A 110,800-nucleotide genomic window follows, 5' to 3' on the forward strand; every position below is an offset into this window, starting at 1 on the left:
GACACACACCTAAAACATACTATAAAAACATATGCATAGACCTACACCCCTACATATACATTACAATAAAATATTACATACTGTCCATCTTGAATATGTAACGGAAGAAGGAAGCCTAAGAGTTCACAAGGTTAATGCTGTATGGAATGAAACTATGGTTGAATCTGGATGTTCTGCTATGGATACCACGACGCCTCCTCCCAGAAGGTAACAAGGAAAACAGGTCGTGAAGAGGATGAGTAGTATCCGAGTTAATCTTATGGACCCTGTTCAAACAACACTTCTGTGCTATGTACTGGTTGGGAGGGAGGGAACAGCCGATGATCTTTTCAGCCATCTTCACCACTCTCTGCACCGCCTTCCTGTCTGAAGCAATGATGCTTCCAAACCAGACTGTGATGCTGTATGACAGGATGCTCTCGATCGCCCCCCTGTAGAAAGTGGTCAGAACAGGGGAAGGAAGATGAGCTTTTCTCATGCAACACAGAAAGTGCAGGCGCTGCTGTGCCCGCTTCACCAGTTTCGCACTGTTGAGTGACCAAGCCAGCCTACTTGTTAGCTGCACACCCAGGAATTTGATCCTGGTAACCATCTCCACAGGTGAATCATTAATGCACAGAGAAGTGTGGCTGTGCCTGCCTTTTCTGAAATGGACAATCATCTCTTTGGTTTTTCTGGTATTTAGAACTAGGCTGTTTTCCTTACACCAGTTCACCAACCCCTCAACCTCCTTGCAGTAAGCTTCCACATTGTCATCATGAATAAGGCCCACTACTGTTGTATCATCTGTGAACTATTAACAATGAAGTGTTAGTACTATTTTATAATGCCTTGGTAAGACTGCATCCAATTTTGGTTACCACAATATAAAAAAGATGTTGTCTAGATGTCCAGAAAGAGTGCAGAGAAGAGCAACAAAGATGATTATGCGACTGGAGGCTAAAACATACAAAGAATGGTTGCAGGAATTGGGAGTGTCTTCTTGAATGAAAAGAAGGACTAGGAGTGACATGATAGCATTGTTTCAATATCCAAAAGGGAGAAGAAGCAATGGATGGAAACTAATCAAGGAGAGAATCAACCTAAAACTAAGGAGGAATTTCCTCACAATGAAAGCAATTGATCAGTGGAACAACTTGCCTCCAGAGGCTGTGGGTACTCAAACACTGGAGACTGGACAACCATTTGTCTGAAATTGTACAGAGTTTTCTGCTTGAGCAGGAGGGTTGGACTAGAAGACCTCTAGGGTCCCTTCCAACTCTGTTATTTGGTTATTCTAATCACCTTTTGCAACCTTCTGACAAGCAAAGTCAATGGGGAAGCAGATTCACTAAACAACCATGTTACTAATTTAGCAAGTGCAATGTCACTTATCATCCGTGGCAAGAAAGGTCATAACGTGGGGTAAAATTCACTTAACAACTGTCTTGCTTAGCAACAGAAATTTTGGACTCAGTTGTGGTCGTAAGTCGAGGACTACCTGTATTGCACTCTGTTCAGCACCAGGTAATTGATAGCAGCTGCTAATTTCTTAAAATGCTACTGACGTAACATTATGTGTCATTCTGGGGAATGATTGGTCTCAGCTGACTTTGCCTAATGCTGACTGAAACTCAAAATTATGTGCCTTAATGGCATTCAGAATGTCCAAGTTTATCATACACTGATTTGCTGGAGAAGTTGCATCTAAATCAGGGGTATCAAAATGCCGGTCTGCAGACTGGATGCATCACGCCAGAACCGCGCCCACCCCATTGCCGGCAATGGAAAAAAAAGATGTGATACCTCACGACACGTCACGTGATGTTTCAAGTTTGACACCCCTGATCTACATATACCTTACTATAATATTGCATCATGACCCTAATGCATTGGTTAGCAATGGCTTGAAACAGATGTTACCTGTAGTAAAACAGGTGTAGTAAAGCAGTTCTTATATGCTGTCTACATTTCCTGGAGAGCAGGCAACTGAAACACATTCAGTCAATGTCCAGGTTTGTCAATAATCGTGTAACAAGTATGTTAGCCGCAATTTCTTAGCTTTGATCCTGAAATTTGTAACTGTCAGAACCAGCAACTAAATGAAAACATCACTTGCTATATCTCTCACTCTTTTAGCCGGGAGAGTGTTTTTATAGCATTGACCACATTTATCTTCAAAATGAAAGTTTGTGGCAACCCATTTAAACTCTCACTTTGAGGGAAAAAGCTCCTGAGAGTCAGCAATTTAGGGTCTGAAGCCCATTCCCTTGTCACTACAGGACCTTGTTGATTCTGAACATCAGATTAAATTCACAGTGTACTTCTGCAAAGTATTTGTAAAAACTAACCAGTGCCGTTGCTGAAAGCATGTGCCTATAAGTGTAGACATTGAAATCAGTGGAAAAACTTAATCATGACCAAATTCATGAAATTCAGTTTTTCCAATCTGTGGAATAATAGATATTAAAGGTTGTTGTTAGAACTTCATTTGTTTCATGAGACTGTCAGGGTAGGAATGAAGAAAATATAAAATATGCAACCAAAACCAACAAAAACAAATAGGCCTCCTTCTATACACAATGTTTAGAGCTCTTTTGACAAGATAAACCAGGGGTAGGCAACCTTGGCTCTTTTATGACTTATGGACTTCAACTCCCAGAATTCCTGAGCCAGCATGGCTAAAGCTTGGAAACCTCTCCCTTTTCCCTCAGCACGGCTGGCTCAGGAATTCTGGGAGTTGAAGTCCACAAGTCATAAAAGAGCCAAGGTTGCCTACCCCTGGGATAGACCATGCCTTTAGCAATGTTTTCGTAGGCACTGGACCCATCTTTAAAATACTGGATTTTTTCCCTTTGCTAGTTCTGTTGCATTACATGTTTTGGTCACCAAGGGATTTTGTGTGGTGTTTCTCCCTATTCTTCTTATTGTGAAGAATGGAGGTATCTTTTTGCCTATCGCTATGCCAATTTGCGCACTCCACTTCTGGATTCTGCAAGCACTGAAAGTACACTCAGCTTGCATTGTGAGATACATAAACCATGAAAACTGTAATAAAATCCTAAACTGGTAATTGCACAGCTAAAAACAAAAAACAAGAAAAGCCCCAAAAGGTCCTTTCCCAAGCCCAGCCCTATTTGTGTGTGATGGGTCATGTCCTCTTTGTGTCTGCAGCCCTCTAAAATATTAAATATGGCTGTTGGCCACCAAAAAGGTTAGTTTCATTTGGCTTAATGCAATCATCTAGGGTTTTCATGCCAAGTACAGATGACCTGTGATCACAACTGAGGCCAGGATTTCCATTGTTAAGCAAGGTGATTAATTAATTGAGTTAAACCAATTTTTACAACCTTTCTTTGCCCATGTTTCTTAAGCGAATCACAGCAATTGTTAAGTGAACCATGTGGTCATTAAGCAAAACTGGCTTCCCCCATCAAATTTGCTTGCTAGAAGCTGGCTGGGAAGGTTGCAAATGGTGATTATGTGATCCTGGGATGCTGCAACCATCGTAACTATTTGCTGGTTGTCAAGTGCCTGACTTTTGATCACATAATTGTAGGGATGCTAGGAAGATTGTAAGAATGAGGAACAGCTGTAAGCCACTTTATTCAGTGCCATTGCAACTTTGATTGGTCACTAAACGGATGGTTGTAAGTTGAGGACTACCTGTAATAGCTGGGTTGTCGAAATAAGTGCTAGGCTAAGGCAAATTAAACACACACCCCCAGAGTGTTTGCATTTTAAATTTTTATTTTTCCCTCTGGTGTGGCTGTTATTTTACTGTTTTATAGTCTCATCAATTTATGACTTTAATCCATTTTAATTTCTTTAACGGATATTTATTGAGTAATGTTGAATAAATAAATTGAACTACCCAACCCCATTTTAGCCTAGTCTCTATATAAACACAAAAGAGGAACTGAATAGAAGAGACAGAATTATGCTATTTTCCACTGCTTTAACTCATGTACTGTAAATATACAATTGGATCCCTTTCCTGAATGATAAGCATAATATAATCCAGAAGTTACAATTCTTTCAATATTTGAAGGATCAAGGAAGGGTTTATCGTATACTGAAATGCCATGTCAGTGAAAGAAATAATTAATAGAAATAAGACAACTTGAATTGTATCAGAAACAGAAAAGCTTTAGCTGTAATAGAAGACAGCTCTTTTGAGATACAGTATTATTTTATGAGCTGCAGAACTGAAAATTAGACTGAGGCTGCATAATTAAGAGCACAATCTATTCTTTCCCGCTGAGCATACCAGGGACCCCAAAACTGTAAATCTCATTGTCCACCTGCAAAAAGGGACGTTCTCAGGTGAAGAAACAATATGAGATCTCTTTCTTCCTGTAGGATACTCTGAGTCAAAAGCCAGACTGTTCACTCCGCATAGAGTAGTGTGTCAACTCCTCCAAAATTCACATGCTTCTTTCTTTAAAGCAGTGTGGTGGCCTAGTGGTGAAGATGCTCGCCTCCCACCCGGAAGGTAGAAAGTTCATTCCTAGGTAGCGACAGGTGTTTCTCTCTCAGGGCACAAAGAAAAAATATCTAGTGTGAAATTCTTTTAGACTTCAGGAAGGGCATCCAGCCAGCAACCTCTAAGCTCCATCCAGTCACCCCAACTCTACCTCGAATGGGGACTAAGATAAAGGTAAAGGTTCCCCCGCACATGCGTGCTAGTCATTTCCAACTCTAGGGGCCGGTGCTCATCTCCGTTTCAAAGCTGAAGAGTCAGCGCTTGTCTGAGGACGTCTCCGTGGTCATGTGGCCGGCATGACTAGACGCCAAAGGCGCACAGAACACTGTTACCTTCCCACCATAGTGGTCCCTATTTTTCTACTTGCATTTTTACGGGCTTTCGAACTGCTAGGTTGGCAGAAGCTGGGACGAATAACAGGCGCTCACTCTGTTACGCAGCACTCGGGATTCGACCCGCCAAACTGCCGACCTTCTGATCGACAAGCTCAGTGTCCTAACCCATTGAGACTACAGAGTCATAAAAAGAGGATTTTCTTTACTTTCTCTCCCAAGTTCCTTTCCTGCCAACAAGAACTAAGCAAACTTTGGGATCTGACAGCTCTTCTGAAAAGGGGGAGAGTGATAAAAACCTGTTGCAGCCTCAAAACGCACCTTCTGCTCCTCAGGTATGAAAGAGTGGCTCTTATATAGCAAGAAAAACCCGTAATATTTTTTTCCTGCTTCTCTGCACCACACAAAAGTACTTGTATCGTTACACAAATAACTACAAACTCCGTTTTTAAAGAAGAAATTGAACTTTGATCGCGTGAAATCATATTGTCCACTCATTTTTTTCCATTGATAAAGCAAGCTTTTTCCCTCCCATGACTGAAAAGCTGAGGAAGGTGAAACAAGAGTTACTTTTAACGCCAGAAGTTCAGCGTGATGAAGGTAGACATTTTGTCTTCAGTGCATAAAGTGGCGGAATGTGTGGAAGATTTAGATGAAAAAGTGGATGATTTGACCCAAAAGAATGCAATATTAGAAGTAAAAGTACGGGAGAATGAAAATTTAAGAGACAAAATGGAAAGGGAGTTAAGCCTTGCTCAATATTACCAGATGCAGTTTGCTGTTAGAATCAGAGGTTTAAAAGAGAATATTAAGGAAGATTTAAAGCAGCTGGTTTCTGAGGCTCTCGAAGTGGTATTGAACCAGCCAGCATCTGAAATAAGAGCAGCTATGGATAAAGTGTTCCGTGTGAATTCATGGATTGCCAGACAGAGAAAGTTGCCTAGAGATGTGGTGGTTTACTTTGCAAAAAGAGAAATTAGAGATGAAGTTATACAAGCTGCCTATGATGCTAAAGTTGTGATTGCTGATCAAGAAGTCTTGGTTTTAAAAGAAATCCCTCCAAAGATTTTAAGGAGAAGGAAGGACTTTACATTTCTTGTGCAAGAGCTCAAGCAACGAGATATAAGGTTCAGATGGGAGATTCCAGACGGGCTGATGGTGATGCATGAAGGTAAAAGGTATCGGCTGATTACTGTGAAGCAAGCGCGTGATTTCTACAATAATGTTTTAAAAGCAACCCCATTAACACTTCTGGAAGCTGCAAAGGGATCTGGAGAAGGAGAACATCAAGAGGATGAAACAGAGGATAATGGTGCTGGAGGAGATCAAGCTATAACTTCTTTGGATGATCCTAGAGAGCAAAGAGTAACGCGTGCTGCTTTAAAACGAGCAAAGAAAATAAAAGAACAAGACCAGCAAAAGTCTTCAGAATCTTCACAACGTACTCATAGCCAAGCAGTGGGAGGAGCACGGCCTAAAGAAGATAGTCCTATCAAAGCTGTGCTCCAAGAGCTTTGGGAGGATATGCATGGCAACTAAATTCTTAACTTGGAACGTTAATGGACTAAATTCACCACAAAAGAGGAAGAAAGTTTTTCAATATTTAAAACAATTTAAGATAGATGTTATATGTTTGCAAGAAACGCATATTAGAGTTTTGGATCAAAAGTATTTATCGAACTCGAGGTTGGGTACGCAATTTGTTGCTTCTGCAGAGAACAAGAAAAATGGAGTGGTTGTTTATGTTAAAAGTGCCTTAACAGCAGGCTTAATTGAAGCAGACAAGCATGGAAGATATGTTATGATTGAGCTGCTGTTAGAAGGTAAAAAGACGCTTTTAGTTGGGATTATATGCACCTAATCAACAACAAGCTGACTTTTTTAGTTTACTTCACACAAAGCTTACCTAGTTGGATTATAAATCTTTTATTTTTATGGGGGACTGGAATGGTGTTTTGGATGCACAGTTGGATAAGGCTGGAGTTTTCAAGCGCATTCCAAGTCATGCTAGATTGCCTAAATCTTTTTTTGAAATGAAGGATGACCTGGAATTGCGAGATATTTGGCGTGAGAGACATTTGCAGGAGAAGGATTATACTTTTTATTCTGATAGACACCAATCTTTTTCGAGGATTGATTTTATCTTGCTGACTAATGATTTTTTTTGAGGACCAAAAAGGTGAAGATTTGTGCAAGAACTATCTCTGATCACAGTCCAGTTTGGTTAGAGATTGATAAGGAGATAAGAGACAGGCGCTCGTGGCGCGTAAATGAGAACTTGTTTAGAAATCAGAGAAATGTGGAAGAATGCAAACAGCGGATGAAGGATTTTTTTGAGATTAACATGAATAAGGGTACCTCTATGGATATGGTTTGGGATGCTAGCAAGGCCTATATGAGAGGGGTGTTGATATATATGAATAATAAACATAGACGTGCAGTGGAAACTAGAAGGAAAGAACTGGAGAATGAAATAAAGGAAAAAGAAAAGGCTTTGATTTTGAACTCAGAGGATGTGAAGACCAAGGAGGCTATTAGACTGTTAAGAGGACAATTTGATAAATTAATGGCTGATCAAGTGGCGACCAATCTGCGGTTTGCTAGGCATAATACTTTTTGCAACGCTAATAAACCAGGCAGATGGTTAGCTTATAGATTGAGGAAAAAACAAAGGGCTTCTAATATAGATAAGATTGAGTATAAAGGAAGGGTTGTGTTTCAACAGAATCTTATTAAGGATGCTTTTGTGGATTTCTATTCGAAATTATATGCTAAAGAGGAAATTAATGAAAAAGATATTGATATATATTTGGAGAATGCTAGCATCCCGGTTCTTACGCAATTACAAAAAGAGGGGATTAATCAACTGATTACAGAAGAAGAAATTTTCACAGCAATTAAGGAATTGAAGGTGGATAAAGCACCAGGTATGGATGGCTTGACTGCGGCCTATTACAAAAATTTACAATTAGAGATGATAAAACCGTTAAAGGAACTGTTCCAGACAATCCAGAGGGGGGAAAAGGTGCCACCGTCTTGGAGAACAGCTTTTATTTCTCTGATTCCGAAGGAAGACCAAGATGCTACTCAAGTTAAAAACTATAGACCGATATCGCTTTTAAATACAGATTACAAGATATTTGCTAAGGTTTTGGCTAATAGACTGATGAGGGTTCTGCAACAGGTGATTCATGGGGATCAAACGGGGTTTATTAGTGGTAGGCAAATGAAAAATAATGTGAGGCATATAGTTGATGTGTTAGAGTTTTTGGAAAGGAACAACCAGATCGCTGCGGTGCTAATTTTTTTAGATGCTGAAAAAGCTTTTGATCAATTGAATTGGAAATTTTTGTTGAAAGTTTTAGACAAAATGGATTTTGGGGAAATTTTTTTACAACCGATTAGGGCATTATATCAAAAACAAACTGCCCGAATTATAGTTAATAATAGCTTGACGGAAGCATGTAATATTGAGAAGGGCACAAGGCAAGGGTGTCCGTTATCACCCTTGTTATTTGTGTTAACATTAGAGATATTATTGGTTAAAATTCGGAATTCGGAAAAAATTAAGGGGATACAAATTGGAGATCAGGACTACAGATTGAGAGCATTCGCAGACGATCTGGTTGTTACAGTGACCCAGCCAGAGAACTCTGTTGTGGACCTGATGGAGATAATAACACAATATGGGAAGGTTTCTGGATTTAAAGTTAATACACAGAAAACCAAAATTTTGGCCAGAAATATGACAGTTTCGCAAAAGGCTCTCTTAGAAGGATTAACTGGATTTGAGATTGTTAAAAGGGTTAAATATTTGGGGGTGATTTTGTCGCCCTCTAATACAAAGCTATATAAAAATAATTATGAAAAACTATGGGGGAAAATTCAAAAAGAATTGGAGAGTTGGGAAAAATTGCAATTGTCTTTGTTGGGACGGATTGCAGCAGTAAAAATGAATGTCCTGCCTAAATTTTTATTTTTATTTCAAATGATACCGATTCTTAAGAAAGATTCTAATTTAGAGGAATGGCAGCGAGGTATCAATAAATTTGTATGGGCAGGGAAAAAGCCACGAGTTAAACTTAAGATTATGCAGGATACTCGTGAGAGAGGTGGCCTTAAATTGCCTAATTTTAAATTATATTATGAAGCTGCTGCATTAGTAGGAATAAGTGATTGGATTAATTTGACGCAAGGGAGGTTATTAAATCTTGAGGGCCATGATTTGTTGTTTGGCTGGCATGCATATTTGTTGTATGATAAGAAGGTAGACAACGTGTTTAGGGTGCATATTTTAAGACAGGCATTGCTGAGAGTTTGGAAGAAGTATAGACATAAGTTAAGTTGCAAGATACCATTGTGGGCAATTCCAAAACACGCAATAGAAAATATACATGCTGGCTTCAAACATGATGTGACTACGTACAAGGAGATCCTCAGCTTGGAAAGAAATGTTTGGTGTTTGAAATCATATAGCCTCTTGCGAGAAGAGAAGGTTGTTCAAAATTGGTTTCAATATATTCAGTTACGGGCCAGGTGGAAAGAAGACCAGAAAAATGGATTTACAATGACTGATGAAAATTTGATAAAGCAAATCAGAAATCAGGGACCAGCACATATCAAACGGATATATCTTGCATTGATAGAGATTGACTCAGAAACAGAGCTTGTTAAGGATTGTATGATAAAATGGGCCCAAAACATCCAGGAAGTTATCACAATGGATACGTGGGGAAAGATTTGGGTGAGGAACGTAAAATTTACTCAAGCTCAAAATCTAAGAGAGAACTTTTACAAAATGTTTTATAGATGGCATTTAGATCCTAAAAAGCTTGCAAGTATGTATCCAAATTATCAGCCTAAATGTTGGAGGTGCGGTGATGAAGATGCAACATATTTTCACATATGGTGGACATGTAAGAAGGTTAAGGCTTTTTGGATAAAAGTTTGGTGGAATATGCAGAAGATTTTTAAACAGAGGATAAAGTTTTGTCCGCAACTTTTTTTGTTGGGAATAATTGCAGACGCTACAGTTGTGGACACCAAGTTGATGTTGAACTTAATTACGGCAGCAAGACTTTTGATAGGCCAATATTGGAAGAAAGAGGAACTGCCGACCATAGAAGAGTGGACTTTAAAGGTTTCCGACCTGGCAGAGATGGCGAAGATTTCGGCCTATTTGAAAGATCATTCGCAAGAACGCTATATTATGGAATGGAGAAAATGGATTGAGTTTATCCAGAACAAGTATAGGGTTAAGAAGTTTTATGTAGCATTTGAATAAGTCTTCTTTCGTTTTTTTTTCTTCTTTTTTTATTTTAGTTTCTTTTTATACATATTCAATATTACTAAGGCTTGTTTTATCCTATATAAGCTAGAGAGTGATGGATTTTAGAGTTTACAGTTGTTAGTATATGATTGTTTATGATTGCTTTTTATATATATACCTTGTATTTAGCTCTGGGAAGTTGGGGGGGGAGGGGGGGAGGGGGGGAGGTAGGGGGGGAGGAGGGAGGGGGAAGGGGGGATTTTTAAAGGAAAATTGTATCTTAAAACTTTTCAATAAAAAAAAAGAGTTACTTTTAACGGCAAACAAAGCTATAAGAAAAAAAAAGAAGACGAAAGAAAAGAAAACAACCACCTAGTTTTGCAGTTCAGCCATACCACAAATGAACCAAAGATAATCTCTATAGTCTTCTAAGGAATGTTGACACTGTGTGAACAGAGGTCTGGAGTTGCAGGACCTCATGCGGAAATACTTTTTTCTTGTTTTCAGGAACTTTTTTTTCTTGTTTTCAGGAACTTTTTTTTCTTGTTTTCAGGAACTTATAGGCAACTAATCCAATTGATTGTCTGTTCTTTTGTACTAATGAATGGCTGCTGGGAAAAGAGTGAATTTGATGGTTGCTGAAAATAAGAAACTGCACATCTAAAAATAATCAGTCGGATGCCTTTTGACATCTGACGGTGCTTTATTCTTCTTTAAAATCAGAACAAATTATATCCTGAATACAGACAGCACAACCAAGTTTGGGGGAAGGCTATTAGGGATTAATGGCTCCCCCCCCCCCAGCTTTAAATACATACATCCACCACTTATTTTCTGAATTCTCAACAAATTTCCTTTTGGGCATTGTCGGGATTTCAAGTGACTATAATATTGCATAGAGAACTCACAGAGGGCATCTCATTAGATGTTTGATTCCATTGTTTGGGGATTTATCATGGGATTTGTGGAAGTCACCTTGTGGCGAGATGGATGGCAAACAAATTTAAAAAGTAAATATAAATAAATAAACTGTAATACAGGTAGCCCTCGACTTATGACCACAGTCGAGCCCAAAATGCCTGTTGCTAAGTGAGACAGTTGTTAAATGAGTTTTGCCCCATTCCACGACGTTTCTTGCCACAGTTAAGTGAATCTCTGCAGTTGTCAAGTTAGTAACAGGGTTAAATGAATCTGGCTTCCCCATTGACTGCTTGTCAGAAGGTTGCAAAAGAGAATCACATGACCCCAGGACAGTGCAACCTTCACAGATACGTGCTTGTTGCCAAGCCTCTGAATGTTTATTTTATTTTTTTATTTTTATTTTTATTCCATTTATATCCCGCCCTTCTCCGAAGACTCAGGGCGGCTTACAAGCTTAGCAGTAGCCTTCATTTTATGTATATGACTGCTTATTAGGGCTTTCATACACCCCCCAAGTGGCATTATTACAAAGTCAGCTTAATCGCCCCCAACAATCTGGGTCCTCATTTTACCTACCTCAGAAGGATGGAAGGCTGAGTCAACCTTGAGCCTGGTGGGATGCGAACCTGCACTAATTGCAGGCAGCTGGTGTTACTTAAGGAGGCATTAGCCCACTGCTCCACCAAGGCTTATGTTGATCATCTTCATTCCGGGGTGCTTCTTCCATGTTCCTTTTCAAACTTATATATGAGCTCAGTAAGAGAGAAACAGCTCTAAATGGTGTAACGCCATCTCTTGCAATCTAACTCATTTAGGTGAAGATCACATAGTTGAAGGGTCATATGAGAGCAGAAGCAACAGATACTGAAACCCAGACAAGGAGAGTGATAAATATTTGTGAAAGTTATTCAGGCCATTCTCAGTACACTATATATGGGAGGAAGGCCACGTTTTTTCCCCTCAGGATTTAAGTACCCTTATCTACACCTTTATAGCCTTGAGTTGAAACAGGTGACCTGTCAGGCTTATCTCTGGTTTTAAATCAGAAACATCAGCATTCTGCAGAAGGTGGCTGCCCACATTATTTTAAAAATTCCATATTGAGGCTTTCCTTGTCACTCCGTTTTCTATAGTGATTTGAACTCAAACACTTTAGGAAAGGATCACAGAATGCAGTAGTCATATGATGAACAGACAGGTCATTCACATATGTCACCCATGTAACAAATTTACACAGGAAGTGTGCACAGATGTTTTGCAAGCTGCCCCAAAACATGAGCAGCACCAAAATGCTTATTTTATTTTATTTATTTTACTTTTCATACTTCTTAACCGCCCATCTCCCTCAGAGAGTAGCTCTGGGAGGTGTACAATTTAATCAGTAAAATTAGGCATTAAAACAGAATAATTTAAGATTAAGATTATTTTTTAAAAAAAAAATATAAACCAACACTGTAAAATTTAACTCCTCAGTATGGTCTTATGTAAATAAAAAGGACAAAGGTGAAGTAGACTGCATGATTTCCAATGTTTTAATCAGGTTTATTTTGCCTGTGTTGCTGTGTGTTGCTGTAGCACTTTTTTATTATTCCCATTTATATCCCGCCCTTCTCCGAAGACTTACAATTTAAAGCACAAATCAATGTGCTTAGCAATAGCCTTCATTCTATGTATATAGTTCATTCTATGTATATGCCTGCTTATTATTATGTATATGCCCCCCCAAGTGGCATTATTACAAAGTCAGCTTATTGCCCCCAACAATCTGGGTCCTCATTTTACCTACCTCGGAAGGATGGAAGGCTGGTGGGACTCGAACCTGCACTAATTGCAAGCAGCTGGTGTTACTTAAGGAGGCATTAGCCCACTGCTCCACCAAGGCTTTTCTAACACCCATGGATTTTGGGTTGGGTTAAAAGGTGTTCCTCATCCATAAACCAAAGCATCTTTTTTTAGTTACAGCAAAAATCTTTCCCAGATGAAAAGTGTCCTGAGATTTCACCTATGTTGCTCAACACATCCTTCTACAGGAAATGTCTCCTTATTCTTCAGAGCATTTTATCTGAGGAATAAGAGATCAGCAATACCCCACTCATCTACATAACTTTGGACCTACCCTGATCTTCATCACCATTCTAAAACTATCGAAAATACGTTTTCTTTGAGCAACTTGAAAATGTATGCTGGTGAATGTGGAAAGGACAAATCTCCCTGTGTTTACCTGAATCACTCTTCCAAAACACCTGCTCTACATTAGAAGAGTCCCATTAATGATTTTGTGCCATTATAATTGATGAAGCCAAGCCCCCTCCCACTAATATGTTTGTTTCCTGTTATTCATCATTTATACACAATATGTCTTTGTTTTTTCTTCCCCTGCACAAGGTAGTAGCTATGAGAGCTGGTAATAATCCAACAGTTATTTAATTCTCTTTTGATGTTTTTAAAGAAATCAGACTTGTTCTTGCACTAATGGTTGCTTCTTAATATTAAGGATGCTTATTTGTGACTATTATTTCTCTATGATCATTATGATAAAAGCTTAATATAGCATCCGGCCCTCTCAATTCCTGGCAAATAGATGGGGAAGAAATGGAGGTAGTGACAGATTTTGTTTTCCTGGGCTCCAAGATCACTGCAGACGGGGACTGCAGCCAAGAAATTAAGACGCTTGCTCCTGAGGAGGAAAGCCATGGCAAATCTAGACAGCAAATTAAAAGCAGAGACATCACCCTGCCAACAAAAGTGCGTATAGTCAAGGCTATGGTCTTCCCAGTTGCAATGTATGGCTGTGAAAGTTGGACCATAAGAAAGGCTGAGCGCCAAGGAATTGAGGCCTTTGAACTATGGTGCTGGAGAAGACTCCTGAGAGTCCCTTGGACTGGAAGGCGATCAAATCGGTCAGTCCATGAGGAGATCAACCCTGACTGCTCTTTAGAAGGCCAGATCATGAAGCTGAAACTCAAATACTTTGGCCACCTAATGAGAAGGAAGGACTCACTGAAGAAGAGCCTAATTTTGGGAAAGATTGAGGGCAATAGAAGAAGGGGACGACAGAGAATGAGGTGGCTGGATGGAGTCACTGAAGCAGTAGGTATGAGCTTAAATGGACTCCAGAAGATGGTAAGAGGACAGGAAGGCCTGGAGGAACGTTGTCCATGGGGTCACGATGGGTTGGACACAACTTCGCAGCTAACAACAACAACAAGAGTTATACATTTAGTCTACATAGCAGGCTTTGGTTATGAGGACAAAGTAGTTCAAAAAGTCACTTTACACATAAACTCTTCAAAACATCCAGGCTATTCCTTGTGACATTTTTACTGAGCATGCAAATGTTATCAAGAAAGCCTTGCATATTGTGTCAGCATGTTACTCTTAGGAGCTAAGCAAGTTACCGGTTTTTCAGGCTGTTTGTTCCTGTCAGGATAGGTTCTGGCTGTCACATCCGCAGACAAATTGGTTAAAATGGCAAGCTGAATAAATCATCTCCCTCTCTCTCTCACACACACACACAGACCTGCTTTCCCTGTGTGTGTTTGTATTTGGGCGCTTCCAGTCAATGAGGACTCCTAACAACTATCTGGATTAGTCCCTGCAGATTTCTTGGCAAGATTTCTAAATTCTTGTTGAACTCTTGATTTCTTGCTATTGCATTTTTCGTTGGGTGAAAGAGGCTGATTGGCCCACAGTCAACCAGCTGGCTTTGTGTCTAGGGCAGGACTAGAACCCATGTTATTCTGGTGTGCAAATTGGTGCCTTTAACCACTACAATAAACCGGCTCTATATCTCTATACTAGCTCCATACTAATTGATTTTTTCCTAATCAGATACTTATTTTCTTATGATAAGACAGGATCAGACTAACAAAAATTCTATCTTGATTTAAGAATGTCCAATCAGAGCAAACTGTGAAATCATTTCCATTTATTTTTGGAATGGTTAAGCCACTGATATGGTGGCCAGAAAATAATTTTGTACTGTTAAAAGATCTGGTTTGGGAGGCTGCAGCACTAAAAGGTCCAATCAAATACACGCCTATGAAAAAATAAGAGAGCTGCAGCCTGGAATCACCAGCTCTGTAGCTATTTGTTCAGTACATGCACAGAAAAGAGCAAGTTTTAATCAATTTTTAATCTGGAATCTGCTTTTCTTTAGCTACTATGCTTTATCTCCCACAGAAATTCAGGAATTTCAAATAACTGCATGGGAGAAATTGTGACAGGTATAACTCTGCATGGCTAATTTTACAACCCAACTTCAAGAGGTCAAAGAGGTATTTGAGAATTGCTTGCTCTTTCTCTCTCTAAAATAAAAACTGCTAGTGTGACAGTCCTGACTCATCTGCTTTAGGTAGGAGCCCAAACCACTAATTAAGGAATAATTATCCAGTCTGAACTTTCTGCCCTTCGAAATTCCAAGGACATTAAGTGTTAAGTTTATATGATCTGGCTTTAGTTTATTCCCCAAACCGTCAAGGAACAAAGAATTTCAAGATATACACAGCATCAAAGGACAATTACATTACATTAAAAGCTACCTCCAAAAAATAGGCAATGGACTGGGGGCACTTTGCAATGTCTGATTGGTTAACACAGCAGTCAGGATCAACTGCAGGAATGCCAAGTACAGAAATGGCACCTTTGGGAGAAGTGGGTGTGCCAGTTCTAAAAAATCCCATACAAAGTGACACCGATCCCCAGATTAGTTTCTGCATGACTGGGGAAAAACTATCACATCCAGGAGAGGGGAAAGTGCCGATTGAAGAGAATATTTGCAGCTAAAGGTTGAACTGCCGGGTCCTTGGCGCTCTCCAAGCTTGGTAGTTTTCTTGCAGATGTTTCATTACCCAACTATATAATATCATCAGTGCTAAGAGAAAGTGCATTCTGAGTTCGACTAGGGTGTCAAAAACACCTCTTATTTTTGAAGATGTAATCAGATTTATCAGCACTTCTGCAAATATCCAAGGTGATGCTGAACTAAAAAAGAGGGTCCTGTAGAAATAATGGATGGTAGCAAAAATTTTGCTGTTGCTTCCTAATTGTATATACAGATACAGGTAGAGTCTTCAGTTACTGGTTGCCTTGTTCAAAATGACAGTTCAAACTTACGATGGTGCTGAAACAGTAGATTTACAATCTGTTCTCCAAGTTATGGCGGTTGCAATATTCCATAGTCACATGACTGCCACCTGCAACCTTCACAGCTGGCTTCCAACTGGCAAAGCCAATGGAGAAATCAGCAGGAAGTCACAAGTTGTGGTCACGCTGTGTGTTACAGACATCGCATTTAACAATTGCAAATGATTCAATGAACAACTGCAGCAAAATGTATGTCATAGGTTGGGCATGGCCGTGTGATATTCCACTGGACTGTAATGCTTAACAATGGAGCTGCCAATCCTAATTGGGGTTGCTCCTCTAATAAATTAATAAAAACTAGAATATCCTATCTCTGAGTGGCTGCTTCTATAGATTTGAAAATTATGTGCAAGAGGACATTTTTAGCCTCTTTTAAATTCAGAGCCTGAAAAGAAAATTGAATTAATCCTTAATCTGGCTGGATTTCAGAGCTGAATGGCCATAACACGTTTAGTAGTTTGAGGAATCTTAGATATTTCATTCTAAACACCTAAGTCATCGTAAACCGCTAAATGGGATTTAAATTAAGATTCTGAAAGTGCATTGAGTAAATTCCAGGGAGCAATCGTGGAGACAGAGTTCTGATCTTTTTGCCTTAGATGGATTTGAACCATTTTTTTTGTAAATGCTATTAGCCATGTATCAACTGCTTCCTTATGTCTTTAAAGTCACGAAAAAGAAGACTTTTATTGCCTAGATTTTTACTGAATTTATTTCATTTGTCTCTGGACCTGGACAACTATGTTACACTGTGCTCCTCTTTAAAGGAAGATTGCCTGAAAAGGGCAAATTATGTCTGTGTAATAAACATAAAGTAATATGCAAGAGTATTCATGGACAATCCTGTTCAATGCACTGAAGTTGTCAATGTGAGCTGAGATTCTAAGTTTTAATAAAGGAAAAAATAAAGGTTTCTCCTGTCCAGTTGTGTCCAGCTCCAGGGGTGTGTGCTCATTTCTGTTTCTTGGCCTAGAAAGTCAGTGTTGTCCGAAGACATTTCCATGGTCATTTGGCCGCATGGCTATACCCCTTCCCACCAAAGTGATAGCTGGCTGATCTACTAGCATCTTCATGCTTTCCAACTGCTAGATAGGCAGGAGCTGGAGAAGGAACAGGAGCTCACCCTCTTGCGCAGCTCTTGAGTCTTGAACCCCGGCTGCCAGCTTTCCAGCTGACAAGCTTAACATCTTTAACCGCTGAGCTTGTCGGCTGGAAATGCAAGCCACTACTAGCATTGTGCTAATAGTCTGAGCTGTTTTGCTGAGCTTTGGTGTGTGTGTGTCTCTGTGTGTACACTGTGTGTTGGGGGGAGCGTGGCGTTAAATCACAGGTTTGTTAAATTGCGAAGTCTAAACATTAGACATTTTGTCCTTCTTGCTATTCCTGATTTACAATGATCCAATGATAAGTTTCGAAGGGGGCTCTTATGTTCCAAACTTGAGAACAAAAGCACTGTTTATGTTCCCTGTTGGGCATATCCCTGGGAAAAAGTCCTTAAGAAAGAGATCATAATGAAGCAAAAGGATTCTCCTTCTCTTTCTTCCCCTTGCTTTTTTCCAATAAGCATGTTAAGCAAAGCCTTTTTTTGACTACATCATTCCTCTTAGGATTTCTGTCATGGGAAACCCTACAAGAAAAGCTGGCTTAAACATAAAAAGTAATAGTAAATCTAAAATATTATTCCATAATATATTGAGGGAGCAGATATATGAAATTGCTGCAGTCTGGAAAATACAGAAAACACACTGAAAAGTTTGTTTTCTTAATCTGTAATTATTTAGGGATAATAAATCTAAGAACACTAAAGACTATGATTAAATAATAGATTTTGAATTACAAGAGTACTTCAAAACAGTATGTATTTAGAATCCTGATTAATTTTACAAAATAAGAAACAAAATGGCATGATTTTTAAGAATTTGTGCCTTTCATCAATTATAATTAAGCAAAATTATACTGAATAGTTGCATCACTGTTTAAAACCTGGTTCAGCATATTTGTATTATTATGCCAAGACAGTAAATAGCAAACCGTAACCAAGCAAGTGATTAATATTTAATGTCTTTTAAAATGTACATGCAGAGTTTAGTTTAAACAATGAAGAAATTAAAGCTCACAAATTATATGAAAAATGGAAAAAAAATCTTTCTTTACATTGTCATTTTGAATAAGAAGTCTCAGGACATATTTTATATTGTTGATCTGGCCAGATCTATTGTTCTTATCCAACTGGGTGGAGAATAGTATATGTGGGCAGATACTAAACTGAATAAACAAAACTTGGAAATAAAATGCATATTTCTTCTACTATTTTACTGAATGTAATAGTTACACCCCATCTGCCTTCCAGTCATACTGCATTCACATTTGACATGGGAGGGATTTGCTTTAATGACCAGACCTGTAGTTAAGTAACACTTCATATACCAACAGGTATGTTTCAGGTATTAGTTCCATATTAGCAAGTATTGGTAACTTTAGATTTCCATGAGACGTAATGACACATTTGTCAGTTAGATTATGATGTCAATAATCTAAAGAAACAAAAATCATTAATACATTTAAAATTCACGACTAACAAAAACAAAGTTAAATGCCATTTAAATGACATTACAGCTCCATAGCATATACTCAAAAAAATAGTTCTCTTTAATTTTTCCTTCATAAAATTAGCTCTTGTGCCTATGTACAAGTGAATTTAGCTATAAGCCAGTCAGATTTGCAGAAATTCCAAATCCTGGTTTATCTTACTTCTCCCTTAAATGTTGGCAAAGTTGAACTTTTCCAAGAATAAAGTCAGAACCAAAAATGGCATTTTCACAGTTTTACATTGCAAGCTTCAACCTTCAGGACTGCAGGCTGTCAGCCATAATAGAGCGATGGCTCATCATCACTTATATCCGAATCACCTTCGTCCATTTCACCTTCGATGACCGATTTTTTCCCTTTGCAGCATGACACAATTAATCCAATCAAAAAAACCTGTGAATTTACATCAACACACTGTGTTACTGGAGGTCAGATGAAGGATGCAACAGATTTTATGTGAGGCAATATTATTGCCACGATGCACATGTTGTAGGTATAGTTATCCTAGAACATTAGATTGTATTCATAATCATCTTTCAATAAGATTACTTACTCCAATAAAAGCCCAATTGCCAAAGTAATATACAGCATTGAAGAACCAAAATTTGTGTAGAAACAGATATGTCCGAGTAACTGTGCACTGATCTGGAGAGGGATAAAAGAAAGCAGCAGCTAAGAATTGCTCTTAAATGTTAGGAAATGAATTTTAAAAGGTCATGATTCTTCCAAGTATACATGGATTCTCTTTACAACTGAAATTACTGCATAAATGTGTGTGTGTGTGTATGTGTGCATACATATACATACATACACAAGTTATATATATATATATATATATATATATATATATATATATATATATATATATATATATATATATATATATATATATATATATATAGGGACGCGGTGGCTCAGTGGGTTAGGACGCTGAGCTTGTCGATCAGAAGGTCAGCAGTTTAGCGGGTCAAATCCCGAGTGCCGCATAACAGAGTGAGCGCCTGTTTCTCGTCCCAGCTTCTGCCAACCTAGCAGTTCAAAAGCACGTAAAAATGCAAGTAGAAAAATAGGGACTGCTACGGTGGGAAGGTAACAGCGTTCTGTGCGCCTTTGGCGTCTAGTCATGCCCACGGAGATGTCCTCTGACAAGCGCCTTTGGTGTCTAGTCATGCCCACGGAGATGTCCTCGGACAAGCGCCTTTGGCGTCTAGTCATGCCCACGGAGATGTCCTCGGACAAGCGCTGGCTCTTCGGCTTTGAAACAGAGATGAGCACTGGCCCCTAGAGTCGGAAACGACTAGCATGCATGTGCGGGGGAACCTTTACCTATATATATATATATATATATATATATATATATATTTGTTGTTGTTAGTTGCGAAGTCGTGTCCGACCCATCGCGACCCTATGGACAATGTTCCTCCAGGCCTTCCTGTCCTCTACCATCTTCTGGAGTCCATCTAAGCTCACGCCTACTGCTTCAGTCACTCCATCCAACCACCTCATTCTCTGTCGTCCCCTTCTTCTATTGCCCTCAATCTTTCCCAGCATTAGGCTCTTCTCCAGGGAGTCCTTCCTTCTCATTAGGTGGCCAAAGTATTTGAGTTTTAGCTTCAGGATCTGGCCTTCTAAAGATATACATATATATATATATATATATATATATATATATATATATATATATATATATATATATATATATATATATATATATATATGTGGATCCTTGGTTTTTCAGGTTTTTCCCCGCGTAGAACTAAAGGTGTAGGCGCAACGTTTCGACGACACCTTTAGTTCTATGCGGGGAAAAACCCGAAAAACCAAGGATCCACATACAGGCACCCACGAAAACCTCAGAAAACATATATATATATATATATATATATATATATATATATATATATGTGTGTGTGTGTGTGTGTGTGTGTGTGTGTGTGTGTGTGTGTATGTGTATATGTATGTATGTATGTATGTATGTATGTATGTGTATACACACACACACACTTACCAAATATCTTTCATTTTTCAATCTAAACGGATGAAAAAGGATTCATAAACACAATTTGTCAGTTTCAGGAATCAAATTTACTATTCAGTCTCTGAAATCTAATAAGGCACCTGGAGATTATTTTTTTTTACTGCCTGATCTTTTCAAGACTGGTTGATTGGTGGGTTCTATTATTAGCAGAGCTGTTGTCCCATATAAATTGCATCCCAGTCAGATGAGAAGTCGCCATTATAACCCTCATGTATATAAAGAGGGAGGCACGGGTGGCCCCAAAATTATAGACTGAGAAGCCTTACTAAAATTCGGTCTAAAATGTATACAAAACATCCTCTGAGTAAAGTAGAAGACAGAGAAATAGGAAAAAAAAACTTTTTAGTGGAGGAGCAAGCTGGATTCAGACTAGAGCACATCACAATATTATTTGACACCACCTCATAACAAAACAACTAACTAATGGCAAAAAAAAACATTTAACATCATTATAGATATCAGTGTGGCTTTTGATTCTATAAACAAAAATATTCTGGGGAAGAAACTGCCTAACTTAAATATGGGAACCCAGACTCTTTACTCAAACACCCATTTGAAAGCCTGCATGGGTGTAAATGGTCCTCTAAGAATACACTTACCCATAATAGTGTCAGCCAGGGACTGTATTTTAGCCTGAATGTTTTTTAACATCTATGTCCATAATATTCCAGGATTCTGTATGCTTCGCACACTCTCATATGCCAAAGATCCACGACAAATTAATTAATACAGTTTTATATCCTGACGATTTGGCACTTTCAATAGGGTTAATTAGTATGCCACTACTTCGCAAGACAGTTTGTCAAAATCTACATTAAACTTTTTTTTTTAAAAAAAATAGCATGTCTTGAAATTTTACATCTGGAATCTGTATATGCTAAATAAGCCTACACTTTATTCTCAGAAGAATGGGTATGGAAGTGCATGTTAAGGGGGGGGGATGGACATTGTTGGCAAACTGCAGTAAGGCCGAGCCACATTCTACAAGCAAGGCCTTGTTCTTCTGCCATTTCATTTAGGAGGAGAGTATCAGCAGAATCAACTTACTTCACTGACCCTACTTTCTTAGTCCTCCAGAAGAATTTAGAACGTAGTTTATAGATGCTAAGTCAGAAATAAGTACACAAATATACATTTGTTCTCAAACACACAGATCTACAGTCCAAGTTTAATAGTTAAGATTGCAATTTTATAATTTAAATATCAGAACTTACTTATACATGGCATGACTGCTCTTTTCCAATATTGGAACTTGTCAAAACCACAGAGCCAGATCTTTTCTGTGACGTTCAAACCCTCTACCGGGAACTGAACTTACAGACTACTGAACTTTAAATTACCATATGCAGTGCATTAGCTTTGGGAGCTATCCAGGCTCTGGTGCTCAGCAGTGTGGCAGGAAGGGATATGCAGAATCTATCAGAATGGCACATATATGAGAGAACACCTATCTGACCTTGACGAATATAAATCACCGGGACCCGACAGATTACATCCCAGAGTTCTGAAGGAGCTGGCAGATGTAATCTCAGAACCTCTGCACCATATCTTTCAAAACTCCTGGAGCACCGGGGAAGTACCTGAGGATTGGAAAAGGGCTGGTGTGGTTCCCGTCTTCAAAGAAAGAAAGGGTGGGGGGAAACAGACCCAGGAAACTACAGACCAATTAGTCTAACACCAATACCTGGGAAGATCTTGGAAAAGATAATCAAAAAACAGATCTGTGAACAACTAGAAGCAAAAAAAGTTATAACCAGTAGCTAGCACGGGTTTGTCAAAAACAGATCATGTCAAACCAATCTTATTTCATTCTTTGATAAAGTGACTAAATTAGTAGACCAGTGAAACGCCTTGGACATAGTATACTTAAGACTTTAGTAAGGCATTTGACAAAGTAGACCACAACCTGCTGCTTGGTAAGCTAGAAAAAAAGATGGGATAGACAACAACACCATCAAGGTGGATCTGTAGCTGGCTGACAAACTGTACTCAGCGAGTAGTCCTCAATGGCACTACATCCACATGGAGAGAGGTAAGCAGTGGGATACCACAAGGCTCCGTCTTAGCCCCAGTACTCTTCAATATCTTCATTAATGACTTAGATGAGGGAACAGAAGGGGAACTCATCAAATCTGCAGATGACACTAAACTGGCAGGAATAGCCAACACCCCAGAAGTCAAGCTCAGGATCCAAAAAGATCCTGATGAACTTGAACAATGGGCCCTATCCAACAAAATGAGTTTTAATGTGCAGAAAAGCAAAGTTTTACATTTAGGCAGGAAAAAAAATCAAAGGTACAAGTACAGATTGGATGAGACCTGGCTCAAAAACAGTAACTGTGAGAGAGATCTTGGAACCCTAGTGGGCGATCACTTGACTATGAGCCAGCAGTGTGCAGCAGCCGCCAATAATGCTAATACAATCCTGGGTTGTATAAACAGAAGCATAGAATCAAGATCACATGAAGTATTAGGACCGCTTTATAAAACCCTAGTAAGACCACACCTGGAATACTGCAACCAATTTTGGTCCATATACTACAAAAAAGATGTTGAGACCTTGGAAAAAGTTCAGAGAATTAATTTTAAGTTTTTTCTTTAATTTTAATTCCATTTATATCCCGCCCTTCTCCGAAGACTCAGGGCGGCTTACAAGCTTAGCAGTAGCCTTCATTCTATGTATATGCCTGCTTATTAGGGCTTTCACACACACACCCCAAGCGGCATTATTACAAAGTCAGCTTAATTGCCCCCAACAATCTGGGTCCTCATTTTACCTACCTCGGAAGGATGGAAGGCTGAGTCAACCTTGAGCCTGGTGGGATGCAAACCTGCACTAATTGCAGGCAGCTGGTGTTACTTAAGGAGGCATTAGCCCACTGCTCCACCAAGGCAACTAAAATGATCCAAGGCCTGGAGATTAAAACATATGAAGAACGGCTGCAAGACTTGGGTTTGGCTACTCTAAAGAAAAGAACAAACGGGTGACATGATAGCAGTATTCCAGTATTTAAGGGGCTGCCACAAAGAAGAGGGAGGGGTCAAACTATTCTCCAAAGCACCAGAGGGCAGGACAAGAAACAATGGTTGGAAACTGACTAAAGAGAAAGCAACCTGGAATTAAGGAGAAACTTTCTGACAGTGGAATAGCTTGCCTCCAGAAATCGTGGCTGCTCCATCACTGGATACTTTTAAGAAGAGGCTAGACAGTCACTTGTATGAAATGGTATAGGTTCTCCTGCTTGGGGGGGGGGGCTGGACTAGAAGACCACCAAGGTCCCTTCCAGTTCTAGTCTATTCTATATACAGTTCAAATTCCCTTAAGATCTCAGGTAAATACAGATGTTGCAATATATTATGCCCCTGCATTTAGGTTTTTACATGATTTCCACCACCACTGGAGTATGGGGTTGGGGTTTGGGTTTGGCAGAGGATTTGAACCAGACAAAAAAGATGTGGTTACATACATCTGACGAATCGCAATATAGGACCAAACTGCCTCCTGGTGTCTATATAAATAATACCACAATAGCATGGTCTAGAAATTAACTGCTGGCCTAGAAACCAGGAGACTGTAAAGCTCTAATCCCATCTTAGGCATGAAAAACTGACTGGGTGGCTTTGGGCCAGTCCTCAAGCTATGACCATTTGTTCAGTGGCCGTTCAAAGGTATGCAGATGCTAAATAGGACACCCATTCCCAAAGTTACAGTCCTTGCAGCACTCCTGTGCTCACGTGATTAAAACCTGGACGCTTGGCAGCTCACCCACACTTACCAGAGGGCTTTTCAACCCCCCCCACACACACACACTCACCTCCTTTCCATCCCTGCTGTTTTGGTCCCTGCACTCCATTGCCCCTTTGCCAGCTGTGGGGTGCCAGTGAGCCCCTGAGCTGCCCGTGGCAAGCAGCCCAGAGCTGTGTGATTCTGGGGCTACTTGCTGCCTCCCAAGGGAGGAAACAGTTGCTAAAAGGGAAGAAATGGGGGGGAGGTAGATGATTGGGAGGGGTTGAAGGGGCGGCAGTCCTCTACCGTGGAAGAATTGAGGCTAGGAAGGACTGGGAATGGCTTGTAACTGGGTGGGTCCTCGTCTAATGACCGGTGAAATTCAGCAATAGGGAGTGTCGCTAAGCAATGCAGTCCTGTGACATCAAGCTTTACAGGTAGTCCCCAGCTTACAACCAATTGCTTTAGCATCCATTTGAAGTTACAACAGACCTCCCCAGACTTACTTACAACCCGGTTTTGAAGTTCTGAGGGCTGCCCCTGCTGATCGCATTTTGGGTGCTTGGCAGTTGGCCCACGTTTACGACCAATTGTGAGGTATGAGACTGCACTTTTGGCGGAAGGGCCAAAACTGACACTTACTTCCACTTTCCATTGGCTAAAATGGGACCGTTTACTGACCACAGCATTCTGTGCTGTTCACTTAACATCTGCCACAAAAAAGGTTGCAGAAACCAGGTGCAGTCACATGGTGACCCGCTTAACAACTGTCGTGCCTCATGATCATATTTTGGACTCAATTATCTTCATACGTCAAAGACTAGCTGTACAACCACGCTGCAACAGCAATGGAAATCCTGGTCCCAATCGCCACTGTGACTTGAGGACTGCCTGTATGCTGTATTGAAAGTGAGAATTTCTACCCCTCCGAGATGGGAAAGATGGAAATTATCTAAACTTTGTTCACAGAGATCTAACAGAATCCGACATTCGCATTTTCCTCTCTGAAAGCTTGAGGGAAGATGGACTGGATATACAACATTTTGATCAGACTCAAAACTTGTTTAATGACTACTTCAAGCCCCAAGGAAAAACAGAATACTGATTTTCTCTCTTATTCAACATATCATCTAAAATCACTCACTTGCTTTCACTTCCGTAAGCCAGCCCTGATCTCCAGAATTAGCACTAGATTCAGCCACCTGAATCATCTACCATCTAGTTTCATAAAATCACAGAGTTGGAACGTATCTTAAGAGATCAACTAGTCTGATTTTGTCAACAATCTTTTCATATTATACCTTAATGCTATCTTCGCTGAATTAATTTCCACTCAAAACAAATGAGCCGCTACAGCCTCGGCTTTTTCCACAGCATCTTGCTGGTCAGTCCAGGTGCAGCCAGTCCTCATTTAGCAACTGCCTTGTTTAGCGAGTGTTTGCAGTTACGACAGCAATGAAAAAATAAAGTTACAACCCATCCTCACAGTAACAAACTTCACAGGTCTATACAGGTAGGACTCAACTTACAGCCACAACCGGGACCAGAATTAAGTAAATCCAACTTCCCCCATTCCCTTTGCTTATCCAGAAGCTGGCTGGGAAGGTTGTAAATGGCAGTCACATGACCACAGGAAATGGCAAATCTTGGTAAATACATGCTAGTTGTCAAGTGCCTCAGTTTTGATTATGTGATCATGGGGATGCTGTGATTGTTATAAATGCAAGAACCAGTTGTAGGTCACTTTTTCCAGTGCTGTTGTAACTTCAAATGGTCACTAAATGGTCACAACCACTAAAGAATGGTTGTAAGATGATAACTACTGTAAAGCCAAGGAAAGCTGAATTATAAGCACAGAGTTAATTTAGCGGTTGAGTTGCTGGTTACAGCTATGGTCACTAAATGAGGATTATTTTATTCTGTACCCTTGTGTTTCAAGCAAATCCTATCTGACTTTTTAATGCTCTAAAATACATCCTCTATCTGGGAAAAGGAACAAAGCAAGTCAAGAGCAAGTTGCTTTGAGATGATTGATGTTGTTGTGAGTGCACACAACAAAACCAAGAAAGCACAGCCTTTCTGAACCTTCAGTATGGTCTGTTAAATGAGAGCCATAACCCAGAAATCCAAATGAAAGAGAATGACTGGACTAAGATCACCAACAGAGTTTTGTCACTTGGGAAATGGAATGTACATTCTCTATGATTTCTATGGACTACACAGAAATTTTTAATTACATTTTCAAGCACCATTCAGGAAAGAAAAAATAAACTACTTTAAAAAACCCAATAGAAGACAAAAGAGAAACTTCCTTTAATTTAGCCTGTGTTCTGTACCAGCCTACTACCGGCCCTGCAGATAAGGCAGGGACAACCCCTTTACAAGAAGGCAAGAGGCTGGAACTAAGCCTGCCAAATTTATGGACACAAAAGCAAACAGAGCAAAACAAGACACGAACCATGAAACAGGAGCTATTCAAACGGTTGCCTTCAGCAAACCAGCCCTCCCACACATTCCCCTTTTATACAGCTCAGGGCGTGGCTTCTCTCTGCCTCCTTCCGAGGTGCCCCATTGCCTTCCTCTGTTTACTCCTGCTTGACTGCCTCCTGCGTCGGGCGTCCTTGAACAGGGCCAGCTGTGGGTCATCTTCATCCACGCTGTCAGGCTCACACAGCTGGGTCTGCGTAGTAACCAGATGGGAGGGGCCTGGCTGAGGGCTCTGCGGAGCCTCATCAGCAAGCTCTCCAACACCCTCAGCAAGCTCTCCAACACCCCCTCCTCCTCCTCTGAATCGTCCGACCCAACTGCCGAACCCACAGGCTGACCCTGAATCACAACAGCCTGTGATCATTCCCTCTTGTGCATCTTGTGGCAATTCACAGAATCAAAGAAGGCAAGAGTGGGAAGTTCCTCTAGGGGGTCGTCAAGTCCAACACATGGTGCAAGAATCTCCACCTTGGCATCTCCACCAGATGGTTTTCAAATTCTGCTTAAACACTTCCAGCGAAGGACAGACCACCACTCCTAAAGCAGTTTGTTCCTTTGTTGAACAGTTACTTTAAGAACATTTCCTGATTTTCAACAATATCTGCTGCCTTGTAATTTAAAGCCATTGTTTCTTACCCTGACTTCTGCAACAACTCTGAACACTTCTGCACACGACAGCACTTCAGATATTTGAAGACAAGCTATTATGTGTCCCCACAGGCTAAACATAGTCAACAACACTTCACAAATGTTTACTCTCAGGTCCTTAATCTTTGCTGCTCTCTTCTGGACCCATTCTTCTATAGTTTGATAACTGCTTCTCTCCAGCCTGTTTTACTTTTTTCTGTCTGTCTTGACAGACCTTGAAAGCCAGCTCCATAGAACAAACATCTACACTGTCCACTCCCACGACCAAGTACCTTGCAAATTAAGTAAGTTGCTGACAACATTAAACACTACATGTTTCAGAAAGAAATCTGTCATAGTACAATACCACTTCAGGTTTTTTTCTTTTCCTACCAATTAGCCAAGAAGAAATTCAGCTTGATTATCTTTCACCTTTACTAAAACAATGAAGAGCCAAAAGAGGAGCCAGAAACTGTTGCCATGGGAATGTAGCGCACCCACACTACTGATGCAATGGGAGAGCATCCTGTAAAGCTTGACAAAAATAATCTAAGGTCTTCTGTTCCTTATTCATACCAAGATAGGTGTATTTTAAAGGAACATTTAGCTTTAACACCTGCTACAGATAATATACAACACAGACAGGGCAAAAAAGTATTAAAAGATTCTATGACAGATTTCTCAAGAGAGTATCTCAAATGAGTATGTAAAGTGCAGATGTTTTTTCCAGAGAAGATGGATTTAGGGAAAGCAAAAGCCTATCCTGAATTTGAGTAGCCAACTCAGCAAGATCCAGAGAAAAAGCTGGGGAGCCATCAACCAAGGTTTGTCTAAAAATAACCTCAATGAATCTAAAGTTAAAGAGGCTAATTATTTATGTGCTATTTTCTTTTAAATCACGGGATAAAATTACAAAGAATCACAAATGAATGCTGTTAAGTACCTTATTTTTGGAAACATTTTTTAAAATCAAACACTTTTCAGTACTAAAGGTGCCATACCAAACATCTTTCAAGAATCATTTGTGAAAAAGGTTGAAAATGGCTATTTCTGTGGTAAGTTCAAAATTATTGTTATAAATGTGCAAATAATGCCACTTTCTAATTTTAGAAAATAACTGTATAAAGTGACAACTAAGGATAGTCTTATACTAATATTTAAATATGGCCTTATACATCTGAATAAAGTTATTACAGAATTGATAAATTTTATTTTTGAATTTGTTCCTTACTATTTTTTATAATAGAGTTCCCCTGTGTTTATTTTATTGATTTAAAAACTTCCACACTCTTGAGGCCCCTGACATTTTCATTATAATATATACCCACAACCTTGAGATTCCTTTTCTTGTCAATCCTTGATAATTGTAATATTTGTTTTGAATATGGATGCATTTTTTTTAATCCCATTTATATCCCGCCCTTCTCCGAAGACTCAGGGCGGCTTACAATCTAAAGCACAATGTGCTTAGCAGTAGCCTTCATTCTATGTATATGCCTGCTTATTAGGGCTTTCGGCCCCCTCCAAGCGGCACTTTTACAAAGTCAGCTTATTGCCCCCAACAATCTGGGTCCTCATTTTACCTACCTCGGAAGGATGGAAGGCTGAGTCAACCTTGAGCCTGGTGGGACTCGAACCTGCACTAATTGCAGGCAGCTGGTGTTACTTAAGGAGGCATTAGCCCACTGCTCCACCAAGGCTCTTTACTATCTTTACTACTCTTTACTATCACATTTACCATGTCTTTTTTATCTGAACTGACCCCCTCCCCTTTTCTATTTATTAACAATTCCTCTGGAGGAAAGACCCAGACTAACTTCTGAAGATAAATGTAGCCCTGAGAACTAGAGGTTTGTTTTACAACTTGCTAACTTTTCAGTTTAAAACCATTTTATTTTTTACAGATTATTTTAAACTTATTATCACAATAAAAAGAGTATTTTGCAAGAGTATACATGGTGCAAGACAGGGAATTAATTTTAAAAATAAGAAAGTGAGGTCACTTCATGATGGACCTTCAAAATAAAGCATTTTTCTCCTACATAATGAATTACATCGTTTTAATTACCACAAGAAACGGTGATGACTCACAACCGAAGTTTCTTTAGAGAAACATTATACAAGTAAATGATGGATAAATGAAGAGGAGCTGTAATCACTGAACAGCACCTGCACGTATTGGTAGCATAATGCTCTAAAATAACATTTGCTGAAGAATAGAGAAGATAGTTATTTCTGCAAGCATCAAGTTAAGCACTGTGGGAAACAGGATCCTGGGATAGATATGCTTAAATCTAATTCAGCCAGGTTACTCTTCTATTCAAGGCAATATTTTTAGAAATGTAGTTGCCATAACAACCTCTTTTTTTATATTACGAATGAAACCGGGATTCATGTGCAATCCCATCAGCAATGCTCTTATTTCTAATACTCTTCTGTCAGTATAATCTCATAATCAATATATACTGGTATATAAACCATAAGGCCTGGAAGTAGGATGTAAATTAGAAAGTAAATTGGACTGCTAAAATGTACTGCACTATAGAACAATGAACATATTTAAGAGAACATTCTCGCTGAACAAGGAGTTACAGCCACAACAATTTATTGCAAATGAATTAGTGTGTCAGTTTCTTTATTAAAGAGTCCTTCCTCTCAGCACTTTTTTTCTTCTCAAAAGCTGGTGGGGAAAGTAATAAATTATCTAGTTAGTGGCCAAATGCTCATCTTTACTCCAAAATACAAGTTAGTCTAGTCATCAACACATTAAAAGGTAAAGGTTCCCCCGCACATGCGTGCTAGTCCTTTCCAACTCTAGGGGCCGGTGCTCATCTCCGTTTCAAAGCCGAAGAGCCAGTGTTTGTCCGAGGACGTCTCCATGGTCATGTGGCCGGCATGACTAGACGCCAAAGGTGCACGGAACGCTGTTACCTTCCCACCGTAGTGGTCCCCATTTTTCTACTTGCATTTTTTACGTGCTTTCGAACTGCTAGGTTGGCAGAGGCTGGGACGAGTAACAGGCGCTCACTCTGTTATGCGGCACTCGGGATTCGACCCGCCAATCTGCCGATCTTCTGATCGACAAGCTCAGCGTCCTAACCCACTGAGCCACCGCGTCCCTTACACATCAACACATTACTTTGAAGTAATTCTACTGAACGAAAATAAGCATCCTTAAGACTACAGTCACAGTTTTTATAAGAAAGGCAAAATAATAATAATAATACTGACACATTTTTCCCAACAGTCTTCTGGAAATTATACACAAGGAATTAGCAGCCATTCTCTGCAGAAACAAACAAGCAAACAAACATACACCACTAGAGAGGAAGTAGTAAATACTTTCTCATTCACTCATGATCTTCCTTTAAATAGACTACCTCCCTAATGAATGAAGTGGAGAGTACTCAAGCATCTGGACTACTTGAGAGGAAGATAATATGAAAACAGCTGTTTGTGAAGGAACATCCTTCTGAATGTTAAGCTTGTTTAAAAACTGCCCAAGAGCGGGAGGGGGGGAACAAACCTGTCATTGCAAAATGGGCAACAGAAATATAGAAACAATCTTAAAAGTATATTCTTTTGAAAATAACAGCAAAATCTATACAGAAGGGGAATTTTGTTTATTTAGAAATGGCTACTTTCTTAGAGAAGCCATGATGTCCAAGCATCAACAAGTTTCTAATTTGATATATTTGATATGCAACATTTAAGGGAATTTGATGACTCAGGGCCAAAGGCCTTCATATGACATCAGAACAGACTGTGGAAATAAAAAGACAATTCACCAACAGATTTGACAATATTTTTATTCCTTAGAAATTCATGAGATAGGAGGTGGCATATCGTCAGGATTGCAACCATAGTTGGGGATTAAGAATCAAATTAATGTCAGCTTCAAGGCAAGTTCTGATAGTGACTGGTGAGCAGCTTTAGTGTCTTCCATGAAAAAATCAATACATTCAAATAGACTTAATTACCAATTCAAGTATCTTTCACTATATATTAGAACAGGGTATGGAGTTATCTCACCTTCAGGTGCATCTGCATCACAGTCTTTGGATATGTATGTTGTTTCATTGTTCAAATGTCCTTCAAATGTCTTATTATTCTGCACAAAGAAGACATTAATTGAGGGTTATTTCACAGATACTAATGCCATTGACACATCATGTATTTTATTTGGTGCAACAAGCATCATGAGTCTTTTCTCTTTAAAAACAGATACAGGTAGTCCTCAACTTACAACAGTTCCTTAGTGATCATTTAAAGTTACAACAGCACTGAAAACAGTGACTTATGACCATTTTCCACACTTACCACCATTGCAACATCGCCATGATCAAAATTCAGATGTTTGGCAACTGGTTCATATTTATGATGGTTGCAGTGCCCAGGGGTCATGTGATCAGCTTCTGCAACCTTCTGACAAGCAAAGTCAATGGGGAAACCAGATTCACTTAACAACCGTGTTACTAACTTACCAACTGTAGTGATTCCCTTAACAACTGTGGCAAGAAAAGTTGTAAAATGGGGCAAATGTTTCACTTAGCAACAAAAATTTTGGGCTCAATTGTGATGACCGGGTCATCAAGGAATGATTGAAAATGCTTAAGGAAAAAAAGTCTACTTTGAATAATATGATATACAGTAAGTAACAGATTTACAAGCTTTGTAGTACTGTGGTCCTCGGAAAATATAAAAGTATACAATAAATTTGTGTGACACTCTCCTTCAAGAATAAAAGTAAAGAATTCATTAAGGCCAGGCCTGGGTAAAAAATAAATGTATAACTTATACACTGTAGGAAGAAGTACAAGTCCTTTATGAAACCTGTTTGGAACACATTAAAACATACATGCAATTGGACCCTGGGACCACTGAAATAAAATTGTTTTGGAGCCCTTCCTGTACACCAAGAGAATGGGAATATCTATGGGGCAACTACGATCCAAAAGGAAGGGCCACTACCACGTAGGCCTATCCCCTAGGCCTAGTCCAACCCCTCCTGATTTCCTAGGGGTGTGTGTGTGTGTGTGTGTGTGTGTGTGTAATATGGACCAAACCCACCCTCAGTGTTAGGAAAAAATTTAGGCACTATTAAGATATTGAAGGATGGAACTGGAAAAAACAATGAAAAGGAAAAAGAAAATAATTATATTTTGTCCTTCATATTATGACATTACCATTATAATGCTTAAGGTATTACACAACTGAACACTAGATTTATTACCTGAACCTATGTTCAATATAACACAAAAACTGCTTATTTCAAAATGCATGATGGCTGACTGTGAAGTTCCAAAATCTTACCGTAGTTAGATACTTTTGACTCCCATACATAACATATTGAGGGGCTAAACTGTAGATCATATAGCTGGTGTGAAGAACAATCAACAGAAGTATCATACAAAGAAAGAGAAGGGCTTGAGGTCGTGTCCTCCCCCGTCTGATCTTGTACAGCTAAAATTTAAAAAATATGTTCTTATATCAACACACTATGACATTAAAATAAGAAGTCTCTCAAAATATAATTTAAATAGGCTATCTAACCTTTCATTTGCAATTTCTGCTCCAAATTTTGAAGAATTACAGGAGTTTACAATTCCATACAAACAAAATATCACTGGTGAATGGATGCTTTAACTTCAGGGGTCTCCAAATGTGGTAAAATTGGCTGGGGAATTCTGGGAGTTGAAGTCCACAAGTCTTAAAGTTGCCAAGTCTGGAGACCCCTGCCATTAACTTATCTAAATATGCAATCATGTTAAAATATATCAATCTATAGAAAACTGGGTTATGCCAAGCCAAATTATGAGCACATCTACCCTGGTGTTATCTATTCTTATTCTTTCCCACACAGCACATTATCCCATGTACTTAACAGCAAAGGACCAAACAAGGACAGGAAACAGAAGTAGCAAAGAAAGAGAAAAGAAGGGAGAGAACTACAGCAAAGCATGAATGAAATATCTGGCACGTGGCTTGGGATCTTATGCTTGGGTGATGTGGGCTCCACTGGGGGATTAAACTAAATGCTACTGATCCTTTCTGTGGAGCTTATAGTTTGAAAGGCACTTAAAATCATTTAGTCTTTTCTTCTGTTTTTTTAATCTTTGTAAGCCGCTCAGAGTCACTTGTTGAGATAGGTGGCTTTATAATTCACATAAATAAATGGAGAACAGTCCAATTTCTGCAAAATGCTGTTGCTGCAGCATTCAGTGTTTGAGAAAATCAGCCCACCCGATAGTTTTACTTATAATCAAATCCAATTTTCCACAACATGAATTTCTTGTTCCTGATTTTATTTTTAGAGCAGAGGTCTTTAACCTTTTTATGCCATGGACCCCTTTGAGAATGGATCCTTTCCTAGAAAAAATGTACGTAAATGCACAAATAAAATACCTAGATTGCATTACAAAGAAAGCAAAATGTATTTGTGCTCAAATACAGTTATCATTTATTAAAACATGTGTAATATAGTAATACAGGTAGTCCTTGACTTACAACCATTCATTTAGTGATCATTCAAAGTTACAACACTGAAAACAGGGATTTCTGATCCCTTTTCACACTTACGACCGTTGCAGCATCCCCATGATCACGTGATTAAAAGTTGGGTGTTTGGCAACTGGCTCATATTTATGACGGTTGCAGTCTCCTGGGGGGGGTGTCATGTGATCAGCTTTTGTAACCTTCTGACAAGCAAAGTCAATGGGGAAGCCAGATTCACTTAACAACCGTGTGACTAGCTTCACAACTGCAGAGATTCACTTAATAACTATGGAAAGAAGGGTCATAAAATGGAGTAAAACTCACTTAACAACTGTCTTATTTGGCAACAGAAGTTTTGTGCTCAGTTGTGATCATACATTGAGGATTACCTGTTTATGTGAAAATACATTTATAATTTTCCCCATCCAAATTCATGGATTCCCTGAAATCTATACATAGACCCCTGTCCCCCATGGACTACAGATTAAGAATTGACTAAAGAAAAAAAATGATGTGCTATCTCATCTATGTTTTAGCCTTTCAAATATTTGAAAACAAAACTGATGACAATGGTTACCAGTTTTGGTCAGGGACAGAGAAAACTGCTTAGAGAGGGCTATAAAGTATTATGAAGTGGTATATAAGTCAGTGCTATTGCTATGGCTAAGAATTGTTTCTTTTAAAGAAAATGAGCATCTAAACATTCCATTTCTAGCAAGCGTCCATTTTCAAAGCAGCCCTGCTTAAGTAAAAAATGTATATTTTTTACTTCCATCCTTCCGAGGTAGGTAAAATGAGGACCTAGATTGTTGGGGGCAATAAGCTTACTTTGTAATAATGCCGCTTGTGGGGGGGGGGAAAGCCCTAATAAGCAGGCATATACATAGAATGAAGGCTACTGCTAAGCTTGTAAGCCGCCCTGAGTCTTCGGAGAAGGGTGGGATATAAATGGAATTAAAAATAAAATAAAATAAAAGTTAAGATGCCCTGTACACAATGCTTTAAAACTGAATCCACACTAATATCATATTATGAAATACTGTATGCTAAAACACTTTTTAAAATACTACTACCACTAATACCTGTTTTAAAATTAAGCATTTAAATATAACAAAATTGCTACCTAGTTCTTGTGGACAAATGCCAAGGCATTAAGTTTCAGAATAATTCCTGCACATGTTGTCTGGATGTGAAGCGAAATGATTTACTTGAGTTAATAGAAAACCCGACAAAACAGGTATTTGGTTTTAATACCTTTTCTGCATGTTTTCTAATATACATTTGCAATGTTTTATTTATTTGTCTAACATGCTAAATTATTTGAAAAGTGCATGAGATACAATAAAGTTTACCCTTATCCAGAAGAACCATATACCCATGCTGCGAATTCCAGCCATTGAAGTAAATATGAAGTACATGATGATGGTAGTAATAAGAATATAGTCTAGGGGAAACACCTAGAATATAAATGCAGTATATTTATACATCAGGAAAATTTATCACATTTCAATTATGAAACATTGAGGAAAACCCAAGCAATAAAATTTAAAAAAGTTACTAAATCCAATATATTCAACAAAGATAAGACAATGACAGAAAGTAGTATTTAATCCAAATTTTGATATTATCATCAAAATAATTAATAGACTTAAACGGGTTCTTAAACAGTCAGAATTTACGTGTCCTCTCAAAAGCTCTTTTGCCCTCAATACTCATTTAATTTATGGAACGTGGGATAGCAATAATAGGACCCCTAGTGAATGGTGTGGGATCAAGAGATTCCCTGCACCAAAACATGGATAAATAGCAACCTAATTTCAGGTCACAAATAGATTTAAAACAATTTGCATGCTAAAAAAGAAAACCCATAGCGGCAGGATACAATCCAGCTAGAACAATTTAGTTTATTGTATATAATTTATGATATTCTCAATCAATAATAATTTGAGTAGTTTTCAAAAGATAACTGTTAGTTTTCCTTTTCTATCAGTCATTGTACATACTAGATATAAATACTATTTCATGTCTATTATATTATTATCATCATCATTATTAACTCATTATTTAATATTGAACTTATTTATTTTTAAAACTTTTATTTTATTAGCATTAAAGTCCTTAACATTCCGTAGAAGCGCATTAGGAATTTTCCTGTACTGAGCTTTTACTTACTATCTGTAGAACAGGCAATAGCATATTCAGTGGGTTGGTCAAATTAGTTCCCAGGATTATAAATCCAGAACCTATACCAGTAGAATGAAGTGCTTTATCCAAACTGTAAGAATTTAAGACATATATTGTTATTGCTTGACTTTTTAAAAAAAAAAACTGCATTTAAGTACATTTTCTGTATAGAGTACTTAAAAACAAAGATACAAACTGACATCAACGTTTTAGAAATTATCTTATAACATTTGATAGTGACTATGATTAAGAATGTAGCATTTTTTATTTTAAATTATGCACAGATGAGGATTGACACTTTTATATATCTTCTAATCAACTTGTATATTCAGAAAACGTACCATTTTATTATAGAAAGTTCAGGAGATCCATGAAGTAGACGCTAATCTGATAATCATCACTCATGTTTCCATTAATATGAACTGTTGTATTGTTAAAGTTCTCCAAGCTTGGTTTTGGGATTGCTAATATTTCATTACCCCACTAGGAAATACCATTGTAATGTACAGGAGTTTTGGAAAAGGGCAGATTCCCTGCCAACCAAAACCCTCTTTCCAAAAATTTTTAGATTTTTAACTTTTTGGGCTATTAATTGTTATTTAATTTTATTTTAACTCTATTTTAACTTAACTTATATTGTTTTTTAACTTTGCCCTATAAACCGCCCTGAGTCCTTCGGGAATAGGGCGGTATATAAAACCAATTAAATAAATAAATAAAACTTCTGAATTGATGACATTACTAAGGGTAATGAAACGTCACACTATACTACACATATTTGCTATAATGGCAATAAAATGAATTCCGTTAGTGCAGAATTTTATGAAAACCTTTTGCAAACCCAGAAATATATCTAGATTTTTTAATTTTTTAATTCTATGTATTATATGCCTTTTTTAAATAACCACTTTTCTACTTGGGAAATATTATGCATTACAATTCACACTCCTCCACTAACATCCTATATATTTTTGCACATTATGTTGCAGACATCTGTTTTTTAAAATCCTTGTATTTATACATGTTCACAGTGCCAACAACTCAGGAATAGTCCTCTAAAAACACTAGAGATGAGAGAGACATATACAGACTTTGTTTGTTTCTTTGTTTTAGGTTGCTTGAGTTTCATCCCACCCTTTCATTTTAATATATATGGAACAGGGATGCAAAAACTTTTTATAAGTATGCCTTCAAGTCAATCTTGACTCCTGACAACTGTCTGTAGAAGTCCAGGCAGTTTTCCTGGAAAGATTATTTTTCCCTTGCCTTCTCCCTAGGGGTAAGAGTGAGTGACTGGCCCAGCTCATTTTGTACCTAAATGGCTCTTATGCAAAACATAGAGATTTGAAAATGCAATGTTCCAGAGAATTCCATAGTATACCAACCTCTCTCTAGTCCATTCATAATCTCTTCTAGGCTGTAGCTTTTCAGGGCTGTTCAGCTACATCCAGAATAAATCTTGTAAATTTTAAGTAGTTTGAAGTTTCGCTAAAGGAAGCAAGTCTACCTGGGGGATGGGTCACCCAGAGTACTTCAAGCCATTTATGGTCTGCAGGATTTAGTTTTAGAAACTGGCAAAACATTACTAAAATAGAATAGTCCAGAATGAGAATGTTTCATTCCTATGATTTAAATAGGAGCTACAACAAATATTCCTTCAACAAATGTTGACAACAAACAAACAAATGAAGAAATAATGGTGATTATATTATCTCTATCAAGTCCCGTGTTTACGCCATACAGTGTTTATTGTAAAAGCAACAAGATAATTGTAAATATTAGTTCACAGACCGATAAGGACGATTTCTAAATAGCTACCTGAATATTTCTCCATTATCTGTGAAATCTACTTCCCCAGCAGTTCATCAGAAAGCCATTAAAAAGAAACTAAGAAATTTATTGGCAGATAAATTGGTTCTAAATTGAAAATAGCTACTTGCTGAGATTTCTGTATCCATATCCCTTTCATCTCACGAAATCTTGTTAAAGCAGTGTGAGAGAATCTTATTTGGAAGAAATACTTTCAGTCCGAAGCAAAAAAGAAAACAACCTTGCACCAAGAACATTAAGCTTTTTCTTTGCGTGTTTAGTTGAATGTATAAGGATTTGAGAATATATTGAAATATGCTATGCACACTGGTCATCCACTTTACTTTCTGTAATATTCACATGCTCAGATAGAAAGGTCTGAAAAACTGTTTGCTTAAAGGTGAATAGAACAGCCTTGCAATCAATTCTTCTTTTATTATGCAAACAAGCTGATTTTACATTCAAATAAACATCCAAAGGTATTTTCAGTCTTCTGTTCTAAACAAGAAAACATGGACCATGTTCTGTTCACTTTCAAGCTCACAGGTTTCTGGTGAATAGCCGTAAAGACATTCATATCAAGTATTGGCCTGAGTCTGCCTGAATGATTTTCAGCAGATACATTTTAAAATGCGAAGCGCATGTTATATACTTACTTCGACAGGAAGAGAGAAATAGTGAACAGCAGGGCCACAAGTATAAAAAATATTCCCCATACAATCTAAAACACAAGTAAGTTTGAAAAATAGTTTAGCACATTCTCAACAATGCACAGTTTGTTCTGCTATTATTTAATAAGATAAATATAGGAAATTTGATAGAGGGGCATTTTCTCTCATAATTAAAAATGCAGCAGCTACAGTATTTCCAAAGCCTCTGCTAATAACATCAGAAACTACTCTGAAATCTGCAACGCATATTTGCTCATGTAAATCAAAACAAGAAAACCAGAAATATTATCTTTATAGAGATCTAAGATTACAGCTGGAAAGCAAGTTATATATACCGTATGTTAACCTGAATTCCTCAATTCATTTCCCAAAAAAGAATTTTGTCCAGATGTAGGACAAATTAAATTGTTCAGCTGATCATTTACGGAAAGATCTGCTAAAATGACAATGTACGTTTAAATCTTTCTAAAAAGTAGAGAAAACAATTAAAGCACATGTTTATGTATTTTTATTGATTCGCTAGCATGTGTAAACCATCTAGACCACGAAGACTTAGACAACAGATAAAGCACATAAATACATGTTCATATGAGGTGCCACTTCCACCAATGAGAAAAATTATTTTAGAGATAATTTCTGCCTAGCAAACTTTCATTTTTTTTAAAAAAAAGTAAGTCTTCTTTAAATAATGAAAGCAGTAAAACCAGAACTCAGTGCAATGCTGAAGTCTTAATGTATCTGTATATTCTGCAAGAGAGAATTATCTAAATTTAAATTATTTGGAATAGTGTATTATTCTGTAATATGATCCTACTTGTGTTTTAATATTTTTGATTTAAGATTCGATGTTATGATTCTCATTGTTCACAACAATATAAAGCCTATTTAAATACTGTACTTTGTTTACATTATAGCTGCTGCAACTATAAGATTACTGCTCGTTACCTACTGGTACATGACTACGCCATTATTTACAAATACTTGATTCAACATCTTGACTCTGATCTTTATACTAAATAAATGTAAGAGGCCTTAACAAGTGCAGAGTGCTCAGCAAGTTTCCACAAGTCTTTGGGAAGATGTACATTTGATCTGTGCATTGCAAAGCAATCTTCCTAAGCTACATTTAACTTTCACTACAAAGAAATCATATCTTTATATCGTTCACTACAAACCAATTATTTTTATGACAAAACAAGACTTTTTTTGGTGGAAATTTAGTCCCAATATGAGAGTTGAACTTTGCTATCAAACATGCCTATTACAAAGTAATGGTGTATTTTCAGCATCATTTGGGTGCAATTCTTTTTATGGAAAAGTGAAATCCCTAGTGTCTTAGCTTTTTGTTTCTACATTCTGTTGGTATCTTTCCTTTTTCCACATTCATACCCTGATGGTTTTCTAACACTAAATTGAATTTGTTGCTTATTCGTTCATCCTGCAAATCTGTTCACACATTTCTTCTCTTGTCTACCCATTTTATGCTGATCCATTATTTGTCCAATTGTAACAGTAACTTAAACCATAAATCTCTCTCCAATTTCAAAGTTAGTCTGTGCGCTTGCTAAATAGAATCTGACCCCATGGCACTACTATATAACTGTATGAGACTCTACTCCCAGCATATTTAATGGGAGCCATAGTTCCAAGTAAATCAACAAACAAGAGAAGAATCAATCTGATGCATGCTCTCATTTAATACACTGTGTTAGAATTCCCCCATTCTCCACATCTCGATTTTAGCTACAGTTCTGAATCATGATATATTTTAACAATAAAGACATGGAACTATAGCAAAAGGTTACCTATCTATATTGTATGTGTACTGATCGGTGTGTGTGTGTGTGTGTGTGTGTGTGTGTGTTGCAATTTTGCAAATTTTACACAGTTGACCAAATTTGCGTTAGCAGAGGCTATCTCTAGATCCGTCTTCTAAAGTATTGTATCAGGGGCTATGCACAGCATCTCAATGAATGATTGCTTGAAGCAATAAGGCTCCCGCCCTGCTTCTAAGCAGCAATTCAGAGGCAGAGCATTCCAGCCTGGCAAGCCCATAGATGCCCAGCCAGCATCCAATCTCTTTTACAGTTGTTTATGTAAACATTTATGTTTACAGAACTGGCAGTGTTCACATTTATGAAACAAGATAGCTGAGATTAAACCTAAGGGACTGTACTCCCCAGCAGCATTTTCAAACCATTATTACTTTCTTAGCATAGCCATTTATTTTTCCACTCTATTTTTTTTAAACAAATTGATTAATTTTATGCAGTGGAAAAAGATACTGCTTGCTGACACATCACACTCAAAGTATGTTTGGGTATGAGGTCTAAGCAATAGAGTTTTATTTAAAAAAAACAACAACTCAAAAACAATCGTCTCATGTTGTGGAGTCAGTAAAGACATTCTGATCTTCTTAGTGGAGTCTGTCTCTAATAATATGAGCATTTTATGAGATATTGGTAAGATGAGAGTCTTCCTATAATACAAAATGAGGGTATTTACTTTCAGGGGCCTCATGACACCACAGAACTTTGTCCAGCAGCTTTTCTCAATGTATTCCAGACGCCGTCCTCTTTTGCGAAGGGTTCTTAGTTTGTCTTCAAATTGTTGCAGCATTTGCCTGTCTCGAATTGGTAAAGGCCGGCCATCTCTGCACTAGTAAGGAGAATTGTAAGAAAAAGTGCATCATTTGTATATTAGTATTAGTATTACAATCTTTTTGTTTAATCCCAATTATTACTTGTGGAAAATGAGTTCTAATTTCATTTCATTTTTTAAAAATCTTTTTAAAAACTAAGAAATCATTTCTAAAGGGATTGGCTTTCCAATTCAACAGTACTTATAAATGAAACATTACACCAAAATCTGAGAATTTCATTTCTTTTAATACTAACTTCATTTAAACAAACAAAAACTCATGGAATGAATAGAATATAAATTAATAATACAAAGAACTATATATATATTAGAGCAATAACTTTTAGCTACTAAAATGTGAATGAATGCAAATGAAATTCTGCATTAATACATATTGTATTTTGAAATAATGAGATAAAATCTTATTTTAACATACATTGCATTTTTCAGGTGTCCAAATTCCGAACTAATAAGGAGTGAAAGTTAGTGGTTTTAGAAAAAGTGCAGAACTAAAGTCCAAAAAGTAATTTTTAAAACAGCACCAAACCTTTGATTTAATTCTTTGAATATTTTGCTCAACATCTTCAATATCTTCAGTGTTCTCCAAGCGTTCATAACTAGCATTTCTTGTACCTTTTATGAGATTTAGAGGCAAAGCAGACATCCCATAAGCCTAGAGAAAAATGAAACAGAGCATTAACTGAACCAACATTTCTAAGTGATTGTCTTCATTAGTGCAAAATCAGTATTTTAATTCTAGCATCAAAATGTTCAGTCATATTCTTTTATGACAATTTTACCAAATATTCACAAAACGTAGACAGTTTCTGAACCAATCTCTCCTTACCAGAAAGAAGAGTAAAATACAGGACACAGAATTCACCCAAAATACTGGCAAAAAATTGGAGATAGATAGATGGATGGATGGATAGATAGATAGATAGATAGATAGATAGATAGATAGATAGATAGATAGATAGATAGATAGACAGACAGATAGACAGATAGATGCCACATGTGGAATACTGCATCCAGAAGGACTGGGGTGATGTGATAGCAGTGTCCCAGTATTTCAGAGGTTGCCACAAAAAAGAGCTATTCTCCAAAGCACCTGAAGGCAGGACAAGAAACAATGGATAGAAACTAATCAAAGAGAGAAGCAACCTAGAACTAAGGAGAAATTTCCACACAGTTAGAACAATTAAGCAGTGGAACAATTTGCCTGCAGACGTTGTGAATGATCCAACACTGGAAGTTTTTAAGAGATTGGACAACCATTTGTCTGGAATGGTATAGGGTTTCCTGCCTGAGCAGAGGATTGGACTAGAACACGGGTCAGCAACCCGCAGCTCTTTCAGCCGTCTACTGCGGCTCCCAGTCCTCTGCCATGTGCAGTCCAAAAAAAAAAGAGGGACTAAAAAAGTTCAATCAATCAATTCAAACTTCTCATGGAGAAAAAAACTTGAAAAGCTTGAATTGATTGAAGTTTTTTGGTTTGTGGTCAGCCCACAAGCTTTCTCTTACCAGTTTTGCTGGATGAGGAAAGACGCAATCCCGCTTCCCGATCTGTACCCTCCCTAATACCCATTGGGCACCACTCTGTCCGTTAGAAGGAAAGAAGCCAAAAGCCACCCCTTTCACGTTCCTCCTTCCAAGCAGGGAACCTTTTGGGGGAGGAAAGGGTGAAGCAAACACACCCCTCCCCCAACCATTCCTTGCAGAAGAAACTAAGACTGATCAGCCGCATTTATTAGGAAGCTGCTCCTCTATTCTGGAGAGCCAGCAGGGCCCCTGCTTCGCTTTTCCTACATCAGCAGGGCTGGCACTCCCTTAGCCTGGAAAAAGAAGCGTAAAAAACTCAAAAAGATGGTTCTTGCTAGCGGCAGGGAGCTGTGAAGGTTGGTGACTCGGGAGAAATGGCCGGGGGGAAGGTGGTGTCGGAAGAAAGGGATAAAAGGAAAGCTTTTATCTCACTCTCTCATTCACTCACACGTTCCTCGCAAAAGCTTCTCTTGCTCTCATTTTCTCACATTTTGCTCTAAAAAGCCTCTCACACTCTCACTCACACTTTCCTTGAAAACGCTTCTCTCTCACTCTCATTCACTCACCAACTCGAAAGGCCAGCTGCGGCGCATCCATTGACTTCCATGGGGACGCTTGGCAATAAAAGGGCCGATTAAAATCGCTTCTGCTAGTGCTGCTACTGCTAACTTTTTCACTTGCTGCTTGATGATTCTCCTCCTCCACCCCCAGCAGTGGCATCCGGGGATTCTCCGGTTCCAAGCAGCAAGTGAAAAAATTAGCAGTAGCAGCACTAGCGGGAGCAGTTTTAATCAGCCTTCATTGCCAAGCGTCCCCATGGAAGTCAATGGAGGCCCCGCGGCTGGCCTTTCAAGTTGGTGAGTGAATGAGAGCGAGAGAGAAGCATTTTCAAGCAAAGTGTGAGTGAATGAGTGTGTGAAAGAGGCTTTTTAGAGCAAAATGTGAGTGAATGAGAGAACGGGAGAGAAGCTTTTGCAAACAAAACGTGAGTAAATGAGAGCAAGAGAGAAGCTTTTCCAAGCAAAGACGAGTGAATGAAAGCGGAGGGGGCAGGGCAGCTGCATGTCTCGCCTTACACTCCACTCTTCTGTCAAGCCTCTTGTTTTGTGCATGCGCACCCATTTTTTGTGGCTCCATTTTTCCTTTTGTGAGGGAACTGGTTCCGAGTGGCTCTTTCACTGTTTCAGGTTGCCGACCCCTGGACTAGAAGACCTCCCAAGGTCCTTTCCAACTCTGTTATTCTATTCTATTCTAATTCTATTCTATTCTATTCAAACCTAAGAAGAAGAGAGAAAAGTTTTATTGGTCCACAATGAGACAGTTATTTGGAATTTCTATGCACTGATTAAGATTGCATGCTTGTTTTTTTAAAGACTGTTGAAGGAAGGAATACAGCAACAAAGTTCCTATAAACACAGGAGAACACAATCGTAACTAATCTATAACTAAGATTCAAGGAATAAAAGTAAAAAAATATAATACTAGATTTTTATTGCACGTTACCAAATCTGGAAAAAAGTAATAAAAGTTAAAAAAAATAAACCCAGGAGCTTCATCTTTATTGATTATATGTCATCCAATCATCTTCGATTCCTAACAATCACATGTATCGTTTTTCTCCAAGATGAACCATCTCTAACCTCTTTCAGGTCTCCCAACGGTGCACTCATCACCACTACAATTGAGTCCGTTCATTTTGCTGCTGGTTGTCTTCTTTTTCTCTTTCCTTCCGTCTTTTCCAACATTCGAGACTTCTCCAGACAGCTGGGTCTTTACATACTGTGCCAGATTATTTGAGCCTAGTCATTTATGCCTTGAATAAAAATTCTGGATTTAATGATCCCTTGCACTGTTTTCTTGACTGTCCATGGTATTCTCAGAAGTCTTCTCTAACACCAAAGTTCAAAAGCATCACTACCTCTTCCTATCTTGCTTCTTTAAAGCCCGAACTTTTGCTTCCATAGAGTGTCACAGGGAATATCATGGCTTGCACATTTCTCACTTTTGTAGGTACAGGTACATCAGGGCTGAGTAGCTTTTCAAAGGTCTTCATGCATGCTCTACCGAGTAATGTCACTGACTTGTGCTTAGATTGTAAGCCGCCCTGAGTCTTCGGAGAAGGGAGGGATATAAATGGGATTAAAAAAAAATGTCATCAGTCCATCAAAAGGAAAAATATTTTAACCTATCAAAAGCAGCACTGTGGGAGACAGAGTAGGAATGCAGGCCAAAAATAGGCAAGGAATTGGTAAGAGAACACCTATCCACTTTGGGCAAGTTCAGTTCTCTGGGACCAGATGGTTTACATTCCAGGGTACTGAAGAAGCTGGCAGATATGCTGTCGGAACCACTGAATGAAATCTTTCAGAGCTCTTGGAGCACGGACGAACTGACATGGTTCCAATCTTCAAAAAAGAAAAAAAAAAAGGAAAAAAAGCGAATCGAGGAAACCAGAGACAAATCAGCTTGACATCAATGTTGTGACTCAGGGCCAGCCTGTGGGCCCGACAGCCGGGTCCGATGTATCGGAGGACTCAGATGTGGGGGAGGAGGGAAACGAACCGGCTGATGATGATTTGGAGACTTTGCAGAGTCCTCAGCCGGGAACCTCTTCTCAGCTGTGTGAGCCCGAGAGTGCGGAGGATGATGACCCACAGCTGGCCCTGTTCAAGGACGCCCGACGCAGGAGGCAGACGAGCAGGGACAAACAAAGGAAGGCTATGGGACTCCTCGGGAGGAGGCACAGGGAGACCACGCCCTGAGCTCTCTATAAAAGAAGTGTTTGGGGAGGGGCTAGTTGCTGAAAGCAACTTTTTCTTTGAGAAGTCAAGCTCTTGTATTTTTGTAACAGTGTAATTAAAACTTGGCAGAAGCCTTTTGATCTTGGACGCTTTCCAGACTCTTCCTTTGATTAGGGGTGCGAGAAGAGGGCTGGTTTAGAACAGTTTGCTTTCAGCCACCCACCCCTTAATACTACGATGGAGCAGCTTCTTGCCGAGAATGTCCAGCTCAACCAGCAACTCACCTTGCTGGCCACTCAGGTGGCACAACTGCAGGCTCAGGTACATGCTGCCCCCCCACCCAGGAGGAAATGTCAGATAGCTATGCCGGATAAATTCGCTGGTAATCCAGAACTGTTTCCTGCCTTCCTGGGACAATGCCAGCTTTATATCAGCGTGAAAGCAGCTGATTTCCCCACTGACCGAGATAAGGTGGGATTCGTGTTGAGCCTTCTGTCGGGAGATGCAGCTCGTTGGGGCACGCCTCTGTTGGCACAGCCTAGCCCTTTGTTGGATAACTTTGGGGGGTTTTGTGACCATATGCGCCTCATGTACGAGGACCCGATTAAGGCACAGACGGCCACCCGACGCCTGAAAGCTTTGAGGCAGGGTCAGCGCCCTCTACAGGCCTATATCAGCGATTTCCGGCTGCTTAGCCAGGATTCCGCCTGGAATGAGGCTGCGCTCGTGGATGCCTTTCAGGATGGCTTGTCAGAGGAGATGTTGGATGAGCTGGCCCGCGTGGACATTCCCTCAGACCTGAATGGGCTGATCCATCTTTGTCTGCGGATCGATGCCCGGCTGCAGCAGCGTAAGAGTCGCCGTGCCACCCCACAGACCCCTGCCGCCCCTGTTGTGCGTGAGCCCCCGGTCCAGAGGGAGGAGCCAATGGAGCTGGGTGCCGCCAGGTCCCGTCTATCGGTGACGGAAATGGACAGACGACGATCGGAGGGGTTGTGTTTTTACTGTGGGGACCCTGGACATTTGGCTGCTTCTTGCCCGAAGAAGCGTCAGCGGGCGTCAGTGACCAAGCCTGCCCTGAGAAAGTCCCCTGCTTTGTTATCGGGAAACGGCCCGAGCCCGATCTAGACGGTGTGAAAGATCGGGCGACCCACAACATCCACTCCGAGCGACGCCGTTCCAACGGTGCCTGTGAACCTCCACGGCATTTGATTTTGGAGGCACGTCTGATCCTCCCTGGCAAGTCAGAGGGGATTCCAGTCCATGCCTTAATTGACTCTGGGGCTACCACTAACTTTATGGATTCGGCCTTTGTGGCCAAATGGGCTGTTCCCCAGTGTCCAGTGGATCCGCCCATGCTTGTGGAGACCATCGATGGTCGAGTGCTCCTGTCCGGGCCTATCACGGCCGCCACGCAACCCGTGTGTATGGCCATCAGTACCCATGTGGAGGCCATTCAGTTCTACGTCACTTCGGATCTGCACTTCCCCGTGGTCTTGGGACTGGCGTGGCTCCGGGCGCATGATCCACAGATCTATTGGTCTCAGAACTTGGTCACCTTCCCAAGTTTGCAGTGCGTGGACCACACCCGCCATATCTGTGCCGGCCAGGTGGAGGGTTCCTCAGGGGTTTCCTTGCCTCCCGAACTGTCCGACTTTGCTGACGTGTTCAGCGAGTCAGAGGCGGACCAATTACCCCCGCACAGGCCCTACGACTGCTCCATTGACCTAGTCCCTGATGCGCCTCTCCCAGTGGGGCGTTTGTACTCCATGTCGGAGCCCGAGTTGGCTGCATTGCGGGACTTCCTGACGAAGAACTTGGCTCGTGGTTTCATCCGGCCCTCGTCCTCGCCAGTGTCTGCGCCCGTGCTCTTCGTCAAAAAGAAGTCGGGCGAGTTACGGCTTTGCTGTGACTACCGGAAACTCAACGCTATCACGGTGCGTAACCGCTACCCGCTGCCCCTCATCCCCGAGCTCTTGGACCGACTCCGGGAGGCTAAGATCTTCACGAAACTGGACCTGCGTGGAGCTTACAACCTCGTCAGGGTTCGGCCGGGTGATGAGTGGAAGACGGCGTTTGGTACTCGCTATGGACATTTCGAGTACACGGTGATGCCGTTTGGCCTGACCAACGCCCCCGCTGTGTTTCAGCATTTTATGAATGACGTCTTTCGGGATCTGTTGGACCAGTTTGTTGTGATTTACCTGGACGACATCCTGATTTACTCCCCGTCGCGTGAAGCGCATCATCAGCATCTCCGTCAGGTCCTGCAGCGCCTCCGGAATCATCGGCTGTTTGCCAAGTTGGAGAAGTGCCAGTTCTACCAGGTGACCATTGATTTCTTGGGTCACCGCATTTCTCCTGAGGGCATCGCCATGGAACCGAGTAAAGTTGAGTCATTGCAGAGTTGGCAACCCCCGCGTCGCGTGAAGGATATTCAGCGACTTCTTGGATTTGCCAACTACTATCGGACATTCATCCCTGGCTTTGCTGCCTTGACAGCCCCCCTCACCCGGCTCCTGCAGAAGAAGACTCGGTTCCAGTGGAACGCCCCCGAACAACAGGCGTTCCAAGCTCTGAAGGACGCCTTCATGAAGGAGCCCATCTTGAAGCATCCTGACCCGCAACGGCCATTTGTCGTGGAGGCGGACGCCTCCGACATTGCCATTGGGGCCGTGTTACTTCAGGCAGCGACGCCCAACGGTACCCTTTTCCCTTGCGCGTATCACTCACGGAAATTGAATCCCTCGGAGCGCAACTATACCATCTGGGAGAAGGAGCTGCTGGCCATCAAGGCGGCGTTCGAGGCTTGGAGGCATCATCTGGAGGGGGCGCGGCATCAAATCGAGGTCCGGACGGACCACAAGAATCTGGAAAGCCTGCAGACCGCTCGGAATTTGAACCAACGCCAGATCCGGTGGTCCCTCTTCTTTGCGAGGTTTGACTTCCGGGTGCGGTACATACCAAGCGGGCACAACCAGAGAGCGGATGCTCTGTCCAGGAAGCCCGAGTACACCCGAGTGGAAGACAAGCTTCCGCCCAGGACCGTGATCCCCGTCGAGTCTTTTGCTGCGGTGCGGGAGCCGGTGGATATACGGGCTCGGATCCGGGAGGCGCAGCAGCAGGAGGCGTGGGTGGCTCAGCGGAAGGAAGAGGTGGGGCCAGATTCGCCTTGGTCGGTCACGGATGGACTCCTGTATTATCGTGACCGGCTCTATGTTCCAGGAGGGCCACTCAGGGGACTCGTCCTCAGCCAATGTCATGATAACCCGGCTGCGGGGCATTTTGGCCTGTTCAAGACTCTGAACCTGGTCTCCCGTACATTCTGGTGGCCCCGAGTCCGACACGATGTCCAGTCTTATGTCACCTCCTGCGTCCCATGCAGGCAGGCCAAGTCAGCGACAGGGGCCCCGCCTGGTTTACTGCAGCCTTTGCCAACGCCCAAGAGACCCTGGGGGGCTGTGTCCATGGACTTTCTGACGGATCTACCCCCATCCTCCGGCTTCACGACAGTGTTTGTGGTGGTGGACATGTTGACCAAGATGGCGCACTTCATCCCCTGTCGCGGCTTACCGTCAGCTCGCGCCACTAGTCGCATGTTCATCCAACAGGTGTTCCGGCTGCACGGCCTTCCCGATAGAGTCGTCTCCGATAGGGGGGCCCAGTTTACAGCCCGCTTCTGGCAGGAGTTGATGCGGGCGTTGGACATTAAGGTTTGCCTCTCGTCCGCGCATCATCCTCAGACCGACGGGGGTACCGAGAAGGTCATCGGCATTTTGGAGCAGTATCTGCGCTGCTACGTTAACCTGCAGCAGGACAATTGGGTGGACTATTTGGCCATAGCCGAGTTTGCCTTTAACAACTCGCAGCACACCTCCACGCAGATGACACCGTTCTTGGCCAATGTGGGTTATCACCCTCGGTTTTTCCCCCTTTCTCCCGTGGACTCACCGGAGCCGGCAGCGAACGAATTCATGGCGGAGTTACAGGCGATCCATCGGTTGGTGCGACGGCAGCTGGAGAAGGCCAAGGCCGACTACAAGAGGTTCGCCGATCGGTCGAGAAGGGATACGCCTCCATTATCGGTGGGGGATCGGGTCTGGCTGTCCACCAGGAACCTACCATCCACTCGGCCGGCGAGGAAGCTGGACCACCGTTACCTTGGACCGTTCCCAGTCGAGGCCGTCATCAACCCGGTCGCCTATCGTTTAACTCTGCCACGTTCCCTGCGCGTGCACCCCGTCTTCCATCGATCCTTGTTGGTCCCCGAACAACCGGCTTGTCCACTTCGCCAAGCGGAACCTCCCCCATCAGGACCTCGTGATGGCGACAGCACCCCCGAGTACGAGGTCGCCAGCATCAGGGATTCCCGCTGGCTGAAAGGTCGCTTCCAGTACCTGATCGAGTGGAAAGGGTACGGGCCGGAGGACTTCACATGGGAAGACGCGACCGCCGTTCATGCCCCTGCGTTGGTGACTGCTTTTCACGAACAGTTCCCATCCCGACCGCATCCGGATCGGCAGACCCGGGGGAAGGGCCCTGCGGTGCGGGATAGTGTTGTGACTCAGGGCCAGCCTGTGGGCCCGACAGCCGGGTCCGATGTATCGGAGGACTCAGATGTGGGGGAGGAGGGAAACGAACCGGCTGATGATGATTTGGAGACTTTGCAGAGTCCTCAGCCGGGAACCTCTTCTCAGCTGTGTGAGCCCGAGAGTGCGGAGGATGATGACCCACAGCTGGCCCTGTTCAAGGACGCCCGACGCAGGAGGCAGACGAGCAGGGACAAACAAAGGAAGGCTATGGGACTCCTCGGGAGGAGGCACAGGGAGACCACGCCCTGAGCTCTCTATAAAAGAAGTGTTTGGGGAGGGGCTAGTTGCTGAAAGCAACTTTTTCTTTGAGAAGTCAAGCTCTTGTATTTTTGTAACAGTGTAATTAAAACTTGGCAGAAGCCTTTTGATCTTGGACGCTTTCCAGACTCTTCCTTTGATTAGGGGTGCGAGAAGAGGGCTGGTTTAGAACAATCAATACCTGGGAATATCCTGAAAAAACCAATCAAGCAGTGGATTTGTGAGCACCGAGAAAGGCTTTTCTAAAATTGATGAAGCACATACTGACTGCTTTTGAGTTTCCTTTTTTTAATTATCCAGCATGCATTGGGAATAATGTCTCATGTTCCTCAGCCTTTTCTAAACCCAACTTGAACATCTGACATCCCTTTCCCATATAGAGCTCTAAACTGTGCTGGATAATCCTAAACCTAATTTTGCTAGCATGTGAAATTAAGGATACTGTACAATGGTTTGCACACTTTATTAAATCTCCTTTGGTACTGCTCTGTAGATTGACTTATTCTGGCTACTATGTCAGTCTTCAGATTTGCTGACATAGCTTAGAGCCTTGAGTGATTCTGTTGCTTAACATATTTCAATGGGCATTCCATCAGTTCCTGTAGTCTTCAACTCGGTAATAATTGGAGTGCTGATCTAACTTCATCTTCTAGTACTGATTCTTGTAAGTAAAGAATATCTTCTAAGGTATCTTAGATCTCTCTCTCTCTCTCTCTCTCTCTCTCTCACACACACACACACACACACACACACACACGTTATTGAAAGTATCTCTTGTAGTCCAAAAATATTGCCCCTCAAAATAAAAAGATTAAAAAGAGCAATCACAGCACACAACAGCAATATTCATAAAAAGCCTCAGAAAATAATGTAATTTTGATTATTTGGCAGTTAAGCTCAGTAATCAGAGTGTCAGGCAATCCTCTTTAGAGAGTTTGTTCCACAGCCAAAGCACTATCACACAGAAGATGCAATATCGTATTAACAGAGTGAAAGCTTTTGGAGGCAAAAATACCAAAAGAAGATAACTCTTTAATGAAATTAACAAACACTGAAGAAAGAGAACTATTAGCAATTCTGCAAAACCAGTCTATGCACCAATAAAATGTAATAAAAATAGATACGGAAGATAACATTTCTAAAATAAAAACATAGGAAGTGATTATTTAGAGATAAAGATAGAAACTACAGAAGTGACTGCGATTAAGTGAGAGTTACTAAAATAAACCAAGCCTAGAACAAATAAACAAACCTTGAATGTATATTAACAGGAAAAAAACCCTCAAAAAAAGCACAATCCAATTTAAAAATGTTTTGGAATTCACAATCTGTTGTCTGTGGATCTGTGGGGGGCCACAATGTTATCACAGGGGGTCCACGAAGCCTTGAAGAAATGTTATGATTTCAATCTTAAGTCTTGGGAATCCTTGGCCATGATCCATGGCCCCAAATGATATTTAGAAGAGTCCGTGGTGAAGAAAAGTTGAGAACAAATGCTGTAACCATTTACTCAAGGCTTTGCAGAAACTTTCAATTTATTTACTTGAAATAAGAGTGAACTAATTTAAAAGCACCTCTGGAATACATAGTCAGCATGTTTGTTTACAAGATATTCTATCCTATTCCCACCATACTGTTTTCTGGATTCCAACTCAGAGTCCATTTCTGCAGCCAATTGTAACAGCCCCTTCAGATCCCTGTTCAGAGGAGGAAGAACTGGAACTGTCCAATGGGGATGGCACATCTCCCTTGGAATGTTTACAGAGGCCAGGGGCTGAGGGCAATGCTTTCCCAGGCCCCTCGGGCATTGGGGGAGGTGATCAACCAGACCGAGAGCACTTCAGACAGGCAATGGTGCTATTTGGCAGCAGATCCCCTCTGATGAGGAACAGCTGCCTCCCCCACTAGATCCAACAGCACGGAGAGTAGAGCGGAGGCAAGCTCAAAGGAGGTCTGCAAGGCTGCTTGGGAAAAGTCAGCCCCCGCGCCTCTTCACAAGCAATACCTGGGGTGGGTTGATTTAAGCAGAAGCTGGGGGAGATTGTCTTTGTCGGGAACAATTGCTTGCTTTGGTATACAGTCCCCTGGCTTTGTAAAAAACTCAGCCTCTATTCTTATTTCTGCCTGTGCCTTGCCTTGTGTAGGTACAAATAAGAAGACTAAAAAGGACTCCTAAGAGACAACACTTTACTTGAAATAAGCTTGCTACCTATAAATGCCCATTAGCGGGTAATAAATGGAATAGATACAGTTTTTGTGAACAGCAATAGCACTTAGACTTATATACTGTTTCACAGTGCTTTACAGCACTCTCTAAGCGGTTTACAGTGTCAGCATATTGCCCCCCCAAAAGCTGCGTCCTCATTTTACTGACTTCGGAAGGATGGAAGGCTGTGTCAACCTTGAGCCAGTCAGAATCGAACTCCTGGAGTGAGCAGTGAATTAAGCTGCAGTACTGCATTCTAACCACTGTACCACCACGGCTCTTCATAAAATAAAACTCAAGTTATGTTTAATTTGGAGAAATTGTGTCAGTTTTTGGTAAATGCACTGACAGGTTTTACTCCAAGTTATGCATCTGAAATATCTTTAGTACTTAATAGAAAGAGAATTAAGTTTCTACATGGATAAACAGTTATATTATCAATAAAGATAACCCATAAAACTGAAATCTTAGTAATTTTCAAGTCCTAAAATAGAATGATAGCAACTTTCATAAAGAATAATGGGAAAAATGTATTGTTTAAATAATCTGTAAATTGCCCAAAGTTGTTGGGAGTTGGGCAATGTATAAATTTAAATAATAATAACAATAATAAGGCTTTGTTTCTACGGTATTCAGTATTATTGCCAATCAGACTTTAGAAGCTAGTGAAAGTTTGAAGTGGAGATCTTACGGAATACTCCTGCAGATGCAATTAGCTCTCACCTAATTTAGGAAATCCCTCAAACTATTTTATTTTGGAGGCCTTTGGCATAGAGTGATTACAAGCATCTCTCTTTTTTGCTTTTCTTATATGATCATTCTTATTCTACAAATAGTCTTTGACCACAACTGAGCCAGGAATTTTGGACATAAGTCATTGCGGTTGTTAAGCAGATCACTATGTCACCAGACTTAATTCTTTTTCTGAGTCACTAATACTATTAAGTGAATCAGATGCTCAATAAACGAATCTAACATATCCAGTGTGTGGTGTTTTGTTTTGTTTTGCCAGAAAATGACAAATGACAAAAGGGTAGCAAATCATAGTCACGTTACTATGAGACACTGAAAAATGTGAGCCAGTTGCCAAGCACCTAAAATGCAATCACCTGACCATAGGATGGAGGTGCAGCAGATGAAACTTTGAAGATGGATCATAAGTAGCTTTTTTTAAGCCCATCAAAAAGTGGTCAACAGACAGATCATCGAGGACTATCTGTACCTTTCTTTTTTTAAAAAAAATATATTTTATTAATTTTTTAACATAATCACCTTAATATTTGGTAAAGAGCGTGTTGTCTGGGTTTATATTTAATAACAATTAATTTGTATAATTCCATAATCCACATAGTAGCTTTTCTTGATTTTCTCTTCTTATAATATTATTCTTTTATCAACCTTAAATTAGTACATTTCTTAGTATTTTGATAGATAACAATATAAACATTTTTCTAGTATTTCTGCAAGTAACAACCACATCAATATAGTTTCTTTTCTAATTGATCATCTTAATTACCTTGTCACAGATCCTGTTTTCAAAGTTCTTATTTAGATTTGTTTACCCCACAGTTCAAAACATTCTTACCAGTTAAGATTTTCTCAGAGTTAATTACACTTAAGTATTCAAATCTTTTTTCTCATATAAGCCATCCCAACAATTTTACATTTCTCATATCTTAAAACAAAAACATAAAAAGGGAAGGAAAAAGAGAAGGAAATAGTATACTACTTGAGAAACATGTCTCTCTTAAGCTAGAATACATTTATATCCAAAAAATTTCTAGTTTTTAACCAGATTCAAACAAACATTTAATCTTTAAATATTCCATCTAATAAATCCAATCATCTAATCTTTTAAATCTATTCAAAACATGCTTATCAATTGGAATTTTCTCAAAATCAATTACACTTAAGTATCTAAAACATTTCCCTCATATAAACCATCCCAAGATTTTTATATTTCTCATATCATAAAAAAAACTATGTTACTTGAGGGGCCCATCCTTCTTAAACTAAAATTCATTCATATCCAGATTTTTTTTTCTATTTCTTTAACCATATTCAAACAGGTATTTAATCTTTAGATATTCCATCTGATAAATCCCATCATCTAATTTCTTAATTCTAACTTTATTAGCCTTTTTTTTGGCCAAACATCTTTCCTAATCAGTATGCTCCGCTGGACCAGAAGGTCTTCCCATAGTCTTGTAGATGTTGTTGTAGGTACAAGAGACAAGTCAAGTAAGATGTTTTTATAGGAATATTTTGCCCCTTCGTATTCATTGAAAATCTTTTTCTTTCTATTTGTACCTTTCTGTGGCTGATCTTTTAACAATACCCATGCATCCATGCTGTTAATTTGTACATGTATGCTGTCAATTCTTTGAGGCAAGCAAGATCAAGAAAGAGGGGCAGCAGGGATTCTCAGGCTGCTGTTTATTATAGCAAGATAGAATCTTGAAAGCCTCTCAGACGTTCTGTCTGCCTCGTCTTTGTACCAAACAAAATCAAGATGGGGTTATTTTGAAATTTATTTCCTAGGCTTTCATCTTCTCAGGAGTGAATAATCTTTTCTGAAAGTCACTCTTAACACTCACTCATCACTTTCCCATTCTCAAGGCCAGAGCTATTCCAGCTATCTAGCTAAATAAATATAAGATCTTTTCATTCTATTCTTCTCCTGCAGATTACATATATTTCCTGATTCTAAAAAATAGCAACCTACCAAATAAATCCCAAAGGAAAATAACTAGGACTCCAGGTGCCCAGGAAACTAAAACTATGCTACCCATTTACAGTGTGGGACACCCTACAATAGGAACGGCTAGGGGCACAATCTTTTTTATTTCCTACTATAGAAAGTCCTCCTTTAGCGACTGCCTTGTTTAGCAACCGTTTGCTGTTACAACTGTGATGAAAAAATAACTTTATGACCAATCCTTACATTTATTACAGACTTGTAAAGCAAAGGACAATTCAATTAAGCTCATAAGCACAGCTGGGGTTTCACTTAGCAACCACTTCACTTAATAACCAAGTTGCTAGTCCCAATTTTGGGTCACTAAATGAGGACTTACGGCAAGAGCTTTTAAACTATGAAAATATTTTAGCCAACATGCCGAAAAGTTCAATGCTAAGAATACTGAGATATACATGAGCAGTAATCCAATTCCATATCCTCCACTTTAACACAGTGACTTAGAAATGGCATCAAATATTTGCTGATTGTACTGTGGAGTCAGGATAATATATCACAATTACACTATTCACTTTCATATCCTTCTCTCCCTGGTTACTAAATTTTGAGGACATGCAAAAATAGTATATAATCATTTTAAAACAGCTATTAACTAGATTTATGAAATACTTTTTAGAGAAATCCAAACAGGCAGTCCTAATCCTATGACCACATATGGAACCAAATTCTGTGATAAGTCAGTGTGGTTGTCAGTCCTCACATAACCAGATCTGATTTTATGACCATTTTTGCATTGGTCATAAGGACAAATCCACCTTAACCAATGGCATTTTTTTGCCATTTTTTTGCTGGAAACTAGCAAAAGCCATCACAAATTGTGATAATGTAACTGAGGGACACTATAGCTGGTTGTAAATACAAGCCAGTTGCCAAGTACCCAACTGCAATCATGTGACCGTGGGAATGGCAATAGTTTTAAGTTTGAATTCAGGTCATAACTGAATTTTTTAGAAGCTGTTGCTAATTTGAACTATTATTATTCACAAGTCAAGGACACCTTACTATCTAAAACTTTAAAAGCAACTGTTTGAGATTTAAACATTGCAAACTACTTTCACATTAAAATTTGGTTCATCAATGCATCATTCGTGTCGATTCCCTGTTCCTAATTTATATTGTCCTTTGCACAATGAGCATAATCTTCCTGATGGCATAACTGCTTTTCTCACACCACTGGAGCCTTCCTGACACCCTTAAAATCTGCTGTGCAGATTAAGGGCTTATTAAAGGATTAAACAAATCTGACCCCCTGATAGTAGATAAGAAAACTTTGTTGCACAGCTTCTGCTTATATAGCAAAAGCTGACATTGTTATTTCTCTTCTGTGTAGAGTTTTATAAGGAAAAAGAAATATTTAGCTTTGTTAAACAAATATTGGAGCCATGAGACAGAGTTTGGTTTAGTGGTTAAACTGGGTGACCATGAGTTCTAGTCCTGTCTTAGTCATGAAAACTGGCTGGGTGACTTTGGGCCAGGGTCACTCTCTCTCAGCACAACACACCTCACTGGATTGTTGTTGTGGGGAAAACAGAAGGATGGAACATTAGGTATGTTCACTGCCTTGTTAGTTATAAGAATAATAAAGGTCAAAAAATAGATAAATAGAAGTTAAGAATCAGTGTGGAATCCATGGCTCTTCAATGTTGTCTTTGATTCCTAAAGTACACACTGTAAAGTGTGTTATGCAAACAATAGTCCAAGAACATCCAAAGGGCTAAAAATTCATCATTCGTATTCTAGATCTTCTTTTTTTAAAGAATAAATTACATCATCCCATTAAACCTCACTTTATTTGTTAATCTGAAGCTGAGAACTTGCAAAGTAAGTTTAGCGAAGCATTTTAGCTTTGCAGCTTAAATCACATTTTACATTTTAACCTCAACAACACTGGATTTGACCCTGAATTAACAAGGGGCAGAGTTCAAAATGCTGAAAAATGAGACCAGCCTTAAATGGAGATAAGACCAAAATTAAGTTGCTCACCGTATAGATAATAGCTGCCACCATTCCAATAAGGGTCAAAGAACTTATGGAGAAGGAGAGGGCAGCTAAACCATCTGCAGAGAAAAAAATACAGTTGTTTCCCTAAAATGTATACAAGCAAAGAAAATGAACTGAATCCAACCCAATATCACAGGGAACAATAAAGTATCAAAAATTGGTAGTGTAAACATTGTTAAAGGCAGAAAAGAATGTCAGATCTCATTGGTTATTTCCTACCTACCCACCCCCCACCCCCCACATTGTGTTTAAAATTGATGCTGGCATTGATTTAAACACTTAATTCAAGCAATGGGGGACTGGTGACCATTCAGACATTGCCAGATTGCAATGCCCATCACCCTTGATCTGCAGCTATGCTAGATAGCGCTGATGAGGGTTAGAATATTACAAAACTGGGAAGGTCACTAGTCCTCTCTTACTTAAGAAGTAATGATGTCAACACCATACACTTACAATACTTTTGGCTTAAGATCCTATGAATGTTGACCTGCATTCAACAGTTCTGTTAATTCTGCAGTGTTTGTACTTCCTCCAATAAGATTTCTAAGTTTTATCATTCAAATATATCGTTTCTTTACTGGGAGTATGCTGCCTGGAAGGGCTATAACCTCAAAGAAAAAAATAGGGTACTTTAAATAAACCATATAATCTGAGGGTATCAAGGATATTAATTAATCCATCCCCATGATCACTGCATGATGTCCCTAAATATCCCAGTAACTGTCCAGCTTCTCCTTAATAATTCTAGCAGGGCAGAACCACCACTCCATGAGGTATTTTACCACAGATCAGCTGCACTCTCTGTTAGAATATTATACATTCAGCAATGAAATAAAACTGGGTCTAAATATTGGCACCATTAAATTAGCTCAAACAAAACTTTAGAGCTCTCCAGCTGTTATTTATATTAGTTCCTCAAAAGACTCAGAATCAACTACCATAAACACAATTTCTCTGCATATAGTAAATAGTAAACGGTATCGAGGTCTTCAATACTGAAACTAAACCTAACATAATAGTTCTATACTACAGAGGTCCCCAACATTTTTGGGCACCAGGGACCGGTTCCGTAGAGAGAGGTTTTTCCATGGACCGGAGGGTGTGAGGTTTTGTGTGTTGCCTGCATCTCATGGAGGGGGTTTCTTGTTTGTGTGGCCCAGTTGCTGGCATGCCGCAGTCCAGTACTAGTCCAAGGACTGGGGGTTGGGGACCCCTGCTATACTACCCAGATTATTCCCTCATGATTACCAGTTTATTAATTCACACACATTGAAATTCAAGTTGCCCCAATCCAATGGACTTTAGGGTAAGAAAATACAAAATTATCCAACTGATTTACAAGACAAAAAAAATTCTCACGGCTACTTCCAAGTTCTTCAAACAAAAGTTTTATTTTCTCCCACTCTGTTGAATTTTTCTTGGCAGGAATATCCAGTGGAACAAAAGCTCTGTAACAGGAATAAATGAAATATATAAAATCAACCTGTATCATTGTACTAATAATACTGGCATAATGTAGCAACTGCAATTAAAATAACTAAAAAAAATATAGCTAACTTCTTTGCTTCATATAAGAGCTATTTATTTTCAGGCATCTTCTATATCTAATTTTACATATTTTTTTTAAAAAAATAATGCAATACCTCTAGCTTGGGATGAGTCATTTTGATTTTTGAGACAAATCAAAAATTCAAAGAAAGTGAAGAAAGCAGGCAAATTAACTCTTCCAGGTGAAGCTTAACTCCTACAGATTGATTTGGTGGGCCGGCTAGTGTAGTTTTCTTAGCAATAACACAGAAATGGCTTACCACTGCCACCTTCTGGAATGCTTTTCAACTCTCTATCCTATGTCTGTGTCTTCTATGTCTTCATGTCTGTGCTCTTCCCTTTTAAATACTCATCAAGCCTGACCTTCCTCAGCTTATGAACCTAGATAAGATCAACCAGGCACTGTCATATGCTGAAACAACCAGCCAAATACAGAATGTGTAAGCACTTTATTTTGGTACAGCATGCCTAATATGACCATATGCTAAATTCAAAAGTATGCGAAAGAGAAATGAACTCACAACTATTTCCTTCTAAAATAACTCCAAATATATCTTCATTCAAAATTTATTAATGTTTACTGCATTTGTTTCAACAGAAAATTCCAAGGGTCATGTAAGTAAAACTTAAAACTTTCCTTTTTCATCAGGCTGACCTGGACTGACGACAGGTTTTTTTTAAATGTTTTTAATTTTTAAATTGTTTAATTTATTTTGGGGCTGTTTATTTAATTTTTTTTTAACTTTTGTATTGTTGTTTTTATTGTTGTTAGCCACCCTGAGTCCTTCGGGAGATAGGGCGGCATATAAGTCCCAAAAATAAATAAATAAATAAATAAATAAAGTATGTTACTTCTCCATACCTTTTAGTAACCCTAATGTTGTTAAAGGATCAACAGGAAATAAGAGATTTTAATTTTGCTGTTCCCCACCATTCTAACAATCAATTCGTGATTAATCGGTCTCACAAGAAGAATCAAATGGGTTATTGGGGAAGAACCATAGAGGTGCGCAAGTGTGAAGATGAAAACAGAAGTTGCAAGATAACACAATGGCTCTTGCTCCAAAAGAAAGAAAATCATTCCAATTGGGCATCTAATTCCTTGGTTTCTGTGAAAGTACCTTTCAGTTTAGTCTGGCTATTTAAAAGGTATTTTAATTGTTTTGTATCTTGGATTTTAGAGATTCGGCATTTGCTATAAAAGTGTAATGAAGAGTAGAGAAAGCTTAAATATAAATATTGTGTCTTGTCAATTCAGATAGCAAAAACATTTATTTCAAAATTAGTGATCTTGCACAATTAACATCACTTTTTACAAAAATGTACTGGCTTCCAACACGTTTCCATTTCGAGTACCAGGTATTAGTGATCAGAGCTTGAGATCTCGCTATTTAAAAAATCGTCTTTCTTTGCATGCACTTACTTGGGAGCTTATCAATCTATCCCATTTTCAGTGGTGGGCTAGTATTGGATGACCTCTCCTTGCTGTTGACTTTATTTGGTGCCCAGACAAAAAACTGATATTTACCCTGTTCTTTGCATTTCATGCATTATATTTTCCCATTTATTGTTGTTTTTAATTACTTTTTTATTATATCAACTAGTTAAAATATTTAAATTAATAAATATCTTCTACATACTTTTATTTTCTTTTTATTTTGATGGTATCTGTTTATACACATAAGAGCTTTCTCCAGTAAGGATAAAAAAATAAACCTGGAGTAGTATTGAGATTAAATAAATCTTAGCAAATAATATCAGACATTTTATTGCTACTTTTATTATAGTATATCTTGGAATTGTTGACTAGAAATTGGCTTTAACCTCCTTCCCCAAATTTCTGGAGGCAACTATCTTTTAAAAATTAGAATACAAAAAGTGATGTGCTACATTATAATGCAGGCAATTTATGTCAAAGAAATAGGTATGCATTTGTACCACATTGAAAATAAGTATTTTAGCAGTCATTCTGCTTAAATATTTGTATCTTCAAAAGCCACACAGCTTATAATAAACTAGGAGCTTCACTTTACCACATTATGATAAAAATAAAGTATCAATAGTATTGGACTGTTAATTTTTTTACAGCAAAAGGACAATCTATTCAACACAATGATATATGGTTTCTTGAGAATATGCAGTAATAGTGACAATGCTATACCAATGATTAAGTAGTAACGTGTGTGCAGGCTTAAGGAGAAGTAAGCCATTCTGAGAAGTAACAAACACTTTAAGAAAATGAAATAAACCATTTCATGCTCATTTCTTTTAAGATCACATTTTATTTTAAATTAGTAAATTAGGTCTGTAAAAATGGTGAATTTCCATCTAGAAATAAAATTCCTGACACTGTCATTTAAAAGAGATTGTGCAACTAAATGCAACTTCAAGTGATTTAGGGGAAAGGAGGCAGGAGTAACTTTGAGAAAGGTTACAAATGGAAAAGAAAAATAGATTTCTGCAACATTCCATTTTGAGGGAATTTAAATAAAAGTTTAATTCATAAGAAATGTTGTTCAATGTGTAATTATAGGAGATGACCAGGCTGAGCCCAAGGGAGGGGTCAAATGCGTCATCAGTCACAAGTCCCTTCACACCCGCAAGAGATCTTAGTCCAGTCCACCTTGAATGCCTCTCTTAACTCCTGCTCATTTCTCTTAATGGTCAGTTAGCCAGATTCGTCTAGAGAGCTTAAGCTTGCAATAAATCTTTATATTCATTTGAACTGCCTAAATCTTTTGATTTCCTGGGCACTTGACAAGAATCCTAACAAGAATATGCAGAGACTGTTTTATAATCATTATCAATAGTCTAATACAATGAAGCTCATTTGTGACCTTTCTAAATCTTGAAAAAATAATAGAACAATTCCAAACCTTCAATCCTTGAATTTCTAAAAGTTATTTTTTTAATGGCAGAGAGAAATGTTGATCTCTCACCCTTTTTCATGAAACTATTGTAGCACACTATTTTAATTAAAATTATTAGTTTCTCATAGAACTCAAATATTAAAAACGTTACATTTATCAAGCAAAAATGTATTACCTTTGAATTTTTATTATCTAAATATCAACTTTCTCAGCGAAAAAGTTAAATAAAGTGTCACTGTAGAGATCAAGCTAGCAATAAATATTCATCAAATTCAAGCTACATATTAGGGAAGAGATTGGAAACAGTGACATTTGTGTGGGGCATGCACTGTATTTAATTAATTTGGGCAAAAGACTACAGCTTTATACAATAATCTTTCAAGTCTCATACATGATTTATTATTTTAGGACAAAAGTTATATGCATAATTTTAGGCTGTACAAGAGATAAACTGTCCTATTTTAGATTGTAATCAAGAATGTTACCTACTCGTAATTCCTAAATAGTTTGCCAGGGCAAATTTTAAAATCTAATGATCACTTTATGTTACTGGAAAAAAAATCACTAGCATAAATACCCAATTCTAATTAATTTGCTTTATATATCAAGCCACACTTTACTCTACTTTAAAGAGGTTTTCAACTCTTAGGAGCAGGCCTAAGCTTAATAGAACAGCTGAGTGAAAACTGAATAAACACCTAAGACAACAATGGACAACAACAGTGTCAGCTATATTCAAGGTGTTAATCTCACTATATTTCAAAAACTGATGAAAAAATGTGGAAGCAGGAAAGTTCTTGAAGAATTTCAAGGTTTTCCTTCAGTTCCATTTCAAGGACATCATACTTTTCTTCCTCAATCACAGAACACTTTTAAAAACTCAACTGTACTACGCCATCATAACACAAACAACTGCAAACTTTCTCTGAAATTGTATTTATTTCCAACTTTTTACAGTATTTATTTCCACTTTCAAAATGAGAGGTAAGAATCCATCAACCATCAAAAACATCAGGACTGAGAACATACCAATTTTTACTGTGTTTGCAGTTCCTTTGTAGTCTCAAATAAGATAGGATTAAAGAATGTATACTTTCTGATGCTTATATGAACTTAGAAATTAAAAGGGCAATTTAATAAACCATACTATTGTAATGTATGTGTGTGTATGTATGTATGTATGTACATGCATAGTTCTTACCCGATCATTAGAAGAACTGCACAAACCAGAAGGAATCCTACTGTATACTTGAGTGCAGTTTTAACCTGCTGTAAAAATAAAATAAGAAACCAAAATGAAGAAACAGTGATAGTTAGCTGCTATTTTTAAAAAAATTCCTTTAGTATATAATGAAGTCAATTTTATACAATGAATAAAACTTTCCATACCCCTGTTCAATAGAAAAATATCCAGTATTCATTAACTCTGCTTTATTAACTGTATCAAAGTCCCTAATTTTCTTCCTATGTTATCTCTGTAATTTTCACATTAAAATTAAAAGGCCTCTTTTAAATCTGAATCAGACAAAATATTTGGAAAACCACAGACATCTGCAATATAATGATGGGTGACAATTCATTACTCAAACGAATTTCTGAATATTTCCCATTAAACAGAACCCAGGCATATTATGAAGTTCCTTTTTCCACAGAGGACCCAGGATATTGTATAGTGGATATCTTTGTCCACTAAGTTCTGAAATCATTGTTAGAAAAGTTTTGTCATTTTTCCTATAGAAATAGGTAGCTGCTTTCAGAAAGATGGCCCAAGAAGAAGGATCAAAGAACAAATGCTTGAGAAAGGTAAGAACAGAAGAGAGATGTCAAATTATGTATAAATGGTAGCCAATGTTGACATAGTTTCCCATACATTTTCCCTTTTACTGTTAAAGATTTGGTAAGCTCTCTGGTCTAGAAAAAGCATGATAGGTCCACCATGTCTACATAAAAACCTTTCATGGTAAGCCTAACATATCATTTTCCTACAGGGAAATGATAATATTCTTTAGAGGCATATACCATGGCTATTTCTATGATGTGATTCTTATAGGAAAATCAGCTGGCTTTCTGACATCTGGATTAAGAACTGGTGAGGGCTCAGCAGCCAAAACCTAAAACACGGGTAGGCAACCTCGGCTCTTTTATGACTCATGGACTTAGCTGACTCAGGAATTCTGGGAGTTGAAGTCCAAGAGTCATAAAAGAGCCGAGGTTGCCTACTAGACCTAGAATATGGCAGGAAGGTGAGGTTGTATGATGACTCCAGCTCCACCCCATTGTATATTGGTTCCTTCCTTAGCTATCCCTGTTCATTTTAATGTTAATACTTATCATTTTGTGTTTTTTATCTTGTTGAAAGCCACCAGTGTCACCTGATGGCGAAATGGGTAGCATATAAATTTAATAAATGGATGAATGGACTCCTGGCCTTTTAAAAGTTAGCTAAGTCTTGAGTGTGCACACTGGTTGGAGGTAGAATTAGAAAGGCATTCATTTCTTTGAATAGGAAGAATATCAGAATTTTTATAGCCCTATCAGTGGGAAGGATCTGTCCTCTATGGAATGCCCTGACCTTTCTCCTGGAAAAATGTGAGTTTTCACAGTAGATGCCTCAATATTTGTGTCTGCGTAGAAAAGCAATTTTCTCTCAAGGTCTGTTAAGCCCCATTCTCTTGTTCAGTCTCTGCACAATTTTTATTTTAAAATAATGTTTCAATCCAGTATATCAGCAGGGAAATTCTGGTTCCCTTTCTTGCTTACTGTTGTCAGGCTGAAAAGTAACATTTAATGCCAGGAATTATTCTCATTCATTTTATAATCACACTAATAAAATGCTTTCAAATCTAGTTTCAAGAGAAGAACAAAAACAAACCACTATGTAGTGGCAACAACTTCTATTTATACAAAAAGGAAAAAAGGGATTTTGATAATTGTGATTGCAGACAAATGTTAAGTAGTTTATTGTATTGTATTACAGTGAACCCTCAATTAAACAGACCTCAATTTAATAGACAAAATCTGCTGGATGTTATATTTTTCCAAATTTTAAGCAAAAGCAGACTTTGTCCCAAGCAAAGCATGTTATTTGGTAAATAAGTCTAGAAAATTTTATTCACTGTAATTAGAAGGGTAAATGTTCACATACAGATATAGCTTGAATTCATTCTCCACTTAATGAATATTCAGCTTTAATTAAAACTTCTTCCCTTATTAGTTAAGATTAAGGTTTACTGTATAGTTTGTCTCCAATTCTGCCTTAATAGGCACATTTGCCAAACAGAAAAAGGAGCAATTATTTTAAGAGGCTATAAGTATCATACAGTAATAAAGGTATTGATGTCAATGCTAGTTATATATAAATATATGAACATTTTTAAACATAACGCATTTCAATCTGTTTATAATGAATTAGCAAACCTGGCCAAAACCCCAACATTTTTAGCATTTTTTATGATTAATGTCATATTTACAAGCATTTAATTTTCATTTAATTTTCTGAACAGATTTAAGAAGTCTACAGCTGTGGACGGAAAGCAGAAAATGTACCTCGGTGATGCAGCATATGCTTTCATAGAGACAAGAAAGAATCAGATAATCGTGACATTATAGTTAAAAGGATAAGTACAAAGTAAACACAAAAGATAAAGTAGATTATACTGAACTAAACAGATCTACTGTACATGAGGCAGCTCTCTGCGCCCCCATGAGGACATTCAGAGGGGGAAGGACCCACAGGTTACACCCAGCTTCAATCTATGTAAGAAAACATGATTTCCTTTCACCTTAATAAAAATTTTAATGTTTCAACTACCACTGGAACAAGGAAATCAAACCCTTTTTTTCACCCTGTATATCCAACCAAGCAATTGACATCAGTATAAGCATCTTACCGAACATGCATTGCCATCATCTTCATCTTTCTCTTCATAGTAGAAGTAGACAAACGGGATCCATAAAAATACGCAGAATAATATGATGGAGTAAAGAGCTACAATGAAAGAATGAGACAACAGGGATATTCTGAAACAAAATAATTCACAAAATGAGTCCTTCAATTCATTTTTACTACAGATACTAAGCAGGGGTATAAGTAAAGTAGAATCCAGTTGAAGTAGGTCTCTCTAGCTTCAATGTACAAAGTACTCAAATAATGCACTTCTGTATTATGTCATTAATATATGCAAGCTTTACAACTTGTCCAAAGAACATCTACTATAAAGTACAAGAATACGAACACGTTCATAAGTACAGGTAGTCTTCCATTTACAAACATAATTAAGTTTGGAATGTTGCTAATTTCAAAGACAAGAGGGTCAAACAAGATGGTCAAAGAATGTTGCTCCTACAAAAACCAGAGAGTCAAACTATTTTCCAATGCACCAAAAGACAAGACAAGAAGAAATAGATGGAAACTAACCAAGGGGAGAAGCAACCTAGAAGTAAGGAGAAATTTCCTAACGATGAGAGCAATCAACCAATGCAATAGCTTGCCTTCAGAAGTTGTTGTGGGTGCTCCATTGCTGGAGGCTTTCAAAATGAGACTGGACAACCATTTTTATGAAATGGTATAGGGTCAACTGTTAGAGCAGGGGTTGGACTAGAAAACCTCCAAGGTCCCTTCCAACCTTCTATGTTCTATGTTCAATATCATTTTTAATGAGTTTCATTGTTAGCGCCGGTTAATTTATACTTGATAATTTATTGTGTTTCTTATATATGACTTGTCAAGAAGTCTTGGCTTCAGATGGGATGCAAATGTTGTAATAAATAAATCTTTAAAAAATATTTATGTGAAAAATCTCTACATAATAACACAGTTCAAGAGTACATCCAGACATGGAACAAAGCATGTCTTCATCTACAGTCATTTTGATTTATCTGTAAAATATTCTTTATCATTAATACTTGCTTCATGTAAAGCACACTGTCAAGATGTCTTGATAAAATGAATTTAATTAATTAAATTCAGCTGTCACTCAAAAAAAGATGTTATTTAACTGATGGAATATTTTTATATAACTTTGTCAAGCCACTGAAGAGTTATTTTAAGTGTGCAGTTTGCAAGTTGCTCTAGCTAGAGTTCCCCACTGCAAAAAAATAGTTAAAAATATTTTTTTCCCTCAAGATTAACAATATCAAAGATTCTTCAGCATCTGTGAAAGAGCCCTTTTTCACTGTTGCCATGTAGTCTCAGATAAGCAAACTTGCATTACATCTCCAATCAAACATATTCAACTTTGGAGAAGATGAACATTTTTTAACATACAATGTCACACCCACACTTACAAATGGCTTGTCAACGTTTTATCAGATATATAAAACAAGTCACGGAAAACCATAAACTAAAGTGTCAAGTCCTAAAATGAACCTAGCTGAAGCCATCTTTGTCGTTCTAAGTTGCCACAAGTTAGGAGGAAAGGGGGGGGGGAAAGAAACCAACAACATTGCTAAACACAGAGCAGTCCAATGGAAACCTAGGTCATTCCTACAGGAACTGGAAGGTGGAGAGAAGTTTCATGGAGCCCACCAATTGCTTTTATTGGGTTGCGTGATCAATAGCATAGTAGAGAGGAGGGAATTGTTACATTTAGCTACAGTGCATCCCTAGGGGATTTTTAGAGTTGGCTTCCCTTTTGACCGTGTCGATATTATGTATCCAATAAACATGTTCTTTGAGGAAACTTCAACCCTCAGTTCTGATTTATTTGGTTTCATTAGTCGGAACCATGACATTAAACCAACTCTCTGAAGCCCTTTTACTGCTCTAAGACAGAAGACTATCAAAATGTGATCCTCAGGGTCCTTAGTTCCATCCACCTACCCAATTGTTTTGGGAGGATGCTAGGATGGATAAGAAAGGGGAAGCAACTACTAATCCCAGAGCAATTCCTGCAGATGGAACACAGATGGCTGCCCAGGCTGAGGATGGAGTTCCACTAATGGGGGCTTGACCGAAAGTCCGTGTGGATAAATCTGACAGGCCAACGATGCGGAAGGAAGCTCTAGCTCTAGCCATCAGGGACCTTTACCAGCAGAAGACTTCCAGTGTAAAAGTACCCCCAAGGCTGCTGAGGCTGAGTTCCCCTTAATCTCTTCCCATGGCCCTTCCGAAGTGGAAGGTAAAGAAAGTAGCAGGATGGAATGAGTTGGGGGAATGGAAGTACTTGACGGCAGTCCATGGGCAGTTGGTCGAGAAGCTGAAGGAGAAATTCAACTGTTTGGACATCAGAGAAGTGACCCCAATTGTACAATATGAGATCTCAGCTAGAGCCGAAGCCAGGCCAACGCAACTGCTTCCCGCCTTTTGGAGTCCAAGTCCAGTCATTATGTCCCATGTGGCTTTTCCATTTCCCAGAACTGCAACAGCATGGAGTCCAGGACCCAGGACCCAGACAAAGTCTCCCGTGCCAACAGCAAGCTGCCTGCCCAGTGGGGCAACTGGGATGGTTTCGAAGGTAGGCTCAACTTCAACCAGAGCCCTAGTACCAATGACCTGGTTGGCACCTGGTGTACTGGGCACCTCCACCTCCTGCAGACCCACTTCCAATCAGAGACACATTTGATGGGTACCTGGATAAGCTGTCATTCTTCCTGGTGTGGGTTCATCTAGACCAGACATGTCAAACTCGTGACACCACGTAACGTATCAGGACAGTTTTGCCATTGCCAGCAATGGGATGGGTGTGGCTTCTGCATTACGCATCCGGCCCGCGGGCTGGCAGTTTGACACCCCTGCTCTAGACCCATCTACCCTGATAAGAGCATGATGGGGAATGCAGTGGCAGCCAACCTAGAGGGAGAAGCTGCAGAGTGGATGACCAGCCTTCATGCACCAAAACTTGGAAACATGGACCTTTTCCTGGGAGAGCCAGGTTCAAAGACAAATTCCAGGCCCTGCAAGCTGAAGTGGAAATACACACGCTAAAGCAGAGAGGCTGACCAGCAAAGGTAGTTTGTTCGAGAGTTCCGAAGGGTCACAGACAAAATAAGGTAGTGGCCGGAGCGGTCGCTGTTCCACTGCTTTAAGGAGGGCTTGGACTGTGACCTGTTTCAGGTATGTATCTATAGGGGGATTCCTAAACAGATCTGTGAGTGGTAACGGATGGCAGTGACACTGGAATTGAACTTCAATGCTACAAGGCCAGCACACCTGAATCAAAGCCAAGGTGAATCCAGAAACGGTGCCAGTTCAGATGACCTCCAGCAGTGGCTTCAGTAGCTGGTGCCCCCAGAGCTCCTGCTGGAGCCCCTATCAAGTGCTTCCAGTGCTGCCAGCAAGGACATCGAGCAGCTGAATGCCTAGCGCCATGACTAAGCTGAAAAAGCCACAGCGGAGAGGTTAAGAGAAGTCGAGCTGGGAACAACAACATTAGAGTTGGAAGGAACCTTGAAGGTCTTCTAGTCCAAACCCCTGCTCAGGCAGGAAACCCTATACCAGGCGTGTCAAACTGCCAGCCCACGAGCTGGACACGTCACCGGCAATGGCAAAACTGTCCCGATACATTGTGCGACGTCACGTGATGTTGAAAGTTTGACGTGTCTTATACCATTTCAGACAAATGGCTGTCCAGTCTCTTCTTAAAAACTTCCAGTGTTGGAACATTCACAACTACTTTAGACTACTTTATCAAATGTCTTACTGAAGTCCAAGTAAATTATATCCACAGCATTCCTCTGGTCTACTAATTTTGTCATCTAGTCAAAGAATGCAATAAGATTTGTCTTATTTTGACAAACCCATGTTGGCTTTTGGTAATAACTTTGTTTGCCTCTAGGTTTTCGCTGATTTGTTGCTTATCTTTTCCAGAATCTTCGCAGGTACTGAGGTCAGGCCGATGTCTGTAGTTTCCTGGATCTATTTTTTTTCCTTTTTTGAAGATGGAAACTACATCAGCTCTTTTCCAGTCCTCTGGTAGTTCCCCAATGCTCCAAGATCTTTCAAAGATATAGTTCAGTGGTTTTGAGATTACATCTGCCACTTCCTTCAGAATCTTGGAGTCTAATCCATTTCGTCCTGGTGATATGAACTTGTCTAGGGTGGACATGTGTTCACTTACCGTTTTCTTGCCTATCTTATGTTTCTAATCTGTTTTTTAAGGTAGTTTTTGATAGTTTGGACTGTTTTTTCCCTTTGTGTAAAGACATACACAAAAAATAAGTTAAGTAGTTCTGCTTTCTCCCTGTTGCTTTCCACCTTCTTGCTGCTTTCTCCCACTAATGGACCAATCATTTCCTTAACTTTTTTTCTTGTTTTTTACATATTGAAAGAAGCTTTTTTGTTATTTTTGACTTTTGTCGCAAGCCTTATTCATTTTGAGCCTTAGCTTTCTTCACTTCATCTTTGCAGGCTCGGGCTATTTGCTGATATTCTGCTTTAGTTATATGCCCCTCTTTCCATTTTTTATACTTGTCCTATTTGTCTTTCAATTTATCAGAGTTCTTTATGTAACCATCCTGGTTTCTTCTGAGAGTTGTTATTTTTCTTCTTCATTGGTATTGTGTTAGACTGAGCTTTTATAATCTCACTTTTCAAAATTTCCCAAGCTTCTTGAGTTGTTTTCCCCTTGAGGATTCTCATCCATAGAATCCTTCCCAAGCTCTACGTTTATTGAAATTAGCTCTCTTAAAGTCCAATACTCTACTTTGACTATGTTCTATTGCTTGTGCTTGCATAATGTTGAACTCCAATACTGCAGGATCACTCCCCCCCAAAGTTCCTGTGGCTTCAACACCTTCTATCATTTCATCTCTGTTCTCCTAGTTCCCTTCTCTGCTTTTTGGGAGACAAAATTGTCTGCTAGGTTTGTCAAGAATTTGTTTGATCTTCCACGGTGCAGAGTTTGTCTCTCAGTTGATGTCAGGGTAATTAAAGTCCCTCATTACTACTGTCATTTGCTTCCTACATACCTTAGTTACCTGGCTAGACAAAAGTTCATCTATTTACTCTTTTTGTTTGGGTGGCCTATTGTATACACCAGGGGTTGGCAACCTGAAACAGTGAAAGAGCCACTCGGAACCAGTTCCCTCACAAAAGGAAAAACTGGGAGCCGCAAAAAATGGGTGTGCATGCGCGAGCATGCACACAACAAAAGGCTTCACAGAAGAGTGGAGCATAAGGCGAGACATACAGCCGCCCTGCCCCCTCCGGTTTCATTCACTCGCCTTTGCTTGGAAAAGCTTCTCTCTTGCTCTCTCATTCACTCACATTTTGCTCTAAAAAGCCTCTTTCACACTCTCATTCACTCACACTTTGCTCGAAAATGCTTCTCTCTCGCTCTCATTCACTCACCAACTTGAAAGGCCAGCCACAGCGCCTTCATTGACTTCCATGGAGATGCTTGGCAATGAAAGGGCCGATTAAAACCATTCCCGCTAGTGCTGCTACTGCGAACTTTTTCACTTGCTGCTTGCTTCCGATGCAACCAGAGAATCCCCAGATGCCACTGCTGGGGTGGAGGAGGCTGCCTGGGTTTGGCCATAGCGGAAGCCAACAACAGTAGCGGTGGAGGCGGTGGCGAGAGAGATGCTGGAGGTCTGCCGCATCTCCGTCAGCCTCCGTCTCCTCCGCAGAAACAAATCCCCGTGCCGGCCCCCATGGCAGCAGCTAGCTCTAAGGACCGGGCAATCGCTCTGGCGGCGATGGCTCCTGTTGGGGCGGTCTAGTGCACTCGCCAAGATGCTGGAGTGGCTTTGGTGGCAGGAGTAGCAATGCCTGCCTACCGGGAGGAAGAAACAGGAAGGTGGCGGTGGCAGCGGCGGCTGCTGTTGAGGCAGCTTAGTGCCCTTGCCAAGCGTCTCCACTGCTACTGTTGTTGGCTTCCGCTATGGCCGAACCCGGGCAGCCTCCTCCACCCCCAGCAGTGGCATCTGGGGATTCTCTGGTTTCATCGGAACCAAGCAGCAAGTGAAAAAGTTAGCAGTAGCAGCACTAGCGGGAGCGGTTTTAATCGGCCCCTTCATTGCCAAGCGTCCCCATGGAAGTCAATGGAGGCCTTTTGCGGCTGGCCTTTCGAGTTGGCTGGCCTTTCGAGCGAGAGAGAATCATTTTCGAGCAAAGTGTGAAAGAGGCTTTTTAGAGCAAAATGTGAGAAAATGAGAGCAAGAGAAGTTTTTGCGAGGAACGTGTGAGTGAATGAGAGAGCGAGATAAAAGCTTTCCTTTTATCCCTTTCTTCCAACACCACCTTCCCCCCGGCTGTTTCTCCCAAGTCACCAACCTTCACAGCTCTCTACCGCTGCAATCTTTTTGAGTTTTATAATACAACAATAAAAAAAATAAGACCCTAAGGAGAACACTTCCAAAATCTTTTCATAATATGGTGGACGAATTAAATATACTAGATGTTTGGAGAGAAAAATATCCGGAAAAGAAGCAATATACATTCTATTCTAACAGACACCTTTCCTGGTCAAGAATAGATATGATATGGACATCAATAGACTTATTTACAAGTACACAAAATATAAACATAGAAACAAGCACATGGGCGGACCACAACCCAGTCACAATTACATGGAAAGGACAAAAAAAAAAGAACAAGATGGACATTAAATCAAACTGTATTGAATGAAAAAGACTTCCAGCAATATATGGAAAAAGAAATGACTTTCTTCTTTAAGGAAAACAAAACAGAAGATACCTCACTTCAAAATGTCTGGGATACGGCGAAAGCGTACATGAGAGGATTTGCTATATCTTATATGGGGAAAAAGAATAAACAGAAATGACAAATTAGGGAAAAATTGGAGGAAGAATATAAGACTCTTGAGAAAGAATTACAGAAAGATACACAAAACAAAAAGATTAAAAATTTAATGAAGTTGAAGAGGACTCAGATCTGACCCAGATCAAAAACTATAGACCAATATCGCTACTGAATGTAGAGTATAAAATCTTCACTTCAATAATAGCTGAGAGGCTGAAAAGATTTTTGACTGAATTTATACACTCAGATCAAAATGGATTTTTGCCAAAGAGACAAAAATACAATACGAGATATATTGGAATATTATGAACTTCATCCAGGGAAACAAATGACACTAGTATTTTTAGACACACAAAAGGCATTTGATAATGTTTCTTGGCAATTTATGATTCAACAGCTAAAAATAATGGACTTTGGTCAAAACTTTATAAATACGATTCAGACAATATATCAGAAACAAACAGCAAAAGTAATTGTAAATGGGGATTACATAGAAAATTTTTATATACAAAAACGCACAAGACAAGGATGTCCATTATCCCCATTGCTATTTATCTTAACTTTGGAAGTTTTAAATAGAAACATTAGGAAAGATCCAGACATTAAAGCAGGGGTGTCAAACTCAATTTCATTGAGGGCCGCATCAGCATTGCGGTTGCCCTCAAGGGGCAGGGTGGGTATGGCCAGGGTGGGCGTGGCTAGTGCACGTATGGCCTACTGGGTAGGCATGGCCAGCTCTACATCATTCGCATCAAGGGTGCCTATGGGGGCCTGGGCAGGAGTGGGACAGATCTGAGGGTCTCTGGCAGAAGGAGGGTCTCTGGGCCAGGGCCAAGGCAGTGGGGGCTGTTCCCTCACTGTTTCCAGGATGGCTTCGCGGGCCACATGAAACCACTTCGTGAGCCAGATCTGGCCCACGGGCCTTGTGTTTGACGTGTCTGCATTAAAGGATGGAAAATAAAAGGTGAAACCTACAAACTGCAAGCATTTGCAGATGATTTGGTATTTTAGAAGAACCTTTAGAGACGATTCCTAAACTGTTGGAAAAGAGAATAATTTGGAGAGATAGCAGGGTTAAAGATAAATAAAGAAAAAACTAAATTGATAGCTAAAAATTTTACAGATAACAAAAAAAGCAATTATCAGAAAAAATAGAATTGCAAATAGTCAAAAAGGTCAAATATTTGGGAATATATTTGACAGCAAGATGTTCAACAATAAAAGAAGATAATCACATTAAATTGTTAAACCAAATAAAGCTTGATTTGGAAAAATGAAAGAATCTTCAACTGGCGATGTTAGGAAGAATTGGTATGGTGAAAATGAATATATTACCAAAAATATTATTTTTATTTCAAGTGATACCTATAAAACTGGAGAAAAAATTCTTTGAAGATTTAAACTCTTTAATTCAAAAATTCATCTAGCAAGGAAAGAAAGCTAGAATTAAATTAAAAATGTTACAAGAAGCCAAGGGAAATGGAGGCTTTGGCTTGCCAGATTGGGTTTTATATTATCAAGCATCAGTGTTAACATGGGTAAAAGAATGGATAACTGTTAGAAATAAAAGACTGCTGTATCTGGAGGGACATGACCTGCAATTTGGTTGCATGCTTTTCCATGGTATGGAAAAAATAAAATACATAAATACTTCCAAAACTACTACATTAAAAATGCATTATTATTAACCTGGGAAAAAATAAAAGGTAAAATTTATTTGAAAATTCCAGGATGGCTTTCAACAATGGAAGCATTCATACATCCAAATCTAGTCAGTCTCAATAAAATATGGACGTAAAAAGATATTCTAAATTCTGAAGGGAACTTAAAATCCAGGCAAGAGATGGAAAATCAGGGCATCGATTTAACATGGTGGTCACATTTACAAATGCAAGTCAGATCTGACAGTATGGATTTTACAAAGAACAGACTATGTTTCATCAGACATTATTAACTTCTGATGAAAAGTTAATTAAAATGTACAATTTCTTATTAAATTTCAAAATGGAAGATGAACAAGTAAAAGAGACAATGATACTATGGGCAAAGAATTTTGGATATAATATAGACTTAGAAAAGTGGCAAAGTTTGTGAGAAACTATAAATTGACAATGTCAGCTCCATACAAAGAAAACTTATATAAAATGTTTTATAATGTCATTTGCCACCAACAAGATTAGAAAAAATGTTTAAAAACATGTGAGAGAAATGTTGGAAATGTAAACACAAACCAGGTACTTATTATCATATGTGGTGGACATGTGTTAAAGTGAGGAGATATTGGACCATAATCCACACTTGGTTAGAAACAAAGTTAGAGAAACACATAGACTATTAATCTGATTTTTTTTTATTAAGTATAATGCCAGAAAAACTTGATAAGCAAAGTATATATTTGGTTCTACATGTGATAACAGAGGCAAGAATTATATTTGTACAATATTGGAAGAATGAAGAAATACTACCAGAAGAAAAAAATGATCAAAAAAATATTAGACTGTGTGGAATTGGACAGACTTTTAAGGTTGAAATTAAAAGAAGAAACAGAATATTTTCAAACTTGGGACCTATTTTATCAATGGTTAGAGAAAAGATTTAGGGATTAGGAATTTAATTTGTATTAGTGAACAAGATACTCAGACAATACGCTTCAGTTGAATAATTATAATTGAATTCTGTTAGAAAAAATAATAATAAAACTTAAAAAAAATAAAAAGGTTGTTTGCAGGAGAACCAGTACTCAAACATCCTAATCCTGAGGAGCAGTTCATCATCCAAGCGGATGCCAGAGATGTTGCAGTGGGAGCAGTTCTTCAGAAAAACAACAAGGAGGTCCTGCAACCATGCACTTACACCTCCAGGAAATTCACTGACACAGAACAGCGATGGGCTTTATGGGAGGAGGCATTTGCTGTGCAATGGGCATTGCTAACCTGGCGCCATTTCCTAGAGGGAAGTAATATACCATTTGAAGTGTGGACTGACCATAAGAACCCTGAAGCACTTAGAATGCTGCAGAAGTTGTCCCCCAAGCAGGTTCGATGGGTGCAATATTTCAACTGTTTTAACTTCTCTCTAAAATACATTCCTGGAGGGAAGAACTTCCTAGTTAACGCCTTGTCTAGAATGCCACAGTACAAGAGCCATCGCAAGGAAGTGGTCAGTGCTATCATCCCCTCACCCCAAAAGTCAGCACAAGACGTCAAGCTCAAAGACAATCCACTGGCCCCGATAGCAGTTTGACCGAGAGACTTAGAACCGAACTGAAATCTGACCCGTTTCAGAAACAACAGGCAATTGATGACATATAAAGATGAATTAGCACAGAAGGGTTTCAAATTGTACCTTCCTAGCACCCTCAGGGTCCAAGCCCTGCAACGAAGCCATGATGCCAAGAAAGCCAGTCACTTTGGGTTACTAAAGACTTTACACTTAGTAAGACGGCAGTTCTGGTAGCCAGGAATGAAAAAAAGACATATGTTAAGAGCTGTGTAACTTGTGCTGCCATGAAAAAAAGACCAGGAAAGCCCCCTAGACTGTTACAGCAAGTAGCGGAACCACCCCAGCCCTGGAAGGAAATCACAATGGACTTTATCATAGAGCTCCCTGAAAATACAGAAATACCATGATTTGGACTGTTATTGACCTTTTCTCAAAGCAGGCTCATTTTATAGCCTGCCCTGGTCTTCCCTCCACCCAGAAACTGGCAAAACTATTTTTAAAACTTATCAACTGACTCCACAGAGCACCAAGAAGAATCATATCAGACCGAGGAGTCCAGTTCATTGCAAAATTCTGGAGGAGTTCGTGAAGCTGACCAGATCCACCCAGGGACTCAGCTCGGATTTTCATCCAACTACGAATGGAGCTGCTAAACAAGCGAACGCAATGGTGGAACAATACCTGAGATGCTATGTTAACTGTCAGCAAAGTAATTGGGCAGATCTCCTGCCTTTTGCTGGAGTGGCATACAACAATACCGTGGACAGCAGTACTCAACTTACTTCTTTTAAAGTAGCTACAGGCAGGGAAATCATTCCCACGCCTGAATATCCTAAAGAACCCCCCATTTCACAAACACTCACCGAATGGGTAAACGTGATGCAGAATGCTTGGGCAAGCATCAAACCTGATTTAGCCGAAGCCACAAAGATTCAAAAGTGCAAACAGATAAGAAGTGATCCCCCCAATAACAATTTCATATATCTCTCAACCAAATACCTAAGATTAAAACTACCATGTAAAAAGCTATGACCTAAATTTATTGGTCCTTTCCCTATCGTAAAAATCATAAACCCTGTCACAATGGAGCTAAAGCTCCCACCACTCTTGGTGAAAATACATCCAGTTTTTCACTGCAGTTTGCTGAAACCAGTTATAGAATCAACATTGAGACCAGTACTTCGAACTGCCTCAGGTCCCATTATAGTGGAGAGTGACACCCATTATGAAATAAGAATTTTTGATTCTAGATGGTATAAAGGGAAATTACAGTACCTAGTTTAATGGAAGGGTTATCCTTTGAAGCTAGATGGTGAAAAGTAGAGATGTAAAGGCAGATAAATTATTACAGAAGTTTCATGATAAACATCCCCCAAAGCCTAGGGAACCTCCAGACGATAGAGCAGACATGTCAAACACAAGGCCTGGGGGCCAGATCCGGCCCACGAAGTAGTTTCATGTGGCCTGCGAAGCCATCCTGGAAACAGTGAGGGAACGGCCCCCACTGCCTTGGCCCTGGCCCAGAGACCCTCCTTCTGCCAGAGACCCTCAGATCTGTCCCACTCCTGCCCAGGCCCCCATAGGCACCCTTGATGCGAACAATGTAGAGCTGGCCATGCCCACCCAGTAGGCCATATGCACTCTAGCCACGCCCACCCAGTAGGCCACACCCACCCAGGCCATACCCACCTGGCCCCGTGAGGGCAACCGCAATGCTGATGCGGCCCTCAACGAAATTGAGTTTGACACCCCTGCGATAGAGGATTAGCGGAAAATTAATGTATATCTGTGCTTGTAATTTTTCAGGAACTGCTTTCTCTTTAGGGGAGTCCGTCAACTTCTGAAATGAATTTGGTTGAACCCATCTTTGTCATTCTAAGTTGCCACCAGTTGGGATGAAGGGGGAAAAAGAAACTGACAGCATTGCTAGACTAAACACAGAGCAGACCGTGGGAACCTAGGTCATTCCCAGGAACTGGAAGGTAGAGAGAAGTTTCATTGAGCCTGCCAATCACTCTTATTGGGTAGTGTGGTCAATAGCATAGTAGAGGGGAGGGAATTGTTACATTTAGTTATTCTGTATCCCTAGGGGGATTTTTAGAGTTGGTTTCACTTTTGACCGTGCCAATATTATGTATCCAATAAACATGTCCTTTGAGGAAACTTCAAGCCTCGGAGTTCCAATTTATTTGGTTTCATTAGTCAGAATCATGACATTAAGCCAACTCTCCAAAACCCTTTTACTGCTCTAAGACAGAAGACTATCAAAAAGTGATCCTCGGGGTCCTGAGTCTCATCTATCTACCCAATTGTTTTGGGAGGATGGTAAAGACTCAGGGAAGATACTAGGATGGATAAGAATGGGAAAGCAACTACTAATCCTGGCGCAATTCCTGCAGAACACGGATGACATAAAGATGAAGCAAAAAATATAAAAGCTGATAAATATATCACACAGAGAAAATCCTGGGAGTCCTTCAGGATAATCTAAACATTAGGACGTTTTGGAGATAGCAGAAGAATAGAAGGAAACTATTTACAGTAAACTAACTGCAGTAAACTGTAGCCTGACACACTGGATTTTCTTAAAACCATAAAAATTATCCCCAAATTAATCCAATCTTTAGCTCTGATTAATATTTGGTTGTGTTATTGCCTATTTTGATGCCTATTTTTATTAAATCATGGTTCAGTTTAACATAGAATGAGTAACAGAAATGTACCACATTAATCTGATTTATTTAATATAACAACATCAGGAATATTTTGTGTACAGTCAAATCATTACTACCATCTGGAGGCTGGTTTATGTAACAGCAGCAAACCTAAATCCTATTGAATTTCCATGGTTTTATATAGTGCACTAAATATAATTCTTCCAAAACAGAAAATATTTATTTTTTTAAAAAATTGCTGAAGATAACAATGTTTAGTATTATCTAAGAATATATGAAACAGCAGATTAACAGGATCAGAAAAAAGAACAGGGAAGGCGATACAGTGATTATCACAGAATCTTGGGACATCAACCTAAATGTTAAAGCTAGCATAAAACTTTTGAAATTGTATAAACCAGATGAAAGAAATGACCATGAGATCAGTTAGGAATTATTTTGTACTACGGCACCACAGAAATGTTATGTAATAAATCTAACTAGTATAGCCAATAAATGTGGATTCTTGAAATTGCTAAGCTTTTCATCCTTACTCTAAGTTTACGAAAAATTACAGTACAGAGGTGTATTTGCAATACTCACTATAATATGCATATAATACTGTATCTTCAATTTGTCTTGTAACATTGGCATCAGCCCAGTCCTACAAATGTTCACAGAAGAAGAAAACACTGTTAGAGTATGTAAACCGCAATTTTTATGTCCAGTTATTTTTTTTTAAAGATCAATCTCTGCAACTGTGCAAACATATAGTCTAGTTATATATAATTAATCACCAGTACAAATAATATTGAAGCCCATTTAAAAGTAATATTCAAAAATTTTGTCATGGTTCCGACAGATGAAACTCTTCAAAAGAACTTCGAGGCATTGTTTACCTTAAAGAATCTTTTATTTGAGAAACAAAGTATCGGCACTACATAGTCGAAACCAGAAACTAAATTCCCCTCCCCTGGATACAAAGTAGCAAAGTGCAATTCCCTCCTCCGATAAACAGTCATAAATCACATTCCCCAATTAGCTTGAAGTGCGGGCTTTCTCCCCAGCTCTCCAGCCCGCCAAAACACTATCAGCTCTGAGCCCAATATCCTTGGGTTCCACGATTAAGTTATTATTGTTATAACTAGCTGGACTCTCATCCCTATTCCCCCTCCCAGGAGCAACTAATTCTAAAAGTAATAGAGAAAATGGCTGCATTTCCATCTGTTGTCAAAGCAAGAACATCTGATGTTAGCAGCGTTGACCTTTTTCATATAAAGAAATCTATAACATGGTAGTAAAAATTGACATTGGATGTGGATGAACTAATAATCAACTATGATTCTTCAAAAATATTAAGATGCATTAAGTTGGAAGCAAAGAACATGCTGAAAATGTTTTAGTCACCTTAGCATTTTCCAGTAAATGATATTCATTCTATTCGACTATATGTAGCCATTATTTCTTATACTTAGATATATTAATATCTCTTAATGAAATATTGCAATGAAATAAATAATAAAAGTAGGTAGGCGATATATGTTAATGTTGTAGAGTACTTTTTATTTTATTAACTTTAGAGGCTGCCCAGTTCCCAACAACTCTGGGCATTTTCCAATTAAAAATAAGGGGGGGACCCTTTAAAACAGAGCAAAAAAGAACCATGCACAACTGGAAACTATATGATATAACAAAAACTTTGACAGTGACTCAACACCCACCTTAGGTACCAGGCCCTGGGAGAACTCCTATCTCAAATGGGATAGTGCCATCCTCTCCAAAACTAAAGATAAAAAGGCCCCAGATTTAGGGAGTCAAATACTCCAGTCTCTTGTTAAGACAGAGCCTGAACCTGTTACTCCTCATCCAGATCTGAAAACCCTCCAGACACTCAGTCAGAGCATTGACAGCTTCATCAATTAAAACAGATACACCAAAAAAATAAATTGGGTACTTAAGAGAGGTACATAAAATTATAGAATACAAATACCTAAAATAAAAAAAATCTAAATTGAATAAAAAAATTGTGTAATAACCATCAATTTATAGAATTATACTTCTATATACAAAATCTTCCCCTTCCTTATATGTTATTGCTATTAATCACTACAGAATCACAGAACATCTTGTATTTTCTTGTATTTTACAGACAGCAGGTTATACATAGAGCCCTAAATCTCAAGAGTAGATTACATTTGGAAAAAGTTCAGATGTAATTTTCGTTTACACTGGCAATGTTAGGAGTACAAATTCTGAGAATGATACTTTCTATTGCTGCAAATAGAAGTCCAAAGTGACTTGACTACATCCACAAGGCCCTGTGAAACATTCTGTAAAACTGACAGCCTTTTCACTTATGTGGAGGTTAAAGACCTAGATGAAAATTTTCTGCAATACAGTATCATTCTGAAGGAAATTCTGTACTGCCTTCACCAAGCATTGGCAGTAGATCTCTAAGTCACTTGTCAATTGTCATAATTCTGATTCTAAATACCAAATATAATTAAATAATGTTTTGAATTATCCTAAATTGTTTTCCATGATCACCTGCAAGACATATGGTAAACATTTTTTTTTATATCCTCTGTAGCACTTGGTTGTCAGCTAAACTGTACTGGATATGCTTCACGTTCTAAGATGTTGGGTACATCTTACAACTTTTAACGCTAACAGTTACTTTCCTAGCATCAATGTCACCAAAAACAATATACTGTACTTAGGTTGCTCTTACTAACAACCAATGCAAATCACATCAACTTGATGAGCAAATAAGAATTCGCATTGGAGAATACAGCAGCAGCATCTCAATACATTGTTTTCCCAAGCTACACACACTTAAGAAAAAACTACAAGATCTCACTTGTGTCAAACTCTAGATAACATTTCTTTCCCTAAAGTACATTTCTTAATATTATTTTAAAAAAATCTTTTAAAAAATGTTCAATAAATCTTACCAAAGCATCTAAAGTTATAAAGCCATAAACGGAAATTGTTATTGATTTAAAGGATTAGTAAAGAAGAATCGATATATTATACATTTGTGATTTTAAAAATACTTTAATGGCCTGTTTTAGTACAACCGCTTTCTTTTGTAATGTAGTCCATTTCTATGTATTTTATGTGCTTAATATATTTTTATGCAAAGATGACCTTTGGTTTCACCAGACCGTCAAAGGAGTCTATGGTACCAAAAGATTAAGAATTGCTGCTTTAAAGCACAAAATCTAACTTCAATTATAATGAATTGCACAATATCAATGTTGATCCTAAAACTTCATAGAAAGAGGACATACAAAACCTAGTATGGGAATGATGTGGACTTAGAAGAATATAAAGGAAAGTCATTCAACTATGGGGAAAATAGAACTTAAGGATCTGAAAGAGAAAAGCTATCAAGGAAATGGTCAAATAGACTGAACCTCGGTCAAATACAGTTTTGAGAAATAGCATTCAATCTATTCAGGAAGAGACAGCACCTCCTCTGATACTTTCGGGACCTTAGCTTTTGCTTTGTCACTCATGTCCAAGAAGTTCCAGTGGCAGAGGGGCCTTTTGCTGACATTGCTGATTACCAGCTCCACCCTTTCCAGAACAGAGATAATTTAGCCACAATTATCAACAAGCACATAACATCCTAACTGTATTACTGTAATGTATTACTGCCTTTCAAGACCATCTAAAATTTTCATTTGGTAGAGAACATGAAGACTACTGGCCAATCGAATTCTTCTTCCACACTTCTCCCAAATCTCCTCCAGAGATAACGTGAATGCTCATAAGATTTGGGGGTGTTTGAGAACTAATAAAGCAAAGGATGCTTTATGCACATGCTGCATAATTCTTGCTGTAATGCATACACAGCTGCCAGGATTGGAACCATCTGAATTCCAGGATATCTGTTAAGCTATTTAACTTTAGTAGTGGGAGCAGTGGGGTTGTTCAGTGAGCCAGAACACACAGTTATAGCTGATTAGTTGAAGAGTGCTGGCTCCTGCATGAGCAATCTGCGCTGTGATTGGTTGCTGTGGGTGTGGAGGGGGAGTTTCCTTTTTTCCCGACTTTTTCTTCTGTGTCCTGTGTGCTCTGTGATTTACCTGATGGTGTTCCTGTTTGTCTATCTTTTGGGGGGTATGTAAAATATATTTATTTATATAAAACTACAAGTTCGTGTCAGAGTCTCTGACTTCATTTGGACACCTGATGCACAATTCCGTGACAGTGTCTGTGTCTATTCCCCAGGTGAAAGAGGACCAAGAGAGAAATAATGACAGGCTACCACCTGTTCATTAAAGAGGAGATGCTCCACCCCACTCCAGAATCCAGCTGGAGCAGTTCAGCAAATCCCTTTCCTCAGATTTTAATTGAAGAATCCAATTTTCCCCTTACAGTAGTGCTTAAAATTTTTGAACTCTATTTTTTGATGCTACATAAATATGAACTACAATTGATCGCTTCTCCATATCAATCAATCTGTTATTCTCCATATCAATCAACCAATCAATCTCCTAAGACTTGATACAGAAAATCCAATTAAACAAATGAGTAAGAAACATTATGTTTGTTCATACTCATCTGTAAGAAACTATAAGATGCTAAGAACTGCATTTCAAAATCAGCATTTAGTAATAAAGTGAACTGTCTGAGCAAGCAGAGGATTCAGACAGACACAGAACTGCGCATAATCCTGTATATAGCACCAACAGGGGTAAACAACAACTCAAACCTCATTTGACTAAACCTTGTTTCCTGCCAACTTAATTTTACTGGCTCCTGTTCCTCAGAGTTTTCCAGGTCAAAATCCTCACAACCAGTTAGTCCAGTACATTGTTTTTCAGCTAATTATTTATCTCAAGAGCTCTCATCCTAAATTCACAACAACAACAACAACAACAACAACAAAATCCAACTTCCTTCCCCTTGAAACCCACCCCTTTCCTCTCATTGGGGAGGGCAGTATTGTATTTTGAAAATGTAAGTAAAGCTTTAACAAATTAATGGAGGGAAAATAGGTTTAAAATAGAATGTCCATTATATCCAAATATGCATGCCTATTTTACACATCCTTAATAATTTGAACAGGATGTTATGCATATCTCCCTCGGGAGATAGGGCGGGATATAAGTCCCATTAATAAATAAAAATAAATATGCAGAAGCATGCAAAACATGTATAGTTTGTTGCATCTTAAGTCCAGTAATTTGAGGTCTGTTAAGTCAATGATCTACTGTTCTTAAAATTCCCTAACTAGCCACTAGGCCACTCAAAATTTAGAGTCCTCAGTTAAGAGCTATTCAACCAGGTACTCAAGTTTAAGACTTCCCATTAATCTACTGAAGTGTACAGTATATCAGCTGTTGAAATATTTGTGTCCCTTTCTACCTGTACATGAAGTAGATGAAAAAATGAGAGTACACCTTGTAGATGGAGGTTCATAATGACAACAGATATGATGTATAGAATAAGGAATTGGAAATCTTGGAAAATCAATGGGCCCAAATTTTAAGAATCTTTAAGTCATTGGGGTTGAAGTTAATTCATCAGAAAAACTTGTTCAATAATTATTATAATTTCCAAAGAATGTTTAAAAGAGAATTGTGTGTGGGTATGTGTTGTCACTGTAAGAAATCAGAAGATTCCTTAATCCAGATGAAGTGGTTGAATTCTTTTATGAATTCTTTTTGGTGTCGTCACTGTGTATTATAATGTAAGGTAGTTCTACATTCTTCTCCCGAAGGTGCTTTTTCAAGAGGTAACTGGACTTTCATGATTTTCTTTGAAGACGTTAGCTTCTCATCGAAGAAGCTTCTTCAGCTCTGACTGGATGATGGGGAATGGAAGGATTTATTTTCCCTACAGACAGCTGATCATTTAAAATTTAGAATGACCAGCTGTCAGTAAGGAATATAAATCCTTCCATTCCCTATCATCCAGTCAGAGCTGAAGCAGCTTTTGGATGAGAAGCAAAATGTCTTCAAAGAAAAACAAAGTCCAGTTACCTCCTGAAAAAGCACCTTGGGACAACCATGACCTGTATGACTAAGAATCTCCATAGACATTATTCCACGTTCTTGTTTTATTCCTGTGATTACATGCAGTACCAATATTTTTCAAAATGTTATTCTTGCAAATCAGCTTTTCATCTAGTATCAGATACCTTCCACTGGATTTAACACTATCTTTTCTGCAACCAGTATTCATCATTTCATTTAAAAATCGGTATTACAATCTTAATGGCAGGAATAAAACAAAAGATGGAACCAGCATGCTTGAAAATATTTTTCTAGAAAACCAGGTTATATCCAACATTATGCATCTGGTATCAGGCAATTCCTATTCTGATTAGTCTTTTTTAATATAAACTATACCAAATTAATTTATATCCCTCAAGCAAATGAAATCCAGCTTTGCCAGAATGAAACCAGGCTTTCTAAGTGTTTGTTCAGTAGACGTACTAACTTTATTCATCCAGCTTCTAGACTGCCTTTTAATTCTGGCAACATTCAGATCAAAAGCTTTTACAAAAACCACATTTAATATAGAACAAATGTTTCACTATTTTTTTTTAAAAAAGAAGCAGCAATCTAATTATCAAAATATAAACATTCAATATGATGCACAATTAAATCAGTTTTATTGCAATTTGTTCTCTAATGTTTAAAACAATTCAAATACTTTTTTCCCCAAAACAAAAAGCCAGAAGAACAGGTTTTGTTATAAAAATTATAGAAAGTGGGGGATGAATAAATACCTTAAAGGTTCCATTCTGGTTCTTCACATAAGAAACTAGAAAAATGTCCACAGGAAGGAGAGCTGATGTAATAAGTGCAATAGCCAAAGCAAAAATAGATGTTATGGTAGAAATTACTTCACTTTCCTGCCTACTCTGGTACTTGCGGACATAAACCCAGCAAAACACCAAAATGACCTAAAAAAAATAAGACAAGTTATTATATCAAAATAATAATTTCAGCATTAATTGTATTCTTTATATACACACTGAAATAACACTGCTACCTTTCAAATTATGCTTATTTGAAGAAATTTATTCTCTAATACTTGTTAGAAAAATTACATAAATATTATCGAAGCTATCAATTGCCACATCTCAAAAGCAGACTGCATCCTCATCTCTCACTGCACTTGACTTTTGTTTAGTCAATTATAATTATTTTAACATATTGACTGTTTTGCATGTAGCACCGTATTTCCTTATATAAAATGTTGATATATGTCTGATATAATAACAATGACTTAATGATATAGCATCTTGCAGTACAAAGGAACTCTTGACTAATCTTAAAAAGTTAAGGCCTGAACAGTATTTGAAGGGAAGACATTCAAAAGGCAAGGGCTGCAGATTGGACTAGGAAGATTTTAAAAAAAAAGGCAGCAATGGTCAATTTTGTAATTTTATACTAAAAGTATATTTTTATACTAAAAATTTTGTAATTTTATACTAAAAGTCCACAGATACGCCAATGAAGCTAGGAGGAGTAAATGTTACCTTTTTACTTTTTTGAAGTAAATATTACCTTTTTCAGTTAACTGTGGGTTAGAATGTCATCAAATACAAATAAAATAAAATAAAAAATCATTTTATTGTTAATTAGCACATCAGAGGGAACTCTTTCACTGTTTGCTGCAAGCACATTAGTTCACTAAATAAGTCGTTTCATACAACATATTAAGAAATTACAAAGTTTCTGGTTTTGGCCTAACCCTAAGGTATGTATGAAAACCCCTGATTATATTTAACAAACCATGGTTATATCCAGGTTTTCCAAGGCATGTATGGTCCTCTACTGTCTGGCCAGGAAACCTGTTCCAAAATGCCCATGATGGAGGCAATGGAATTACAGGTATTAATCAGGAGAAACAGAAGCAGCACTTCCTAGCTGCGTTTTCTATAAAAAATATCCTGCCTGTATCTGCTACTGACCTGAAACTAGTCCTTTTTGTAAAAGAGATAGATAGATAGATAGATAGATAGATAGATAGATAGATAGATAGAGATAGAGAGATAGAGAGATAGAGAGATAGAGAGATAGAGAGATAGAGAGATAGAGAGATAGATAGATAGATAGATAGATAGATAGATAGATAGATAGATAGATAGATAGACAGACAGACAGACAGACAGATAGATATATTAATGCTGGCTTGCATACCTCAAACACTGGCGTAGTGGCACTGATTTGCCATTTCAAACAGGGCACGCTGCTTTAAAAGCAGAAGAGGCTTTTGATTTTTTTTCAAGACTGCTCCAAGTTTGGGTCAGATCCGGTGGGCGCAACCAAAATAACCCTGACTAATTTAATGAGTTGCTCAATGCTAGAGGAGCCTGACTAAGTTTGTGTACTTTACATTACGTTTTTCTAAGTTAAAAAAAAATCAAAACAAAAACAAAAACCCGATTCGGCTTCAGCGCTGCGCAGCCCACGACAGAGGCGGCGAGTCTCCTGACAAGTTACACCGGTGGAACTGCTGCCCCAATACACGCAACTTTCCCATATAACCTTGACTACGACTAAGCTAAGTTTACCTGAGGAGTAAGCCCGACTGAGGCAAAGTCCAGCTCTCTGCCAGCCGCGGGCCGGTGCCGAGCCATGAACTCAAACGCCTCCCCAGAAACTATTTCGCCCCATAGCCGCCGAGAGCGGGGAGAAGCTTCGTCCGTCAGCGGCGAGGAAAGAAACAGGACAGGGAGGAAAAGGAATGGAACGCACAGGCCCTCGTTTATTCCACCTACCAGTAAAGCAAGGCCGAAGAGACACCATCCCGTCACCAGGTCCGTCTCGGCGGTGAAGGCCACCATCTTTACTTCCGGCAACAGCACTAGCGCGAAGAGGAGCAACGACGGAGAGGACGCCGAGAAGGGGGGGAGGAGCTAATGGGGGAGGTAGGTGAGGCCGTTGCCCTAGGAACCTCCAAGCCACGCTTTCGCCGGAACGCCCCGACGTCATTTGGAACGTTTCGATTGGCTGATGTCATAAAGCAGCAGCCAATGAGGGAAAGCAAGCTCGGCGAGGTTCCTATAAGAGGCTTTCGGGTGGAGAAAAATGAGCCTTTCGGGGTCTTCAAACTTGGCCCTTTTACGACTTGTGGACTTCAACTCCCAGAATTCCTCAGCCAGGCTTGCTGGCTGAGGGATTCTGGGAGTTGAAGTCCACAAGTCATCAAAGGGCCAAGTTTGAAGACCCCTGGGTTTTAGGGAGGGAGGTGCCTGGGGCTCTTGACTTAAGGTCGGAGTATAGGCATTCCTCCACTTGCCATCGCAATTGAGCCCAAAACTTCTGTTCCTAAGTGAAACGTTTGTTAAGTGAGTTTTGCCCCATTTTAGGACCTTTCTTGGCCACTTATTGTTAAGTGAATCCCTGCAGTTGTTAAATTAGTAGAATGGTCGTTAAATCAGGCATCCCAACCCCCAGTTTCTGGTCCAGGGCATGTCAGCAACGGCCACACAAAGAAGCAAAGTCCCATCTGCTGGATATAGGCAGCACGCAAAACCACACCCCTTCCGGTCCACAGAAAAGCCTCTCCATGGAACAGGTCCCTAGTGCCCAAAAGGTGGTGGATCTCTGATGCAGAGTATTGTGGGGCAGCCACTCTGGTTTCCAAACTGATTTATGAGTTAGCACACTACATGACAAACTTGATGCTCACCGTATGTTATGCTGTGTGAATTCAATGATTGGCTTAGGCCAGGGGTGTCAAACTCGCAACTTTGCATGACGTGTCACGATGTATCGTGACTTTTTTTTCCATCGCTGGCAATGGGATGGGCACGGTTTCGCCAAGACGCGTCAGGCCTGCAGTTTGACACCCCTGGTCTAGGCATATGCTTTATGTGATTATCGTGATAATTAAAGGAATGGATAGGGTTGTCTGTACAGGGTGCAAGCACTTTGCTGGATCGGTGGATCAGATAAGTTAGACAGATTTCTGAATTCAAAATGGTGTCATCTACCCAGAAAAATTAAATATAAGAAAGACAAAGCTGAGGCAAAGTATTAAACCAGTAGGAAACTGCTAGGAAAGGTTAGCAGAAAGAGGGAGAAATAGAACCGAAACTACTATTGACATGCGAAAGTTAGTAGGAAGCAGAGTGCTCTGGGGACAAACAAAGCCATACCGCACCAAGCCAAGCCAGGCTCTTGAAAAAACCATAAGATTCTAATTTTTTCCACTTCTTGTTACTATTGCTATTTCTAATCTTTTAAAATTCTGCCTTATCCATACTCCTGTATTAATAGTTTTTAAAAGATTCAAATATTGATTGTTAACTATTTTCCATGAGGGGGTAAAAAAAGATGGCAGTTGGAAGGCCTCACAAAATCTCAGCTTTCCAGAAACAAAATCCTCATTTTGGCAGAAGCATATTTTGGAGAAGTCTGGCTGACACAACTTTTCTGGATTAGTTTCTCTATTGCAGACAAGGGTAAATCTATATACAAATAACCTTGTTTAACAACTACGATTAGGACTGGCAATCAGTTGTTAAACAAATCACTCACTAAATGAAACTGTCACTGGGCTTATGATCTTAGCTTTCCTTTGTTTGGCAGACCTGTGAAGGTTGGAAATGTAAGGATTGGTCACAAGGCTATGTTTTCATCAGTGTCATAACCATGAATGATTGCTAAACGAATCAATCGCTAAACAAGGGATATCTGTACACATATGCAAACAGAATTTCTGCCTTCTGCAATTTACAGAAATTAAAGAGACTGAATAGATGGACAGATTTTCTAGGATTTCAAAATCAATGAATATTTGTTTTTTCCTCATTGTCACATGGGATTGGGAAGCACGTTCAAAATAGACATAACCTTAATCTTGTCTGACCTGACAACAGGTTTATGCCAATTTTATCCTTTACAGCAGACATGTCAAACACAAGGCCCGGGGGCCGGATCCGGCCCGCAAAGTGGTTTCATGCGGCCCGTGAAGCCATCCTGGAAACAGTGAGGGAACGGCCCCCACTGCCTTGGCCCTGTTCTGTCCCACTCCTGCCCAGGCCCCCATAGGCACCCTTGATGCCAACGATGTAGAGCTGGCCACGCCCGCCCAGTAGGCCATGCCCACCCTGGCCACACCCACCCAGTAGGCCACACCCACCCGGCCCCTTGAGGGCAACCGCAATGGTGATGCGGCCCTCAATGAAATTGAGTTTGACACCCCTGCTTTACAGATATGAGCATTGTTTTCAGAAAAATGGATGGGGGTATTCTTTTTCTGGGAGAGATATCAAAGAAAGCTTTGATCCAAAGCAAAGGTCCATTCCAGTGGAATTTTGCAATCTAAGGTGACAAAAAATGTCAATATGGTGGTTGCAAAAGCTTTCTTCCCTTTTTGTTATCATGCAATTTATGGCAGGGTGATTTTGGACATAGTCATGACAGGGTCACTTTCTCAGCCCACACATCTGACAGGCATGTTGTTACAGGGAAAATAGAAGGCAGAAGTACTTGCCGCCTTGAATTGACCAAAATATATTTTAAAAGTCAAGATATTTTTTTTATTATGGTTATCTTACTGACTCTGCATGTATCAGTAAGTCTTCATATTATACCAGCTTAGTTTATCTCAGTACGCCTTCCTGATATACTTTCCTGGTAGGTTTTGCCAGATTTTAAATCACTATTCAATTTCATCTTTTAGCCTCACAATTGCCCCAGCATTACTCAGGAATTTAAAAGAGCCAAAAGAAACTCCTGAGCCGAGGTTTCAGCAAGCAAACAACTTTTATTTTGATCAAAATAGAGTTGGGCGGCCACATCTCTCTTTGTGGCTGGTAGAGAGATGAAGGCAACAAACAGGAAAGATGTCTTCCACCTTTTATACCCCTTCAGAACAAAGAGATCTGGTCTTGGTACTAGGAACCAAAAGGTACAGAAAAATAATTCCTAGATGATAACTCATACACAACCACCCAGGCTCCACCACAGCTCCTTTCCCCCCTCCCCTTACCATGCTCTTTTCATGTAAGCAATCACCTGTACCTAAAGCATGAAACATTTGCTTTTATATAACTAATTTCCCAATATAAAGCACCTACAAAACTGCTTGCACATAAAAAGATGATTACAAAGTATCACTACTAATATCAATATTACTAACATTAACCTTAAGCATAATAAAATCCCTTCATTCCTCCCTTTTTAATATAAAAGCCGAATAGGCTTAGGGACTCTTGAAGAGGCAAAATTTCTGTTGCCAAGCGAGGCAGTTGTTAAGTGAGTTTTGTCCCATTTTATGAGCTTTCTTGCCACAGTTGTCAAGTGAATCACTGCAATTGTTAATTAGGAATACAGTTTAAATCCATCCCATTGGCTTTCCCATTGACTTTGCTGGTCAGAAGGTTGCAAAAGGGGATCACATGACCCTGGGACATTGCACCTGTCATAAATATTTTGATCACATGACCAGAGAGAAAAATGGTCAAAAGTCACTTTCAACAATCACTAAACGAATGGTTGTAAGTGGAGAGCTACATATACTGTCACTTCTTGGGATCTTATTGCTGTCCCGTTGACGTAGCCTAGAATTGCATTAGCCTTTTTGGCAGCTGCAGCACACTGCTGGCTCACAGTTAAGCTGTGGTCTACTAAGACACCTAGATGCCTCTCACAGTTACTACTATTGAGCCAGATAGTGCCTATTCTATACCTGGGCATTTATTTTTTCTTGCAATTTTGCTGAGGTCCCCTTCCATCCCATCATTAAAGAGCACTGGGCCCAAGTCAGAGCCACTGCATGCTTCTCTCCAGGTAGATGTCATTTCATTGAGGGCTGCAAGCTGAGTGGGGCTGGTCAGCCTATTGCAAATCCATCTGGTGGTGGTACTGTCGTCCAACATTGTTTTATCTTGTCAAGATATAGGCTGTGGTCTATTTTGTCAAATGCCTAACTGAACCCCAAGTGTACTATATCCACAGCATTTCCTTGATCCACCAATTTAGTTACTAATTTAATCAAACCTTCTTATTTATATAGTACCTTTGTTTCTGGGTATTCTTTCAGTTTGTTCTTCAGCTCCTTGTTTTCTTTTATAAAGTGTGCCATTTCACTGGCTAAAAGGTCATTTTCCTCTTCCAACTAAGATGAAGAAATTACAAGATGAATATATCAGTCACAGAATGTACGCAAATAAGCAGACAAAAAGAGAAGCTTAAAACAGGATTGTAACGGAAATGAATTACTTACAGCTCTTATGGTGGCATCTATTTCTGCCAGCTCCTTTTCTTGCCTTGATGTTATTTCTTCCATCCACTTTTTCCTGTATTTTTATGGTAAAACACTTGTGCTATTAACCAATGTTCACAAAAGACTTTACACATTAACCCAACAACAACACAGAAATTTAAGACTGGTCATTAAATAGGAAAGGTCAGATGTGGTGCAGAGGGAGGATTGCCTTTTATATCCCCACTCTTGCTACAGGTTCTCACACAAACAAAACAGTTGCTTACTTACTTTGGTCTCGTTGTCGTTGTTTATATTTCTGGAGACAGACCTGGCAAAAGAAACATTTTGAACATCTGAGAACAAACCAACTGGAGGGGATGAATTTACTAAGTATTGTAAATCATAGTGTGGATACAATCTATACTGGCTCGAGGCAACGACGTACTTTGGTTGCGTTCTGACCATTTGTTCTTAAGTGCTTTGCAGCAGTTCTGGAAAAATGCTTGGACCATAAACCCACATTTTGAAAAGCAAGGTAACTACATCAATCTATTATCAATCTTACACTGTAGCATCTTCATGTACTAGTTTTCAATGGAATTTATATATGCCTCCTCTAAGCAAAATGTAGTTGGGACAAAGTATGGTGAATTCGAATTTTTAGCGCAATCCTTAAAGAGGCTGAGAATAATTATTTTGCTGTCCTTCCCTCTACTTCTAAAACTCTGTAAGGAATCTCTAGCTCTAAATAGATCTTTAAAAATAATATCAACCTTGCATATAATCCATATAATTCTTCTTGTATACCTCAAAACTGTGATCTGGAAGTAACTATTAAAATTTTATTTGGATTCTAAATGTATATAAATTTCTGGAAATGTTGCTGCTTGGAAATAATCATAGCACAGGTCAACAAAAACCCCACTTGGATATAATTAGTGAAAAGGGTTCATTTTTTCCTATTCTACCTCTGCAACTAACAGAACATAATAGATTGTTTTCTGTAATGTTAAATCAGGCTGATACAATAGGAGCTAAAACTGAATTTGCATCAGATTTTATTTATTTGTTCATTTATGTGGGGGGCATATCTCTGTCGAAGGTGGCATCAGAGAAAAATAGCAGATTTCTATGGGCTACACAATTTGCCAGAGTGAATCCATATTTTTTTAAAGAATATCATTTCTAACTTTCTGCACAATAGATTAAAAATAGTACTGCAAGAAGTAATTCTAAAATTTATTTTCAGTTTGCACTGCTGCATAAAATGAAAATGGTGGGGTCCACATGTTAAGGGATCAATGTCCTGGGATTAGGTTTTCAAAGTGTGATCATCTTTCCTTACTTGCTTGGCCATCTTTACAGAAGTCAAACGGACTAAAAATCAACATGACACCTCATTTATATTGAATAAAATGTTTCAGATTTGAACATAACAGGCTATATCTGTATAACCAAACAAGGATAACTAGCAGCAGATCCTGCCTCTGGCCTATACTTCTGAGGAAATAAAAATTTCCCCTAGCAGCCTAGTTTACAAAAGATGTGTCATGAGGAGCTTGGTCTTGCAATCAGTCTAAGTAAGCGCCTAATAATCCTATTTGTTGATGTTCATCCACACCGCTGCTGAAAGTCACATTAGAAAGAAGCTTAAGCAGAAAGGATAATAGTGATAAAGGAGAAAATTTGTAGCTTGGGGTTGAAATGAGGGGTCCTTGATGCTCTCTGAGCTTGGTTCTTTTCTTGCAGATGTTACCAGACTAGGTAAGATCGTCAGTGCTAGTAAGGAGTGGGGTTTATATTCTAGTGGCTTGTCCTGTCAGTGTTGGTGGGAGTAGTCTTGGAGGCCCATAGTCAACTTATAGGGACTAAGATGCTCCTTTCTGAAAGTTGCTTTTTCTTCTTAGGTGTTTTGTTTGTGCAGAGGGAGCAATCAGTGATGTAAACAAATGGGTTGATTGGCATGGGAGCAGATATATGGTGAGTGGGACAGCATCCATACATTGCAGCAGTTGTCTCCATCTGTCATAGCCAAAAACGGTAGGATGGGGTGAGGATAGCCCTCTCCTCTCCCCCACTATTTTGGGCTATCCACCTGATGAATTGAAATAGGGATAATGTCACTCTGAACCTTCTCCAGTGCTAAAAAGAGACACAGGTTAGTGGAACAATATTCACTAATTATTGTCTTCTGGGTCCTTAAACAGGACTAATGGCCAGTGCGGCTTAGCATACCAGGAGACTAGAACACACATTATTTGTTTGTTTAAAATTTAAGAGACAAGTGATTTTAAAAATTAATTAGGAAGAGGGATTTGAGGGCTCCAGCCAGCCACATGATTGCATACTTCTCTGTGCACCCCAAGCAAAGCCGCAGAGCCATGTTTCCCAGCCTTTCTGAAAGGCTGTCCTGTGGATATGTTTCAATTGAAGATATTGACACCATTCACCAAGAAAGAAGATGTACAGATAGTTTTTAAAATATTCAGGTTCAAAAGTTATTCTAAAAATTGTTCTAAACCAATTTTTGCTGGCTCCTAGATTCCTTTGATTCCTATTTTATTTCATTCTTATTATTTATATCATGTTAGCCACCATGTGACTGCTTTGAATCCTAAACTGATCCTAGAGTTACACATGCAAGTTGATAAGTAAGTAAGTAAATAAATAAAACAGAAGATTTCTTACCTCAAACAGGAGTTTCCCTGCATAGTATAGGAACGTCTCCATTATTAATTCAATGTACTAAACTAAACTGAACTGAACTAAACTAAACCAAACATATTAAATGATAAATAAAAAATAGCGTGTAAAGTAAAGTAAACTAAGTAAACAAATGTGATATTAAATAATATAAATAAACAAATACTGCAAACTAAACCTAAGCTATGTAAGTGCAGTTAAACAAAAACAAAACCGGATCTAAGCTACCAGTCCTCGATGAGTAAGGAGCAGTATTCTCAGCACACAAAGAGAGACAAAACTCTGAGTGAATAGTTTTCATTCAGCACACCAAAATGTTTTATTTACTTCGCCTTTATGAGCTGATCTACCTGTTAGCACTATTATGAAGCATGACCTTACAAATAAAAAGCAAAGCAAATTGATTGGCTAAATGTTACTCAGAGTTTTATCTGTTTTTCAGTATTGGAAAAAATATAAGTACAAAATCCTATTGGTGTGTTTGGTGGAATCAGAGGATGTGATAATAAGAAAAATACCATAGAAAAATTAGTGCCACTGAAGAAAGCAGGGGCATCTCTGGAGAAATATTCACAGTTTAAACTGAAAAAATTGGAAAGATTCTTGCTCCTCTTTCACCATACTGTACTTGCCTATTTCTCTTGGGAAAAAAAACCTCAAGACAAACACAATCTTCGAACTTAATTCAGCAACAACCCTTTATTTTCTGCAGTATATTGCAGTATATTGCATGACCATCACTATTACATGGCATGGGTCCGGAATACCTCGGGGACCACCTGCTGCCGGCGTCGACTCCCCTCCGCCCCGTGCGTTCCCACAGAGAGGGCCTCCTCAGGGTGCCTCCAGTCAGAGAATGTCGGCTGGTGGCCCCCAGGGGGAGGGCCTTCTCTGTGGGCGCTCCGGCTTTGTGGAATCAGCTGCCGGTTGAGCTCCGGATGGCACCGGATCTCCGCTCCTTCCGGCGCGGGTTAAAGACCCATTTATTTGAACAAGCTGGCCTGGCCTGATGGGGAGTTACTTAGGGTTTTAATATTTATATATATTTTCTATTGTTTTTATTGTGGGCAATAATTTAATTCTTTTTTTAACTTTTGTATTTTTGTAGTTTTATGATATGCCCTGTTCACCGCCCTGAGTCCTTCGGGAGAAGGGCGGTATAAAAATTTAATAAAACCTAAACCTAAACCTATTGTGTTTTCGTACTATTTTTCTGTCCGCAGCACAGCCTTTTTGATGATCGGCATAAATGAAAGAAAATTTATTATATTTAAGGAAGCAGGTGTGTACTGAGCATTTAAACAGAAAGCATTCATATGATCAGCTGTGTTGTGATGTCATTATTTAATTCATACAACACACTGAACCTTAATTACAGAGGGTGGGTTTATACAACAATCTAGACTTGTGTTTATTAGCTAGTTTGTGGGACAAAATGTAATGCCTAGTCATTGTGGCAAGACCTCACAATAAAAATGTTGCCCATCCCACGCCAAATTAGGGAAGTCTATATGACCAAAGATAGCCTGAACTGTTTTTTTTTAAAAAAATTATTATTACTGTATGCAAAAAAAATACACAAAATTATAAAAGGGAGAAAAAAGGTAAAAGAAGAAACAGATATACAAGATGTATATTTATTTGCAATAAATTGATGCCATAATTCATTGCAGACATCCAAAGCTGACCTATAATAAACAATTTTTTGGAGTCATAAGTTTGTCTTTCTAGTGCTGAACAGTAAGTCATTTGATTCTAAGTCCATTTTCTTTGTCCCAAAGTAAAAAAATAGTGTTGATTTCACTGCATCTCCAATAACAAATAAAATCATTTCAAAACTTTATTTGTTATTGAAAAGGCTGTAATTTAAAAAATTCAAACTATTGGATTTTTTAAAATAAATCTATTATTTGTTCAGACATGTAAGCAAAGCAAAAACAAACAATAATTATATGTACATATCTAAGGAATTGCTTAAAAAATTAAAAAGCAAAACAAAAGGGAATTTTAAAATTAATAAAAAGAGCATTCTGGAATGAACTTTCCCTTTCTCCCCCCCTCCACCTTTTCACCTCAGCTACTAATTGTTACCTAATCCTACTTTGGACATTATTAACTCATTTCTGTTTGTATCATTTGAATTGTTATTATTACTAGTGAAACAAGTTCCCCTGCACGCTTTTCCATTCAGACAGAATCAGAAATTGAAATCTGAGAATAAAAACATTTTCCCCAAAGTGAATTCCAAACTACTGCCATTACGTATGACATAGTAGCAGCTTTCCTCTCTCAGACCCACTTCCGGACCAATTTAGGGCTACAAAAAGATGCAACAATGCCAAATGCAATACAGCAATTAAGTTTGCATAACGTAAGTGGGACTTATTGGTTTTGGTTTGTTGTTTTTTTTTAGTTCATTTATTTTATTTTTTATTTTAATTCCATTTATATCCCGCCCTTCTCCGAAGACTCAGGGCGGCTTACAAGCTTAGCAGTAGCCTTCATTCTATGTATATGCCTGCATATTAGGGCTTTCACACACACACCCAAGCGGCATTATTACAAAGTCAGCTTAATTGCCCCCAACAATCTGGGTCCTCATTTTACCTACCTCGGAAGGATGGAAGGCTGAGTCAACCTTGAGCCTGGTGGGATAGCAGTCATCTCCCATAATTCTCTGGTTTTTAGAGTACAAAATATCGGTCTTGCTTTTCGTCAAATTTTGGGATGCAACCCATAAGAAAGATGGTAGCTGATTGTTTCCGGGTCCTCTCTTGTTTTGAAAGGAAAAGCACTGCCTCTGTTCTCTTCCACCTTTAACAGGTTTATTTTAGGTCTGCATTAAAAGGCATTGTCCATTGATTTGAGGAGAGCCTCTCTATAATACAATGGGAAGATTGGATTGGCATTGATAGTCTACCTTGTTTTGTGGTTCAATCAGTAAAAAGGGGTGGAGGACAAAGAAGTAAGCCCAGAACTGCAGCACATCTTCCATATTTGTGTTTGAAGAAAAAGGCTGGAGGAGAAACCGAGATCTTTTTTTTTCTTTCTTGTGGCATCTTCACCCACAACTCATCATTATCATATTTTTTTTATTATTGATTTCCATTCTTTGGAAAGGGGGCAAGCTACAACTAAGTAAAATCGGGAATTCTGGATCTCAGGACTCAAAAGATCAAATGGTATATTAGATGGCCTCTGTATTCCAGCCTTGCTTAAAATCATTATATGGTTGTTATAGAACTCTTGAGAAGAAAGAACACTAGATGTTCACTTGTGTTCTCAAGGAATGGATTTCTGACAATGTTTACTGTCTAGTTGAGATTTTATTGCCAGAGACAATTTATAGTGAGCCTTTCCATATTTATACTTCTATGCTATTGATCACTGCCATGTTCAGATGTATAGTTTCTTTTGTATCAGCTTGATATGTTTTTGCATGTATTTCACTCACACGCACACTATCATTAATTTTCTTTGCTTTTTCATTCTATCGGATGCCCTCTCCTATGTTTGTGTAGAATAGTGAGCAGCTGTTCTCTGCTAATGTTTTCCAAAGCTTTTTATGGTTTCATATGCCTTTATCATAGTTCTAGTTAGCCTTTTTTTTGAGCTGAAGAACTGTCGCATTTTTAACATTTTATGTAAAAATACTTCCATGGTATTTTATACCCTTTCAGATTTTGTCTCTACCTTTACCAGTCTCTTCAGTCCTTCTACAACGCAGCGGACAAAAAACATAACTACTGTAAACTGCTTACTGTGAGGAAACACACCCTCAGTTTAGGTTTTGTACCTGGACAAAGATAGTCTGCAGATAGGAAGGTGTTAAGTTGCTGTATTGTCGTGCTCAGGTCATTTCTTGATGAGGTTCCTCTCTAATGAGATTGTGAATCTGTTCACATTATCTGCCTTGGAGACTTTTCAAATCTGCTGATATCCAGCAATTTTGGTGGAAATTCTTGATGGTTCCTTTGTGGGGATCCTGTAGTGACATTGGTTGGAGAGATGAGATGAACTTATTGAAAAGATCACTTCTTAGTCATCTCTCTCCAACCTGGCACCTTAGTACACAGTAGAATTATTTGCTTCTCCCTTCTAAACTGTACAGTCTAGGGTAATCTCATATGAGTTTATTGAGAAACAGATGAAGGATTGCTGTGGATATTATTGGGTGACTTATCCTTTTCATTTCCTTGACAGTTATCTCCAGAGCTGATTTGTCTCCAATGCTGGCAAGAGTAATTTAGCTACTGTAATCCATACATCATAACTCACAATTTTATTACTGTTGTGCACTCTAGATGGGGCTAGTGCACAGTCTAGCAGCAGACATGCTATAGGTTGCCCGAGTAACTATTGTTGAAAGAATTGCACTTGTTACTAATTTGCTGTAGATCTAAATTTATATTTTTTAACAGTAACCTATATACAGTATCTTGATATCACGTTACTTGAGAAAATATCTTTTTTTTTCTTATACATGATCTTCCAAATCATTGCACCCTCATCAAATGCACAGTTGTCCTATAGCCAGTAGATATTCATTTGAGATCAACCAGAGAGATGCGACCAAAGGAAGTGGAACAGCCTGCAAAACTACAGCTGTAGATGTAAAATAAAAAAAATCTAGGAATTTAAAACAACATTGAGATTGTCATATTTCAACGATTGCAAAAAAGGAGAGTGTGAGGAAGTTATGTAATGTACTGTGCATTATTTATTTGTGTTCTGCTATATAGCACTGTACCACTGAATAATTCAATCATGTATGATTCTTTTAGTCATGCCTATCAGAGCCAACGATGCCTTTCTTAAGCAGTTTCAGTTTATTGCTAAATAGACCAGTACAAGCAGAGTACTGGTGAATGTATATTTTCTGTCTTAATAGATGATAAATAAAATAAAAGTTAAAATACATTTATAAAACAACCTAACATTTATAAGTGAGGTCCAAGATGCAATTTATGTTGCTGCACAAAATTTATCTATCTGTACTGTAACAAAGTATATTTCATCTGTAAGCAACATCTGGACATGGGCCAAGTTTTCTTACACATAGAAAAACTGCTTTTGAGTGATTTAAGAACTAAAAGTGTGTGTTTTGAACATGAAACAAAATAGGAGCAGTTTTGTTTTGGATATGGACTGAAAAGAAGTTTCTTTGGGCAGAAAAGATTTCAAGTGTTCTGTTCTTTTTTAATGGTGTGATTGGAAGTTGTCCTGCCATTTGCAATTTGACTGTTGCACTGAATTCTTTTATCTGGGACAATATAGGACCTATCCTTTCTGCTATTGGTGTAGATGAGTGTGGGGTGTAACTTGGGTGGAGTTTGAAATTAAGCAGTTTGGCATTTTGGGAGCACGTGACCCAGTGAGGGAGCCATTCTGTATCTAACTGTTCTAGGAGAGAGAAAAAATGATTGGCGAATAAGCTAAACCAAGATGGAATAAATTGCTTAGTGTATATCCCAGCCTCATTACTAGATTGATGCTTCTAATGGGAGTGTGTCAAGTGCAGAAATCAAGAAACCCAGGCAGTTCAAATGTATGTAAATGTTTATTGCAAGCTTAAGCTCTCTACAAGAATCTGAACTACTAACAGTCCAAGCAAATTGGTGGTAAGCAAGAGTCAATGGAATTCAAGGTGGACTGGACTTAGATCTCTTGTGGGTGCATTGGGAATCGAGACTGATGATATGTTTGACTCTTCCCACACATCTCATAGATTGTGGCAGTAAAGGGACATATCTGGTTGTTTGTCTGCCTGCTTATGAGGAAATGTTCTGTTTTATTTGTTTTCTAATTATCTTTTCTTGCTTGTTTCAACGTATATCACCTGAGAGTTGTACCCGAGATCATTGTAGCTCACCTATTGTCTTTTTCAGACTCTGAAAAACATCAGTGAGTGAGGCTTACAATGGAAGAGGCTCCCTGTGGCTTTATCTGCCCCCTGTACTACCTGAGTTGCGGTGGGATTCATCCATCAGTCTTCTCATGACTCTTCATCTTGCCTCAAGCCTACTGCCACAGCTCACCTCTCAGCTTCACTCATGGCTCAGGATGAGGTGCTGTGGCCCAGTTCCTGAAAAATAGCAGTAAGGGCCCTTATACTCAAAATACCTTGATGTGTCCTATGAAGAGAAGGCTTCAGCCATCAACAGGCAAAACACAGCCAGGACCACAAAAAGAGGATTATTCCCCACTCATTACTCTATTACCTGATTGCCTATAAGGTAATCTTCTTCTTCTTCTTCTTCTTCTTCTTCTTCTTCTTCTTCTTCTTCTTCTTCTTCTTCTTGTAAGGGTTCATATAGGTGGGTTAATATGTGCAGTTCTCAAAGGAAAAGCAAATGAACATAATAAATGCTCATTTTTGCATAAGCATACGCTATTATACTAAAACTTGAAATGCAAAAAAAAAATTAACATTATGTTCCACAGGTTGGTCCTCTGCTTAGGTTTGTGTGTGTGCGCATATGCACGCATGCACACATACAAACATACACAAACACACGGGTGATATGTGTGAAGTCTTGTGAATCTTCTTAGTTCTTGATGCTGTAAATCAAGATCCCTTTATATTTGCAAGTGAGTGAGCCTTCACCTCCAAACATTCTATAAAAAAAAACTTGCACTGAGGACACATACATACCAAAATTCAGCAGGCCCTCATCAGTGCAGCTTAGTTGTTTTTATTTCCGTAGAAATTTCATATTGACAATTTCCTGTGATTTGAGTGCTTTTTCTGGATTGCTGGCTTTGGTGGTGTTGATTATTCTTGTGCACTGCATTCTCTCATGTCATTTTATGTATGGACCTTAGCATGCAATTAAAAATGCAGAAAGACTATGCTGCTTGATCTGATAAGCAGTCTGTTTTCTGAGCTTGCTCTGGATTCTGTTCATGATGCATTTTGCTCAGTGGTGGAATTCAAATAATTTAACAACTGGTTCTCTGCAGGGGGGAGGCAGGGGGCGAGTGGGGGGGTGATACCATGAGGCAGGTGGGGAGGGGGGAATTGCCCCATGCACCCCGCAACCACTTACCGTGCCAAACAGTCCCCACAGCCAGACCTACCACGCCCCGACACTTGTGGCTACCAAATCTCAGGTAGCACAATCTGTGCCTTGTAGCCACCATGATCTTTATTTTTTAACTTTTTTGGACATTCTTTTTCCCTCCCTGCCAATGGAGGAGGAGGAGGAGGAGGAGAAAGAGGAGGAGGAGGAGGAGGAGATAATAATGCATGAATTTGCTCCCACCACTATGTTCAAAATCTTGGTTTTCCAGCCTCTTCTCCCCACCACTTCATAATACGCTCTACAAGTTACTTAACACAAATTAGGCAATAATGTGAAATAAATTGTGTTGAAGTTAATGACATAACTTATTTCAAAGAAATACTGAGGAGTTAGTTGCCCATGGAGAACAATGGCCTACTTTCCTTTTCTGAACTGGTGGGAGGTTGCTAAGATTGGTATATTTTAAAAGTTGTGATTTATTCAGCAGCATATAGAATTTAGGTAAAAAATGGAAGTTACATGTGATAGATAGTTAGCTAAGTAGGTAGGCAGATACACATAATAGTGTTGTGCGATACCATGTTGTCCTAAATTCAGACCTGTTTCTCTCCAAACCACCACTTTTTTGTGACAACATTATGTTCCATTCTGACATAACCCTAAAAATCTGAACTCTATCACAATTTATAAAACTATTTTTTTAACAGAAAGAAGGAATGAATGTATGGTATCACTGGGAATTTCTCTTCTTCATTTGGAAAACACCATCCAACCAATCTGTCATATTCAGCCTACAGTGAGAAACTGTGCGTGCAGAGCACAATATGCACCCACCCACACATCTGCTCTTTTATTTCTTTTAACTTCCTTGTGAGTTTTGGTGCCTGCCTCTGGCAGATTCAGAAACAGAAGAAGAGCAATATCAGACTGACGCTTAGCATAAAGCAAAGAGGGAAAGATTAGAAACTATGTAAAAATTGCTAACTCGATTCCATGCATGGATTACTTGGATACAAGCTTACCTGGATGAATGTAGTGTTCAGAGGATTATACTTATATTTTATAATATTTTTAACGTGTCGTTCTATTTTGGGTGTTTAAGAATAGTTTCTGCTTAAACATTGTAGCAGAAATGGCAAAGCACTATAATAATTTTGAAGCACTGCTGGGATTTCTTCCCCCGTGATACGTATCTGAAGGCTGCAGGATGTTCTTTCCCAATACAATTGTTTAATATAGACTCCATAAATAGAAATCAATCAATACGACACTTATCTACCTGGAAATTTTTAAATAATTTTACCTATTTTTGTACTTCTGTTTGTATGTTTATTTATTTTAAGTACAGGATACTTTTCAAGAGGAGTCAATCTCTTTCGCAATTGACCGGTGCTATCTTTTCCGGCAAAACATTTGAGTTATGGGAAGAAGATATCATTCCCTTGGCATCTTGTGACCGGTGATGAAACCTAGAGGGCTAAGTTGGGATGGGTGTGTTTTTTTTTTTTTTTTTGAGAGAGAGAGAGAGAGAGAGAGAGAGCCAAAATACCACTGCATTTATCTTCCATAGTTACTTTCCTTTTTAAAGATGCTTGTTTTTGAAGATGTGTTTCCACATTCTAATAATACCTTACTCATTTGCATTCTTCCTTCCAGCTGATCTTGTTGTTTCTATCTTTTTATGGCTGGATTCAGATGGGCTGAACAGCTCACTAGAAAGGAAAACTCTCCTTATCTTTCCCTGCTGTAGCAATAGCACTTAGAGTCATATACCTCTTCACAGTGCTTTACAGCCCTCTCTAAGCGGTTTACAGAGTCAGCATATTGCCCCCCCCCAAAAAAAAAACTGGGTCCTCATTTTTACTGACCTCGGAAGGATGGATGGCTGAGTCAACCTTGAGCTGCTCAGAATCGAACTGCTGGAGTGAGCAATGAGTTAGCCTGCAGTACTGCATTCTAGCCACTGTGCAACCACTGCTCTTTATGCATCAAGCAATCTTTTCTGACTTGTACTGGCTCAAGTGGAGCTGTCTAGTTTGCTTGTTTTGTTTTGTTTATTTTTTCATTTCACTGCAGGCAAATTCTCCCATCCCAATTAGCTATCGTGCACTGTGGCAGGAACTTCCCTTCCATTCCCACCACTGATCAGAGTACCCTCCAGGGTCCTTCTTGTTACACATTCACCAGAGGAACAGCACAAGGCTTTTTAACAAATCCACATAGAAACACTTCTCTTTACCTCTCTAGTTCTGATTGGGTGTTTTTTTTTAACTAGTTGACTTTACAAAAGTTCTGCCACTTTCCCCTCCTTGCCTAACCAAGAGAAAGAAGAACAGTGTCCTTCTGTCATTTTTCCTTTAGTTCAAATAACAGAGAAAAACAGTAAATTGTGATGCCTCCTTGTCTTCCTCCCCATGCATTTTACTATTCGATGGGTGTGTGTGTGTGGGGGGGAAAACCAGGTTAGAAACTGTCAGGTCCAAAGGATGAAGGATAAGAAGCATTCCCTTCACTTTATGTCAATGTATATAGTTTGCAAGCTGTATCCAATTATTTTGCCACCACAGGCATAAAATCCTACAAGCGTTCACTTCTCCTGCACAAGCAAACACAGTACAATAATAAGAAATAGGTAAGAGTTTACTCGCCTTTCATGAAATTCAAAACCAGTTGCTTTGCTTAATGGCAGGGCTAGCTCTGAAAAATACTTTTAAAAAAAAAGCCCAATCAGAAATTCCCATGGAAGTGAAACGAACCTATTCATCCCAAATACCTATGAAAACACATTTTGTGTTAAACAGTTGATTCAGATTCCTGTGAGAATGAAGGTATTATGGAAGGCTGGTGGTTCTGCAAGCAGCCTGACCCTCTGCCCTGTAGGGCTTTATCAGCACCTTCAATTACTGGCTGAATTGCTGGAAGCCACATGGTAACCATTGTGATTCACTTAGCAGGGGTATTATATAGGCATAGTGAAGAGATACGGGACTGTGCACTCGGACTGTGCACTCGTATAACGGGTTGCACGCTTATTCTGCTCACATTGCAAAAAGAGAGGTGGTTTGAATGTGTGTACCTTTATATTTTAAGAAATATATATTTGGAGTTGATACTGAATGGTATGGTATAAGAGAAAATTAGTAGGTGGTATCTGCAGTGGAAAGGAATGAGCTTCTTTAAAAAAAAATAGAAATTTTGGTTTCAGTAGTAAAGCTTCCTTTAAAAGCAAATCGATATTCTGCATAGTGCATATATTTCTGTGTACTCTTTCTATTAAAAATAAGAAACTAATGGTTATTTTTATACACAACCATTGTGGCAACATTGCGTTTCTCATCATTAATTTATAATGATTAAATGGCCCGGAGAAAATAGTCCCCTTGATGTCATTTGTGCTAATTAATTATGCATTTTCCAAAACCAAACAATACCACATACCACAAAGAACTGAAAAATTTATACAGCTCCCTCAAAACTTCCCAACGGATTCTATTTTTCCAATCCATAAAAATAATGTATATTTGCATTTTTTAAATGTTAATGAATGAAACTGGATTAATAAAACTATAAACACAAAAGACATAATTATCTATGAACATTTGTAATTATTTCTTCCTATGTTCTTTCTATTCTTTGGGGAGTTCAAACCCTAATAACAAGCCTGTTATCAGCTAATAGAATAGCTCTGCTGTTTGTGCTTCTAAGAACATACTTTTGTGATTAAATTTTGCTGCTTATTAATTTAGTTTTAAAAGGTTATCTCAATTAAAATAAATTACGTATTGATTCATTAAAAGATTAAAACTTTAATACTGTACTTGTAATCTCAGTGCTTGAATTTTTCCTGCCGTGCAGATTTCTGGAACCAAGAATCATAAATTTGTCTATGTTTTCTAATCTTGACAAAGAAAACACTGGCTATATTAGTCACCTTAGACCTGACTTTCAACCTTTTGGAAGATTTCAGATTTATGAATAAAAATAAAACAATACCAATAAAATACCCGTACTTTTGGTTATACTAAAGTGATGATTGTAAAGTTTACCTTAAAAATAGATGATTCCTCTATCTCTCATCAAAGGTAAAGCTTTATGTTAGTAACTTTTAGAGTTACGTGACAAGAATTATAAAGCAATAATCGTTTTACAAAACTAAATGCTTTTTACTGATATTAGTAAGGAGCATGGTGACTCACATGGTTAGAATGCTAAACTGACAACCAGCAAGCCTGGATTCCAGATCCAAGTGCTGCTGTGTGATGAGGGTGAACTCCTGTCATTTGTTCCATCTCCTATCCACCTACCAGAGCCTTGGTGGAGCAGTGGGCTAATGCCTCCTTAAGTAACACCAGCTGCCTGCAATTAGTGCAGGTTCGCATCCCACCAGGCTCAAGGTTGACTCAGCCTTCCATCCTTCCGAGGTAGGTAAAATGAGGACCCAGATTGTTGGGGGCAATTAAGCTGACTTTGTAATAATGCCGCTTGGGGTGTGTGTGAAAGCCCTAATAAGCAGGCATATACATAGAATGAAGGCTACTGCTAACCTTGTAAGCCGCCCTGAGTCTTCAGAGAAGGGCGGGATATAAATGGAATTTTTTTTAAAAAAAGAGTGCAGATGTGAATAGATAAATAGGCACTACTTTGGTGGGCACATTAACAGGGAGCTGAAAGGAGCCCCCAACCAGGCAACGGTGATGTCACCATCCTTTCAACCCGGTAGCACCTCAGCGCTTCTGACACGAAAACAACAACTGATGTTAGTTATGTAGTGTTCCATAACAAAACTAGGACTGTACAGGGATACAGCTTATCTGACATTTTTAATTGCTCATTTTAACTGGATTACTACTTCAGGTGCTCCATAATCTTGCAGTGAAATAACCAGCTTCTGTGTTTCAAAAAAAGAAGAGATCACCTATCAATGATTTATGGTCCAAGAGGCCTTCATAATCTCTCTTTCCCCTCACCACTTTCAGTTTTTAACACATTCTTTCCTTTGCTTCTTCTCTGAAACGAGAAAAAAGGTTACCATGGACCCTTAAACAGTGGTGGGATTCAGCTGGTTCGCACCACTTCAGCAGAAACGGTAGCTAATTTTTTGTTGCCCAGGTCCAGAATGGACTTCCATGCAGAGAACCGGTTGTTCACATATTTGAATCCTACCACTGCCCTTAAAGCAAGTTTTGTTTAGGCTACAATTCATTTATTCACAGCATCCTAGGAACCAGAAGTTGGATTGCAAAATCTTCACTGACATAATGCCGTTCAGAGTTATATGTAATGTGGGTGGCTATACAAACTGATTAAATAAATAAACATTAATTAAATAGCTATCTTTGAATGCCATAAGAAAGTTTGGAAAGGAGAGTAGTTAACGGAAGAGTCAGGACTACTTTGCTGAAGAAAATCTTTGAGCTTTGAAATCCTTTGTTCAGGACATCACCTTTTTAAAAGGCTAAAGAAGTAGCTAGAGATTCCTCCTGAAAGGGTGCATGTATTTTCTTTCTCCATCTTTCTTTTTGCCATTGGATGATGTAAATTCATGCTCCCGGAGATTTCAGAAACAAGCACAGATAGGGAACGGGAGCCATAATCAATTTGGAGCTGTATTAGGATGTCTGTGGAATATTTATTTGGTGAATCTCAGTACTATGTTCAACACTAAGTTCTAAAAATATGACTATTACAGTCATTGACAAATATCATATCAGCTCTATTTCTCAATCTGAGAAATGAAACCTGTCTCATCGTGCCAATCTATAAAGTTTTCATTTTTCTTCTTGAGTTCAGTCTCTCTGTGCTTGCAACAACTGCGTAGACATGTTGGGTGCACTAGAATGCGAAGTAACCTTAAAAAGAGTAGTAACAGAGAAACTGCTTCCATTCTAGAAAAAAATATCCTGTACAAAATTCCTGAAACATGGATTATACTTTATTATGAATCTAACAGTGTGTGCAGGTATTTTATATTTTGCCCAGCAGAGGGCTGTTCTTTCTAGTTACTTCAATCCTTAATGCTTTGAACATTCATATAAACCATAGAGCAATTCTTAGAGAAATGTGGCACAACAACATATTGAGGACTTTATAAGTAGATCCCAGGCTCACTACATCGAAACACTATTGACACTATTGCATCTAATTCCTAGTTAACTCTCTTGATCAAAGTTTTAGATCTAATAAGCGCTTCCAGTTTTGGCGTCCTTACCGGTCCTTTGGGGTTCCTCCGAGCCCGCGGAGATGTTTTTCCTCTTTGTCGTGGCTCGGAGAGTTGATTGAACCGAGAGAGAAGGAGAGTCAGCATGCAGTTGGAGTTGCAGCCCTCCATTTTCCAACTAAGCTTCGGTGTCTTCATCTCGGAGGCCCTGGTGGAGCTGGGAGGAGCCGCGGCTTGGAGGGCTCCGAATGGTGGATCCTCGGGGCCGATAGAGCCGCGGCCTAGAGTGGCCTCCGATTTTCCTGTTTGCTTAGTAATGGAGGTTGACTCGGCCTCAGAATAGAACGGTGGAGTGATCGACTGCGAGCGGAATGGGGAGCGTTTTGCTGGCTCGTGGCCCCTGCGCGGTCTGTGGAGGTCTGTTTGAAGTTATTCTTGTTTGCTCTCGACCGGGGAGGCCTGCGGCTGGCGTGGGACTGCCTGACTTCTGGTGCTGTGTGTGGCTGGCTGGGCGACGGGCTTTTTGCCTCCGGCTTTCAGCCCCCTGCATCGGGGTCCATCGATCTGCTATCCTGCATCTCCTGCTCTCCCCGCTTTGCGTTTTCCGCCTTGAGATGAACTCTGCTCTCCAACTTAACTATGGTTACCCTCAGGTTAATCCTGATAACTGCTGCTCTTCTTTTTCTCTCTCTATGGTCCCCACTGAAGCAAGAAGGTCTTGGACGAGCCTCTGTGAGAGGGCGGCTCGTATATGTTATCATCGATACCAACCAATTACCATCTGCTGCCTCCCTAGAGGTGAGAATCTAGGGAGGTATGCCCTTTTGAGTTGGCAACTGTCCATCCCATCGTAGATCTGGGCCCTTCGTGAGAGGGAGGTGCCTGTTCTATCCTGGAGTCATCTGACTGGTACCCAGCTCAGTGGCAGGGAGCTGGTGAATTGGACACTTTTGACTTTCAGCTTTCCAACTTTTGACTGATGGACTGCCTGACTGGACTCCCCCGGACTAATGGTTTTATCTTACTCCAGCACAGCCTTATTGGCGCTCAGGGGTGCCCCCCTCTCCTGGGTGCGACCCGCCTGCTTTTCCATCGTGCCTCTTGATGACAGACCCAATTATTGGGACCCCGAGAGATGGCTGGGCAGGGACAGGAGCCTCTCTTCCAAATTTAAGAAGAGGCCCCTGGTGTGTTTTTTAGCTAAATGTTTTGAGGGGTTAGGGAGGGGGGTGGGCTTATCGGCTCGGTTGGAAACTAGGGGGGTTCCACCAACCGTTTCTCAGACCAGGTCAGGGACTGATCGCGCCGTGGTAGGGGCCGGGCTGGGGGTTTACGGGGCCCCGGGGCAGGGTGTGGGATTATCTATTCCCACGGCGGTTGGGAATGGCCGCAGGTGTAGGAACAGAGGGCCACATCAATACCCGGGGGTGCGTCCCCGCTGTCTTCAAGCGGTGATGCGCTCCGACCCTCTGATTTCAGCACGTGGTACCGGGAGCGAGGATGAGCAGCCACCTGAGCTCAGGCTCGTGTATTTTAATGCCAGGTCTGTAATGAATAAAGCACCTCTCATTCGCGATCTGATTGAGGAGGAGCATGCGGACCTGGCTTGCATTACGGAGACCTGGTTGGGCCCAGAGGGCGGGGTCCCCCTGGTTGATCTTAGCCCATCAGGTTTCCGGGTGCTGCACCAGCCTAGGGCTCAAGGTAGGGGCGGTGGAGTGGCAGTTGTTGTGAGGGAGACCTTATGTCCGCGGGAGGCCACCATAGTCCAGATAGCCGGGTGTGAGTCCCTCCTCCTGAGATGTGGTCCCAGAGCTCAGTTGGGCTTGCTGTTGGTGTATATTTCACCTAGACACGTGGCAGCAGCCCTGCCTGAGCTTCTCGATATCCTCTCAGGGTTGGTGGTTGAGTTCCCCAAACTTATAGTTTTGGGTGACTTCAACCTACCATCCCTGGGGGGATCATCTGAGTTAGCTCGGGAGTTCATGGCTTCCATGACGGCCATGGACCTGAAGCAGGTTATTCTGGGCCCAACTCACGGAGGGGGTCACACGCTCGATCTGGTTTTTCTATCTGGACGGTGGTTAGATGATCTTGGGGGGGGTTCCCCAATTAATTTACCCCTGTCATGGACCGATCATCATCTCCTGCGGATGGTCTTCCGTTTTGCCACTCCCTGTCGTGGGGTTGCTGAGCCAACAAGATGGTTCCGCCCTAGGCGCCTTATGGACCCTGAGCGGTTCCAAACGGCGCTTGGGCCCCCACCTGCCTCCTTTGCTCACAGCTCGGTCGATGCCCTGGTGGAAGCCTGGGAAAGGGCAGCCACAGAGGCACTCGACCAAGTTGTACCCATGCGGCCCTTGACCCTACGCAGATCCCAACGGGCCCCATGGTTCTCCATGGAGCTCCGCGAGATGAAGCGTCGGAGACGGGGCCTAGAGAGCTGTTGGAGGTCCAGCCGATCCGAATCCGACCAGTTACGACTAAGGTCGTTTACGAGAACTTATCTCGCAGCATTGAGGGTGGCTAGGTCTAACCACTTTGCCACCCTCATTGCGTCCGCAGAGAATCGCCCGGCCGCCCTGTTTAGGGTGACTCGCTCTCTCCTTAATCAGGAGGTGAGGGAGGAACCCTTGCAGGGTCGAGCCGAGGAGTTTAGTCGATTTCTGTCGGACAAAATCGCTCGGATCCGGACCGGTTTGGACTCCGACTGGGCAGAGTCTGACGAAGAGGATACGGGCGGTCTTGTCGATTTAATCTGGGAAGAGTTCGATCCTGTGACCCCTGAAGTAGTGGACAAGATCATGGGGAAGCTGAGCTCCACCACGTGTTTGTTGGACCCGTGCCCCTCCTGGCTGACTTATGCAGCCCGGGATGGGACATGAGGCTGGCTCCAGGCAGTGATTACTGCTTCTTTGAGTCAGGGTAGTTTTCCCGCCGCCTTGAAGGAGGCGGTGGTGAGACCCCTTCTCAAGAAGCCTGCCTTGGACCCAGCAATTTTAAACAACTATCGTCCGGTCTCCAACCTTCGCTTTTTGGCGAAGGTTGTTGAGAGCGTGGTGGCGCATCAGCTCCCTTTGTTCTTGGAGGAAGCTGACTACCTAGACCCGTACCAATCGGGTTTCAGGCCCGGGTACAGCACGGAGACGGCATTGGTCGCGCTGGTGAATGATCTCTGGCGGGCTCGGGACAGGGGTTGTTCCTCTGTCCTAGTCCTTTTAGACCTCT

General features: G+C 39.5%; 1 protein-coding gene across 1 annotated transcript; it reads right to left on the reverse strand.

Moving 5' to 3' along the window:
• Window positions 1-17,974: 17,974 nt before the first annotated feature.
• Window positions 17,975-87,344, reverse strand: LMBRD1 (LMBR1 domain containing 1). Its single transcript, XM_083350621.1, has 16 exons — window positions 87,249-87,344; window positions 85,248-85,424; window positions 79,103-79,163; window positions 65,809-65,906; window positions 63,120-63,187; window positions 58,860-58,948; window positions 57,480-57,553; window positions 41,947-42,072; window positions 41,265-41,417; window positions 38,745-38,809; window positions 36,268-36,370; window positions 35,448-35,552; window positions 32,914-33,063; window positions 31,633-31,711; window positions 19,275-19,366; window positions 17,975-19,114 (listed from the first exon to the last, which is right to left on the reverse strand). The coding sequence occupies exons 1-16, from the start codon at window positions 87,312-87,314 to the stop codon at window positions 18,995-18,997; spliced, it is 1,626 nt and encodes a 541-aa protein (XP_083206747.1). The 5' UTR covers window positions 87,315-87,344; the 3' UTR covers window positions 17,975-18,994.
• Between the last annotated feature and the right edge of the window lie 23,456 nt (window positions 87,345-110,800).

Source organism: Vipera ursinii (genome assembly GCF_947247035.1).
Source record: "Vipera ursinii genome assembly, chromosome: 1".
Taxonomy (NCBI): domain Eukaryota; kingdom Metazoa; phylum Chordata; class Lepidosauria; order Squamata; family Viperidae; genus Vipera; species Vipera ursinii.

Excerpts from the sequence above, each read along its gene's own strand:
- LMBRD1 (XM_083350621.1), bottom strand. The coding sequence starts at position 87,314 with ATGGTGGCCTTCACCGCCGAGACGGACCTGGTGACGGGATGGTGTCTC. Across the intron at positions 38,810-41,264 it reads GTGTCATGAGGCCCCTGAAA|ATTGTATGGGGAATATTTTT; the intron begins GTAAATACCCTC and ends CTTGTGTTTTAG. Across the intron at positions 19,115-19,274 it reads GCAATTGGGCTTTTATTGGA|GTTTTTTTGATTGGATTAAT; the intron begins GTAAGTAATCTT and ends GTAAATTCACAG.